Source organism: Erpetoichthys calabaricus, chromosome 5 (assembly GCF_900747795.2).
Source record: "Erpetoichthys calabaricus chromosome 5, fErpCal1.3, whole genome shotgun sequence".
Classification (NCBI taxonomy): domain Eukaryota; kingdom Metazoa; phylum Chordata; class Cladistia; order Polypteriformes; family Polypteridae; genus Erpetoichthys; species Erpetoichthys calabaricus.
In genome coordinates, this window is record NC_041398.2 from 85,537,019 (window position 1) to 85,663,320 (window position 126,302).

Consider the following 126,302-nt stretch of genomic DNA (forward strand, 5'->3'; position numbering starts at 1 on the left):
AGAGGATGAAGACCTGAAGTGGAAAGGCAGGTCACTCCAAAGCCTAGGAGCAACAACTGAAAAAGCTCTGTCTCCCCTAGATTTCAGCCGAGATCTTGGAACTACGAGGAATAGTTGTCCACATGACATCAATGCTCTCTGGGCTGAGTAGGGTTGAAGGAGGTTCCATATGTATTTTGAAACAAGACTATGCAATGCTTTAAAAACAAACAAAAACATTTTAAAATCAATGCGACATCCCACTGGTAGCCAGGAGAGAGAAGCTAATACAAAAAATCTAGTTGCTCCATTTTGAACCAGCTGAAGGCACGACAATTTGGAATTTGGGCAATTCCACATATAAGTAATTAGAATAGTCTAGCTGAGATGTGATGAAGGCATGAATGACTGTTTCCAAGTCCTTTTGTGAAAGAAAAAAATGTAGTTTTAAATCTGCCTTAGTTACTACCAAAGAAATTTGTTTATCAAAGCTTAGTGATGACTCAAAGATGAGGTATAGCTACGTGGCATTAGCATAACAATGATAAACAATATCATGTTTTTGAAAGATGGTCCTCAGGGGGAGCAGATAAAGGGAAAATTAAAGAGGAGCCAAAATAGAACCTTATGATGCTGGCTGAGAGAGGTTCCCATCTATGTTAATAGACATACAGTAGATCTGCCTTTAAGGTAGGACTCAAACTATTTCAATGCACAGCCTTAAATTCTGATTTCATCCTCAAGCTGTTTTAACAAAACCTCATGGTTCACCGTGTCAAATGCTGCACTGAGATCTAATAAAAATAAGATTGCACAAGAACCCTAGTCCAAGGTTAATAAAGTATTATGTGTCACCTTCAACAAAGCAGATTAAATTAGCCACCTTTTACATAATTTTGGCCAAAAATGAGAGCTTAGGAATAGACCTATAGTTTAAAAGAACTGTAGGATCAAGAGTGGGCTTCTTCAGCAGAGGCTGAACAATTGCAAGTTTAAAGTGTTCAGGAATTATACCAGATTTTAGACAATTGTTAGTAATGACCCAAACAATTGGACTAATGACTCTAAAGGTATATTTAACCAGGTGTAAAGGTAAAATATCTAGTGGATTATTTGATGGTTTCTTGTGCAGGACTATATCAGTTAGTTGAGATGAGGAAACAGACTGAAAGAAATTAAAATGGCTATGCACTGGTCTAAAAGGGGCTCTTATCGTCCAACAAATTTCAACATCTGAAAGAATAATACTAGATAGAATGGCTTGGATTTTATCTATCTATTATAAAAAGAAATCCTGTCCCCTGTCCTGATAGTCTACGATACGTGATCTTTCTCGGAAGATAATTTAAAAACCCGCGAGACTAAAGAGACCTGCCACGGTGCGTCTCACGGGAACATAGAACGAGAGTCTTGCAAGACACACCCTACTTACAAGCAATATCAAAAAAAAAAACAAATCAGTACTACTGATTCAGTAGTGTAAAGGCAGTCATTCAGCACACACAGCTCCAGGGCTCTCAGTGCATATAAAGTGTATAAGGTCAATACGGTAGAAATGATTAGGGTAGAAATGAAATGAATAGGGTAGAAATAAAACGTCGACGATTAAACGAAGAAGAAAGAAAAGCACGGAGAAAAGATTCTCAAATGCATTGGACAGAAAAAAGAGCAAAAAAGAATAATCGAGGTGCAAATTCAGAAAATAAGGAAAGTAATTATCAGCCCGGAACAAGTGGAATTGAAAAAAAAGCACGTCCAATCCGGCTCAGAGTTAAATGACAATGAGTAAAAGACAAAGTAGAACTTCATAGAGATGTTTACAAACGTTGGCGCTAAACACATGCAGAGCAGTTTAGAGACTATGAAACCAGGGAAATTAGAAAGGCACAAAAAAAAAACAAAAAAAAAACGGCGCTATACACATGTGGAGAACTTTGCACAGTTTTTGATAAGCGGATCAGGATGCATTTCACTGCGTGTTGTCCTGTATAACTATGCATGTGACAAATAAAGAATCTTGAGAATTTCAAAAACGGAGTTTACCGCACATACATTTATTGGTTACTTTGTTAATGTATATATATTTATCTGTCTGCTTGTTTAAAAACCTAAATTTACCCCAGGAGTCAAAAACGTTCTGTCTAGCCCTTGTACAAAAACCTAGACAAAAGCTGGGGTATCACCTTGGTAAACCCATGTACTTTTGGAACTGTGAGAGGAAAATAGCACGACTTTACAGACAGGAGGCCAACGCAGAACTCTACTTACTTTGTAACTTTGTAAAAAAAAAAAATTAAATGCTGATGATGTAGATCGTTTTGTCTAGGCTGAAATTCCAAACAGAGAAACCTATCCTGACCTCATTAAAAAGATTCAGCATATTGGGACTCGCAAGATTACAAATATTGTTTTTACAGAAGTTCTGAAATAAAAGTGAAACTAATGAAATAGCAACAATTCAAAGAAAAAACAATCTTAAAAGTGTGTATCCGGAAAACCAAATACGGGGGTTGGCGAGCGAAGCGAGCAGGGGGTGAAGCCCCCTAATTTATAAAAAAATTAAGAAAGAGTTCACAAGACTCGGATGAATTCTTGAGGAAACCTAATCAAAGTTAATACATATTATTTATGAAATATGTACAGTATTTATGAATATCAAATAATGATTTAGTAATGGCCAATAGTGTTCTTTAAAAGAACTTGTCCCACCTTTCAGCTCTGCCAATAAATCTGAGTGTTGCTACATGAAAGATGAGTACTGGTAACATTGCCACAGAAAATAACAAGAGTACAGTGGGCCTTTGTTTATACTCTAGTTAATTTCCCGCATCTTTGTATATTTGCATTGCAAAATAAAAGAGTTAGGGAGTTGGAATAGAGAGGGTATTATCAGAGATTCTTGGTACTATTTTCTCAAGGTAAGGATACCCCCACCCAATTACATTTTGTGTTGCTACTTATCATAGTGTACGGGCCAAGATGCATACCAAGTGTTATAGTCAAGGTCGCGTTCTTCCCTTGGCTAATTTTAAATTGACTTTTTTTGACATTGTTCACTTTTTATTGTTCATTGTTTTATAATATAGTTCTGTTCAGTTATTATTTGTCATTTTACATGTTTTCTGCTAATTTTATTCTTTTTAGTTATTATGTAGTTTCTATGTATATTTTGGTTCTGTCATGTTTCTTGTATTTTGTGGGTGGATCCCCAAAAGGTCGGGGTCACCCTCACCAAATCGCTAGAGAATGGCCTCCAGCCATATTGTAAAAAATGATTGAAAGCAATAATGGAAAGTGAACAAAGACAAAAGAAGGAAATTTAAATATAAGCCAAGGGAGGAACCCTGGCTTGACTAGAACACACAAAAACATAGAAAAACACTGGAGAAGTCATGGAATTTCAAGCCAGGAGGCATATTTAGAGTGGAACATCAGAAGACACTTTAAAAAGCAAACAAGAATTCACTTCATAACTGAAACATTAAATACAAAACATCAATATATTATAAAAATGCAAAAGACAATGATCAACATAATTGAATAGTTAACTGGATTAGATGTATAAAGTAAACAATGGAAACTGATATAGATAATGTCCCTTTGGATATTGTTTATTTTTATTATTTTTTAGATATTTATTGTCACCTATTGTCTTCTATGTGATTATACAATTTGTATATATATATATTATTGTTTTTACTTTTTTGAAAAATATGCCTGCCCTTTTCTGGCTTTACTTTGTACATATACTTGATTTTTACTTGTATCTGACTTCTATTATACTTTAGATTATTTTTCAGTTTTTATGTAACTTTTCCAGTGTTTTTTTCTTAACATTGTTTACAGATTTCCCCTTTTTTACATGTAATTATTAAACTATATTTTAACTTTTTGATTGATATAAGAATTGTATGTAGTTCTTGTAATTGATTTTTCTTTTAACAAACATGCTTCTGTTTATTGTGATATTATTCTTTTAATCCTATTGTATTTTATTTCTGACCTGACAATATATAATATAAGGCACCTACTTATTTAGTGGTTCTTTAATTATATCATTGTAGACAGGTCTAATAATTTTATTTACTATTTTCAATTGACAGGTATTTGTTCAATGGAATAAGTGGAATCAAAAACATACAGATACATGTATTCTTTATGCTATTTTCCTAGGTGATCCACTCTTCTGAATATACTGTATAGTTCACATTCTTAAATCTGCAAAGGAAGTTGAATATGTTAACTTTTATACTTTTACCTCTCTGCTTTATATTGTTGAAAGTTTGTCATGTCTACCAGAGGGCTTTCTGTCACAGTGCATCTTTTTGTTTTATAATGAAAAGTTCTCACCTAACTATCTTGAAAAAGGAAACTGCCACAGGGGGCACAAGCACTTCTAGTGCTCTAGTATATGAAGTCCCAGCAGCAATCTTTCCTCATTAATCACCTTGCAGAGAAAAAAAACACAACATATGGTGTAAACATATCAATACAGAAAAAAAATTCTAGTTATACAGAATTGTGTTATCAATAGAACTGAACAACTCTTTTGTAGTCACATTTACTAATATACTTTGTCATTAAGGGTGAAGAAAAGTTAACCAGAAGTGCAATTAAAGTATAGCTTTAGTAACAGAATTGCCTGATAAGATGATGTGGTTATTTATTTATTATATATTGCATTTTTGTCAACTGTGGAAAGCATTTCATCATACTATGAACATATGACTGGAATAATTTAGATGTACTGTAAATATAGTCCCTCCCACTAAACCTTTGGATAAACACCCCTTAAAAGAAATATGAACAGCATACCATTATATAAGTGGTTTTATTAGGATTAACTTGGATCTTTTTCATATTCATATTACTTCTGCAATAATAACAATGAATGTGCATTCCCAAGGCCAACTCTAAAAGTTTTGCTGCACTTGGCAAAGTTGTAAATGGTGCCCCACACATAATCACAACCTGGGCAATCATGTTACTTTTCTTATGAAATTCCTTTTCTGTAGTAGTGAATGCAAACTACCAACCTGTAGTACAGACAGTAAAGGAGGACATTTAGGGCACAAAATAATAACTTGGCAGCACAGTCTAGGAAAAAGGGTATCTCTGAAGTATGCAGAATCTTCTTTGAGAGACAAATGTCCTAAACCTAAATCTAGTCTTAACCCTAAATATAAAAATTGATGTGTTGAAAGCAATAGTGAAAATAAAAATCATCTCTTTTGAAAAAAATGAAAAGACGTTGCTACTTTTAAGAAATAACCTGAAAAAGGCCAGTCTTCGTTTTTTTTTCTGTTTGCTGAGAATCCTTATGTAAATAAAGATTTTGCATACAGAAGAGATACACCTTTTTGTTTTCCAGTGATTTATAAAGAATAGATCCATTTTACCCTTAAAATGTTGTAAAGGGACCAGCTCTATAAATGCAGTAATTGCTTTTAAATCTGAGGTCATACTATATATATATATATATATATATATATATATATATATATATATATATATATATATATATATATATATATATATATATATACATATATAATCAGAACTTTCAATAGGAGATCATTCTTTGCAATTTTATTAATAGTTTTATTGCTATCATAGTAAATTGATTGATTGATATTTATTTGAATAGCATGTTTTTGTTCCTTAATATCAAATGACTATGTCAACGTCTTCCTCTTCCTCCCATATTGTACCTTCTCAGTTTTCTCATTTGCATTATTGGTTGTTATCCAGAAACATATTTGAGTGTTCTTGCTAAATATAAACAAGACTTACTGTAGACTTTTGGATACCACAGGTTGTCTCTCTCTCTGTCTCTCTCCCTGTGGGTTTAATGTTAATTAAACGGTGCAAGGTTTAAACCAAGGATAACAGGTTGATGATACAGAAGTGCTTACTACTTAGCAGAAATACGCTGAATTGAACGCATTGCTGTGGATCATAAAATTAAATCAGACAATTGCACTATTTTGCTTGGTCTTCTTCTTGTTATTGCAGTGCCAAAAGCACAGTCATTGTTTCCTCAGAAAAAAATAAATCCCATTACATAAAACATTATTTATACTACAAATTACATTAAATTAATCATGCACCCTCAAACCCCAACCCTAAATTAGATTAAGTGGGCTTGAGAATTATTTAATGATTTTTTTTTTTTGTAACCATGCCTCCAATATGTTGTATTTCAGATAAATAATTAGAAGATTTTTTTGTTGATATTCTTGATTTTTAGTACATTAGTTTGTATCAATTAGTAACCTGTGTTGCTAATGCTTTCATTGCATACAGTGCCTATAAAAATCTTTCAACGTCCTGGAAGTTTTCACAATTTATTGATTTATAGCATTGAACCACAATTGATTCAATGATTTTTTTTTTTTTTTGTTACTGATCAACAGAAAAATACTCCCTAATGTCATAATGAAAACAGATCTCTGCAAAGTGATCTAAATTAATTACAAGTATAAGATACTAAGTAATTGTTTGCATGACTATTATGCCCCATCAAGTCGGTTTTTAGTAGATGCACCTTTGGCAGCAATTCCAGGCTCAATTCTGTTTGGGCTGGTCTCTCTCTATCAGCTTTGCACATTTGGACAAGGGGTGAATAATTTTTACTGACATTGTACACATTGTGAGCGTTCTACACACTTGTTGGAATAGAGATCTTTACAATATATTTTTAAAGTATCACTATAGTGAGTATAACCAACTGTGTTATTTTTGTCCGATAAAATCTGGTAACATATAAAACGGCATTCTTATCCGCAACTAAAAAGGCCAGACCTACTTCAGTTTAAAATGTACCGCAGACATAGCAATGTACACGTTTAGCTAATAAGTAATACAGGCTGTCAAGCTCTGTCGCGTCCAAGTGACGTAACAACCATGTCAATAGAAAGAGCTTTTTGAGATCTGGTGTTCTGTGACTACTGATTTCGAGTCGTGATCATTTTTTCGATGTCATTATTCACTTTGGATCTACAATAATTAAGAAGACATTTTTCGTGGATTTTACTGTTCACCTGCTGGTGATGTATATTGTTAATTTTATGTTCGAGTCTACTGTATATGTGGCTGTATTCTGTACTTCATGCATGGTTTGCCAAAGTTTACTGCACCTTTCATAACCCTGACAATGGATGTTGACATTGCTGAACTTTGTACTTGTAAAGTTCGCCTTTTCTAACTATTTTTTTCTGTTTGAAAACTTCCTATTTTACATGCACGCAAAGGTATTTTAATACGAAAACCTTTTAGTTTTTTTTTATTTTGCAAGTTAATGCACATTAAAAGCATTTTTGTAGCCTGTTTGAAGGAAGCTTTGGCAGAACTTGACCTTGCATATCGTGATTAAATTCATCCGTTTCGAACACGTGTATTGTTTTCTTGTTAAATTACTATACATTTCAGGTTCATCAGGTCATGCGTGGAGGTGATTACACTTAAGATATCTGTAACAGTCACCTTTATTAAATAAATGTGTGACTTTCAGCCACTGTCTCGGTCATTAGAGAATACCAATAGCAGCAGGGTCCTCAGCCATGTGTATACCATAGTGAAACTTAAGAGATGCATCTTGTACATTTATTATATGAATGCAGAAACGATCAGGGGCTTGTTCACGATTCATATGAGTTTAGAATTTGTCTAATATAAACAAAAATAAATATTTGAGTTTTTAATGGGCCATGAATAACTGTATAGTAGTACATGTATTACAGTGCCAACTTGTCAACCTGTCCGTTGCCTGTAGCATCATGCACTGCAACATGACATAGCAACTTCTCACTGTTTTCTTTAACCTAAAATTAAGAAATAGTTTTTCTGCTTTCAAAAATTTAGTATGTATTTTTGCGGCTGGCTTTTCCAGAGACCCCTCATATTGCAGGAGTTGCAGGGTTGTCCAATACACCACTGATTCTTGATAGTTCCAGATAAAATTTAACTGCCAATTTGGCTTAATTTGTCAAATTATAATTTTCTTAATGACAGTATTATATTGAGCATGTATTATATCGATAAAACATTTTGCCCCAAGGGGATGAATATCGCTTTTACAGAAGATCAATAAATAAATATAGAATAGAATGACTAAAAGAACAGAAAATGTCTGCCTTGACTAAAGAGAAAAAGAGAATGCAGTTACAGTGTGGCATTATAAAGACATATTCCGGTTGGTCTAAAGGAGCCCCAGTAGAGTTTCTTGACCACTTCTACTGAATAATTTACTGGCTAAAAGAACTCACTGTTACTGTGTCAAAGAGAGAAATGTGCAGCATTATTCATAATGACACTCTTTTTAATTGTGTCATTCACTGCTACCTTTAGTACCATTAGTTAATGAGTAATATATGTTTCTTTTATTTCCAAAAACAGCTTACTTCAGAAATTTTACTTTATTTTTTAAACACTATGAGTGCTAAATATACAGAGTCAACTGCCACCCAAAGTACACTGAATCTTCTTCTTCCTGATTTTCCTCCGGGACCACTTGATGCTTATCGAAGGAAGGCCTCATTTAATTGGAAAGAATTTATTGTATTTTTTGAGGGTGAAGATGTCCTTACTTTTAAGGTAATATAGTGTGTTTTTATAGATATGTGAATATTCTAATTATCTGCTGAATTGATGATGCCTTCTACAGCACCAGCCTTCTTACAGTATTACAAATGTATTCGATAATAGTTTTACTATTGTATTTATTCCTGTTTAATTTAATCGTGTCTGTATGTTACAGTATGTCTTAAATCATAAATTTGTGTTTTGGTATGAATTGCAAGTGATCTTTAAAATATTTGGTGTTGTATAAAAAGGCCAAATGTGATAAAACATGTCTTTTTAATGAACATTGAAATTAAATTGTCTTAGAGGGTATGAAAAACCCAGAGTTAGAAAAGCATTTTGGGTTTAATATTTCAGCTGTGTTTTTATGTCTACCAGTTGTGCATAGCCTTTTATAAAATTTTGAGTAGATAAAGTTATCAGCCAGTCTTCAAAATATTGTCATTTCTCCTATTTTAACTTTAAATAATTCTTTAATTTTGCATGTAGAGATTTTCAGTCATATTTCACCAAAAAGTCAGAATTGCTGATGTAAAATTGTATCAGTAGAGTAATACAAAAAATCTCGACAGCATAAAATAAAATATGCTGAGAAAAATAAGTACTTTTTATTTTTTATCCATAATATATTGTTTTTCTTGTCAGAGTATAATTTACTTCAGCTTAAAGTCAGCGGAGCAGTCATCATAATGTTGTAAGTGTGAATGATGTTAATTTTGAGAACTCTGAGGTAAAATATATTTAATATATTCTTAGCTTATGTTGCACAGTAGGACTTACTGATTTCCACTGCCACTTTAGAGATTCAGAATACTAGGGTCAAATGCAGCACCTGATTGTCTGTGTGGAGTTTGTATGTTCTTCCTGTGTATCTGGGCTTTTCTTGTGGGTACTCTAGTTTTCTCCCCACATTCTTAAATCCTTGTACAGTTTGTTAAATGCAATATATACTAAATTATTGTTTTCTTTAACTTATTACATACTAGAACTAGCAAAATACCCGCGCTTCGCAGCGGAGAAGTAGTGTGTTAAAGAGGTTATGAAAAAAAAAGGAAACATTTTAAAAATAACGTAACATGATTGTCAATGTAATAGTGTTGTCATTGTTATAACTGTTGCTGTCTTTTATATATATATATATATATATATATATATACATATATATATTATATATATAATATACACACACACATAAACATTTATATACATATACATATATATACATATCTACATATACACATCTACATATATATACACACATACATAAACACACACATAAGACTTACTGACTGAAACGGGCTTTCATTGACAATCATGTTACGTTATTTTTAAAATGTTTCCTTTTTTTTTCATAACCTCTTTAACACAGTACTTCTCCGCTGCAAAGCGCGGGTATTTTGCTAGTATATATATATATATATATATATATATATATATATATATATATATATATATATATATATATATACATATACACACATACATGCAGTTTTAATAACACAGAAATCAATATACAGTGGTGTGAAAAACTATTTGCCCCCTTCCTGATTTCTTATTCTTTTGCATGTTTGTCACACAAAATGTTTCTGATCATCAAACACATTTAACCATTAGTCAAATATAACACAAGTAAACACAAAATGCAGTTTTTAAATGATGGTGTTTATTATTTAGGGAGAAAAAAAAAATCCAAACCTATATGGCCCTGTGTGAAAAAGTAATTGCCCCCTGAACCTAATAACTGGTTGGGCCACCCTTAGCAGCAATAACTGCAATCAAGCGTTTGCGATAACTTGCAATGAGTCTTTTACAGCGCTCTGGAGGAATTTTGGCCCACTCATCTTTGCAAAATTGTTGTAATTCAGCTTTATTTGAGGGTTTTCTAGCATGAACCGCCTTTTTAAGGTCATGCCATAGCATCTCAATTGGATTCAGGTCAGGACTTTGACTAGGCCACTCCAAAGTCTTCATTTTGTTTTTCTTCAGCCATTCAGAGGTGGATTTGCTGGTGTGTTTTGGGTCATTGTCCTGTTGCAGCACCCAAGATCGCTTCAGCTTGAGTTGACGAACAGATGGCCGGACATTCTCCTTCAGGATTTTTTGGTAGACAGTAGAATTCATGGTTCCATCTATCACAGCAAGCCTTCCAGGTCCTGAAGCAGCAAAACAACACCAGACCATCACACTACCACCACCATATTTTACTGTTGGTATGATGTTCTTTTTCTGAAATGCTGTGTTCCTTTTACTCCAGATGTAACGGGACATTTGCCTTCCAAAAAGTTCAACTTTTGACTCATCAGTCCACAAGGTATTTTCCGAAAAGTCTTGGCAATCATTGAGATGTTTCTTAGCAAAATTGAGACGAGCCCTAATGTTCTTTTTGCTTAACAGTGGTTTGCGTCTTGGAAATCTGCCATGCAGGACGTTTTTGCCCAGTCTCTTTCTTATGGTGGAGTCGTGAACACTGACCTTAATTGAGGCAAGTGAGGCCTGCAGTTCTTTAGACGTTGTCCTGGGGTCTTTTGTGACCTCTCGGATGAGTCGTCTCTGCGCTCTTGGGGTAATTTTGGTCGGCCGGCCACTCCTGGGAAGGTTCACCACTGTTCCATGTTTTTGCCATTTGTGGATAATGGCTCTCACTGTGGTTCGCTGGAGTCCCAAAGCTTTAGAAATGGCTTTATAACCTTTACCAGACTGATAGATCTCAATTACTTCTGTTCTCATTTGTTCCTGAATTTCTTTGGATCTTGGCATGATGTCTAGCTTTTGAGGTGCTTTTGGTCTACTTCTCTGTGTCAGGCAGCTCCTATTTAAGTGATTTCTTGATTGAAACAGGTGTGGCAGTAATCAGGCCTGGGGGTGGCTACGGAAATTGAACTCAGGTGTGATACACCACAGTTAGGTTATTTTTTAACAAGGGGGCAATTACTTTTTCACACAGGGCCATGTAGGTTTGGATTTTTTTTCTCCCTAAATAATAAAAACCATCATTTAAAAACTGCATTTTGTGTTTACTTGTGTTATATTTGACTAATGGTTAAATGTGTTTGATGATCAGAAACATTTTGTGTGACAAACATGCAAAAGAATAAGAAATCAGGAAGGGGGCAAATAGTTTTTCACACCACTGTAAACATTAACATCATTATCATATGAGAATATGAAGTAATATATAAGAAGCACATTTCATATAAATATAAATTATTAAACAGTAAAATCTTCTTCTGTAATTTGCTACCGTGGCAATTTGTGTGTCTGTCCAGGATTTTAAATGACCTGTAGCTCGCAAACCATTTCACCTATACACTTGAAATGTGGTACACATATAGTACGTCACGTCTACTATCCGCTTTATGGGTGATATATACATATACACATCCACATATCAACATATTTATATACACATATATACACACACACACGCTTTATGGGTGATGATTGTTTTACTCTTTTTATGTTTATTTTATTTTATTGTAGAATCAACTCCTATCTGCGCACAGCAGGGCAGCCGTGGGCGGATGCGTATGGTGTATTCACTCCATGTTATCGTGCATTGCGCTGTCACTGGTATTTTGATAAAAGAATTTGAACAACATATAAGAAGCGTATAAATTATTAAACAGTAAAACATTAACATTTAAGAAGTAAAGTTACATTAAGTACTACTGCAGTGCCTTCGGGTATACCTCATTTTTTGTTTGCCCATTACATGCTTAAATGTATACATTTTTTGGTGCACCTACCCGAGAACACGCGACATATAACCGAGCGTGGGAGAAGCATGGATTTTAAACACACGTTGAGTTCATCTGCTGGTCTCCCTCGTGGAATAACTGGTAATGTTTGACTAAAATGTACAGTGAGTAAAACGACATTACCTCCTATTTTTTTTTTTACGATCTCTGAGATCTTGCTTTTTTCGGTTCAAGGCTTCATAAGCTCTTTTATGTTGTATGGTGTACTTATCCCAAACCATCATCTTTGAATGTTGCAAGACTTTCGCCTTGTATGTACATCGGGGTAATTACATTCATTGCATTCCTAGTCTGAATCACAATGTGATTGTATGGGTGGTTACCTGGCACTGTAGGGTTGCCACCCGTCCTTTAAAATACGGAATCGTGCCGCGTTTGAGAATGAAATTGCGTGTCCCGTTTTGAATCAATACTGGACGGGATTTATCCCGTATTCTTTTTATCATTTTTTTTTTAAAGCAGCGTCTCATGCAAATCATCCCACACGCATTTTATGAAGATGCCTCCTTTCCTACTTTTGATTGGGTAATACTTGATGTCATTGTTAGTTTGATTGGTGTTTTTAACTGTCCAGTGAGGAGGGCGTGTCTTTTAAGTACAGTCTGCAAAGTGTTGGCACTGAGATATGGCGTCAGCGCCATAGTTGAAGCCCCTAACGTTGCGGTCAGCAAGTCGGCTAACATCCGCCATGTGCCATCTTTCAGTTGCGAGAAGCAGATCATAGAATGGTTGAAACTGTTGCCCCTAACGTTGCGCCACGGCGTGTGGTTCGTTTATACCTCGTGTCTTCTCATTAAACTTTTATCTCACGAATATGTTATTGCAATCCGCAGCGGGAGCGTTTCTATAAACTTAATTAAAAGTTACGTTTTACACCGTGCTTTGTTTCCCTTATGAACATGCTTGTATGCTTAACTCGCTCCGTTCTCAATTGTTTAATTAATTTTTTGCTCTTCGCTGTTTGCGGCTGTTCCTCCATTTCCCCCTACTTCGTTCTTTTATCTCGCGAATATGTTATTGCAATCCTTAACGGGAGCGTTTCAATAAACTGATTGAAAATAGTTTTGCATTTACCTTTTTAGTAAAAGGCGAGCTTTTAAGCCTGAGAAATCACCCCGTAAATGCACACGTTTAATTGCACATGTGTGAATATGTATGGTTACACAGTATTAAAAGACAGTGAACAACGTCAGTTACCTTTGTTCCCGCGTTTAATAAAAGGTGAGCTTTTAAGCCTGAGAAATCACCCCGTAAATGCACACGTTTAATTGCACATGTGTTAATATGTATGCTTACACAGTATTAAAAGACAGTCAAAAATTAACGTCATTTACCTTCGTTCCCGCGTGTGACTCGTGCTGTAAATCTCTTCCTTGTTTTTAGTTCACGTGATTACGTAGGAGGCGTGATGACGCGATACGTGACTCCGCCTCCTCCATTACAGTGTATGGACAAAAAATATGTTCCAGTTATGACCATTATGCTTTGAATTTCGAAATGAAACCTGCCTAACTTTTGTAAGTAAGCTGTAAGGAATGAGCCTGCCAAATTTCAGCCTTCCACCTACACGGGAAGTTGGAGAATTAGTGATGAGTGAGTCAGTCAGTGAGTGAGTCAGTCAGTGAGGGCTTTGCCTTTTATTATAGATAACATTGGTGTTTACAGGCTGCATTTTTAAGTGTCCCATGGTATAACCTCGATGTTTTAAGCATTGCACAGATAAGACCAAGTGAAATGAATTAATACAGTAAAATATAAAATATATACAATGTCCATCTCCTCTATGTTTTGTCATTGGGGAACTGCTATAGTGAGCTGTATAAACATTTAAACTGGCCAAGGTGTGCTGTTGCTCCATGCTTGTATCATACATAGGACTTTAAATGGGCTGGTGTGCCATACTGCGCAGGTCTCTGTTTGTACTTTGTGAACTGGAGCATAGTGGCACATCGCTGTCTGACCCCGAAGGGGATACCCCAGTTCTCCTCAACATTACATGCATTTTACCAATAAGCCCAAACCCCTCCTCCCCACTGATTCTTTAAATCTTTTGTATACAGTATATGAGTTATATATAAGAGACAATTTTATGATGTCACTTGTGATGCTTTTAAATGGCAAGAGATTGTTTTTCATTCCAAATGGAGAAGGTGATAATTATTTTAGGGAACATGTTGTTGTATAGGTAGTCTTATGAGATTTGTTTAGTTAAGTTATTCCAAGGGAATAACTTATACTTTATGAAAAAATACATACAAATGTATTTATAACATATACAAATAAAACAAAATGCAGTGTTAGTGAATATGTAAAATATATCCACATTTTATGTATTACAGTGCTTTACTCTCAAAGCTGTGTTTATAGGTAAAAGATTTGGGGGATGGTGGATGGGAATGCTATTGAAGATGTGACTGACTGGATCATGTGAGGGGGGTGAGATATTTTAGTAATTAAGGGGAAAATTACAAAAAAGGAAAGTGAAGCCTCCCAATAAATCTGTTATAATCAAATAAAAAGTTGTTAACATGATGTAAATATTTTTTAAATGTGTACCCATATGAAAGCACTGTAGATTAATAAAATACATGCCAATGAAATGTACTGTAATACATTTCCATCCATCCATTATCTAACCCGCTATATCCTAACTGCAGGGTCACAGGAGCCAATTCCAGCCAACACAGGGCGCAAGGCAGGAAACAAACCCTGGGCAGGTCGCCAGCCCACTGCAGGGTGCGCACACACACACACACACACACACCAAGCACACACTAGGGCCAATTTAGAATCGCCAATGCATCTAACCTGCACATCTTTGGACTGTGGGAGGAAACCGGAGTACCCGGAGGAAACCCACGCAGACACGGGGAGAACATGCAAACTCCACGCAAGGAGGAAGCGAACCCGGGTCTCCTAACTGTGAGGCAGCAGCGCTACCCACTGCGCCACCGTGCCTGTAATACATTTACAAATCTTAAATATGATGTGTGTAAATAGACTTAAGCTTACTTATATGTTCTCATGTACAATTATCATATTGGTGCTAAATAAATAACTAACTGAGATGACATGCAATTTGCCGTAGTTGTTCTAGCAACCCCTTTAGGTATGACTGAAATGCGTACAAGAAAACATTCAAACATATAATAGCAGTGTACCACCTGCATGTGTATGACACACATTACACTTTTACCTTAAATTACTTTTAAATTACTTTTATTAAAATCATTGTTTTATAGCACAGAACTTCCAAACATTGTGGAAAGCTATAGCTCAATACCATCGTAAAAAAATAATCAGAGGGCACACTCCTGCATCTACCCACTCATTAATGCAGGAGAAAATTACTGTCAATTTATTTAATGTTTTAATCCTCTTAGCCTCAAACTGCATTATGTTCAAAGAGATATACGTTACCTGCTGTTGTGATCTTCATTATGTTTGCCTAATGTTTACATCAGTCTCAGGTAACTAGAAAAAAATGTAATTTGACAATATCAACCACCTTATTTTGTTGGTACTGTTAAATATACAGTATGATGATACATCTCTGACTTTTATTTATTTGTTTGTTTTTTCACAGAAGAATGTATTATCAACTTTAGAAAAAGATCCACTGTTTGCACGTGTACCTGGTGAAGATATCCCTCTAGAAAAACAGCGTGAGCTCACTTTCCTTCGCAGCAAACAACTCTTCCGATATAATTTCCTTACAAATGAGGAAGCAATGCAAAATCCTTTTTTAACCTCTGCACTTAGCGACTGCTTAGGCATGTATGATTGGTCTTTATCAGCCAAATATTTTCTCAACTTGCAGGCAAGTTATTTTTTTTCTTGTCTATTAAATGTGTCAAAATTTAAGTGTTTTAATTAGCATAAATAACAGACATACCATTAGATTATCTAGTACTGAGGTGATAAACAAATTTTTCTTTATGTATATACTGCTGTGTGACTGCAATAGCATGTTTAACCACTGTACAACACAATACAATTATTGTTTGTTATTTTTAGAATACAATTGGATCAAACAGGCATTGATTAACCATGATATAATGGTGCCATGAACACATTTGAAAGCTGTATTTTTATTTTTATTTTAGTAAGTGTTTAGAAGTGTCAGTGGCAGTGTCTGTCTGCACATGGGGAAAAAAAAAATTTCATACTGCACTTTGTAAGCCCACTTGAAATTTGTGTGTCCTGAGCCAAACACACCAAACAATGGTTTATGTAATGTACAGTATAAAATAATTCAGGGTCTGTGTGTGCACTTGCATGTAGAGGTGACAGTGGTGAAAGTTATTTTTGTTTTTATACATATTAAGCTGCCAGTTCCTTGCTGATGCACCTTGAGTATATACTAAAATCTTTGTTGACTAAATGTCAATTTTTGTTATATATAACACCTAATTTTTTTTGTGAAGGTGTGGAATCAGAAGTATTCTAACTTAATTTTTCTGCTTGATTAAATTGTTTTTTTAATTTATGCGTCAACTTTTTAGTTTTGTAAGATTAGCATTTATGTGCAAAGCGTTTACGTTTTGTGTAAGTTTTACTGTAATACCTAATTACAGATGTTTGCTGGGACCGTAAGAAGGTCTGGCACAAAGAGGCATGAACAATTTGCAGATGACATAGAGAGCATGAAGGTAAGGCATAATAATGAATGTTTACACACTGATTGACTTTGAGCCTGGACTAGCCTTCCCAACTAAGGCAATAATAGCCCAATGTCGTGAAAGTGAGGGAGTTTCAAATGCATCAGTTGAAAAAACACTTAGTAAAGTTACCCACTATTGGGAGGAAGCACTGTCGAAAACCTTGACTAGAAACTCAAAGGGCCAATAGCAAACCTTTATAAAATGAAAAGGTTTATTTTCACAAAAGGCTCTGCAATACATCAAGTTCCGCAGAGCACAAGGAATTGCCTGAAAAGGCAAGGTGATCCACAGTGAACAAAGTCCCAGTACAGAATCTAAAAGGTGTTGTCAAAAACGGAGCACTGGATTGAAAATCCAGAAAACGCACAGAAAAGCAAAAGACATGATAAACAAAAGAAACACTCTGCTCCCTAAGCGCATTTGCAATGAACCAACAGAAACTATAGGAGTCCCTCCCTTAAATACTTTGGAGGGCTGTTCCTGACGGTGATTGACAGGTGGTCCCCACCCTGTGGAGAGCTGGTTTACAGAAATTTCACCCCTCACATTTCACCCCAGCACATTTCGCCCCCACTATATTTCGCCTCCATGATATTTCTCCCCCACCCCAGTAACTTCTAATACCCACATCCAGACGTTTTGAGTGTTGAAAATTTCTAGAAATAATAAAGTGAATAATTGTTCTCAGTGTTCAAAACTGACTTTCCTAATTTTAAACATTTTTGTAGCAAAATGATAAAAAAGTTAGCAATAGTGCATCACTTAAATGAAACACTCTGTAAAGATATATAAATTTTTATTTCAATAAAACAAATCCAAACGATTTTACAAAAATTAATATCACATGCCATTGCGAAAAAACATACGTGAAATACAATTATGTACTAAATTAATATCTTTGTAATTTTGATGTTCACAAAAAAATAATTTCCGTTTATAAAATTATTGATTAGAACTCAAAGTTGTATGCGATGCTTCTAAGGTAATCAATTACATTATGATTTTCAAAATTTTGGGCTATTCCTTTGATTCTAGCAGAAATTGCAGCATACTTCTTGTTTCTCTGATTGCCTGGATTACCGGCAATTAGTTGTGTAATTTCGAAATTGTGCAAACCTTGTTGTTTTTTTAAAGCATCAATGAATCTGTAAATCTTTCATCTCTAATTGTCGAAATTCTTTCTGCCATAGTGAAATTTTATAAAGTTGATTTTAGGTTTAATCACGATGCAAAAATAACGCTTTCAGTGAGAAAGTAATACACGATGCGGTGAGTGGTGACGCAACAGTTTTGATACTGCACTGTCTGCGAGGTGTTGATGGTTCTTCAACACGGCCACGCACCACCGATAATCAGGCAGCAAAAACCGTAAATGCACTTCTTGAAAAGGCTGTAGTGCTGGCAAAAAAAAACGCGCGAAATCCAGTACAATCATACAATACTATATCACATAACACGGATATAAATTTTAACTCACCTTTTATGGAGGCAATCACGCATACTATTTTCAGTGGAACACGTTGATCTGTGAGTCGTATAAGAACACTACCTGAGTGAACTTTTTTATTTTCAATGTTGGGTAAGGTTTATTAAATTTTTAATTGCAATTATAGATATGTAGGGCGGCACGCTGCTGCCTCGCAGTTAGGAGACCTGGGTTCGCTTCCTGGGTCCTCCCTGCATGGAGTTTGCATGTTCTCCCTGTGTCTGCATGGGTTTCCTTCCGGCGCTCCGGTTTCTTCCCACAGTCCAAAGACATGCAGGTTAGGTCGATTGGCGATTCTAAATTGGCCCTAGTGTGTGCTTGGTGTGTGGGTGTGTGTGTGTATGTGCTGCGGTGGGTTGGCACCCTGCCTGGGATTGGTTCCTGCCTTGTGCCCAGTGTTGGCTGGGATTGGGTCCAGCAGACCCCCGTGACCCTGTGTTCGGATTCAGCGGGTTGGAAAATGGATGGATGGATTATAGATTTGTACATAAATACTGGGGCAAAATATAGTGGTGGTGAAATGTGGGGGTGTGGGGGGTTTTGAAATGTGGGGGGCAACTTAACCAAGGCCACATTCATTTAAAAATGAACACAAAGAAAAATGAACATAATAAACAGAAGAAACATAAATACAAATAAATGACATCACAAACAAAAAACTCTGAACTCCATCCAGTGGGAAAGTGCAGGCTGAACCAGGACACTCAAACAAATACACTGTGCAGAATCAAAAGATTTCTAATCTGATTTTAAGGGAGCTCAGACTACAGATGCTTGCTCGACTAATTTCTTTTTTTGAAATGAATTGAGATTTACTATTTGGCTAACTTTTAAACTGTATGTTGTCAGTGGTTTAAGATTTTTGAAACAAAAATGTACAGTATACAGGGCAAGAACAATAAATACACAGGCCAATTTCTTAAAATATATTAATCAAAAATTGACCACTGAGCTATATTTTTACAAATTTTAATAAGACTCCTTTCTGAATTTCAGGGTTAAAATTAATTACTATAAAAATATGATTTTTATACTAATGTGAATCCTTAAGTGATTGGTTTAACAGTTTTATGGGTTCTTTAATATGTGTAGTTTTAACTAACATTCTCAAAATTTAAAGGATTTAGTGAATTTCAGGTCACATGAGTAATGCAGTTATTTTTTTTCAATGATCGTTTTCCAGACATTTGGCTGTTTTGCACTTACTGAAATAAGCCATGGAAGCAATACCAGAGGCATGAGGACAACTGCAAAATATGACCCCAACACTCAGGTTTGTGATTTCCTAATTTTTTGTAACTAAATATTTTTCTATTACTATCATTTCTTGTTTTGCTGAGTTGGAGGATGGCGTGATGGTTTGAGATATACAGTAGATATTCAAAAGGATATAATGACAACAGTTTGAAAGTGTTTACCATACACTGTATTCATTTAGTCAAAGATCAGAATTTATTTTCTGAGTAAATTGCTTGCACTGAGTGACTGTAAATTTATTATGCCTGCAAGTTTAGGACTATTTTGGCATTATCTTTTTCTTTAGAAATCAAAGTAGTGAAGTTTGGTTTTATTCCCAGACTTTTTATGAATTATGACAATTAAGAAAAACCCCAGAAAACGATTTAGGTCCCTACTTAATAATGAAAATATATAAAAATCTTGATATTATTAATAAGATCTGTATCAGTATTTTTATTTGCACATTTTCTTAAACATTAAACATGTTATTATACTTTTACATTAGTCATCATTGGCTACAATGTTACTGTTTTACTCCACTGAGCTTTTCAAAGCAAGAATGCAATGCTGATATGGCCACTGTCAAGTTTTTCTCAATGTTTTTCTCGTATCTGTATATTGTTTTTTGTCATTTCACTTAATGTCTGAGATGTGAACTGTAGCCTAAGGTGGGAGTTAGATATCACCTCTGTGTACCACTTGGTAAAACTAAAAGCAGGAGCTGCTGTTACACTGAATGGATGTCTGATCCGGTCATCATAAACACTATTTACTGGGAAATACACTTGTACTAGAAATTGATTAAGATCCCACAGGCCTCTTAATCATACTATATTACTATATGTGGCAACATTTGGAAATGGAGTATAATATATGTATAAAAAGGGTGAGCAGGCAGATCCAAGCAACTATATAGGCCAGTAAGCTTAACATACATCATAGAAAAATTATTAGAAGGAATTATTTAGGATAAGATTGAGCAGCACATGGCAAGTACAGGAGTTTTTCTGTACAGTCAGCATGGGTTCAGTAGAGGGAGGTCCTATTTTACTAACATGCTGGAATTCTATGAGAAAGCAACAAAAGGGTATGATCAAAGTGGAGCTTATGATATTATTTATCTGGACTTTCAGAAAGCATTTGATAAGGTACCACATTAGAGGTTGGACATCAAACTAAAAGAAGTGGCAGTTCAGGATGATGTTTTTAGATGGGTGCAGAACTGGCTCAGGAAACAGAGGGTGATGGTGCAAAGAAACATATCAAAACTGGCTGATGTTATGAGTGGTGTTCCAGGGCCACTACCATTTTTAACATATATAAATGATTTGGATAGGAATATAAGTAACAAGATGGTTAATTTCGCAGATGATACCAAGATAGGTGGACTGGCAGATAATCTAGAATCCATTCAATCATTACAGAGGGACTTGGACAGCATACAGGCTTGGGCAGATTTGTGGCAGATGACATTTGATGTCAATAGATTAAAGTATTACATGTAGAAAGTAAAAATGTTTGAATACACAATAGGACATCTGAAAATCGAGAGTACACCTTATGAGAAGGATTTAGGAGTTGTAATGGACTCAATACTATCAATTTCCAGACCGTGTTCAGAAGCCATTAAGAAGGCTAACAGAATGATATGTCATATAGCATGGTGTGTAGAGTAGAAGTCCAAGGAGTTTATGCTCAAGCATTATAACACACTGGTGAGGCCTCATCTAGAGTATTGTGAGCTGTTCTGGTCTCCAGGACATAGCAGAGCTAGAAAAGGTCTATTGCATGAAAACACGCTTGCATGAATTACAGTACATATAGCGGTGACATCGTTTTTTACATTCTAGCACTGCAGGAGACATAGCAGTACAGTATACAGGTTTACCTTTACACTCTTTATTTTTAGGTAATGTATTAAGCTGAGTTTGAAATTGAAGTGTTTTGGGGGCATATTTAGGATTTAAACTATGAAAACAGGCATTTTTTTAACCACATCCAAAATTTGCGGTTTTTCACAATTCGTGGGTGGTCTAGGAATGTAACCCCCGCGAATTTTGTGAGTGTACTTTGTGAGTGTGTGTGTGTATATATATATATATATATATATATATATATATATATATATATATATATATATATATATATATATATATATATATATAAAATCTATATATACAGTCATATGAAAAAGTTTGGGAATCCCTCTTAATTCTTTAGATTTTTGTTTATCATTGGCTGAGCTTTCAAAGTAGCAACTTCCTTTTAATATATGACATACCTTATGGAAACAGTAGTATTTCAGCAGTGACATTACGTTTATTGGATTAACAGAAAATATGCAATATGCATCATAACAAAATTAGACAGGTGCATATATTTGGGCACCCCAACAAAGATATTACATCAATACTTAGTTGAGCCTCCTTTTGCAAATATAACAGCCTATAGATGCCTCCTGGATTCTGGATGGAGGTATTTTTGACCATTCTTCCATACAAAATCTCTCCAGTTCAGTTAAATTCGATGGCTGCCGAGCATGGACAGCCTGCTTTAAATCATCCCATAGATTTTTCAATGATATTCAAGTCAGGGGACTGCGATGGCCACTCCAGAACATTGTACTTCTCCCTCTGCATGAATGCCTTTGTAGATTTCGAACTGTGTTTTGGGTCATTGTCTTGTTGGAATATCTAACCCCTGCATAACTTCAACTTTGTGACTGATGCTTGAACATTATCCTGAAGAATTTGTTGATATTGGGTTGAATTCATCTAACCCTCGACTTTAACAAGGGCCCCAGTCCCTGAACTAGCCACATAGCCCCACAGCATGATGGAACCTCCACCAAATTTGACAGTAGGTAGCAGGTGTTTTTCTTGGAATGCGGTGTTCTTCTTTTCTTCCTTTTGTTATGCCCAAATAATTGGTCTCATCAGTCCAAAACACTTTGTTCCAAAATGAATCTGGCTTGTCCAAATGAGCATCTGCATACGATAAGCGACTCTGTTTGTGGCGTGAGTGCACAAAGGGCTTCTTTCTCATCACTCTGCCATACAGTTGTTCTTTGTGCAAATTGCACTGAATTGTAGAACGATGTACAGATACACCATATGCAGAAAGATGTTCTTGCAGGTCTTTGGAGGTGATCTGTGGGTTGTCTGTAACCATTCTCACAATCCTGCGCATATTGTGCTCCTGTATTTTTATTGGCCTGCCGGACCTGGGTTTAACAGCAACTGTGCTTGTGGCCTTCCATTTCCTGATTACATTCCTTACAGTTGAAACTGACAGTTTTAAACCTCAGTGATAACTTTTTGTAGCCCTCTCCTAAACCATGATACAGTAATCCCTCGCTATATCGTGCTTCGACTTTCGCGGCTTCACTCTATCGCGGATTTTATATGTAAGCATATTTAAATATATATCATAGATTTTTTGCTGGTTCATGGATTTCTGCGGACAATGGGTCTTTTAATTTCTGGTACATGCTTCCTCAGTTGGTTTGCCCAGTTGATTTCATACAAGGAATGCTATTGGCAGATGGCTGAGAAGCTACCCAACCAGAGCGTGTATTATGTATTAAATAAAACTCCTCAAATATATTGTGAGCACGGGGGCTGTTTGTACCCCTAGAGGATACGGCCACTCCTCAAAAAACACTGAAAGATTACCTTCACATTGCTCTCTTCCTTGCTGGGCTTACATATGGTGCTTTGTCAAGCGATATTCTTCCTGCACGGTGCTTCACATACTTAAAAGATCAAACAGCACGTATTGATTTTTGATTGTTTACTTTTCTCTCTCTCTCTCTTGCTCTGACATTCTGTGCTCCTGACGGAGGGGGTGTGAGCAGGGGGGCTGTTCGCACCCCTAGAGGATATGGATGCTCGTCTAAAAATGCTGAAAGATTATCTTCACATTGCTCCCTTCCAGTTTTGTCAAGCGACATGCTTCCCGCACGGTGCTTTGCATATTTCAAAGCTCGAAGGACACGTATTGATTTTTAATTGTTTGTTTTTCTCTGTCTCTTTCTCTCTCTCTGACATTCTCTGCTCCTGACAGAGGGGGTGTGGGCAGAGGGGCTGTTTGCACACTGGCCTAGAGGATACGGACGCTCCTCTAAAAAATGCTGAAAGACTACTTTCACATTGCTCTCTTCCTTGCAGCTGGTTTATACGGCGGTGCTTCGCATACTTAAAAGCCAAACAGCCCTATTGATTTTTGATTGTTTGCTTTTTTCTCTCTCTCTCTCTGACATTCTCTGCTCCTGATGCGCACTCCTTTGAAGAGGAAGATATGTTTGCATTCTTTTAATTGTGGGACGGAACTGTCATCTCTGTCTTGTCATGGAGCACAGTTGAAACTTTTGAAAAAGAGACAAATATTTGTTTGCAGTGTTTGAATAAAGTTCCTGTCTCTCTACAACCTCCTGTGTTTCTGTGCAAATCTGTGACCCAAGCATGACAATATAAAAAGAACCATATAAACATATGGTTTCTACTTCGCGGATTTTCACCTTTCGCGGGGGTTCTGGAACGCAACCCCCGCGATTGAGGAGGGATTACTGTACTGAACAATCTTTGTTTTCAGATCTTTTGAGAGTTGCTTTGAGGATCCCATGCTGTCACTCTTCAGAGGAGAGTCAAAGGGAAGCACAGCTTGCAATTGACCACCTTAAATACCTTTTCTCATGATTGGACACACCTGTCTATGAAGTTCAAAGCTTAACGAGCTAATCCAACCAATTTGGTGTTGCAAGTAATCAGTATTGAGCAGTTACATGCATTCAAATCAGCAAAATTACAAGGGTACCCAAATTGTTGCACAGCCAGTTTTTCACATTTGATTTAATTTCATACAACTAAATACTGCTTCACTAAAAATCTTTGTTCAGAAAACACCCCAGTACTCAGATGTTCCTAGGAAATGAAAGACATACCACTGGTATCTTATTTGTTGAAAGTAGAGTAAATTATTGTGCAGGCTGAGAGTGGTTCCCAAACTTTTTCATATCACTATATATACAGTGCATCCGGAAAGTATTCACAGTGCATCTCTTTTTTCACATTTTGTTATGTTACATCCTTATTCCAAAATGGATTAAATTCATTTTTTTTCTCAGAATTCTACACACAACACCCCATAATGACAACGTGAAAAAAGTTTACTTGAGGTTATTGCAAATTTATTAAAAATAAAAAAACTGAGAAATCACATGTACATAAATATTCACAGCCTTTGCTCAATACTTTGTCGATGCACCTTTGGCAGCAATTACAGCCTCAAGTCTTTTTGAATATGATGCCACAAGCTTGGCACACCTATCCTTGGTCAGTTTCACCCATTCCTCTTTGCAGCACCTCTCAAGCTCCATCAGGTTGGATGGGAAGCGTCGGTGCACAGCCATTTTAAGATCTCTCCAGAGATGTTCAATCGGATTCAAGTCTGGGCTCTGGCTGGGCCACTCAAGGACATTCACAGAGTTGTCCTGAAGCCACTCCTTTGATATCTTGGCTGTGTGCTTAGGGCTGTTGTCCTGCTGAAAGATGAACCGTCGCCCCAGTCTGAGGTCAAGAGCGCTCTGGAGTAGGTTTTCATCCAGGATGTCTCTGTACATTGCTGCAGTCATTTTTCCCTTTATCCTGACTAGTCTCCCAGTTCCTGCCACTGAAAAACATCCCCACAGCATGATGCTGCCACCACCATGCTTTACTGTAGGGATGGTGCCAGGTTTCCACCAAACGTGACATCTGGCATTCACACCAAAGAGTTCAATCTTTGTCTCATCAGACCAGAGAATTTTCTTTCTCATGGTCTGAGAGTCCTTCAGGTGCCTTTTGGCAAACTCCAGGCAGGCTGCCATGTGCCTTTTACTAAGGAGTGGCTTCCGTCTGGCCACTCTACCATACAGGCCTGATTGGTGGATTGCTGCAGAGATGGTTGTCCTTCTGGAAGGTTTTCCCCTCTCTACAGAGGACCTCTGGAGCTCTGACAGAGTGACCATCGGGTTCTTGATCACCTCCCTGACTAAGGCCCTTCTCCCCCGATCGCTCAGTTTAGATGGCCGGCCAGCTCTAGGAAGAGTCCTAGTGGTTTTGAACTTCTTCCACTTACGGATGATGGAGGCCACTGTGCTCATTGGGGACCTTCAAAGCAGCAGAAATTTTTCTGTAACCTTCCCCAGATTTGTACCTCGAGACAATCCTGTCTTGGAGGTCTACAGACAATTCCTTTGACTTCATGCTTGGTTTGTGCTCTGACATGAACTGTCAACTGTGTGACCTTATATAGACAGGTGTGTGCCGTTCTAAATTATGTCCAATCAACTGAATTTACCACAGGTGGACTCCAATTAAGCTGCAGAAACATCTCAAGGATGATCAGGGGAAACAGGATGCACCTGAGCTCAATTTTGAGCTTCATGGCAAAGGCTGTGAATACTTGTGTACATGTGCTTTCTCAATTTTTTTATTTTTATTAAATTTGCAAAAACCTCATGTAAACTTTTTTCACATTGTCATTATGGGGTGTTGTGTGTAGAATTCTGAGTAAAAAAATGAATTTAATCCATTTTGAAATAAGGCTGTAACATAACAAAATGTGGAAAAAGTGATGCGCTGTGAATACTTTCCGGATGCACTGTATATGTGTATGTGTATGTGTGTGTGTGTATATATGTATCTCTGTCAATCTGTTTGAGCATTATGCTAAAAGCACTGCACCTGTTCTACAGATCTTAGCAGTTATTTCAAGTATAGTCCAACTTAGAATATTGGCTAGTAAAATTTTAAAAGTAGATATCTAGAGAGGTAAAAAAACAACTGAGGAAACCTAATTAAAATTTGCCACTTTTACTACACCTTGATGCCTTTTATCTCTAGGATACAACATGCTATTGAAAAGATTTTTTTTAAATTTAATTTGAAATGACTGCATAGCAAAACAATGCCAATTTTAGGTGTTTAAGTTGAACACAACAATTATTTAGAACTTTTAAAACATGTTAAAAAAGAATTTTATATTTTTTGCCACTTATTACATTTTTAATGGTTAATTGTATCAAAAATACATTCCTTTTATTCTGAATGCTCATTTTATGAGGAGCAAAAAAGGTCCTATTGAATTTTTATCTACGGCAAATAAAAAACTGTGAATTACCCATTTGTGATTATAACTATGCTTGAGCTAGAGCAACAAATGTCTTTTCAGAAGGCATGTGTGAAAGGGGACAGTTCCTGGAGATCCTCCAGGAGCTGCACTCATTAAGTAGAAGAGCTTATGTACTGCTCATCCATCATCATTTTAACAAAAAGCACCAGAATTGTTTTTGCAGTTACTGTAGTTTTCAATTTGGCCACAGGGTGTCATCATTGTTAATAATCATGCATTGATAGATAGATAGATAGATAGATAGATAGATAGATAGATAGATAGATAGATAGATAGATAGATAGATAGATAGATACTTTATTAATCCCAATGGGAAATTCACATTCTTCAGCAGCAGCATACTGATACAATAAATAATATTAAATTAAAGAATGATAATAATACAGGTGAAAAAAAACAGACAATAACTATGTATAATGTTAAATATTAACGTTTACCCCCCCTGGTGGAATTAAAGAGTCGCATAGTTTGGGGGAGGAACGATCTCCTCAATCTGTCTGTGGAGCAGGACAGTGACAGCAGTCTGTCGCTGAAGCTGCTCTTCTGTCTGGAGATGACATTATTTAGTGGATGCAGTGGATTCTCCATAATTGATAGGAGCCTGCTGAGCGCCCTTCACTCTGCCACAGATGTTAAACTGTCCAGCTCCATGCCAACAATAGAGCCTGCCTTCCTCACCAGTTTGTCCAGGCGTGAGGCGTCTTTCCTCTTAATGCTGCCTCCCCAGCACACCACTGCGTAGAAGAGGGCGCTCGCCACAACTGTTTGATAGAACATCTGCAGCATCTTATTGCAGATGTTGAAGGAAGCCAGCCTTCTAAGGAAGTATAACCGGCTTTGTCCTTTCTTGCACAGCGCATCAGTATTGGCAGTCCAGTCTAATTTATCATCCAGCTGCACTCCCAGATATTTATAGGTCTGCACCATCTGCACACAGTCACCTTTGATGATCACTGGGTCTATGAGGGGTCTGGGCCTCCTAAAATCCACCACCAGCTCCTTGGTTTTGCTGGTGTTCAGGTGTAGGTGGTTTGAGTCGGACCATTTAACAAAGTCATTGATTAGGTCCCTATACTCCTCCTCCAGCCCATTCCTGATACAGCCCACGATAGCAGTGTCATCAGCGAACTTTTGCACATGGCAGGACTCCGAGTTGTATTGGAAGTCCGATGTATATAGGCTGAACAGGACCGGAGAAAGTACAGTCCCTTGTGGCGCTCCTGTGTTGCTGACCACAATGTCAGACGTGCAGTTCCCAAGACGCACATACTGAGGTCTGTCTTTAAGATAGTCCACGATCCATGCCACCAGGTATGAATCTAATCCCATCTCTGTCAGCTTGTCCCTAAGGAGCAGAGGTTGGATTGTGTTGAAGGCGCTAGAGAAGTCTAGAAACATAATTCTTACAGCACCACTGCCTCTGTCCAAGTGAGAGAGGGATCGGTGTAGCATATAGATGATGGCATCTTCCGCTCCCACCTTCTCCTGATATGCAAACTGCAGAGGGTCAAGGGCGTGTTGAACCTGTGGCCTAAGGTGGTGAAGCAGCAGCCTCTCCATGGTCTTCATCACATGTGATGTCAGAGCAACAGGCCGAAAGTCATTCAGCTCACTAGGACGTGATACCTTTGGGACTGGGGTGATACAAGATGTTTTTCCAAAGCCTCGGGACTTTCCCCTGTTCCAGGCTCAGGTTGAAGATGCGCTGTAGAGGACCCCCCAGCTCCGATGCACAGACCTTCAGCAGTTGTGGCGATACTCCATCTGGACCCGCTGCTTTGCTGGCACGAAGTCTCCTCAGCTCTCTGCTCACTTGCGCTGTTGTTATTATGGGTGGGGATGTTTTTCCTATGCTGGTATCAGCAGAAGGATGTGTGGAGGGTGCAGTACTCTGAGGTGAGAGTGAGAGTGGGTTAGGGTGGTCAAACCTGTTAAAAAAGTTGTTCATTTGGTTTGCTCTCTTCACGTCTCTCTCAATGGTGGTACCCCCGCTTCGAGCTGCAGCCAGTGATGATCTTCATCCCATCCCACACTTCCTTCATGCTGTTATTCTGCAACTTCTGCTCCAGCTTTCTCCTGTACTGCTCCTTCACCGCCCTGAGTTGGACTCGGAGTTCCTTCTGCACGCGCTTGAGCTCATGCTGATCACCGTCTTTAAAAGCCCTTTTCTTCTGATTCAAAAGGCCCTTGATGTCACTTGTAATCCATGGCTTGTTGTTAGCATAGCAGCGTACTGTTCTTACTGGAACTACAATGTCCATACAGAAGTTGATGTAGTCAGTAGTGCAGTCAACAACTTCCTCAATGTTCTCATTATGAGATCCCTGCAGGATATCCCAGTCTGTAGTTCCAAAAAGTTCTCTCAGAGTATTCTCAGCCTCCGGGGTCCACTTCCTGAATGATCGTGTGGTTACAGGTAGGACTCTAACTTTTGGTTTATAGTGAGGCTGAAGCTGAACCAGGTTATGATCTCCTTTCCCAAGCGCAGGCAGCGGGGTGGCGCTGTATGCGTCTTTAACGTTTGCATACAGTAAATCAATAGTCTTATTTCCCCGGGTGTTACAGTCCACATACTGGGAGAATGCAGGCAATGTTTTGTCCAGCGTCACATGGTTAAAGTCTCCAGCGATTAGCACAAGCGCCTCAGGGTGCTGCGTTTGTAACTTAGCAACAGCGGAATGGATGATGTCACTCGCTGACTCCACGTCTGCCCGAGGAGGAATGTATACAATAACAACAATGACATGTCCAAACTCTCTGGGCAAATAGTAGGGACGTAAACTTACGGCCAACAGTTCGATATCCCTGCAGCAAGTGGAGATTTTGACGTTAACATGTCCAGAGTGACACCACCGTGTATTAACATAGAGAGCGAGTCCTCCTCCTTTGTGCTTACCACAGGTACTTGCATCTCTGTCCGCTCTAACTGTGCTAAACCCGGATAGCTCCACGTTGGCATCTGGGATGGTGTTATTTAGCCACGTTTCGCAGAAACACAACAAACTGCATTCTCTGTAGGTCCTTACATTTTTCACCAGCGCAGCCAGTTCGTCGATCTTATTTGAGATTGAGTTTACATTCCCCAGAATCACAGAAGGCACCGAAGGCTTGAAACGCCACTTTCTCGCAAGCCGCTTCTTTTTTAGCTTAGTGCCGGCTCTGCTGCCACGATACCGCCTTCTTACCTCGTCGGGTAAATATGGAACCACACCGGCACTGGCATTTGTTCTCAGCGCCCGAAGTTGAGTACTTGAATAGGCGAGTCTCGGCGTGTTAAAATCCATGCCCACGTTGTAAAAGTAAGTGACGAGGTACAAAAAAAATCTAGTACTGTGCAAATGGTTGGCAAAGAAGAAATCAGTCATGCCTATCTGGCAAAACTTTGCTTTCAAAACAGATGAGCATGGTGGATCAAACAAATTTACTGAAGTTATTAGTTCAGTAAGTAGGCAGGTCTTTATTACAAAATATTCACAACAAACTCAAATTGTCATTTGTACATAAAGCATCCCATGGCCTAAATAACAAATCCCACCTACAGTTATTCATTGGCACTTCTGAATTTAGAAAAAACACTAAAACCACACAGGGCAGTGCGACATGGACATAATGGTATCACAGCTGTTTGATTGTAGCAACCTTGTTTCTTTGGCTAGAGCTGCCACATTTGCAGTAGTGCATCCTCTATCTCTCTTGTCTTAATAATATATTGCAAAGCGTTTCTTCCATAGGTCTTTAAAAGGCAATGCATTCCAGGTTGATCTCCACAACAGAGGAGGCTGTCAGGTTGCTAATTTGAATTTTGCTAGTGAAAATATATTTGCATTTACAGCTTTCTGCGAAAGAAGCATTTAAACTTTCTAGTGTAAGTAAAATGAAATCATTCACAGTCCATAGTTATACAATCTGGATACAAGTACATAATATATTTGCTATGTGTTTAATCACTTGGTTCTACTCCTTGGTAAAGGAATGTCCATCTGCGATGTAAGTAATCAATCATTGTTGCCATTGATATTACCTACTGACACAACTGTACTAAGTACTAATGAAGAAACAGTCTTCTCCTAATAAAACATCTGTCAATATAACAACGGGCCTCATAGCTGCATTCACAGACTTGAATACGCTAATGCAGTGTATCTTGCCATGTGAAAGTGGATGCCAGCTTGTCTTCAGCTATGACACGCCTGACAGCTATGGTGCCTGTTCTAGGATACCTAAACTTTCTATCCTAGCATGAGCTTGTCTTCATTATGTCACCAAAACAGAAAAACAAAGCACTGATAACTACCTGTTGCCTTTTCAGTTCCATTCAGCTAAATGATGTTCTTGCTTCATCATTGCAATATGTTACTGTTAGCTTACTCTCCATTGAGTCAGCGCATCTTGCACTTGGCGTGCCACATGGATTCCTGACAGGAAGTGAAGCGGTGTGATTGAGGATTGCACACCCTTACTACAACCACTATCAACAACTCTTTTGTGCAGGCTCTTCCTTTCATCTGTCTTCCTCATCCTTTCTCCTGCATCAAAGTCCTACGGCGATGGGCAACATACGAGGAGAACTACCATTGGGTGATGGTGTATGTTCTTAGTATGGAACCCGAACTTATGACGGCATTGGTGTGATGGCCATTTAGAGGCACACCTGGGTTGTTGGTGGGCGAACATCTATTCCCTTTGAAATCACTGTTTGTGTCAAGTAAGGGTGTGTTTCCTGGCTCTGGTGCTTTTTAACACTTACCTTGTCACCTTCACTTTTCTCTCCGGAAATATGTTGGATGCTACTGATGGAGTGTGGCTATGGTAGCGACTAGATGGCAATATGTTCAAACTCCGAAGGTTGTCAGCCCACACGATAACCTCCTTGACAATCATCTGTGAATTCCAGTATGCTGACGATGTTGCCAGTGTAGCTGTTCACCCGGAAAGTCTTCAGAGGACCATTGAGTCTTTACACTTGGCCAATTCCTGGGCTAGGAAATCAGCACCCCCAAGTCACTGACCCTTCAGACTGCCTTCCAGTACACAGATCCTCCAGTGGACATCAAGCCTGGCAACAAGATACTAAGAAACGCACAATCCTTCCCCTACCTCGGAAGCATAATATCTACTGATGCTTCTGTGACTGAGAAGATTGCAAACTGCCTCCGACAGATGGTATGTATATCAACACTTCTTTTTGGATGCGAGTCCTGGACTCCCTACCAAGCAAATCCTCATACTAGAAGCATTCCACAATCACTGCCTCTGGAAGATCCTGGGCATCACTTGGTAGGACAGGGTTCTACACACTAAAATTCTTGAATGCTGCTCATCAGCTAGCATTGAGGCCATGCTGCTCAGCAGTGTCCTCCGCTGGACGGGGCACATTATCTGCATGGATGACTCTGGGATTCCCTGGATGGTTGTGTATGGTGAACTTGCTGAAGGATCCCAACCTCAAGTTGGACCGAAGAAACACTGGAAGGACTGCTTGAAACACTTTGTCAAGGCCTGCTCCATTTCACATATGCAGCTAGAGACTCTTGCAGGGGACTGCAGGCTGTGGAGAAAATAAATGAAGGAGTCCATCACTATATAATGATATAGTGATAATGGACCCTTCATGGACCCATCAACAAGAGCACAGAATGGGAGGATATCACTAAACCAACTGCGTCTGAGGGGCAGTTCCCTTACCCATCATGCCCCCAGGTCTGCCTTTCATCAATTGGCCTGCTGTACCATCAGCGTACACACAGAAAGGGAGAGTGACTGAGATAGACAAATGGATGGACAACTTCATCATCAAATCGACAGACAGCCATGACTGTAATGAGTGAATTCTCCAGCAGGTGAAGTTCAACTTGAGCAGTCTGGACATATTTTTTCTTTTGCCAGCTGTTTGAAAAAATACTTGTGATATTGTGACACACAGTCAGAGTGCAGTCTGTCAATATATAACTTTGGCAGCATTTAGAGAGCTGTCATAGCGACCTTAAGACTATGGCTAAAACAGTGAAGACAAGGCCAGCTGATCTGTGTTATGGCTGCAGTTACATTTGCTGCATTATCTGTTGTAATGCAGGGTATTTATTTTTTTCAATTTTCCAATCATCAAGCATAGCTCGCAATCACTAGCCAGGTTCTCCATCCTGTGCCGTTTGAGGAAAACCTCTTTGTTTAAATTTGCCAGTTCCACTTTTCCTCTGGCTTAAAACCCAAACAACTGCCAAATAACTGCACTATTCTAATTGTAATAAATTGTAAAAGATTATATATTAACTAAAAATTCAATATGAGTAGGAGGAAGCCATCTAAGGATCCTGAGAGGGTGTTCAAGAGAGAATTACCTGAGAGGGTTTTAAGAAAGGTGACTGGACCATGGATCTGATTTTATGTGATGTCATTCTTCTGTGTGCAGATTTATTGCCCCAGGTTCTAGGAAGTGTAATTAAGTAATTTAACTTTGTGTTGCATGTGTTGCGGCGTGTGGACTGTTGGTGGCAATAAGAATGGTGTTTGGCTGCTGTAGTCCCTCAAGAGTATACAAAGGAGGTACAGAACAGTGTGTTTTGTTTACCTGTGGAGTTGAGCCATGCGTCAGACTCTGGCAGCATTCTGCAATCTCATCATTATGAGGAAAAAGTTTTGTAGTACCTGTGGGTGACGTTTTCCAAACTGTTAAAGCATAGGTAGAAGCTGGGGTTGAAAAGTGCTGCAGTGGACTATAGTGATTTGAATTCTCTTTGTGTACGTTTCTGCAAGCTCTGAGTGGGAGAGAAGGTAATTTAGTGCCTACAGGTTAATTCCTCTGAGCTATGGTTGAAGCAGAGGCAGAGATGAGCTGAGATCCAGTTTGGTAAGCTATTTATCATAATGAGCCAGTTGTCATTGTCTGCTTTTCCATAGTGCATGGGTTATGTCTTTTTGACAAACATAGCTTTCATGATAAGAGAAAGAGGAGAAAAGAAAGAACTGATTTTGTCAAATGTAATAAAGAAGATGAACTATCTCTATTTGCAATAGAAAAGCAATTAAAGTAAAGGTAAGTACACGTTTAGGCCACATACTGATGGGTAAAGAAGACAAAACTGGACCTACATGTACATTATGCTCACAAGTAGAATGATCTGTTCTTTAAAAATAAACACCATAAAACCTTTGCATGTATTATCTAATCCAAATTCCTTGTTTCCCATTTAAGTCTATTGTTTGTTGGTAATTTAAAGTCTTACTTTTGAATAATTTGCAACTGTACTTTATACTTTTTTTATTTTAGGAATTTATTATCAATTCCCCTGATCATGAAGCTGCAAAAATTTGGATTGGAAACCTGGGAAAAACAGCCACTCATGCATTAGTTTATGCTCAGCTTTATACGCCTGATGGAGTTTGCCATGGCCTACATCCCTTCATAGTACAGGTAAAGTCCTTTTAAATCAAATACTTTTATTTTTGGTTCACTTTTTTCAATAGCACAGTAGGAGCCATTAAAATATCCCACTTTTCCATTGTAATTACTCCTTTCCCTGTCTTGTCACACTATAGATTAATGTCACTGTAGTCTTATTTTTTTAAACGTTAACTTTCATGACTCTTGCAGTTCTGCTTGCCGGGTTTGATTTTTCCCTCTATACTACATACACTTATTCCTGCCACTCAATTTTTTTTGAATTGTGTATTTTCATGGTTGTGATTGTGTTAATTTGAAAATGTATTGACCTGTGTTTGTTTTTTCACTTCTGTGGACTAATAGAAATCTATTAAGGATGTTATGGCCTCTACACAAACAGCAATTTCTACATAAGTTATCTGTTTAGTTTTATACTTAGTATTTTGATAAATGAGCAGTTTTCATTTTTTAGCTTTGTCACAGTGTTTGTGATATAGCTGAGTGTGAATAACTAGGTTCTCTTTGTTCATTACTCCCTTCACAGAGTGAGACTGCATAGCTTCAGAACAGGGTGCATTTTCGGGGAAATGAGCATTTCTACATTTGATAGTGTATAGGGATATACTTGGTGAACTTGTTTGGTTCCTAACCTGGACACTATACTACGGATGTAGGCTTTTAATATTTTCTGGTTGTATCGCACACATATATATTATGTCCCTACTTTTATGCATACATGCCAGTCAAGCAGCAAATCCACAACAATCTTGCTTTTCTACCAAGACTGAAAACTGTTGACAGAATGTCGTTGAGTCAGTGCTGGCTGACTGCTACCATCACCTGGTAAAAGGATGTTTTTAAACACATAAGCATTAGAGGCAGTATGCATGGTGCAGGTGTTGTTTGGCCTTTTTTAATTATTTCATTTTTTACATTAGTTAGCATAAAACCATGTCCTTGAGATGACATATGTGTCTGTGTTGTAATACGGCCTGAAACAAAAGGATGAATGGAAAGAAGAGGTGTATCTCAAAGCCACAACAAAAATATTACAGTGGCCTCTTTTTCTTATAAGGGCATTTAGGTCTATAGTATGAAATGCTTACATTATGAGTTCCCTAAAGATAGTAAAGAGTATCCCCTTTTTTTTTACTTAGTAGGTGAAAAAATATGAAATCCCATTCAGTCATTCACATTGCCTTCATTCCTCCACTGTTGAAGTAACAGTGGCCACTCACAAATTATAGTTATTGTAAAAATAAAAAAACAAAACTATAAGTATTGAAAACCAACATCATTGCAAAATTACAGGTTTTTACGTAGCTGTATAGTTTTTCCCACCTAATGCCAAAAGACATACTTATACCATTTGCTTATTTACAATCTTTATATTTATAAAAATGAAACTTTTTGCTAAGGCTTAAATGTATTAATTTCTTTCAGATTCATTGGTATGACTAAAGTAAATGCAATACAAATGTTTCATACTTAGGTCAGAGATCCAAAAACACTCCTTGCTATGCCTGGGGTGATGGTTGGAGATATTGGCAAGAAGCTTGGCCAGAATGGTCTGGATAATGGGTAAGAGTTTTTGCGTATATGGTAATTTTACATTTGTATGCTGAAGAAACTGTGCTTGTTCCTTTAACTTGAAAGCAAGGCCAGAACTGTGAAACATGCTATTTTAACTATAAACTTTGAATTACTATTGTTTGGAAATTGTTTCACGTTGAGCATATGACTTCATTGAATTGAAATTATATTTTGCATAGACATTTAACATAATTGTACACTATTAACTCTTATAGAAAATTCTCTCCGAGTAAAATATGTTAAATAACTTCTATCAGTTTCTTTAAACTAATGGAGTATCCTTTATTTGAGAGCCCAGTCTTGCTTAAGTTTTATCATGTTTCTGTCCAGTTGTTTTTGGTGAAGGAAATAATAGTAATCTGGGTCTTGGGTCCTAGCAGAAGTCTCAGGTTTCAACAGGTGATTTCAGAGGCACTCCTAGGCTATTTGACAGAGAGAGAGAATCCTTTCAATGGTTCCTGAGCCTGCATCTGTTTTCCCTGTCAGTGGGTTTATCCCAGTACATCAGAGACGGTATCCTCATTAAATATCCAGAGCATATCAGCATGTTAATCTCAGTCCATAATATCGCCAGCTCTAATCAGAGGTCCTGAGCTATTGTTGAGCTTCTTGCTCTATAACCAATGTTGAAACCCATAGTCCTGTGGAGCAAAGTATGTCAGTCTTGTATTTTTGCTACTACTATTAGTTAACAAAACATATATAAGAATAGAATTTGTTTTTCATTTCTTTATGCACAACTTGAGTTTAAGAGTGCAAAAATGCTTGTGTGGTTCAAAGAAAATTTAATTCAGGCATATATTTATTGTTATTGTATTCCTAGAACACATGATTCTCTGAAATTAAAATAAATTAAACCATTAGTCCTTACAATAAAGAAAAAAACTTTGACACATATTAATAAAATTAAGTAACTGTTTTAAATTTGGAAATAAATTTTGTTATAAAAAAAGAGTTGCTGGGCTGTTTGCTTTAAAAAATAAAATAGTCTCATTTCCCCGAGTTGGATAACTAATGGGTTAAGTGCCAAGATGTATGACTGGCTTCTCAGCAGTCCTTAACTTTAAAAGAGAAACATAATTCTGGTTCTCACTTTTTCCACCCTGTGTTTTGAAAAGGTTTTTTGTTCTCCTTTCAGTGCTCCATGGCCAATGTATCTCACCTTACTCATAGGGTCAAGCATCCCAGTTAACCTCATTTAAATTTCATTAGGGTGTATCTAGAAACTAGACTGTCAGAAGAAAACATTCAATCAAAGAGATATCAGAAGCCTTAAAAACATGTACGGTAATTAACTAATTACAAAAAGTGGAAAATACAGAACAGTAAAATCAAGAGTTATCAAGTCATCTAGTTGCCAATTTAATGAAAACAAAGTTATATTGATAATATCTCATTGCTACAACACTTCCTAAATCAGTGTAGTAAAACCTTTAATAATTAAAGCCCTGGTCCAAAGGCTAGAGATGAGGAAATCCCAAATGAGTGAAAAAGTGCATTCTACTTCCTAATTAAAAAATAAAAAAGTCCATTAATTTACTAGGAAAATATAATTGGTTTATTCTTGTCTTTAAAAACCAATGGCTTCAGCAAGTAGTCCTCTTTGTCAGTCTTAAACGTTTTGCATTTATGTTTGTTATTATTAACATTATAAAGGTGTGGGAAATTAGTTCTGTCACAACAATTATGTAATTTTCATCTGTTTTATTGTTACATGTTTGATTTTTATAGTGTCTCAAAAACCCTTATGTATTATCTTTTAGTAGTAAGCAAGCTAATGTAACATTTACTATTTTCCCACTAGGTGGCATTTCACACAATATTTTAAATGTAATAATGCTGTAAATTATTTTATGGACATTTTTAAATTATTTTATTTGTGTATTAGCTGGACAAATGTAATTGCTTTCATTCTTGCATCTAAAATGTGTATTTGTCATAAACGTTTGATGACAATGATCTCATAGTAAGTATTATAAATAAAATCTTGCACTTTAAGGTTAAATACAATATTCTTAATAGTATAATTAAATAATATTGTAATATATGACAGGTAGAAGGATACAATTCATTTATACCTTGAATCTGTTGCTAGACTCCTAAGGGGAGTACAATGAAAGTGTTGCTCTAATTCTAATTGTGTACTGTTGTTTTCTGTATTTTTATTTTCCACATGTGGAAATGGAAGATTTTTGATGTCTAAAAGTGGAGTTCATAGGAAAAATACTAACTATTTGTTGTATTTATATTTCATGTTCATAAATTACAGGCAAATAGTAATTGGCTGTGGCTGAAGTTTACTTTTATCCCACCACTGGCAAGTTGCAGTTTGAATGTGTATTTGAGAATGTTGAAGTATAAATAAGAACAGTACTGAATTTAAGCCATTTATCTACACTATAAACAAGTAATTGGTAATGAGTGTTGTGGCATGCGGCTAGGGGTGGCACCCAGCTGGGATGCCCAGGAAGACAGGAGGAGGGCTCATGCCTCCTCCAGACCACGAGGGGGCGACCGCCATGGTTCCTTTGGGGGCCATGGGTACAGAGCTGGGAAGCTCAACCCTGTAGGGGCCCGTGGTCACCGCCAGGGGGCGCCCCCATGCCTGGAGAACCCTGGACCCCAGTGCTTCCGCCACACCCGGAAGTGCTGGGGGGAAGACGAGTGGGGACACCCGGAGTGCTTCCGGGTACGCAGCCGGCACTTCCGCCACACTGGGGCGTGTTGGTGGGAGATTGCTGGAACACACCTGGAGCACATCCGGGTGCTTATAAAAGGGGCCGCCTCCCTTCACAGAGAGGCTGGAGTCGGGTGGAAGATGGACGATGTCAGTAGAGAGAGAGAAGGAGGTGGTCCGAAGAAGAGGCAGTGTGGTTTGGCCTGGACTTTGGGGAAGATTGAGGTTTGTGTGGCACTGAATATTGTATATAGTAGTGTAAATAAACGTGTGGTGGTGATTAAAAATGTCTGCCTGTCTGTGTCCGGGGCTCGTTCCACAGTGTACAAGAAGGAAGAAGAGAAGAGAAATGTGCATTTAATGTAAGCAATGCTAATGAGTTCAATACCTGCCCACTTAAAGTGCAAAAAAATACTCGTTTGTTACTTCATCTGCTTTACTTGTGTCCTAGAAAAGATAAGTTAGGTGTAGGATAATGCCTTATTTTCCTCTGCTTAATTTTCATCAGATATCTTTATGAAATCACCACCCCTCTGTGTGCATAGCATATTGTAAATCATGTGACAGCTGAAATTGTTCAGCTATATAGTTATAAGTTTATATTATATAATGTTTTTATATACAAATGTTTATATTCTACTCATTTCCTTTTTTTGGATTAACACTAGAATCACTGAATCCTGCAAAAAAACTTATAATCCCTGCCCACCTTAAATCCCTTCACACCTCTCCATCCGCGAATTACTTTTTTCTTTGATTATATTCTTGAATAAAAGTGCGCATGTTTATTTTATATTTGGACTAAAGTCTTCACACATTATACACTTCACGTCATTATTAGTATAACATGGAAAAAGATTCTACTTTAGGTATGTGTTCAGCATTTCCTTTCATCTTATACTTACCCAGATCTTTGTAGACATTGAACACACATGAAATGCATGTATTCCAAATAACTATATACTATATTATTTACTCTGTACAACTCCATGCACCTCACATGTAGATAAGGAGCCTTCAGCTGGGAGAACTTTTTGCCCAAGTTGAGCTCCATCAAATACAGCAGGCTGCTTATTGTTTGTGCTGATTTCCATGAGGACTCTCCTGATATCTTGTCTTTTGAAATGTTAGTCTCACACTGAGCTACACCCATGATGAATAACCTTGAGACATGTCACAATATGCCCAGGCTTGTTTCAACATGCTTGCTACTTTCTTTCATACTCGGGTAGATACATTATTGAAAACCCCTCGTAGCTCCTAATGAGCACCAAAACGTAAGAGGACAGTGACATAAGTAAGATTTTAAAAAATAACCATGAAAGTAGCGTACTTAAGTGTCTAGACATCAAGTGCAAATGCATGAAAAAAGAAGTATGATACGAATAGTTAAGAAATCGGATTGTCAGAATGACAAAGTCTATTTTTTCTGTTCCTCAAGCAGAAACTTAGAAGTGCTATGAATCATACCTACATCCTCAGGTCTTTTTATAGTGGTGAATGGTCACTATGAAGTCACAAGAAAACACTTGCAGTTCTGCCTGTTATATTACATAACTACATCTACTTCTTAAGTCTGTAACAGGTTTCTTGAATTCACAAAATGAGGGGAAACTTCTAGGCAAACAAAACAAAGATTGTAGTATTTTTCATGCAATTACATGTAGAATAGAGAATATGAAGTGGTAATTGTAATGCAGAATTTATGGTCATGAGTTGCTTTTGGCCATAGGTGATCATCCATATCTTTGACTTTGGAAAAATAGTCCTCAGTCCAAAATACTTTGAGCACCATTGCTTTAAAGAACTTATGAGCTTTGTTGAACCAGTGTATGAAGTCCTCTTCTAGAGAACCATCATTGAGATGGTAAAAAAACAAAAGCCACAAAAATGAAACTCCAAGCAACAGCTGTTAATATTGCTGCAGGACTAAATTTCTGTAGTCCAAATCAAATTAAAAAAAAAATAAAACAAAAAATTGTGATGCCAGGTAAATTTTTAAATTTAGATTAAAGCAAATGAAACCCTTTTGAAAAGTCACCAAAAAACTTACTTGTAAAAAAATAATAGCTTTACTGTGTAATTATTTTCATTTGCTTCACTGACAAATGAAGATATCTACAGAATCTACAAAAACCTAGTGTTTTAAATTGTAATATTCTTCAACAGTGACAAGGTTATAAGTGAATTCAATTTTTACTTAACTCCCAATACTTCTTAAAAATATGATTATGAAGGGTAACTGCTTGTGAACTGCTTGGTGGGCAAAATGAAAGCTGAGCCATTTCATTTTTACTGTAGGCAGAATATGATTTTTTTCATATCTGTAAGAAAGTGTTGACTCCTGCTGTGACTACTCATGACTTTCTGCAGTTTGCAGCAGACCGTTTGATGTCTGGCTCATGTTTGCATAGCGTTTTACCTCAGCATGGTTCTGTCTAATGATTCCCAGTATAACCAATATGTACTGTAATTCTTTAAAAATATCAACTTCAACAAAACTTTAAAGAGAAAAGACTAGCTAGAAAGTATCATTATAATGTACTATGGTTAAAACCTTCATGATAACTTTTTTGTATTCAGTTTCTAATTTACATTTTCTATAAATTGCTGTATGTTTTTCCTTCTAAAATCTGAGATTCCTGATATAATACTGTTTATTGTTTACATTTTTTAAAAGTTTGTTTTGAATTCTGATTTTATTTAAAAGTATAATATAGATTTTATTGTGCTCTTAAATTTCATTACGGTATTCTTATATATTTATTACACTATGTTTTGAGTGTAATAGAATAGTAGATAGTGATGATGTTTGATGGTATTTTGCAGAAATATAGGGTGAAAACAGGGGAAACTCCAAACATTTGCCTTTTAAATGATTGGTAAAGTGTGAACTGGTTTTGTCAGATTTTTGAATGTGATAAATGTTTATATTGAAGGTAGATATCTTCAGTTTGTTTTCAGGACTTTCAAGTGCCTAAAGCTGGGGAAATGTTGTAAAAGGTTTATAAATCCTTGAGTGGTGTTTCTTAAATATTTCAATATGACAAGTGACTTGCTTGCCAGATTTAAAAAATGTATTTCACTGTCTCGTATGAACTGTGCTAACCCCATTACATTCTATATAAATATAGATCTTTCCAGACCAAGTACAGTGCTTAGTTTCAGTCTTAAAACAGTGGAATTCAGGACAATGCTGAAAGATAACATCTGTACAATTACTTGTTACTTTTTTGTTGCATTACTCCAAAACAGCAGACTTCACTGCAACATTCATAAATCATATTAGCACTTTCCTTTTAATATTTTTTCCACTTTAGCTTCACTATAAAATATTACCTTGCATTCCAAACCATCAGTAAAAACTCTCATTTCAGTTTGAATTTCAGAGATTTTTCAATGACTTATTCCTTCTTCTAATTTATAAATGTGAAGTATTTCACATGTTTACTCCAACTCTGGGAAATGCTATAATTGAATTTGTTATACACAAGAAGTTGTACCGCTCTTAGAACAGGTACAATTGTAATATGCGCTGTCCTCCTAGAGTGGCAGCAAAAGAAAAAGGAAAAAAAAATAATCCAGGACGCCAGTGACCAACACTACTTTCCTACTACACCACCCCAAGTATAGAGACACACCGGTGAAAGCAGGGTTAAGTAAAAAATGATTATTGGAAGACGATACACACACTTACTGTAACAAAAAAACCCTATATACATAATATTGTGCTGTAGCGCTTCCCACCCAACACAAATCACGGCACAAAACACTAAACACATAAGCTACTAATACAGAAATTTGAGCAAGAGAAAAAAAATAATGTATTTGTAGACCTTTAAATATTATCTGTACGGAATGTCGAGCTCAGTATGTGGTGGGGAATGAGGCGCCGACCATACCTCCTATTCCAGGAAACATAGATTAACAGTTCCTTGTGCTGGCCCATCATGTCCTCTCCCGAATACCTTTCATCCATCTAGCCATCCATTATCCAACCCGCTACATCCTAACACAGGGTCATGGGGGTCTGCTGGAGCTAATCCCAGTCAACACAGGGAGCAAGGCAGGAACAAACCCTGGGCATGGCACCAGCCCACCACAGACCTTTCACCAGAAAGTAAAAATAATTTGTCCTTAAATGAACCCGGGTTCACCTGACGTTTCCATGCGGTGTGAATCCTTTCCCTCTTGCCTTTTCCTGTGATGGCATCCACTTCTATCTTGGCTCTGCACTTCCTCTCTTTTTTCCCGCCACCCATTTACATACTGTTGGCTCCTCCCCGTACAGTCTGTTGGCCCTCCAAGCCAGGTGCTCCCCTCCCCCTATAGAATTGGCCGGCCTTACAAATTGAGCCATTCCACTAATAACAGGAATGGGAAAAGGTACAAACTCACAGTGACGCACACATATTCCAGATGACCGTTACAAAGTTATGTCTAAATCTAAACAATAACCTTTTGATAACATCATTACTTGAGTCCTTAACAGGTTTTAAGACTGTTGCAAGTAGAAGTGTCACAGTTTAGTGGTTATTTTGTAATTTTTAATAAGTTCTTTTTCCATTCCCCATTTAATTCTATGGTGTGGTAACAAAAAAAATCTTAACAGTAGATCCTGTTTGTAGTCTAGAACTGATTTGGTGGCAGATAACAGATTCATAACACTTCCTATACATTTGTTGCAGCTGTGTTTGTAAAGTGCCACTCTGTGTTTCATTGTTGTAATATATAATGAGAAGTGGTTCATATGTAATGTATCTTCTCTGTTTATGGTAGTTCTAAGTAACACCACATTTTCTGCTTTTTTGTGTAAGCAAAAGTCATCCATCAATTCATTCATTATCAAACCTGCTTAATCCAGCACTCGCACTCTTGTGAGGTCATTTTTTGGAGTTGTCAGTTAACCTAACATACACGAGTTTCATAAATGAATATAAAACTACAGTGCCCAGAGGTAAAAACAAGGAGAACATAAATCATGATTCAAATACAGGACCATGGTGTTAATGCATGATAATGCTAGTATATTATGTATTGGTATATGCGTGTCTTGAGGATACTAGTAAGTTGGAGTAGAATTTACTGTTACACCCTTGATACACTTTTGTATACATAGTCTATAATGGTTGTGTTCCATAATTTTTTTTTTCTTAAAATTCTTAAATTATTCATCACAAACACACAAAAGATGCATTTCATTATGTATTTTTATAACTTTTTTCGCTTGATGGTATATGTGCATAAGTAAAAAATAAATATTTTACATCTGTCTAACAAAAATAAAGCGGATATCTTTTTAAAAAAAATTATTTAAATACTGACCATACACCCTGCAAGTTAACATAAAACAAATCATTAAAATATTTTACAAAACCAGATCCATGTAAAAAATATTTTTATTTTTTTGTAGTTTTATCTAATATGAAATATCATTTTTGCATAAAATTTGCATTGGGTGCATTGAGGAGAATTAGTTGACGCTAACTGTATAGTTTTAGAAATAATGGTCTGTTTATCACCAGATAATCTAAGCTTTTCTGAAATAATTCCAGAGACAGCTAGAATCGGAGTTGAACCTATCGTAAATCCTACCCTCTCTGATATATAACAAAGAATCTATTCCCAGAATGGCTTGAAATTTGCACGGTTCTAAAACATATGCCTGAAAAGGGCTGGAGCTACCTGGTATCATTCATAGTGAGGTTGCAATCCCTGATAAAGTTTAGATAGTTTTCAGGTGGATTGCTGTGTGTTTTAAACAAATTGAAAAGCAGTGGCCTAGGAATCCCAAATGGAAAGGGAAACATAACTCAAGGAACACAACTATTATATTTTGGGCACAACATTTTAAAAATAAGGGCAATAATGTGACCACTGATGTAGATTATTCTCTCAGTAGAGAATGCTAAATATGAAAGAAATTGGTAATGTAATTGACAGAATAACACAATTTATTTGACAGTAGTATGGAACTGCATATTAGTTTATAGCCCTTAATCATAATATGGTTGGCAAATGAAAAATCAAATGAACAAAATACATTCATCAGCCACAACATTAAAACCACTGACTGGTGAAGTGAATAACACTGATTATATCATCACAATAGCTCCTGTCAGAGGGTGAGATATATTAGGCAGCAAGTGAACAGTCAGCTGTTGAAGGTGATGTAGCGGAAGAAGTAAAAATGGGCAAACGTAAGGGTCGGAGCGACTTTGACAAGGGCAAATTTGTGTTGGGTAGATGACTGGGTTATATCATGTCCAAAATGGCACGTCTTATGAAGGTGTTACATATATATGCAGTGGTTACTACCTACCAAAAGTGGTCCAAAGAAAGACAACAGGTGAACCAGGGACGGGGTCATGGGTGTCAAAGGCTCATTGATGAGTATGGGGAATGAAGGCTAGTCTGTCTCATCTGACCCCACAGAACAGCTACTATAGCACAAACCTCTGAAAAAGTTATTGCTGACCATGAAAGAAAAATGTCAGAACACACAGTGTTTTGTAACTTGTTGCATATGGAGCTGTTTAGACACAAACAGGACACAGTGCCCATGCTGGCCCCTCTCCACTGCAGAGAGTGCCTACAATGTGCACGTGAGCATCAGAAATGGACAGTGAAGTAATGGAAGAAGGTGACCTGGTCTGATTAAATGGTTTCCTTTAGATCACATAGGGTACTTGTGTGTTGTTTACCTGGGGAAGACATTGCAGCAGGATTCACTATGGAAAGAAGGAAAGCCAGCAGAGGCAGTTTGATGCTCTGGGGCAATGTTCTGCTGGGAGACCTTGGGTTCTGGCATTCATGTAGATGTTTTTTTGACATGTGCCACCTACCTAAAGATTGTTGCAGACACCCCTTCATGGCAACAATATTCCCTGATGGCAGTGGCCTCTTTCAGTAGAATGATTCACTCTACTGCACTGCAAAAATTGCAGAGGAGTTGTTTGAGCATCATGACAAAGAGTTCAAGGTGTTGATCTGGCCTCCAGATTCCCCAGATATCAATCCAATCAAGCATCTAGTGGATGTGCTGGTAAAGAAAAAAAAACTCAGAACTTGGAGGTTGCGCCTTGCAACATACAAGACTTAAAGGATTTGCTGTTAATGTTTATGGTGCTAGATACTACAGAACACCTTCAGTGGTCTTGTGGAGGTCATGCTTCATCAGATTAACAATGTTTTGCCAGCAAGAAGGGGGACCTACACAATATTAGCAAGGTGGTTTTAATGTTGTTGTTGGTTGGTGTATACCCATGTGATTTCCTAAAAACATTGATTGTGTTCTGTGCTGTGCATGGCAGACAACTGTACTCTATGCATGATAGTTCTACAACCATTGAAAATCAGTAACCAGTAGACTTACAAAATATTATACACCCAGTAATGCTGTATTTGCAGTAGAAATGGTAAGGTGTTTAAAAGTTTGATAACAATGAAGGATTTAAAAAAAATAAAAAAAACTAATGTAGTTTTCTGAAAATCTTACTGGTGTTTGCAACTTTATTATCTAATTTTACATGTTAAAAGAATTTGTGATGTTTTGCTCTTCTGTTTAATTAGTTAGATAATCCAGTGGTTAGTGCTGTTGCCTGCCCTTGCTTAAGATTCCACACTCAGCCATTGTCTTTTTTTGAGTTGGCACATTCATCCAGTGTCTTTGTGGGTTTTCCTTTGGATACCACAGTTTTCGTCTCACATTTCAAAGACAAGCCTGTTAGGTTAATTGTTTTTCTTAACTGACCCTCTGTAAGTGTGGGTGTGAGTATGAGCAAACCATCTAGACTAGTACCTCACTTGTGGCTAGTTTGTTCCGTGCAAACATTGATGGCCAGTGAATTATATTAAGCGGGTTACAGAATGTTATGGTATGTTGTTTGCTTAATACAGTATTGTTTTCCAGATTTGTATTGTTTTGTGATGTTCGAATACCTAGAGAGAACCTTCTGAACTCAACAGGAGATATAACACCAGAGGGCCTTTATGTTACACCTTACAAGGTAGGATGCAAGGAAAAAATTACAGTTGTGACCCTGATCCAATATGTTAATTGTAAACAGTATGGGAAGTGACTGTTCTTTTTCTTTTTTTCTGTATAAAGGGTAATTATATACTGAATGATAATAGTAGCTGGGACTCTGGAGGCAGCTGATAGGTACCGGCAGGCCAAGCGGAATGCGGCTTTGGTGGTTGCTGAGACAAAAACTCGGGCGTGGGAGGAGTTTGGGGAGGCCATGGAGAACGACTTTCGGACGGCTTCGAGGAGATTCTGGTCCACCGTCCGGCGTCTCAGGAGGGGGAAGCAGTGCAGTGTCAACACTGTATATGGTGGTGATGGTGCGCTGCTGACCTCGACTCGGGTCGGTGAGGGGAGTACTTCGAAGACCTCCTCAATCCCACTAACATGCCTTCCAATGAGAAAACAGAGCCTGGGGACTCGGAGGTTGGCTCCCCCATCTCTGGGACTGAGGTCACCGAGGTGGTCAAAAAACTCCTTGGTGGCAGGGCCCTGGGGGTGGATGAGATACGCCCGGAGTTCCTCAAGGCTCTGGATGTTGTAGGGCTGTCTTGGTTGACATGTCTCTGCAACATCGCATGGACATCAGGGACAGTGCCTCTGGATTGGCAGACCGGGGTGGTGGTCCCCCTCTTTAAGAAGAGGGACCGGAGGGTGTGTTCCAACTACAGAGGGATCACACTCCTCAGCCTCCCTGGAAAAGTCTATTCGGGGGTTCTGGAGAGGAGGATCCGTCGGATAGTCGAGCCTCGGATTCAGGAGGAACAGTGTGGTTTTCGTCCTGGTCGTGGAACAGTGGACCATCTCTACACCCTTAGCAAGGTCCTGGAAGGTGCATGGGAGTTTGCCCAACCAGTCTACATGTGTATTGTGGACTTGGAAAAGGCATTCGACCATGTCCCTCGGGGAATCCTGTGGGGGGTACTCCGAGAGTATGGGGTACCGGACCCCCTGATAAGGGCTGTTCGGTCCCTGTACGATTGGTGCCAGAGCTTGGTCCACATTGCCGGCAGTAAGTCGAACCCGTTTCCAGTGAGAGTTGGACTCCGCCAGGGCTGCCCTTTGTCACCAGTTCTGTTCATAACTTTTATGGACAGAATTTCAAGGCGTAGCCAGGGTGTTGAGGGGGTCTGCTTTGGTGGACTCAGGATTGGGTCACTGCTTTTTGCAGATGATGTTGTCCTGTTTGCTTCATCAGGCCGTGATCTTCAGCTCTCTCTGGATCGGTTCGCAGCTGAGTATGAAGCGGCTGGGATGGGAATCAGCACCTCCAAATCCGAGACCATGGTCCTCAGCCAGAAAAGGGTGGAGTGCCCTCTCAGGGTTGGTAGCGAGATCCTGCTCCAAGTGGAGGAGTTCAAGTATCTCGGGATCTTGTTCACGAGTGAGGGAAGAATGGAGCGTGAGATCGACAGGTGGATCGGTGCGGCATCCGCAGTAATGCAGGCTCTGCATCGGTCTGTCGTGGTGAAAAAGGAGCTGAGCCGCAAGGCGAAGCTCTCAATTTACCAGTCGATCTATGTTCCTACCCTCACCTATGGTCATGAGCTATGGGTAGTGACTGAAAGAATGAGATTGCGAATACAAGAGGCTGATATGAGTTTCCTCCGCAGGGTATCTGGGCTTTCCCTTAAAGATAGGGTGAGAAGCTCAGTCATCCAGGAGGGGCTCAGAGTAGAGCCGCTGCTCCTCCGCATCGAGAGGAGTCAGATGAGGTGGCTCGGGCATCTGATCAGGATGCCTCCTGGACGCTTCCTTGGTCAGGTGTTCCAGGCACGTCTAACTGGGACGAGGCCCAGGGGAAGACCCAGGACACGCTGGAGGGACTATGTCTCTCGGCTGGCCTGGGAACGCCTCGGGATTCCCCCGGAAGAGCTAGAAGTAGTGGCCGGGGGGAGAGGAAAGTCTGGGCATCTCTGCTCAAGCTGCTGCCCCCGCGACCCGACCTCGGATAAGCGGAAGAGAATGGATGGATGGATAATAGTAGCTTTTTTGAAATAGTAAGTTTACTTATGACTAGATTTGTTATATGCATAATAGTGTTTTTTCTTAAAGTAACCACAGTATTTAGTTAACCTCCAATAAATTATTTTAATCTCTTTCTTTATATATATATATATATATATATATTATATATATATATATATATATATATATATATATATATATATATATATATAATGTGTGTGTGTGTGTATATTTGTATATATTATCCATCCATCCATTATCCAACCCGCTATATCCTAACTACAGGGTCATGGGGGTCTGCTGGAGCCAATCCCAGCCAACACAGAGCGCAAGGCAGGAAACTAACCCTGGGCAGGGCGCTAACCCACCACAGTGTATATATTTAATTACTTATATTAAGTTAGGTTAGTTAAGTTAGTTACTTATATTAAGTAGTATTGTTAGGTCAAATGTCACACTGTCTAATTTGTACTCGGCTACATATGTCAGCCGTCTCTTGGCGACATCTTTTCTGACCAAATTCATTCCAGTATAATGGAATTTTAACTTGGGGAGAAGTCTCTGTCTAAATGCAGCTGCTGGTTTAACCATATATTTTTGTGGCTTACAACTTCTATCCTATTTTGTATTGTCTTTTTTTTTTTTTACCTTCTTCTTACAATGAGAAGTTCAACTTGTGAGTTCATCTCATAGTTTCTCTGCAGGCTTGTATGTAAGGTTTGAAGGTCTTTGGTTAATTAAGGAAAGAACCCTTTATTCTTCACATTTGTTTTAGAAAATAATATAGAATTGTTTTTTGAATTAGTTTTGGAATAAAAAGTAAGACTTTTTTTTTCTGCAGGATCCCAATAAACGGTTTGGGGCTTCACTTGGTGCATTGTCAGGTGGCCGTGTTGGAATTACACGAATGTCAGTGATTAATTTGAAACTTGCAATATCAATAGCCATTCGCTATTCAGCTGCACGAAAGCAATTTGGACCAAGTGAAGAAGAGGAGATACCAGTCCTTGAATATCAATTACAGGTGAAAAAAAATCACAGAGTAGAATTGATTTTGAATGCTTGTATTTCCCAACCTAAAGAAGTTTTTTTTTAACTTCTTCTCTTTTGACTAAGTCTTTTATTCAAGCTTGGATAAAGTAAAGCAGAAAAACTGATATTGGTCACTTTTAATATATTTTTCAATTTTCCAAAGTATTGTCGTTATTTGGATCCAAACATAGTTTTTGATTTCAGTTTCAGTTTTATGAGGCAAGGACAGTTATTTAAGTTAGCAGTGGTTCAAATCTTTACTTTATATGGGTTTTACATTTTATAAAATGGTTTGCAGTGACAAAAGAAAAATGAAATTGTTTAATTTGTTTCATTGAGCATTTAATTCATGGCAGCTCCCAAATACATCCTCAGCTTCAGTCTTTCTTTCACAAAACGTTTAAGAAGCACTCCATTAAAACACATTTGAATTTAATATTTATTTGGATGTATAATACTGTATTTTTAAACATATTTCTGTTTGATATAATTAAATCCTTCTTTGAGACTGCATATTGAACCATTATCCTCATTTATTTGCAATAAGCTAAAACCTTGTTTGAAATTAAAAATAACACAGCAGAGATCTTAAGAGGAGGAAGGATTAATATAGAAAACTGTTTTATTGGGTAGTCAGTGTAATGGAATTCTGGTGTAAACTACTTAATGCTATTGAGTGAAAATCTTCTGTTTGCTTCTCAAGTAATGCTTTTCTTTGCGTACCATTATCCACAAATCATCACTAATATAGCTACAAATGTAGTGATTGAAAAGCTGCTGAGAATCTAATATAAGAACAGGTAAAACTGTGAGTTGGTGTCACTGCTGTCAAATTTAAAGACAAATACAATTTTCACCTTCATTGAAATATGCAGTACTTAGTATCTTAGTATCTAGTATCTAGCATGACCATGTCAACACATTCAGAGAGTTATATAGAAAATATACTTTCACATTATGTCCTTGATAAACACAGTGTTACAAAATAATTATTTTTAATTTGGCAATCAGTGATTTTGATCACGATAACTTACTTTAGTTTCCAAAATCACCCATTTACTACTGAGACAATTCTGTTAAATATCCATACAGAAAAAATAGGTTAATCTTAAAATCATATCGGTACCTACTAGACAATTTATAATTAGACTCCTTAAAACATTTATTGGGAAAAAAAAATATTTCATTAACAATCTAAGACAATGTGAAAAAAAACATAAGAGGCATTTCACAAAAAAGCTTGTCTAGTAGGGTAACATATAAGTTGTACTAGTATCTTTTTCAAAATGGTAACATTAAGCTTGTAATTGTGAGATGAAAGATCATGCAGGTTCTCTTCTTGGGGATTAACAAAGTATATAAAAAATCTTTGAAATTGTGTGTGAGGTATGATTGTATTTTATATGAAAAGCATTATTTTGTATATAAAAACCAGTAACATGCAAAATATGTATTTTTTTTCTTTAAAGAGGTGAATCTAGGGAACTGTTACATTGGTGCAGTCGATATAACATAATCTCTAGTTGGTGTTCTGTGTATAGTTTTAGGTAAAATTAGAGATGCACCATCTGGTTAAGTATTGAATGAAATCTGACATTTTTTGCTGCTTGGGCAAGACTGCTCACTCTTTTTGAAGTAAGATTTTTTGCACATTTTTTTGAACTGTTTCAAGAAAAACAAGAACACGCTCAGCAGTGTAGTGCCAACTGGTATATTAAAAATTCTGGAGTTTTGTAACTAGCATCTGTGGCATTTGTTTATTGTGAAGGACTAGGACTCTTTGCTTCTTTCAAATGGGGCATCATACCTAAACCACTAAATATAAAATCAGGATTCAGACAGTCAGTCAAGGGCTTATTGGTCCTGAGTTAATAATAGCTTGATCTCACTCTTATTATCAATTTGGCCACTTCAAGATTTAACCCTAACCCTAATGATGTTATAGTGCAATGATTAACTGGGAAACTAATGAATAAAAATCCTGGAGTAAAAACTAGAATTAAATAGTTTTTATTATGAATACTATTAATTGGCCTACAATGGTGGACAGAACGTTGGCGCACACATGTTGCTGCCAAACCTCCTTCTTAACAACACTTTTCATTAAAGTTCACATTGAACCTTTCAGTTTTTGCACTTCTTTCACTTTTTTTTACTGTATGTACAGTATAGTTCATGGATACAATTGATTTAACTTTTGTATTAAATTTGGATTTATTTTTATGGACTTTGACTGAGTTTGCAGCCTCCGGGACAACTGATTTAAATCTTTTTTCACTGGATGAAACTTTTTTGAAACATCAAAAGAATCCCAAATGATGGGCCATTGTTTTTCGAGTGACTAACTCTTAGACTAATAACAAAATCTGGTCTTATCTTACTTGTTGTTCTCTATTGGTCTATAGGTCTTTCTTTTCTGATCTGACTGAATTATTAACCACTTAAGTTCCCTTTCCCTGACAGTCATTCTACTTGGTGATTTCAACATCAATTTGGACATTTCTACATGTAATCTGAGAAATGAATTCCTGTCCTTGTTAGACTGTTTTGACTTGGTGTAGCATGTTGATTTTCCTACCCACTCTGGTGATCATATATTAGACCCGATCCACACATCTGGCTTATCTGTCGACAACACTTAGAGCAGTGATTTGGGCCTCCCTGACCATAAAGCAGTGCTTTACACTGTTTCATTACATCTCCCTCCTCTTACCTGTAAACATCAAATTTCTTTCAGAAACCTTAAAAAAAACATCTGTCCCTCTATCCTTGCTGGATCCATTTCTGATATTTTTCCATCTTTGCCTATTCTATCCACACTAGGTAGAGTTGTTGACTACTATAAGTAAGCCCTTCATCCAGCACTAGATAAAACAGTTCCTTTAAAATACAAGGAAGTTTCCTTTAAGCATTCAGCTCCATGGTACTACTCAGAATTACGGTCTTTAAGAGCATCTGGCTGACTCCTTGAGATAATGTCATGTAAGACTGCCCTCACTGTGCACGTCCAGGCTTTCTCTGACCATCAAAGGGCTTACAGAAATGCACTAGCTCAATGTTGCATTATGATAGAATAATAGAAAGTGGCCATGATGACCAGAGGTTTTTATTCTCTTTAGTTAATAAACTACTTCAAACCTGCATCTGGCCCAATTACCTCATCTACTGTAGTCTGTGAAAAATTCCTCCACTTTTTCCATAATAAAATTAAAAATCTAAATACAGTAATTCAACTCACATAAATCCATCATACATTTGTATCTTTCCCTGTCTTCCCACTCCATCCAATTCCTTTTTCACCAGTCACATCTGCATTTGTTAATGACCTGCTTTGTAAGATGAGGCTGATTACTTGTGTACCATCCCCACTACACTTCTTAAATTCTGCCTTCATACCATAATCCTGACTGTTACAAAAATAATAAATACACCCCTTGACACTGTGTGACACTTTTCATTGTGCCAGCTACTTTTAGAATCACTTCTGTAACCCCAATTTTAAAAAGTCTGGTCTTGATGCTGACAGTCTTAACAATTTTTGACCCATTTCTTATTTACTTTTCTGTCAGAAGTTCTTGAGCATATTGTAGCCCCCCAACTCACCAATTACTTAACTTATAATAAATTGATGGAACTCTTTCAATCTGATTTCAGAGTGTAGCACAGCTGTGAAACGGCTCTGCTTCAGGTAACTAATGATTTGCTTATGATATCAGACTCTGGACAAACCAGCTTGTTAATTCTGTTAGACCTTAGTGAAGCATTTGACACTGTCAAACATGACATTCTACTATCCAGAATGGAGAGCATTCTAGGTATCTCTGGCACGGCCCTCTAGTGGTTTAAGTGCTGTCTAACTGATAGGCAAGAATTTGTTAGTCTTGGTAACAGCATATCCAGCTCAGCGCCCGTCACAGGAGGAGTTCCTCATGGCTCTGTCCTCAGCTCTCTGCTCTTCTGTATCTATATGCTTCCCCTTGGCAATATTATTCATAGCTTTGGACAGAGTTATCATTTTATGCAGATGATACTCAATTCTATTTCAATGTTAAAGAGAAACTTCATTAAAGCTTTCTCAGCTCACAACTTGCCTCAGTGAAATTAAAACCTGGAAGGAGCATAATTCTTTAAAATTAAATTGCAACAAAACTAAACTCCTGCAAATTGGCACTAAAGCAGACTTAAGAAAATGAGCTCCTTTTAAATCACTCCTGATGATGATCTCATCAGACATTCTTCTAATGCAAGGAATCTTGGTATCATTTTTGATTCCTCCATTTCTTATTCCACCCACATGAACCACTTTAAGAAACTTCTTACTTCCACCTCTGTAACATATGCTGTGTTCACTCAGTCCTCTCCTTTTCAAATGCTGAGAAACTTGTACGTGCTTTTATCACATCCCGCATTGATTATTGTAACTCCCTACTGGCAAATGTCCCTTCAAATCTTATATCACAGCTTCAGTTGATTCAGAACTCTGCTGCAAGAGTCCTTACACAAACCAGCAACAGCGAGCACATGTTTCCCCTCCTGCTTCGCCTTCACTTTCTCCCTGTGATGATTATAAAATTCTTTTAATAACCTACAAAGCTTTAAATGGCCTTGCACTGGACTACATCGGTGACCTTCTGCATCACTATTCCCCTGTTTGCCCATTAAGGTCCTCCAATTTTGGCAATCTTGTGTCCCACACCAACTTGCACTCTGTGGGTGCCACGGCCTTTAGCTGTATAGTTCCCAGACTTTGAAATGACCTCCCTAAATTTATTAGATCAGCTGATTCAATTCATTCTTTTTAAAAAGAACTGAAAACATATCTGATCAGGAAGGCTTTTATCTTAACCTTAACATTCTGCCCCTTCTTTTTGTTTACCTGTCAGTCCAGCTGCTCTGGATAATATGTTATCTTTTCAAGTTTTTCTTATAGTATTGAATTTAGTATTTTATTCTGGTTTATTGTCTTTTATTCTATTTAATGCTTGGTATATCCTATATTCATCTGTTTTAGCATTCTATGTAGAAAATATTTGAATCCAATGTTACATATATCCTGCTGTTTCTGTGAATCTGTAAAGTGCCTTGAGCATGGGAATGGTGATATATAAATAAAATGTAATATTATTATTATTTTAATTAATTTATTTTTTATACAATCCCCCATTATTAATTTAGCTCATTAATGATATTTTCATGGGGTTTTCAGAATTTTCAGTTTAGATTACAGTGACATCTTCATTTATTCATCTGATATGTAGAGAAAAGCCAAGCAAAATAACACCTTTTAATGAAAACTCATAATACCTATGTAATATAGTAGATATTGTAATATAGAATTGTTTTAAATGCTATGATACCCAGGGCATTTGAGATAAAGAAAATATTTTGAGTTTTGAAATATTGGTCAACGCCAAATTCAGTTAAAGAGTTAAGAATTTTAATACTATCGTATCTCCAGTACCAAATTTGACCAAGAATTATTTGAGGAAATTTAATTAAACAACATGAAGCCCAAGAAGCATTTAAAAGGCTTAAGATTCTATTTAGCACTGTGTCTGTCTTGTGACATACATACTGTGTACATCTTTGCTATTTAAGCTTACCTTGGATTCATAGATAGTAGTGGAGGTGAGGAGCTTGATTAACTCAAAATTAAGCTTTGCTTGATATCTGGTTTCCAACCTTAGTCTATTGTTCAAACCCAAAAAAGAAAAAAAATACTTAAAGTGTAATTTAGATGAGTTCTAATCTAAATGAAAAGCAGTTTTTCTGAGTAGTCAACGAATATTTATAAGTGACATTTCAGTTGAATATAACCTTTTATGTCAGTAGTCAATTGAGAAACAAGAAGAACCAGGAGGACTGGAAAGTTGCAAATGTGACTGCAGTCTTTAAGAAAGGAGGCAAAATGGATCCTGGTAATTACAAACCAATAAGTCTTGCTTTTTTACTATTCAAAATATGTTAACTATAATAAGAAATAAGCTAGAAAAGTACTTGTATGAAAGTAATATACTAAATAACAGCTAGCATGGGTTTATGAGAGGAGCATCCTGCCAAACAAATCTTTTAGATTTTTTTGAACAGGCAACTAAAGTAGTTAGCAAAAACAAAGCATATGACATAATTTCCTTATGCTTTCAAAAAGCTTTTAAATTTGTCCCACACCAACAGTTAAGTTTGAAACTAGAAGTTGAATGCATTAGAGGTAACTTACAAAACAAGTTGGTTAACTGACATTAGACAAAAAGTACAGATAAGAGGAGAATGCTCCTTGTGGAGTCCCTCAGTGGTCTGTCAGTGGACAGCTACATTTTCTGATTTATGTTAATGATATTGATTCCAGTTTAGTTAGCAAATTTTGGAAATTTGCAGATGATACTAAAGTTGGAGGAAAGACAGACATTGAGGAGGCAGCAGAAAAATTCAGAAGACTTGTGCAAGCTTTATAACTGGGTGACACTTGTAAAATACAGTTTAATATAGAAAGGTGCAAATGCTAGACATGATCAAAAGGATTGTCAATTATAAATACAAGATGGGAGACACTGTCCTAAGGAAGACAATCTCTGAAAAAGATTTAGGGGTTTATGTTGAAACAATGTTTTCCTTGTCTAAGCAATGTGCTGACGTAATTAAAAAGGCAAATAAAATGTTATGTCGTAAAAATTGTTGAACATAAATCCAAAGATATTACGCTTGGACTATGTAATGTACTAGTGGGACCGCATCTGAAGTATTGTATGGAGTTCTGGTCACTATGCTACAAAAAAGTGTAGCAGCACTAGAAGCTGTGCAGGGAAGAGCAACCAGGTGAATCAGAATCAGAAACGGAACCAATCTTTATCGGCCATATACATTTACATGTGCAAGGAATTTGACTTGCTGCCCCTGTGCTACATACTTAAAAGAGAGAAATAAAAAAATAGAATAAACATCCCTAAGACACCATCACCGAATAAACAAATCAGCAGGATTCATGCATATTCATATAGAAGTACTGCAGTGGAGAAAAAGCTGTTCCTGTCATAATAGACCACATTGTGTTGCTGGGAGAATGTGTTCTAAATAGCCCATGTCCAGGATGGTTATCTTCGGCTGTGATCTTACTTGCACACGTGACTATGCTGGTAGCATGTAAGTCCTTTAGCAATGGTAACTGCCAGTCTATCACCTTATCTGCATTTTGGATGCTACACTGAAATCTGGTCATAACTTCAACTGTGGCAGAAGCATGCCAGATTCTGTCAGAGGAACTGAGAATAGACTAAATGATGGTAGTGTAAAAATGTACCATTATTGTCACTGGCAGGTTGAACTTCTTCAGCTGCTGCAGAAAAAAGATCCTCTTTGTAAGCTTTCTTAATGAGCGAACTAATGTTTCATCTCACTTAAGATTTTTAGCAATAGCAGTGCCAAGGAAATTGAAAGATTCCAATGAGTCATACAGTATGATATGGGTTAATAGAAGTGACTACAGTAATCCCTCGCTATATCGCGCTTCGCCTTTCACGGCTTCACTCCATCGCGGATTTTATATGTAAGCATATTTAAATATATATCGCGGATTTTTCGCTGCTTCGCGGGTTTCTGCGGACAATGGGTCTTTTAATTTTTGGTACATGCTTCCTCAGTTGGTTTGCCCAGTTGATTTCATACAAGGGACGCTATTGGCAGATGGCTGAGAAGCTACCCAACTTACTTTCTCTGTCTCTTACGCTGACTTTCTCTGATCCTGACGTAGGGGGATTGAGCAGGGGGGCTGTTCGCACACCTAGACGATACGGACGCTCGTCTAAAAATGCTGAAAGATTATCTTCACGTTGCTATCTTTTGTGCAGCTGCTTCCTGAAAGGACATGCTGCACGGTGCTTCGCATACTTAAAAGCACGAAGGGCACGTATTGATTTTTTTATCTGTCTCTCTCTGTCTCTCTCTATCTCTCTCTCTCTCTCTCTCTCTGCTCCTGACGGAGGGTGTGTGAGCTGCCGCCTTCAACAGCTTTGTGCCGCGGTGCTTCGCATACTTAAAAGCCAAACAGCCCTATTGATTTGTTTGCTCCTTTGAAGAGGAAGATATGTTTGCATTCTTTTAATTGTGTGACTGAACTGTCATCTCTGTCTTGTCATGGAGCACAGTTTAAACTTTTGAAAAAGAGACAAATGTTTGTTTGCAGTGTTTGAATAACGTTCCTGTCTCTCTACAACCTCCTGTGTTTCTGCGCCAATCTGTGACCCAAGCATGACAATATAAAAATAACCATATAAACATATGGTTTCTACTTCGCGGATTTTCTTATTTCACGGGTGGCCCTGGAACGCAACCCCCGCGATGGAGGAGGGATTACTGTACTCCTGAAATCTATTACCATATTCACTGTCTTCTGTGCATTGAACTCCAATTTGTAGTGACTGAACCAAGACACCGAATGATCAATCTCCCTCCTATAGTCAGAATTGTCTTGATTAGAGATGATCCCTAATGAGAGTTATGTCTTCTGCAAACTTCAAGAGTTTAACAGACTGATATGCAGAGGTACAGTCTTTAGTATAGGGAAGCCAGTCAAGGGGTCAGAGAAGTTTCTCCTCAGCTTGACCTGTTGTCTTATGTTAGACAAGAAGTCTGTAATCCACTGACATATGGAAACTTGAATATTTAACTGGGAAAGCTTGTTCTGTGGCATAGTTGGAATTATACTTGTTGTATTAAATGCAGAGCTAAAATCATTAAACAAAACCCTAGCATAATTTCCAGTAGAACTGAAATGCTTTTGAGGATCAAGTGAAGCATCATATTAATTGCATCATCCACAGACCTGTTTCTATGCAAACTGCAAAGGGTCCAGAAGTGAGTCTGTGACAGACCTAAGATAGCACGACAAGACAGCTTGACTTCATTACCAATTACGTCAGAGCCACAGGTCTATAGTCATTAAGTTCAGTCTTTCTTATTTTTGTGGGTATGGGAAAAGTAATAGAGGGGTTTGAAGCAAGCTGGCTCATGGCATGTCTTTAGTGAGGTTTTGAAAATTTCTGTAAATACTGGAGATAGTTAGTCAGCTCAGTATTTCATTCAACATGGAGGGCGAAACTGAGTCCAAACAGTCCTGTTAACATTCTGCTCCAAAATGAGAGCAGATGTGGATTGAGAGAGAAGTATATCAGAAGTAAGAGATGTGGGGTTACAAGCCCCCACAGTGATAAGGGGAATGAGTGTAGTAGTTTCAGTGAGCTGGCATCTGGTGGTACAAGGGATGGTGTGATTGACCCCTTGTTTTTCAAAATGACTGTAAAATCTGTTCAGGTTGTTGGCAAGAAAAAGATCGTTCATGGAGTTGGGTGGCTTTGTTTTAAAAGGGGATTTTCTGCTCTAATCTGCTCCAGAATGACCTAGAGTCACCACCTGAAAACTGCTTACCCAGCCTCTCACAGTACAGACATTTGACCTCTCTTACCGCTTTGACAAACTTGTATTTAGTCTCTTTGAAGAATTCTTCATTCCCATTCCTAAATGCCTCTTCGTTTTTCTGTTGTGTCTGACTTTAGCTGCAATTCATCATTTGTCATTGCAGCTCATCCTTGGCCTTAAGGACATGTTGTACTCTGACAGACTCAAGAGAACTGAACCTGTTTACTCTTGAGCAGAAGATATTGATAAAGTAGATTCAGAAGAATTCTTTCAGCGTAAAGGTGAAATATGTACTTGAGAACACCAGTGGAAATTTAAGACTTAATCCAGGAAGTACATCTTTATACAAGGAGTTGTTAGAATCAGGATCAAACTAGCTTAATGAACTGAATAGCCTCCTCTCATTTGTCAAATTTCTTATGTTCTTAAGTTCTTGCGAGTGTCTGAGTATAAATCCCCCATATTGTCTGCCTCCTCAATCTCAGCAGTACCTGTTGTTTCAAACTGGATGATACTGTATTAAGAGGATTTGAATGAGGGTTTGGGTGACCATCAGGAACACCTGCATCTCTTATTGGTGGCATAAAGAATCACCAAAATATTAGGTAGTACAAAAGTTGTTAATCTCTGTTCAAGAAGTTAGATCCTAAATAGATTGGTCATTCTTACAACATTAAATTAATTTTGCCTGTTATGTTATAAACTAATTCTTCTGACTGACTAAAAAGTTAATCTTTCCTTTCATATTTTTAATTTGAAACCTGTTCATTGCAGCCTCTGTTCATCCTCCATAGTGCCCCCTCTTGCAATTATTGATGAGGAATGTGAATGTGGAATACAAACAATTATTCTTGATATCTGGGTTCTCATGTGCAATAGTTCCATAATGTGTATGATTATGGACCTGAGGAAAGTTCCTGTGATACCTGCTGGGGATGTACAATGTTGTATATGCCTCTAGATTACTTGAGAATTTTATTTGATCAAAGTCATCCAGCCACAGTGGATTGGGATGTGTTGAACCTGATAGGGACTATGTCACATTTTGAAAATTCTTTCTTTCTTTCTTTCTTTCTTTCTTTCTTTCTTTCTTTCTTTCTTTCTTTCTTTCTTTCTTTCTTTCTTTCTTTCTTTCTTTCTTTCTTTCTTTCTTTCTGTTATTATGGTAACATCACAATCACTGCCATTTTGTACTTCAGTTTTTGATGTTAGATTAAATGCCATGTTTATCCTGTATACCTACTAGAAGTATACATTATATCAATGTTTACCTGAAAATCTTAAATTTGTTTATTAATAAAATATGAAGATTCAATGTTTTTCATACATTTATTTTCTTTGTTTTAGCAATGGCGTCTAATTCCCTATCTGGCTGCAATATTTGCACTGGATTATTTTTCCAAATCGTTGTTTATCAATTTTCTTGAGTTTCAAATTGGCCTCATGATGAAGGATAACAGTGATCGACAGGTAAGTTCATCGTAGCAGTAACACTGTGAACGCTGTAATGTTTCTGTTGTTATAATTAGCAGTTTCCTTCTTTCAGTAGGTCCACTTGGGTTTAGACATTCTCAGTGAGGGCTAGTTTTTAATTGTTATTGTTAAGCAATTTCAACAATAAAACATTTAAATGGATAATTACTATAGATTCAATCTTACTCTAATCTATTAAAATGTTGAAATTTTCAAGTCACCGACCTTATGCATAATAACATTAAGACAATGTTTTACTTAGCTAAGATGCTCATTACAACTACTGTATACTACTACTTATTATATAATTTTCTAATTTTTATATTAGATTTAATATTAATTAGCATTTACTGCATTTGTGGTTCTTATCTTTGCTGAAAAAAGTTGCCTTTGGCAATACACTTCTTAGTGCCTTCATAATTTTAAACACTTCTTCAAAATAGTACTGAGATATACAAATACTACAGATACTCTGTTTTTAAACTTATGCCAGTTCAGATATTGCCAGGGTTTAACTGAACTGATCCTCTTAGAATTTTCTAGAGCTCTTAGATGATCATCAATCTATAGTTTACTACAACAAATGGTTCCCTAGCTTTTAAATTTGTTTGGGATGATAAACTATGGTTTATTTATTACATGCAAGAGACAACTTTAACCTGTCCAATGCCAGTAAATTATGTTGCTGATGTCTATAATTTGAATGCATATTCACACATATCTAAATAACTTTATTATTGTGCACAACAATGTAGAAAGTTAATTTTAACAGACAGCAAACATTTTTAATCAACATTCAGCATTTGCCAACCTTTCTACGAGTCATAAGGTAACTTAAAAACACTTTTATGTAATGAAGTTGTGTGTCCTAAGGATGATTACTGCTGAATTTGTTCTTTAAATTTCAAAACAGGCAGAAATTGGAAGAGAAATTCATGCATTATCTTGCGCCAGCAAACCTCTAAGCTCTTGGACTGCTCAACAGGCTGTTCAGGAGTGCAGGGAAGCCTGTGGAGGACATGGCTACTTGACAAGTAAGTGATTTGAATTTTATTTATTTATTTTTTGGGGGAATGTTCAGTTATTATTGTTAAATAGTAATAGGAACAATAGCTATAATTCTTATAGACTGCTACAGTTATTGCCACTTAGTTGTATGCACCATACCAGAATGATTTTTTCTGAAAGCAGTTTTCAGGTTAAGTATTAAAAACAATCAACAGCACAATAAAAAACAAAAGGGAAAAATATAACAACCCCCCAAACCTGTACGTGTTGTCCCTGTAAAAGCAAAAAAACAAAAGGAAACACAAGCTGGGAAATTAAGTGCATTATGCTCCTTTGCAACATTAGGGTGCAGAGGAGAAAATGCAGAGTGCTGAGCATTTATTGTTACGGTAGTTTGTGTCTAATGTTAGCATTTAGAAGACAGCAGCAAAAATGTCTTTTTCCAAATTGTTAGAATGCACCACTTTCTTTTTAATAATTACATTGTATTTATTTTGAATATTCTAATATGCATTACAATAAAAGAGTAATGATGCAACAATCAAATGTACATTGCTATATTAAAAAAATAATTTCATTCCATTTAAAAAAGCAAGCAATCCTGTAAATAAAAGTGAAAAGTTAAGATTCAATGGTCATAAGCAACAGTAAAGTTAGACTCGCCACTTTCTAAATTGTGTGGGAAGAGCAGGTTGACTTTTGCTTAATCCATCTTCTTTTCACAGTTTTTGCTGCAGTTATTGGATTTCACTACACAAGGTCCATATGTAAAGATGCAGAAGGATTTCTAACATGGTCATGCTCAGTTTCACAAAGTGGCAAATTAGTAGTAACCGATACCTCCCCATGTTCACAATGTGTTAGGAAACCTACACAGACACAGAAAAGGTCTACAAACTCCTCACTAATGGGGGCTAAGTTAGAATTCAAACCCAGTTTCCTAGGGCTGTGAGTCTGTGGCAGTAACCACTGTATGACCACTGTGAATTGCTTCCATTACACCATCAGAAATTGTTCAATAAGCAGTTATATACTGCTGTCAGATGTCTGTGTAATTATTTACGTTCAAGATTTGAACACCAAGGCATCTTCAAATTTTGATGAATTGAAAGATTTAAAGGAAAAGATGTTTTTAAATGTTGTTTTGTGTGAGTTAGAGTTGAGAAGTCTAGAGAATTGTCTATATTATATGATCTCTGCATTCCTTTTTGTTTAGAAAATAATTCGTTTTTTTGCTTTATTGATTGCAGTGAACAGAATTGGTGATATTAGGAATGACAATGACCCAAATTGCACATATGAAGGAGACAATAATGTGATTTTGCAGCAAACAAGCAACTACCTTCTTACATGGATAAGCTTGAAATATCAAGGTGAGTTATTATTTTTATACTTTATTCATATTATATCAAACTTCACTGGATTTCATTTTTTATTGCTTTGTGCTCAGTTTAGTAATTTAAATTGTATGTTTATTTGTATAAAGAGTATAGATGTAAGAAATAGAAATTTCCTAGCAGCTAATAATATATTGTAACAAATACTTTGCATACATGTTTTGCAGCACTTACACCACCACCCTAAATTAACTTCTCCAATGCAATCTTCCAGTCAAATTCCTTGCCATTTCCTCTCCCTGTAATGTTGTCTTTCCAAAACCCACCCTTAATATGTGGGAATTGCCCAGGAGAAAAATGCTATATGTTTTACTGTAAACTGGAACCTACAATTATGTCCAGACTTTCACATGACATTATATGTTTCTGAAATCTTCACACATAGAATAGAGCTCTTGTTTTTAGATACTATCAAGATTATAAAAATGAAAATAACATCTGTAATGCCAAGAATACATACTCTTTTTCTACAATTTCTTCATTATTTAATTTTTTAAATTTGTATCTTTCCAGGTTTTCAGTCAAAACTAATATTATAGAAACACAAAAAAAATTAAACATATATACAATTTTTCATAATCATTTTGTTTACTGATTAAATAAAGTTGTGCAGTACTCGCATCGGGAACAGTAAGCATGAACTACCAGATACAGTGGAACCTCGGGTCACGAACGTCTCGGAACACGTATAAATCGGGTTACAACCAAAAAGTTTGACAAACTTTTGCATCTGTTCATGACCACACACTCGGGTGACAAACCAGCCAGTTTCCCTTCCGGTTCGTATGCGCGGATGATTTCCGCACGTGTTCAGTCTCTCCCTATACATTGTTCTCGGTCAGATGTGCGTGCATTCGCTGTGAACTCTTTGTGCTCTATTTCGTGTGCTTTTGCATTAATTTTGCAATTAACCATGGCCTCCAAGAAAGTGAAGAGTGGTAGTGTTGGTGAGAAGAAAGGTTCGAAGAAAATTGAAATCGAATTAAAGAAAGAAATTATTGAAAAGTATGAGCATGGCGTTTGTGTTACTGATCTTGCCGCCGAGTACAAGAAGTCAAAATCTACGATTTTGACTATTCTAAAGCAGAAAGAGGCCATTAAAGCAGCTGATGTTGCAAAAGGAGTTACAGTGTTAACCAAGCAGAGGCCTCAAGTGCTGGAAGAGGTGGAAAAACTGTTGCTAGTGTGGTTGAACGAGAAGCAACTTGCAGGGGATAGTGTAAGCGAGGTGATGTTATGCGAGAAAGCCAAGACGATTCATGCCGATTTGCTGCAAAACTATCCTTCTACGAGTGGCAAAGGTGAGGAATTTAAAGCCAGTAGAGGATGGTTTGAAAAGTTTCGTAAGAGAAGTGGCATGCATAGTGTGGTAAGGCATGGAGAGGCTGCTAGTTCCAACGCTGAAGCTGCAAAAGAATTCATGAAAAATTTCACAAAATTCGTGGAGCACGAAGGCTACATCCAGCAACAAGTGTTCAACTGCGATGAGACTGGATTGTTCTGGAAGAGGATGCCGAAAAGGACCTACATTACCCAGGAAGAGAAGGCTGTACCTGGCCATAAACCAATGAAGGAGAGGTTAACCGTTTTGCTGTGTGCTAATGCTAGTGGCGATGTAAAAATCAAGCCGCTAGTCGTTTACCAATTTGAGAACCCTCGTGCTTTCAAGCAGCACAATGTAAACAAAGCCACACTGCCTGTGATGTGGAGGGCAACAAGGACCTTGTTTTTGGAATGGCTGCACGAGGCTTTCGCTCCTGCTTTGAAGCGATATCTTGAAGAGTATAATCTGTCTGAAAAATACCTTCTTCTGATGGACAATGCATCGGCACACCCTCCAAATTTGGTTGACAATATGGTCGAGGAGTACGACTTTATTAAGGTTGTGTTCCTCCTCCCCAACTCGACTCCTCTTCTGCAGCCCATGGACAAGCAGGTTATCTCAAATTTTAAGAAGCTGTACACCAAAGGACTATTCGCCAGGTGTTTCAATGTGACCGAGGAGACGTCTTTGACCCTGAAAGAGTTCTGGAAGAACCATTTTAATATCATTCATTGCATCAACCTCATCGATAAAGCCTGAGAAGACGTCACATACCGGACCTTCAACTCGGCCTGGAAGAAACTTTGGCCTGAACAGGATTTAGAAAGATTTGAGCCTCCTGTTGTGGATGAGATTGTGTCCATGGGCAAGAGCATGGATCTTGAAGTGGACAATGAGGACATCGAGGAGCTGGTTCTGGATCACATGGTGGAGCTGACGACGGAGGAACTCGCAGAACTCTAGCAGGAGCAGCATAAGTTGCTCACCGAGGAGCAGTCCTCTGGGGAAGAAGAGGAAAGGGCGGTTATGAAAAGTGATGCAATAAAAGGCGTCATGGAAAAATGGAACGAGTGCCAGGATTTTTTCGAGAAGAACCACCCTGACAAAGCATGATGAACGACCATGTCTCACATTTCCGAAAAAATTTAATGCGTAGGAAAGGGCAAGTCACATTAGACCGCCATTTCGCGAAGTCTGATCCACCAGCTAAACAGCTAAAAACACCAGAAACCCAAGAAATCACAAGAGAGAAAACACCTGAAGGAGAACATCCCTCCATCGTGCAGAGAGACTCTCCCTCAAAACTGTAACCTCCTCTCCACCCAGCTTCCTCCTCACTTCCTTCATGCCAGAACTTGACTCTTGCAAGGTTAGTTTTCTTTGTTGTTTATGGTTAGTTTTTGTATAAATTAAGGATTTTTCAAACTTTAATTTTTTCCATGTGCTTAAAACTCATTAAAAAAGTGTTTACAGCAAGTAGTTTTTAAGGCTGTAATGTGAACTCTTGCAATGTTAGTTTTCTCTGTTGTTCAAGGTTTTTCACAGTGGTTCGTAAGGCTGTAGTGTTAACTCTTGCAATGTTAGTTTTCTTGGTTGTTTATGGTTAGTTTTTGTATAAATTAAGGATTTTTCAAATTTTCATTTTTTTCCCTGTGCTTAAAACTAATTAAAAAAAAGTGTTTACAGCGAGCGGTTCGTAAGGGTGTAGCGTGAACTCTTGCAATGTTAGTTTTCTATGTTCAAGGTTTTCTCAGTGTTATTCAATGTTTTTACATTTAGTTTACTATTACACTGTGTATTCTATGGTATAATTAGCTATTTTTGTGCTTAAAAATCTTTTCAAAAATATATATTTACATACAGTTCGTACGGTCTGGAATGGATTAATTGTATTTACATACAATCCTATGGGGGAAATTAGTTCGGGTCACGACCAAATCGGGTTACGACCAGAGTTTTGGAACGAATTACGGTCGTGACCCGAGGTTCCACTGGGTACACCACATTTAGCATTAGTAACATGGGAATAATTGTGGCCTACTTCTCATTACTGCTTCATCTCAATGACAATTGTGATTTTAGTGTATATCATGTCCTTAAACAACATCTCAGTAAAGTGTTGATCTATACCCTTGAGCAAGAGTGGCCTATAGATTCCTAGATCATGTTCTAGGATTCTTTGTAAACTCATACAAAAGTTTACACTTTAGAAACATTTAGAAACATCTGACATTGGAAAAAATATACAATGGGTAAATATTTTTTCAGCACTGTGTGAACCTGGATGTTGTGTATTGATGAACATTTCCTTATATACCATAGAGGAAAATAAGGTTTAATTACAAAGGTTGTATAATTGCCTAAGTCTCTGGAGAGATCTTAAAATGGCTGTGCACCGATGCTTCCCATCCAACCTGATGGAGCTTGAGAGGTGCTGCAAAGAGGAATGGGCGAAACTGGCCATGGATAGTTGTGCCAAGATTGTGGCATCATATTCAAAAAGACTTAAGGCTGTAATTGCTGCCAAAGGTGCATCGACAAAGTATTGAGCAAAGGTTGTGAATACTTATGTACATGTGATTTCTCAGTTTTTTTATTTTTAATAAATTTGCAAAAACCTCAAGTAAACGTTTTTCACGTTGTCATTATGGGGTGTTGTGTGTAGAATTCTGAGGAAAAACATGAATTAAATCAATTTTGGAATAAGGCTGTAACGTAACATAAAATGTGGAAAAAGTGATGCGCTGTGAATACTTTCTGGATGCACTGTACATTTTCTTTACCCACTCAATACATTTATAGGGGTTTGGTGAGGCAGACTCTATCTTGGCAGCATCAGGGCCTGAAAGTTATTTCTCTCTATAGAGCTTTTGGAGCTGAACATAGTGAAATCCCTCTAAACACCTGGGGAAAGCGGATGTGGGGTGTTTCACTAGCTCCAAAATCAGATCCACTCCTCAAAGTACCAGTGAGTGAACCCAATTTGGGAGAAGAAGCCTTATTTCAATATCAACTGCAAGAAAGAATCCTCCTTTTCCAATGCAAGGTACATGGCAGAGTGTAGCTTCTTACATGCATTTTCTGAAGATACTCAGTGTTAGGTTGATCTAGACCTCTTGATCTCTCTCAGACCTTTGGACAGCTCCAGAGCGGATGTTTGTTATCTTATTTGCTTCTGTCTCTGCAAGTAACCTCAGACTAGCTTGATGATGTTGTGATGTGCAAGGGGCCGTACAGTTTGTTGCTGGATTCCCTGTTCCTGTTTTTCGCTTCAGACAGGTTTTTTATGATTTTGTCCATGTGTTTGGTGTCATTGTCATGCTGCAGAAAGAAATTGGGGTGAATCTAATGCCTCCCTAATGGTACTGCATAATCTATAAGAATCTCTCTGTACTTCTCTGCAGTGAGAGGGCCATCTGTTTTGATCAATCCAACAAATCCTTTTATAGAAATTCAGCCTGAAACCTGCAGCAAATTCCACTGTGCTTCATTGTTGCCTGTAGATATTCATGCATGTACCATTCTTCAGCCCTTTGGGAGAGAAACTGCCTTCTGTTAAAGTCGTAAACTTCAAATTTTAATTCATTAGTACAGAGCATCTGCTACAATTTTTCTGTACCACAGTCCTTGTGTTAGCTTCATTTCCACCTTGGAGGAATGGCTTCTTGGTCTCAACTCTTCTATGAGCACCACTTCTGATAAGACTTCTTTACAATGTAGATTAGTGTACCAGGGCCCCAGTAGTTTTTGAAAGTTCTGAGCTGAGAGTGGTTCTATACTGATTTTAAATAGAAGTAAGTTTGATATATTTATCATTGGTTGCATTGAGTTTCTATTGCCAGCCACTGTGTTTCTGGTCCTCAGCATTGTCTGTTTGTTTGTACACCTGCAGAAGACCCTGAAGAGTACATTGGGAACACTTTTCTGCCATTAGATTTCTGCTTGAGGAGGACCTTGATGACCACCTCCTGTCTTGTCATTATGCTCACTTTTACCACGGTATAAGATTTGCAGGTTATACCACCCCATCTACCACAACCTCACCTTATTTAGTATGGTGTCCCTTGCTGAGTTTTATTTCCCCCATGCAGCTGTTTTTATTTCAGTTTGTCACTTTATTTTAACATATTTTTGTCATTGATCTTTAGCATCTGTGTGTTATATTAGTTTAATCAATCACTGGGCTATATACCTACAAACATAGAATTATGGTGGAAAGTTGTCTATTACTATGCTAGTATCTTTCTTTAAGGACATTTAAATATCTTACTGATTACCTTATTGCAAAAGGAATATTTGGAACTCTAAAATACACTGCTTTCTATTGACACACTATTTCAGAGGACATAAAATAACTAGGAGAGAGCATTAAAGGTTTGGGAAATTCCACCCCGTATATTTCAAAATAAAGCAAAATGATTAGGTGTATACAAGCTTGAGTTCAAATTGGAACTGACAGACAGACATAAGATGGTGGTTTTATGCTGGGGAAATGGGAACAGGAGGGATCTTTATAGACTGGAACCAGGAGTGACATCATTACAATGTAAGCTCTTGACAACTGGAAGTGACATCATTAGGAGGTGGGCTCTTCTGATGGTCTGCAGAGGGATAAAAGGAGAAAGTATCTGAGGACAGCAATAACCCCTGGCCTGGCTGAGAAACACTTATATTTGAGCCCGTAAACTGTCTCCCTTTTGAACGTGTGTGACACAATCTAAGAAAAATATTTTTGTGAACTTTGTAAAGTGTCTAAGACAGTCTTCAAAAAGTTCACTGCAAAATAGTAACTGTGAAGACAGAAGTTTTGATTTAAGGTAGTTATACTCACTAATCAAGTGAGCAGAGAGCTGAGGAAACTTCGTGCCAGCAAAGCAGCAGGTCCAGATGGAGTATCGCCACGACTGCTGAAGGTCTGTGCATCAGAGCTGGGGGGTCCTCTACAGCGCATCTTCAACCTGAGCCTGGAACAGGGGAAAGTCCCGAGGCTTTGGAAAACATCTTGCATCACCCCAGTCCCAAAGGTATCACATCCTGGTGAGCTGAATGACTTCCGGCCTGTCGCTCTAACATCACATGTGATGAAGACCATGGAGCGGCTGCTGCTTCACCACCTGAGGCCACAGGTCCAACACGCCCTCGACCCTCTGCAGTTCGCATACCAGGAGAAGGTGGGAGCGGAAGATGCCATCATCTATATGCTACATCGATCCCTCTCCCACTTGGACAGAGGCAGTGGTGCTGTAAGAATTATGTTTCTAGACTTCTCTAGCGCCTTCAACACCATCCAACCTCTGCTCCTTAGGGACAAGCTGACAGAGATGGGAGTAGAGTCATACCTGGTGGCATGGATTGTGGACTATCTTACAAACAGACCTCAGTATGTGCGTCTCGGGAATTGCAGATCTGACATTGTGGTCAGCAACACAGGAGCGCCGCAGGGGACTGTACTTTCTCCGGTCCTATTCAGCCTATATACATCGGACTTCCAATATAACTCAGAGTCCTGCCACGTGCAAAAGTTTGCTGACGACACTGCTATCGTGGGCTGCATCAGGAGTGGGCAGGAGGAGGAGTATAGAAACCTCATCAAAGACTTTGTTAAATGGTGCGACTTAAACCACCTACAACTGAACACCAGCAAAACCAAGGAACTGGTGGTGGATTTTAGGAGACCCAGGCCCCTCATGGACCCCGTGATCATCAGAGGTGACTGTGTGCAGAGGGTGCAGACCTATAAATACCTAGGAGTGCAGCTGGACGATAAATTAGACTGGACTGCCAATACTGATTCTCTGTGCAAGAAAGGACAGAGCCGCCTGTACTTCCTTAGAAGACTGGCATCCTTCAACATCTCCAGTAAGATGCTGCAGATGTTCTATCAGATGGTTGTGGCGAGTGCCCTCTTCTACGCAGTGGTGTGCTGGGGAGGCAGCATTAAGAAGAAGGATGCCTCACGCCTGGACAAACTGGTGAGGAAGGCAGGCTCTATTGTTGGCATAGAGCTGGACGGTCTGACATCCGTAGCAGAGCAACGGGCACTCAGCAGGCTCCTATCAATTATGGAGAATCCACTACATCCATTAAACAGTGTCATCTCCAGACAGAGGAGCAGTTTCAGTGACAGACTGCTGTCACTGTCCTGCTCCACTGACAGACTGAGAAGATCATTCCTCCCCCAAACTATGCGACTCTTCAATTCCACCAGAGGGGGTAAACGTTGAACATTATTCAAGTTATTGTCTGTTTTTTTATCTGCATTTTTTTTTTTTTTTTTTTTTTTTGTTACTCTTTAATTTAATATTTTTGCTGCTGGAATATGTGAATTTCCCCCTGGGATTAATAAAGTATCTATCTATCTATCTATCTATCTATCTATCTATCTATCTATCTATCTATCTATCTATCTATCTATCTAGTCCTGGCACTAGATTAGGAAGTGGAAATGTTGCATTTTGATTTGTACGTGCATGTATGAATTTACAGTGCTATATTTATTTTCAGGAAAATCGACAAATGAATCTCCTTTGGGCTCTCTCAACTTTCTTGGAGACTTTCATACCATTCTGAGTAAAGTATTTGAAGTAACTGTAGAAGATGAATGTCTGGATTCTTCAGGTACCTTGTTTTTTGCTCTGTGAATTTGTCATAATATAGTTATTACTAATTTTAATTGAATTGAGGTTGGATGGTGCTGCAGTAAGAGTAATTATCAGTATTTTTCCTAGGATATTGTGAATACCTGTATGAATCTCATGTCCACGTTTTATAAAAGGATTTTCAATTAGAAGATGAATTTAAAAAAGAAAACTGTCTGTCTTTGTTAAAGATAAGCCCTAAATGTTGCAGCCACCTTTTAAGATCTGTTGGCAGTACAATACAATGGTTGTTGTCCACCTGTTCACACTTGTTTTTTTACTTGTATTTTCAAACATTTTTTTTAATTACCTCTGACTTAAAAAAAAAAAAAAAAACAATTGATTATAAAGTCTGTAGAAGGGGTATCAGTAATAGGAAACGGAGCCATTTACAGCATTATCTGTCAAAACTATGATCAAAAATATGATGAATTGGAACCCAATGTAAAGAAATTAACACTGTAGTAACAGTATATTATTAAATTTCATAGTTTTAGTTTTGATTCATTCTGACATATTTGAAATTAACTATACAATACTAATTTACCAATTTAATTGCTTCTTTGACTTTCATTGCCACAGTTCTCAGCTTCATATTGAACAATGGCACCTACAGTATTTTATGCACGCACTAATGAAGCACGGAAATACCCCAGAGTAATCACAAACACTTGTGATGCCAATTTTTCCAAACATTTTGGTGCCCTGAAATTGAGGGACCTTGTAGAAAAAGTGTTGTCATTTCTACAAGGTGTGATTGAAATGTATGCAAATACCCTTAAATGAAAGTCAGCAATATATACTTTAATCATGTCTGAATTGTTTAATTTATAATTTTAAACTGTGGAGCAGAGGGGTAAATCAAGAAAAAAATGCATCTTTGTCCTGAACATTTTGGAGTGTACTGTTTATGTAAGCAGGGAAGAGTTCAATACTGAAATTTTACTACATACTTAAAATAGAGATAGGTACAACAAGTTAAGTTTAAAAAAGTTAATAGCAGCTCAGTAAAAACAGATATTTCTATTTGTAAGGCCTTCATACAGATTAAATGATTATCCTTGTACAAATGTTTTATCCTTTGAAGACGAATTATTTATATTGTTAGCACAGGTTAAAGCTTTCCATATAATGCAAGCCATTTTTTCAACATTGTAATATAAGGTAAATATAAGGTAATTAACAGTATAAGCATACTTAACAGTACATTTATTACAAAATACAAAAAAGAAGAAATGTTGCAAGTTATTAATACAAAACAGAATAAATTTTACAAATGTTGTAGCTGTACATTTAAGTAGGACATGTACTGTAGATAGAGAATTGTTCCAAATTAAAAGTTAAATTAAAGATCTTTATCCCAGAGTATGTGTTTTCAATTGCCCCTAGTTAGTCTTCTCAATGTTTCTATCTGATCTTGTGCAAACCTATCATGTTCAGCGCCAACTGAGTTAACTGAGTTATACTCTCCCTATCAAAAAGAATGTTGTCATTAGAATTATAGCTTACTGGTGCAAGCTACTACCTAAGTCTTATATAGCATTCTTTCCCACAGTATGAAGAGACTGCTGCACCAGTTTGATTTAAATCATAATGTTTGCTCATAGGCTGTAGGAGAAAGTCACACATTCACTTTAGTATTCTAAGCAATTTATAGTTTTCATTGAAATACTTCACAAAAGTGTTAAAGATTCAGTAAACTATTTATTCTGAACAAATCAATAAATGTGTTGTATTATGCCTTAGAATCTGGATCACATGGTAAGTGGGTTGGGAGATTGTCAGTTTTCTAGTTACATTGCATTAAATGTCTGTGTGTTTTATACTAGAGACAGGAGCATTGTGAATAGCTGTATCATATAATATACACAATGCCATATTTTTAAAAAGTTTTGGATACATAATCTCTGAGAGAATTAGATTTATTTTTTGGGATAATATAGAACATCACATAACCACTGAATTATAGAAGGTTGGTTGGGATTCTTTAGGTTGAGCACAGTAAGTCTGCATGCTAATAGTGTGGTATATGCTACTATAATGGATTTCTCCTTATGCACTTTAATGCCATCAGGGATTGCACCAAATATTGCTGTTAATGGATTTGGATTGATTGTATCATTGAGGCTGTTTGAGAAGTATGTAATTATTTTGGTTGAAAATTGTGTTAATTTAGTGCATTCCCAAAACATGTGGCCTTGTGTTGTTTGCACTAGATGGCAGCAGTCACAGGTTGAGTCATGCCCTGTGTCCAATTTGAACAGTTTTAAGGGAAATAGATGTGATCAATTAAATACCTTTATCCTGGGAAATATAAGACCTTTAATTATAGATTGCATGGCACAAGTAGAACTGTAGTATATTCTACTGTATATATGGATGAGTTCCTCTCCTTTTCTGAGATGCCGATTGAGAGGTAATTTGCCCACTATTCCCTATGATCTTTGAGGGGCAGATTCTTTAAAATGTTTTATATATTGTTGAGATACTGTCTAAGTCTTCAGCAAGACAGGCAAATACGACCACTGGTATTGGTATGGATGTGGGATGTGGACAGATGGGAAGGTTTCTTTTAATACAATGTTTGATTTGTATATAGAGAAAAAATGTATAGCTGGAAAGTTGAATTTCAACTGTAATTGTTCATAAGATGCAAATACTACATTGTCTATATAGAGAGATCTATTTGAAATAGATAATTATTGTTTATGGGAGCAAGCAGGTGGTGCAGTGGTAGCACTGCTCCTTTGCAGTAAGGAGATTGTAGGTTCATTTCCTGAGTCCTCCCTGCGTGGAGAGCACTTTGAGTAATGAGAAAAGTGCTATATAAATGTAAAGGATTATTATTATTATTATCATCATCATCAACAGATAAGAACCCCTTTATCTTAAAATGTTTCATGCATTGTGTATAGAAGGAGAAGAACAGTTAGCGCACTTCGGAAAAACCTTAGCCTGCCTTCCAAGCGCACGTGTGTGATACTGGGTAATCAGACTAGAGTGGAGCAATATATCAGATTTTCAATATTTACAAACAAATTAATATGCAAAGGCCAATATCATGATGTTCATCACTTTTATTTGATTTTTCACAAATAATGTAAATAAAATTTGCAAACTCTCCAGCATTCTTTTTAAGCACGACTACCTTGACTCCAACCATGTTGCCTGGTGGTTATAAGCATGTGAAAAAAAATTGTAGTGAGGATCAGAAGAAGAAGGGAGTCTGTTTTGCAAATGTTTTGTTGGGTTTTATCCAGGGTGACAGTTTAAGCAGTACAACATCTAAAGACATGTTACTGCATATAAAGAGGCCATCCAGGAATGCTCAGCTCCTCCCTCCTCTCCAACAAAATTGGTTTCATTAAGTAATGTTCTGTATAATGTCCACTTTTCTTTTCTATGACATATGAGCAGACAGGCAGCAGATGGTTACATTAACCTACTTAACTTGAGCCCTAAAAATAACTTGACATTTTCAGTTGTTAGATAACTACACTAACCACTAATTCATACCAAAAGCAACATGTTCACCCCTAGTAAGGAACTCATCTATCCATTTCACACTGTCTTAAGTCTTATGTTGAAACGCTACAAGTAGGACTTAAAACAGCAACTTTTGTAGTTTACTTTTGTTTGAATTATTCAGTGTTTGGTATGGATAAACTGCATTCCTGGCTTTTTCATTTTCATTTTGAGTTTATCTGTTTTGTTTAAAAATTCAATTGAGCTTCTAACTACAATAATTCTGGATATTTAATTTTTAGCATGTTCATTTTGCATTAACATTTATAAATACTTTTTGAGCAGAGTTTTGTAATCGATTAATGAAAGTTAATGACATTAAAATTTGTGTGATTGATTGGAATTGAAATAAAAGTAAAGTTACGCAGGATAGTTACTCTGTTTCCCTGCAATATCAACTCCCTCATCAGAATTTCAGGTGCCCCTTACAGATTATTCCCCAATGCCACCTTGTGTAAAGTTCAGTACATATCTGTAGTGAAGAGAAAGAAGAATTCATGAAGCTGTTAAGAAGGATGAGTTGCACAGCCAAAAATACAGTATTTACTGTGCTGCTGAATATTGTAAAATAAATACCTGCACACATTATACAGACTGTTACAGGTAAAAATGCATGCATACAGTATGCAAATACATAATTTAAAACCATTACAAATGATGTAAATCATAAAACAATATATATACATCATAATATACATACAGTATGTACATGTATCATGATCTATAATTTGGTATGGTAACAAATCAATATCTTTGGCATTCCACATATCAAAAATCAAAAGGAGAGAACAATGTTTACTGACTAGCAGACACAGATGCTGCCAAGGCAGGCAAGATGTTGAATGCAATACATACAATGGAAACTCAAAAATAAGTAGAGGAGATATAAAGCAAAACAAAAATGGTTTGCAAAAGATATGTTATTTGAGTTGACTATTTCTTTGAGGCACAGCTGTTCAAGAAATTGATTAATTTTGCAAAAAAAAAAAAAAACTGATTCCATTGCAAATATTTCATGATATTATTCTGAACTTCAATCTTTAAGGTATTTTCATAACATATTGAAAAATATCAAATATAACATTTTGAATCAAAATAATTTCAATATAAATTTAAGTTCATATTGCTCAGACCTAAATCAGACTCTTGTATTAATGGATAGTAGCAGTAGTGTACAGTTTTAACAATGTTTACAACATTACTTTTTCTACAATTTTTTTAAATATAACTTAGCGGCAGAAGAGTGAATATTAAGTTCAGATTTTTATAATTTCCACATTCGTTAGTTTGTTGCACCAACTTATTTGTTTAGTCGATAGTTTTAAATTATCTTATTGACAGAAATATTTTGTCATATCCTTCTAAAATTGCATTTTCCTTACTTTTAATCCTATGGGTTGCTTTATTTCCAGTAAATGCTAAGTAACACAGTCATTCTTTTATCCTTCTATGCTTCCAGTAAGTAAATGGAGAACTTTTTCTTATGATTAATTTGCTTTTATAAAAAGAAGGTTTGTCCGTTTTAAAGAAGGATTTGTGCTAGAAATGTAAACTTTGGATCTAACTCCTGCACAGATGTAAAACATCTGTGTTATTTATTGACATCATACCACAGATGGTGAGTCATTGTTGTTGCTTTGTAACAAACTACAGGCCCACATTTTTGGATTTAATTTATTTGGAATATTGCTATTGAACTAGTCTTTCTGACTTTCTGGTAACAAATCAGTTTTAAAAGTGATGTAATAAACTTACATGCTAAAAAAATTATTGTTTTAGAATGTAACCACATAGTATTTTATGACGTTTAAAATGTTTGTTTCAGTCTTAAATTTGCTTTTTTTTCTTTTGCAATATGGAATTTCTATCATAAAACATGACCTGCCAAGTATCTTGCTGTAAGGAATAAAATCACTATAGCTGATTGATCCTTCCTCATTATTTAAAAACCCTGTATATATTCAAATATTTGGTGTTGCTTCTTAACAACAGGAGAGTTTTAAATAGAATTATATACAGTATCTGCTTTGGATACTGTATGAATTTCCATTTGTGAGAAATTGATAAAGGAAGTGCTGAACTGTAGGTCAAATAATACACCTCAGCATTCTTTTTATCTCTTTTCTTTGAGATAAGCACTGCAATGATTCATACTCTGATGTACCATCAATTTAAAAGTGACTACAGTGAAAAATGTAATATAGTATTTCTTCACATAGACAAATTATGATTTTTTCCATATTTTAATTGTCCCAAACCCTTGATCTTTTAATAAAGGTAAGGAACACATTGAGGAATTCCCATTTCTATATGTAGAAATAATTGAAATCCTTTGGTGTCGTTGTCATGCTTGAAAGTTCAGCAGTGAGCTAGTTGCAGCTTTTAGAATTACTGTAACTGATCATGTTTTTAGATTAGATTAAATATAGTTTATTTGCTTTTAGCTGGAATATCTAGATATTTAGTAGATTTCTAGACTTAAAGATAGCATTGATCTCAACAAAAGTCCTTAGGCCAGCGGCACTTAAACAACCCCAAAACATCTACAAATTGCCACTATATTTAATATTGGGCATAACTTCTTTTTATTATTGTGATTCCTTTAACAACCAAAATAATGGTAGGAGCAGAAACAGAGTGCACATTTGTTTAATTTGGCTGTAACACTCAGTTTAAATGTCTAGGTTTTTATGACATTTATCAAACTTCAAATGATTCAGTCTGTTTCTTGTTATTAGTTAATGCTTGCTTCTGGCAGCATTTCTTAACAACCTTTTGACATGGGTGTATCTTTGAATTATTGTGGAGGCTTAGTTTGACCCCAAGATGTTTTTCTTACCACCTTCCCTACTCTGCTTAGAGACATGATGCATCTGTATCCTCTTTCCTGTAAGTTTACCACTGCTTGAGTGGTATGAAACTTTTGATTATTACCCTTACAGTGGTGAGTGGTAAATTTTGTAGTCCTTTACCTGTAGTATTATCTGATTTATAAACAGTTTTTTGTCTTATTTTTCGCTTCTTTGACTGATGATGTGTTTGTGAGGAAAAAAATATTTTGCTTTGAAAAAGTATGTTTCAGAAGTTTGCAGTTTTACCATTTTAGGCATGTGCTAGGATCCTGTTCAGGTTAACCTATGGACCTGTGCAGGATGTTGATGACCCAGTAATGTTAAAACGGGGTTTGGAAAATAAATGGATGTATTTCTTAATTTTTAATTTTCATTACTGCTAATAGCGCTAGATATATGGTAGTTACCACTTAAGAATCTGTGGCAAAATTTGTACATTTTTTTTAGCAAATTATATTTTAACAGCACTTCCCATGGGCTCACCATCTATGGGGGGGGGGGCCAAGGAGCTCGAGTGCAGTGTGAGTTGGGTGGTGGCCGAAGGCGGGGATCTTGGTGGTCTGATCCTCGGCTACAGAAGCTGGCTCTTAGGACGTGGAATGTCACCTCTCTGAAGGGGAAGGAGCCTGAGCTAGTGCATGAGGTCGAGAAGTTCCGGCACACACACAGCTTGGACTCTGGAACCAATCTCCTTGAGAGGGGCTGGACTCTGTAACACTCTGGAGTTGCCCCCGGTGAGAGGCGCCGAGCAGGTGTGGGCATACTTATTGCCCCCCGACTTGGAGCCTGTTCATTGGGGTTTACCCCGGTGGACGAGAGGGTAGCCTCCCTCCGCCTTCAGGTGGGGGGACGGGTCCTAACTGTTGTTTGTGCGTATGTGCCGAACAGCAGTTTTGAGTATCCACCCTTTTTGGAGTCCCTGGAGGGGGTGCTAGAGGGCATACCTTCTTGGGACTCCCTCGTTCTGCTTGGAGACTTCAATGCTCAATGCTCACATGCAATGACAGTGAGACCTGGAAGGGCATGATTGGGAGGAATGGCCCCCCCGATCTGAACCCAAGCAGTGTTTTGTTATTGGACTTCTGTGCTCGTCACGGATTGTCCATAATGAACACCATGTTCAAGCATAGGGGTGTTCATATGTGCACTTGGCACCAGGACACTCTAGGCCTCAGTTTGATGATCGACTTTGTGGTTGTGTCGTCGGACCTGCGGCCACATGTTTTGGACACTCGGGTGAAGAGAGGGGCGTAGCTGTCAACTGATCACCACCTGGTGGTGAGTAGGCTTCGATGGTGGGGGAGGATGCCGGTCAGGCCTGGTAGGCCCAAATGTGTTGTGAGGGTCTGCTGGGAATGTCTAGGAGATCCCCCTGTCAGAAGTAGCTTCAACTCCTACCTCCGGCAGAACTTCGACCACATCCCGAGGGAGGTCGGGGACATTGAGTCCGAATGGGCCATGTTCCATGCCTCTATTGTTGAGGCGGCTGACCGGAGCTGTGGCCGTAAGGTGGTCGTTGCCTGTCGTGGCGGCAATCCCCGAACCCGTTGGTGGACACCGGCGGTAAGGGATGCCGTCAAGCTGAAGAAGGAGTCCTACAGGACCCTTTTGTCCTGTGGGACTCTGGAGGCAGCTGATAGGTACTGGCAGGCCAAGGCAGAATGTGGCTTTGGTGGTTGCTGGGGCAAAAACTCGGGCGTGGGAGGAGTTTGGGAAGGCCATGGAGAACAACTTTCGGACAACTTTGAGGAGATTCTGGTCCACCATCCAGCGTCTCAGGAGGGGGAAGAGCAGTGCAGTGTCAACACTATATATGGTGGGGATGGTGCGCTGCTGACCTCGACTCGGGACGTTGTGGGTCAGTGGGGGGAGTACTTCGAAGACCTCCTCAATCCCACTTACATGCCTTCCAATGAGGAAGCAGAGCCTGGGGACTCGGAGGTGGGCTCCCCCATCTCTGGGACTGAGGTCACCGACATGGTCAATAAACTCCTTGGTGGCAGGGCCCCGGGGGTGGATGAGATACGCCCGGAGTTCCTCAAGGCTCTGGATGTTGTAGGACTGTCTTGGTTGACATGCCTTTGCAACATCGCATGGACATCAGGGACAGTGCCTCTGGATTGGCAGACCGGGGTGGTGGTCCCCCTCTTTAAGAAAGGGAACCGGAGGGGGGGTTCCAACTACAGAGGGATCACACTCCTCAGCCTCCCTGGAAAAGTCTATTCGGGGGTCCTGGAGAGGAGGGTCCATCGGATAGTCAAACCTCAGATTCAGGAGGAACACTGTGGTTTTTGTCCTGGTCGCGGAACAGTGGACCAGATCTACACCCTTAGCAGGGTCCTGGAGGGTGCATGGGAGTTTGCCCAACCAGTCTACATGTGTTTTGTGGACTTGGAAAAGGCGTTCGAACGTGTCTCTCGGGGAATCCTGTGGGGGGTACTCTGAGAGTATGGGGTACCGGACCCCCTGATAAGGGCTGTTCGGTCCCTGTACAATCGGTGTCAGAGCTTGGTCCGCATTGCCGGCAGTAAGTCAAACCCGTTTCCAGTGAGAGTTGGACTCCGCCAGGGCTGCCCTTTGTCACCGATTCTGTTCCAAAGTTTTATAGACAGAATTCCTAGGCACAGCCAGGGCGTTGAGGGGGTCCGGTTTGGTGGACTCAGGATTGGGTCACTGCTTTTTGCAGATGATGTTGTCCTGTTTGCTTCATCAGGCCGTGATCTTCAGCTCTCTCTGAATCGGTTCGCAGCTGAGTGTGAAGCGGCTGGGATGGGAATCAGCACCTCCAAATCCGAGACCTTGGTCCTCAGCCGGAAAAGGGTAGAGTGCCCTGTCAGGGTTGGGAGCGAGATCCTGCCCCAAGTGGAGGAGTTCAAGTATCTCGGGATCTTGTTCACGAGTGAGGGAAGAATGGAGCATGAGATCGACAGGCAGATTGGTGCGGCATCCGCAGTGATGCGGGCTCTGCATCGGTCTGTCGTGGTGAAAAAGGAGCTGAGCCGAAAGGCAAAGCTCTCAATTTACCAGTCGATCTGTGTTCCTACCCTCACCTATGGTCATGAGCTATGGGTAGTGACCGAAAGAACGAGATCGCGAATACAAGAGGCTGAAATGAGTTTCCTCCACAGGGTATCTGGGCTTTCCCTTAAAGATAGGGTGAGAAGCTCAGTCATCAAGGAGGGGCTCAGAGTAGAGCCGCTGCTCCTCCGCATCGAGAGGAGTCAGATAAGGTGGCTCGGGTATTTGATCAGGATGCCTCCTGGACGCCTCCCTGGTGAGGTGTTCTGGGCATGTCTAACCGGGAGGAGGCCTCCGGGAACACCCAGGACACGCTGGAGGGACTGTGTCTCTTGGCTGGCCTAGGAACGCCTTGGGATTCCCCCAGAAGAGCTAGAAGAAGTGGCCGGGGAAAGGGAAGTCTGGGTATCTCTGCTCAAGCTGCTGCCCCTGCGACCCGGTCTCAGATAAGCGGAAGAGGATGGATGGATCAGAGAGCTCAAATGGCAGGAATACTCATTTGTGTTTTACATCTGTTTAATTATAGGCACAATCATACACCTATGCTCACTTGTATGGAGTTATTTACATTTACCATTTATCCTCTTTGCAGAGGGTAAACTAAACCACTGTTCAAAGAGAAAAAACTATGCCCTCCAGGGAAGATCAACCAAATTTCACACAGGTACTGCCTCAGCTGGGACTTGAATCCAGATCTCACAATAAAGCCCTCGTGTATGCCAAGCTGTGGTTATTACACATAAAGTTTAGAAAACCTTTCCCTTCTGACAGGTTTGCATTGACTGTACAGATGACAGGCTGAGCTTACTCCTCAAAGAAAAGGGTGGGTAGACGTGAAGCTGTTGTTTGTACTTTTTGAATTGTGACTGGACAATGTCCCATATCACACAATCTACCTACAGTATAACCAAGAGAGAGCCACGAAATCATCAAGCTGATTATGAAGGCAGGCTTAGTTACAGTGTGCACTCTTGACCCACTGGAGATGGTGGTAGTAGAGAGAGAGTGAAGACTATCTATCTATCTATCTATCTATCTATCTATCTATCTATCTATCTATCTCTCTCTCTCTCTCTCTCTCTCTCTCTCTCTCTCTCTCTCTCTCTCTCTCTCTCTCTCTCTGTCTCTCTCTCTCTCTCTCTCAATCTATCTGTCTCCCTGTGTGGATAGCGCTTTGAGTACTGAGAAAAGCGCTATATAGATCTAATGAATTATTATTATTATCTATCTCTCTAACACTTAGGCTTAGTGGGTGGAAAAAAACAAAGAATATTCATGTAAGTAAAAATTTCTACAGCCAAATCCCAGGTTTATATCCCAGTAAGAGTACTGACTGTCTGGAGTTGGCCCATTTTCCCTCTGTCTGCATTTAGCCTGGTTTTCTTCCCATGTCATAAAGACATGTGATTTATCCTAATTAGCAACTATAGATTGACCCGGTATGAGTGACTGCGGCTTTGTGTGTGAGTGTATCTTGAAACACACTGGCATCTTATCCAGAACTTATTCAAGCCAATTTGCCTAGTGCTATCAGGATAGCCACCAGCTGCCTGTGACTTCAAATTGGGTAAGCAAGTTAAAATATAAGTGGATTGATTTACTGGTTACTAGTTATAATTTCGGCGGCACGGTGGCGCAGTGGGTAGCGCTGCTGCCTCGCAGTTGGGAGACCTGGGGACCTGGGTTTGCTTCCCGGGTCCTCCCTGCGTGGAGTTTGCATGTTCTCCCTGTGTCTGCGTGGGTTTCCTCCGGGCGCTCCGGTTTCCTCCCACAGTCCAAAGACATGCAGGTTAGGTGGATTGGCGATTCTAAATTGGCCCTAGTGTGTGCTTGGTGTGTGGGTGTGTTTGTGTGTGTCCTGCGGTGGGTTGGCACCCTGCCCGGGATTGGTTCCTGCCTTGTGCCCTGTGTTGGCTGGGATTGGCTCCAGTAGACCCCCGTGACCCTGTGTTCGGATTCAGCGGGTTGGAAAATGGATGGATGGATAGTTATAATTTCTGATTGCATATTGCACTATAACAGGTATGAAACTTTAGTGCATTGGAGTCATGTTGAATCAACTCATTTTGTAAATGAAAATTTATATTCATCATAATTTAATTATTGAAAACAAATGTCTGTTTTGTTCAGTTTGATAAATTATGTGTCTTGCTGAACTTAATCCAAATTTAATTGTTGTAGATGACTAGTTAGTCAAAATTAATTGAACGCATGTTTCAGGTTTTATTTCTTTTTTGATTTTTCACAAAGACTTTTTAAAAATATTAATTAATTTCACAATGCTATTTGCCATAATTTCTTTTCAGTTCCATTGTTAGCTTATAAGTGGCTGGTCTGTTACCTTTTGCAAGAAAGTTATCTCAAGATTCAACAAGAGAAACAAATGGGAAAGTCAGATTTTGAGGCCAAAAACAACAGTCAGGTAAATAACCCTTAGATATAGTCATATGGTTTACTGTTTAGGTCAGAATCTTTGCTGTCTGTGATAATCATGAGTTATGATGATATTAAAAATCTTAGTTTTGTGTTAATATAAAATACCAGTTAACATTATATTGTATGTATACATTATAGTTTTAAGTATTACTGACATATGTGCAATACATCATTAGAAATATTATATACTGTAAGCACAGTAAAGCAGAGGTCTCCGCTTTGAATTCTGGCTGAATGCTGTTTTTCATTGTGCCTGTGTTCCTTTTGTACAACACTTAATTTTTTTTACATCTTCTTGCTTCCTCCAATCTTGCACCAGTTTCTCAGACACATCGAATTTTGTTGCAACAGCACAGTTACCAATTTCTTTTACCACTTCAACAACTTTTAATTTAAAACCAGCTTCATATTTTCTTCTGATTGAACACCCCATTGTAGATAATGGATGCCTTTATGATAATGGTGTATGAGGTTTTGAGATACAAAAAACAATAAACAGTGCAAACGTCGTTTCGGAATAGTTTGGGTATTACCGTGTGGTCACGAAGGCACAATACATAGAAAAAAAGGCTCCGTGGTTACTCTCTCAGATACGGAAGTAGGATTGCCACATTAGAAAATTAGAAATACAGGACACTCTTAAAATATCTCTCTGTATTACTATATATATAAATTTATACATGCCCCCTACACACCCAGACCAATATCTTCTTTAATAAAACCCCTGTGTGCGTCCAGTGTCCGTGTGTGTCTTCTGGTGAAGTGCGTATGCGCGGGGCACAGTGCGATGCTTCAAAGGCCGCCTGACGCGTCACACAAGACAGAGAGGGCGGGACCTATAAAATATCGCGTGCCAGATCCAATCAGATTTCGGTAAATGAGGTAAGACCTAAAACATCCATCCATCCATCCATCCATTTTCCAACCCGCTGAATCTGAACACAGGGTCACGGAGGTCTGCTGGAGCCAATCCCAGCCAACACAGGGCACAAGGCAGGAACCAATCCCGGGCAGGGTGCCAACCTACCGCAGGGCACACACACACACACCAAGCACACGCTAGGGCCAATGTAGAATCGCCAATCCACCTAACCTGTATGTCTTTGGACTGTGGGAGGAAACCAGAGTGCCTGGAGGAAACCCACGCAGACACGGGGAGAACATGAGACGCGGAGACCAGCTTCCCCATTGTTGTGCAGGTGTTCACTTTGAGGATGTCAGATTTGCGATTAAGAAGCTTGATCCGGTAAAGTGTCAGTTGTTGAAGGGGTTTTCCTAAATATACGAATTTTCATGATATTACAATACGATGACTTTTAAAACTAGATTTATTTTCGCGCATATTACATCAGTTGCTGGGAAGAATCTGCTGATTGCCCACCGTTGTGACAGAAAATTAAACGCATATTACGGACAGCAAAGCCAGTATTACTGTCAGAGAAAATTACAGGCATTTTACGGGAAAAATTTAATGAGGTAAAAGGTCCCTTGCCATTTAATATAGACTGTTCCTACTAATGTTTATGGACTACTGTTCTAGCGCCCGTTATTGTAACGGACTTAATGTCTAGTATTATATAAAAGTAGAGACATAAGTTAAAAACATAAAGCAAGAATTTTAATGGGTTATGAGGAAAACAAAAGTAAAATCATTTGAAAATTATTTAATTCAAGCTAAAAAAAATTCTGTAAAAGTGAAATCATTTGAAAATATTTATTTAATACAGACAACAGAGAAATATTATTATCTATGCTAATAAAAGGCAAAGCCCTCACTCACTGACTCACTCGTCACTAATTCTCCAACTTCCCGTGTAGGTAGAAGGCTGAAATTTGGCAGGCTCATTCCTTACAGCTTACTTACAAAAGTTAAGCAGAGACGCTGCTGCTATTATTCGCACGCAAATCCACAAGTTGATAGAGCTTCTGTTTCTAGGTACGATCCTAATAATAAAAAGCGGCTCATACGAAAACAACAGGTTTGGCTCAAAAAAGCTGATTGTGGATTTGTGTACAGCCACCGAAACTTTGTAACAACGCGAGGCTTCAGGTCACTTGTCTGCAAAAGAACCTAATTGAGGCAACTATTTTTACTGGCAGTGGCTCACGGGAGAGAGTTTTTATTCCTCACATCCCCGTTATACCCTCTGATCTCCCATTTCAATTCAGACGCCTCCAATTTCCAGTAAGGCTCTGCTTTGCAATGACAATTAATAAGTCTAAGGGACAGACCCTACAAAAGGTTGGCATTGATTTGAGGCAAGATTGCTTTTCACATGGCCAACTGTACGTTGCATGCTCAAGAGTAAGCTCAGCACACAGCTTGGTCATATTACAACCGGAGGGCCGAACTGACAACGTGGTATACAAAGAGATCCTTAACAAATAATTATTTGTATATTTTCCCTCAGTTTAAAAATGTTTACTTTTCTTCTCAATAACAATTTTAAGGCAGTACTTCGCCGCTGCGAAGCGCGGGTATTTTGCTAGTTATTTAATATTTAAAAAAAGTGGGCTGTGGTATGTAGTAACAACACACTTTGTTAACACTGTATGTTGCAATGCTGATACAGAACTGCACAGCAGCTCGGCTGGAGAGCAAACAGTAACAGTGTCGCTGTCATCAGCCAACCATAGCAACTGAACAAGTTTCAAACAGGCAGCAAACAATAGTTTCCTCGTTACATTTGGGTTATTTTCTTCAAGAGAATGTGAGAAAAGAAAGTATAATTACTTATAAAGTTACAACTAAGTACCATAAGAAGGTAGTAAAAATATATTTTTATTGCGAAGTTTGAAAATGAACTAAATACAGGACATTTGGGTGTCCCTGAAAGGTCAGTACGGGACAGGGGACAAAATGATCAAATATGGGACATGTCTCGTATATAAGGTACATCTGGCAACCCTATACAGAAGCATAATAGGGCCATGGAGAAGAAAAAAAATACGGACACAGTGAAGAAAAAAAAAGTATATGTCGAGAATAAAGTCGAAGAGAGGGAGTCAGTTTAAGAAGCATGTACCAAGTAACATTGGTCAGGGAACACTTAACACAAAGAATTTAATGTGCTACATTACTTATGATGGGGTTTGAGAAAATCTAGTAAATTAAACATTGATTCTAAAATGGTGTTTACAACGTTCTACTTTAATGACAAAATAAACTACGAGAATAAAGTCAACATGTCAACTTTAATCTCGACATAAACTTCGAGACTAAAGTGGAAATGTCGAGAATAAAGTCAACATGTCGACATACACTTTTTTTTTTCTTCACTGTGTCCGTATTTTTTTCTTCTTCTCCGTGGCCCTAATACACTTCCATACTCAGGTGGGCGTTAGCTTGTTAGCTTATCATAATCTCTTGGACCAATAGCGTGAGTTTTCCGCATTTGACTTATACAACCGACATTATAAAATACTGGAAATTATACGGTAAAATCAAGCCCCAACTTATTCATGGGAGAACCTAAATGCAAATATGTATGGTAAATTAGTCTCTGCGCTTTTAGATTTGCTTTTATGTGTTTGTTTACTGCATTTTCCTGTATGAAATGCAATATGCAAAATCCGGTATGCTTGCAATATAATTTTATGCATCCTTTCACCCCATGTATTCATATATATTGTTCTTTATTTTTGCCTTGCGATGGGCTACATCAAGTGCTGATGGTATTGACTCTGGCCCCTTATAGCCCTGGATTGGATTAAGACAGTTTGAGGATATGTATATCCTATAAATACATATATACCAATAAATATACTATTTATATACTGTAGATGCGTTTTTTGTGCTCACTTTGACTTTGAATTTGATTTCACATGCTATTATTATTTGCATATGCTAATCTGACTTTGCTTTGGACTTTGTTGGTGTACATCTAATTGTTTAATGTATACTGTTGTTGGGAGGGATTTTGTAGACAGTTGTATTTAAATTTTTGTGCTTAAATAGTTAATTCAGTGTATTACTGTATTTTCGACCTTTTACTCTCAGTGTGGAGTATATCTGTGGGACAATTCTGTGCCAGTCCACGTAGGGTTATTCTCCTGACTTCCCAGTTTAAGATAAATAAATCATTATTTTTACATAGTGTGAATCTGGGCGCCTCATGGCGCCTTGTGACCTGGCAAGGATACAGCTCAGCAGAAAAGCATTCAAAAGACCAAGTTTTAGTAGTAATTTTGTACATCCTGCATATTATAACAATTTTTGTGTATTGTTAACATCTCTGCTGTGGACTAGGATGACAATATGGTGGATAACTGCCATAAAAAAACAACCAGTCTCACATTTTGGAGGAAGAATTATTCAGTCTCTCAAAGTCATGTGGGACAATGTCTTTCAATCTGAAGAGATCATGGTGACTATTGTATTTGGTCTTAATTTAATTAAGTTATGTTTGCTTCAGATGTGATATATCTGTGCTTCGTCCCAACAGGCCTGGTTGAGTATCTGCCTATGACCTAACCTGCACAATTTAAGGAATGTGTAAACTCCATATGCAAAGTGTCCTAGCTTATATTCAGACCAAAGACTTTTGGAGCAGCAGTAATAGTAATTCTGCTGCTATGCTGCCAATATCTAAATACATTTCAGAAAATTCCTCAACTCTACATGAAAAACTACATAATTTAGAGTTTAATGGCTTTAGAAGAGGTGGTACCCATTTTAAATTGACTACAACAGTAATGTGTTTTCCATGCTGTATTTAATAGTTACAAACTGAGGTATATTTTATTATGTATTTTAGAACAATTATTTTTTTTTTGTTAGTTGTAAAATGTTAATAAAATTTGCTAATTTCTTTCTGGGTAGTTAAGCATGTTTTTTTTAAAGGATAATGAGGCTCTAAAATCCCATTCCCCACTCCTGGCTTGTGTGATAGTTTGCTGCTTTTAATCTTATTAAATAGTTACAAATGAAATACTTACCTTGATGAATGAGGGAGAGCAGGGGTTCCAATTAGCCGATCATGTTGCGGCTATTTGTGTGCACATACCCAAGATTCACGAGAAAAGCTCATGGAGCACTACATGGCTGGGCACACCACAGGGCAAGGGGATGACGGCAGTTGCAGAGTAATTAAAGTGTTATTAGTGTGCTGGCAGAGTGAGGATGCCAATAGTGTATGAGTGGGCCCAGGGTATAATTTTTTGCTTACAGGATGGATGAGCAGAGCTGAAAGAGGCATGGGTCTGGCCTGGAAAACATGTGCATAGCCAGCATTATTGCATGTTCCCCTGTTGATGAAACAAGATAGATGGCAGTGGTTGAGCTAGCCCCACAGTGGTTTAAAAAGATTTGAGAGGAACGCTTAGGAGTTGTCCACCAGCTGAGGGAGGGAGAGAATGTGAGACAGTCTTCGGAGCATTGAAGGAAGCAGAGACACCCGTGTTATGGAGCCAAAGTCATAGCACATAATAGAGGGCCATTTTGGTGAACAGTGCACTCTTTGTTTTTCGTAAATAGTGTTAAAAATATTTTTTTTTCATTTTCTTGATTTTGTACATAGGGGGCGGCATGGTGTCACAAGTGGTAGCGCTGCTGCCTCACAATTAGGAGTAGTGGGTTTGCTTCCTGGGTCCTCCCTCCGTGGAGTTTGCGTGTTCTCCCTGTGTCTGTGTGGGTTTCCTCCCACAGTCCAAAGACATGCAGGTTAGGTGCAATGGCGATCCTAAATTGTCCCTAGTGTGTGCTTGGTGTGTGGATGTGTGTGACATGTGGTGGGCTGGCGCCCTACCCGGGGTTTGTTTCCTGCCTTGCGCCCTGTGTTGGCTGGGATTGGCTCCAGCAGAACCCCGTGACCCTGTAGTTAGGATATAGCGAGCTGGATGGATGGATGTACATGGGAAAAGACAGAAGGATTTGTTTTGTTTTTTCTTTTTGTAAGTATTTTTGGAACACTGAAAATAAAAACACATTGCTTCTGTCATTTACCTTGTTGTCTGTCTTTTGTCTAAGTCTCTAACACTGATTGATCTTGGTAATGAACCACAAGATAACCAGGGTTCAAGGTTGTGCCATGGTGTAAAAAGGTACAGGGTATCACAGCCCCTTCAAGTATAGAAATCAGAACTCATTATTGTATAGCTGTTTATTGGTGGTGTTCTTGTGTGTTGCAAAGGATTTCAGGCAGTATTATTAAAAAGTAAAAGTAATGAAGATGTTATGAATTGGGAAAACTATTTTGGATGGTTAAATAATTGCTATTGTGCTTCAGATAAGTTCTTTTGCTTTATGAGATTTTTATATTTTGAAAGGTTGAGTTTCAAGCTTTGTTAATATATATGAGTCTGAAGTTTCTTTCTTGTTTTGAGATTTTGCGCATGCCAGAGTTCCATTTTAGAAGCAGCCTGGTTGCTATGGACCATCAACCTGACTACTAAATTATAGTGCAGTGCAGGAGCTTCTGTCTACAGAATATTGATTTGACCATTGAGTAAGTGAGGTTAGATAGTTTTGATTTCAATACTCTGCTTTTACTCTCTCCTTGCCCTTTTGTCTCAGCTAAGTTTTTGTTATAGTGTTTTACCTCTAGTAAATATAGTAGGGTTGTAGTAAATGACTGCCTACGATTAAGCTAAAAATCAACTCACAATGCTTTCAAAAGGCTTTCCTCAGTTTTTGATTCTGTTTTCATAGAAATAAAAACCTTGTTTTTCACACTTTTTTTTCTTTTTAAGGTTTATTATTGTCATACATTGGCTATTGCCTATATAGAGCTTACTGCCCTGCAACGATTTCATGACTTTACCCATGATTCCAGTGTTCCACATGGATTACAGACTGTGTTGAAGAAACTATGTGCTCTGTATGGCCTATGGAGTCTTAGCAAGCATATAGCTGTGCTTTACCAAGGTATACTGCATGTTTTAAGAATCAGTAATTTTCTGAAATATACTCTATAATGTTATTGTTAATATAATGTTATATTCATTATTTGTTTAATGTTACTATAAGGCAGTGAAATTGCAGTCATGTATTATGTATAATATTATCAAGGTGACAACATTAATTCTCATTTGAAATTTTGAAATAGCTTCTTTAAATTTTAAATGTCATTCATTCTTAATTACAAAATTTTGAATCAAACTGCCATTGTATTACATAGCAGATAATGGATTACAATAAATAAACATATAACGTATGCTAGTGTATAATGAAACAAGGAGAAGACGATATAACCCTGTATTTAGTTTCCTAAAAATTCACTGTTATAAATATTTTGGATTAATTTTGGATTAATTATTCTAATCACCCAGGTGTTTAACAAATGTTATTAAATGATATTAATTGGTTAATACTTTGAAAATAGGTCATGCAAAAAGACAATTTCCCCTCAGGGATTAATACAGTGTAACAAAAACAAAAAAAAGTATTTTTAAATACCTGTCTATATTATGCTGCCCCAGAATTTCAGATACAACTATTTAATTTCAGAATCTGTTTCTGTCTTGATTCTTTTATATACAGTATGTAAGTTGATGTAGGCTGTTCTTAACAGTAACAGCATTAGTTATTCACAATTTAATTGGCAGTTATATCAGATGATTGAATAAGTTTGCTATGAATAAAGCAAAAAAGGTGCTAATATTTTATACAAACTGCAGCATTAAAATAGATTTAGGTACTGTTTGACTGGTCTAGTGGTAGGTGCATTTAAATAAACAATTAAAAAACAAAAAAAAATTACTTTTCACATACAGTACATATACTGAAAATACAGTATGTTGTTAATAGCTAAAACAAAGAGGACTGATTTACGATCATTTATGTTCGGTAGAATGCCTGGGGCCCGGTCAGTTGTTCGGCCTTGTAACCCCTGCAGACTTTTTTTTTTTTTCTCCAGTTTAACTGGAGATTTTTTTTTTTTTTTGTCCTTCCAGCCATCTGACCTTACTTTTTGTTTTTGTTACTTATTCTTTAATATTATTGCCTAATCTTAATTGCTTTTTTTTCATGTTTTGCAAAGCACTGGGAGAATTACAGACTCCACACACAGACAATAACAAAACGCTGGAATTGAACCAAAGACACAGCATCTATGAGGCAGCAACCCTACCCACTGTGCCAGTGTTCTGACCTTGTAGAAACATTATTATTTATAATTGTTGATGGCCAGAGAGTGATTTTTTTTTATTTTTTTTTTCAAATTGTAATTATAAAGTGCAGCATTAGAATCGCATTTGTTTCTGTTTCAGGTGGCTACTTCTGTGGTAAAAAGTGCACTGAATTAATTCAAAGTAGCATCCTTACACTTTGCTCTCAGGTGAGATCATTTTAAAAGAAACAATAAATCTCTTAGTACCTAAAAATGTAGTCATATGGGGCTTTTGTGATGACAATATCATAATCAATGTAATAAACAAAGGAAAGTGATAATGTCTAATATTTCTTTGCTTCCTTTACTGGTGTTCTGTACTTATTTTTTGGGCTTGCAATTTTTCAAATAAAAAATAGTATTTGGGCATTTATCAAAATATACTTTTCACTTTCTGGGTTCTTTAGGTCAACATTTGTTTTAGGCTAAACTGTTTTATCACATACCAAATGCAGTGAAAAGTAACATGTTTATTTGAAAGTTCTAGATGTTCTTTGTCCATTTTCTAATATTATCACTGAATCAGACCAGAATCACTGTGCCTGCAATGTCTTCCTCCACCATTAGTGTCTTGGTTTTCTTTTCTTTCTCAAATTAAGAAGAGCAAATTATAATTATCTTCGTCTTCTTTCGAAGTCTGGAGGTAGTATTTTAAATTAGGGAGAGAAAGGTGCCCAGTACTTTCCTGGAACTCTTCTATAAGTAAAAACCTTTGTGAGATTTATTTTAAATGAGGGGTTGGCTCCAGAGTGCCCGCACAGAACTGGTCACAATGTACATACAATGTTTATTCTTTTGATTGGCCATTCAGCAACCTTATGACTTGTGGGTAGAATCTGTCCCTGAATTTACTGATTTGATGTTCCTCTACCATTTACCAAGACAGAGGTGTAAGAAAAGCAGCTGTGCAAGATGGCTGAGGTCTTTAACTATACAGTATGAATTTCTAAGGTAGCAGATGTTATATATGTCTTGAATAGAAGGCGCCTGGGTACTGGTGATGTTCTAAGCAACCTTCACTACTCTCCGCATTTGTTTACGTTCTTAGCTGAGTACCAGGATGTGATACACCCCATGAGGATAAACTCCACTTTTGCATCTTCAGAGGTTTATAAGAATAGTTGGAGAAATGCAAGCAGCCCTCAGACAGCCGAAGAAATAGAGGCACTGATGCACCTTTTTGACAAGAGGCAAAACATTTTGTGTCCACTTCAGTTCAGTTATGATTAGTGATTAGAGTTTGATTTACTGTGAATCTGTTGAATTTCCAGAACATTTTCAAAATTTCATCAAACTCTGGGAAATGAACTAGTTTAGAGTTGATTATTATGGTGCAGTAGTCTTTTAATTTTCCAAAGACCAAGAGAAATGTTAGCCAAATATGCTAGACTGATTCATCCATCCATCCATTTTCCAACCCGCTGAATCCGAACACAGGGTCACGGGGGTCTGCTGGAGCCAATCCCAGCCAACACAGGGCACAAGGCAGGAACCAATCCTGGGCAGGGTGCCAACCCACCGCAGGACACACACAAACACACCCACACACCAAGCACACACTAGGGCCAATTTAGAATCACCAATCCACCTAACCAGCATGTCTTTGGACTGTGGGAGGAAACCGGAGCGCCCGGAGAAAACCCACGCAGACACGGGGAGAACATGCAAACTCCACGCAGGGAGGGCCTGGGAAGCGAACCCGGGTCCCCAGGTCTCCCAACTGCGAGGCAGCAGCGCTACCCACTGCGCCACCGTGCCGCCCGCTAGACTGATTATTTTGGTCAAAAACATGGTCTGTGCTGTGAAGCAGTATGGCTAACTACTGTTCCACCATGCCTCAAACAACAAAAGACACAGACAGAATGATAACCACAAACAAAATATAGCAAAATGGACACAAACCACATCAGCAGCATGGTATTTGTTCCTTCCACTGTTTGAAGTTGTGGTTCCAGGCACACCTGGAGCTTTCTTTTTCATTGTTTTCTTCTCTGTCTGTGCATATGGTTTGAAGAGAAGATAGAAACGCATTGTAAACCATAATAAATCTTTTATTATTATTTCACAGGGACTCATTCTGACGTGAGGAAGGGGAGGGGAGTAATTATGCATGCAAACTAGCCATGTGGTGCTGACTGAGCCAAAGCACAGAGATCTATGTTATACATCTGGTGGCAGCACCCATAATATTGTCTTTATGGTCATTATGGTGTGCGTTTTTTTTAAACACATCATCCATGTATAAAGCAGATTGGTCAGGAACCTTGCAGTATGCATGAAAGTTCTGTTCTGCACATGGCTGTTACAACTCTGTGATGTCACGAACACCTTGCAAAGCATCATGGGGCAATATAGCTGGTATGGCATCACTTCAGATTCAAAGTTTTACAGAGCAGCCTTTGCATCCCATGCAGTATGAGCATAGGCATTGTAAAGCAGAAGTGGTCAATACATTTTTTTTTTACCACTCTTCTCTGATTAATTACCGCAAACGCCACTGCAAGTCAGTGTAATGTTGACCAGTTATGTTGACATTTTGCAACATGTAATCAATATGGAAAACACCCTTGATGTCATAAAAATCTATAAGCATTATTTTGATAACACTGACTTGGACTTTGAATTTCTTCATTGTTAAAGAATCAGTTTTCTTTCATTGTTTCAATTGTTGTTTGCACTCCAAATATTTGTAGTATATCAAAGTTTCATGTGTAGTTATGAAACACAATTTCGCCCAGTCAAAGTTCATTAGCTTGAGATTATGCTTGGAACATTGGCTGTAGTGATGCTTCATTTCAATAGTTAACATTCTTGACACCAAATCCACACACCCTGAGTGCTGAGTTTCATGGACTATGCTCAGAACATAATGCTGTATTCTGCAGTTTGTTTTCAATTTAGATTATGTTTTGTTATTGCATTCTGTCTTTTAAATAAAATAAAGTGACATATAACTGTTAGCCCTTAACTAATTTCTATCTCACTCGCACTCATTTTATTACTCCTGTCATTAACAAATGGCCAGCTGGATCTGATCATGTTTAATAGATGTCCTGCCATTATTAGAATTCTGGGATCCATCTCCTGACTATGGCATATGTACTGTTTATTGTTCTTTAGCATTAAAAATGTATGATACGTGATGTTGAGGATTTTGGCTTTCATGTAGGTTCAAAACACTTTGATCACTCCTTTTAATATATAATGATTGTTTATGTCAAGAGGGTTACACATTTTGCAGAAAATGTTAAACACAACATGTAAAAATGAGTGTGATTGTTTTGGTTTTTTATTGGTTATGCCATAAAAGCTTCAAACACTGCAATCCAATTACCAAAGTTTAGCCAATATCCATCATTTAGATGCAACAATGCACAAACATGTGTGCAGCAATTTGAATGCTTTGCATGGGAGAAATGTATTTGATAATTAGTATCTATTGATTTTAAAAGTGAGATTTATTCCTTTTTTTGTTGTAATTTGTGTAAGTTATTTTGGAAATTGTCCTGTTTCTAAGACAAAATATGAAGATTATTTTCTTTATCAAATCAGAAATATTTTAGATATGGATTTTAATAATGCAATATGTTTATGTCACATTCCAAAAATAGCTGAAGAATGATGCTGTCTCTTTAGTGGATACAATTGCACCTTCTGATTTCATTTTAAATTCTCCCATAGGAAAAGGAGATGGTGAGGTAAGAAATGCATCTTATAAAAACTATTCTGTTTTACATTAAGAAAGGTTTTCTTTGTCTCTCATTTATTATGCATATACACAGATGGAACAAAGAAGAACAACATTCATTGTTAGACTGAAATTTTCAAACATCACTTTTAAAATAATAAAGGAATAAAAATAATAGGAAAACAACACTTTACAACAGAAAAAAAACAAGGAAACTGAACATTAACAACACCTGTCTTGCAGACCTTCAGTATCTAGTGAGACTGCCTCATACAATTTTCACTGCTTGAAACCTTTGACTCATAAAGGCCATAAATCCTTGAATCTGCAGTTATGGGATGTTATCACATCCCTACAGAAAAGCCAGCTACAGGTGCTGGCCAATGGCAGGCCAAGGGTTATGTCGCCAGATGTTGCGGTACAATGCAGTGGGTTAAGGGCAACCCAGGGCAGGACCCGGAGACCCCAACATTCCTCTACATTTTTATCCACAGCAACTTTATATGTGTCCTAACATTGCCCTGCTGTAGGGTCAGATGTCTAGTAGATGTGGACACAGAGCTACTAACAGGTCACCTTGCTCTATGCAGCATAAAGTATTTTCTTTAGTGCCATGCCACTATTGTGGGCATTTTGTATGCAGGCAGTTTTAGTAGCAGTATGAATATTAGATCGCTTGGCACTGCTCTTGGACTCTCTATTAAAACCTTACCTGAAGGTGGGAGAGGGTAGAGAGAGAACTTTATTCTGTAGTGCCACGGAGTGCTGGCACTTAACATGGCTACATTCAGCCTGTCAGTGACCCTCTCTTTTGCTTGTAGAGATGGCTGAAGGCACTATGAAATGCTCAGGAAATTGTTTGTGTCCTTTGCTTTACTATGACTTAATGTTTGCATAAGGCCTTTCTAAAGGTAGTCAGATTATATGAAGATCTGTTTGTGCCTATCTGGGTAAAAGTGCACTTAATGAGTTTTTATGTTTTTGGCAAGTTTCAGTGCAGAACTGCACAAAATGGCTTTCTGGTTAAAGTATAAAGCTATAACTATAGTTAACTGATTTCAGAAAATGTTGTGCTTCTTTTTCCATCAGTGTATTTATGAGTGGTTCTCACACTCAGTCCAGGGGATGCCATGTAACTGCAGGTTTGTGCTCCAATCAGTTTCACAATTGGTGATCTTTTACTCAGGATCTGGTTCAATTTAATTGGCTGGTCTTTTTTTTCTTGTCTTATTTTATATTTAGAAAAGCACAGTAGTGTGATTTTGTTTTACAATTTATAAGATGTTTAGAAATATGTATATTTTTCTGGAGCTTTAAATGCTTAACTCTTTTGTTGTTTTCCGATTTATTTGCCTTTTTTCTATGTAAGATGCTTCCATATTTGTATCCTTATAATGACAATTAGCAATGAGCAGAGCAGACACTTGAGCAAACAACACTGAATGCTGAAAGACTGCAGACTACTTTGAGATCACACCCACTCATTACTGCTCATTAGGAAATAATGGCATAAATCACCAGAATACCTGTAAAATGTATATTCTGGAAAGGATATTTCTTGGAAAAGGTATGTGATAATGATGAAAATCCTAAAAGGCAAGTTTTTTAAAAAATAATAAAAAATCCCTATATAATATACGTAAAAGCTTGATTAATTCTAATAAAAATTTACCAAAGTTAGTTTTATATTTTCTACATTGACTCCAAAACACAAAATCTGGGAAATAACAGCTTGCTTAATTAGGCTTGGAGTCCAGTTAAAAGCAGAAGGTGGTAGGAACTAAAGCCTGCAGCTACATGGGGTCCCCAAGACTGAGTTTGAAAACCACTGGTGTGTGTGTGTGTACAAATGTGTGTATATATTTATGTATATTCTTGTTCCTGTGCTTTTGCTAATTTAATTTTTCTGCATTTAACAGGTTATATTTAGTAATATATGCAGTGAACAATGATGTTATTTTAGGTATGCTTCTAGTTACTAAATCTGGTTCCTAATATCCACTGTTGGTAATAAAAGGTCTTAACATTTATAAACGTATTGCTGTACATGTTAATTTATTTGCTCTTATGTATGTGGAAGGTTTGCAAGCTTTTGCATTTTTTCTGGTTAATGTTGTCTTAAGAAGATGGCTGTTCAGTGTACATAAAATTAACTTATTTTCATGAACATGGTAATTGAAATGCCTCACTAAAGCTGTCTTTTGGTTTAAAATTAGTTCTTATGTAAAGGAGGAAAACAATTGTTGAAACATTGCAATGTAAGAAAGAGAAACATTAAATCTTATGTTACAAAGTATGAATTTTCATAGTTTTAATTATTAATTTGGTAAGTTAAGAAGTGAAATATGTGGCCTTGCCATTTCATTGTTAGGTTTTTCTAGCGTATTTCAACATCAGACATAACAGATGGTGATAAATAAACAAAATATTTTTTGCATGATAAACCATTATAGAATGTTGTTGTTTTTTTTTTTGCAAATGTATTGCTATAATTGTATTGAGTTGTATTTCTTCCAAAAGTCCTTGTGAGCATGACACATGAATAGGTAGGCACTTTGAATTATTAGTAATAAATAGCCAAAGTTATTTGATTACATAAATTGTATCCCTTTTGTTTATGACCCATACAGTAACAAGAGGTAACTTTGCCCTGGTACATTTATGTTCTCTTCAGTGGCTATGTGTTAATGCAGGTATTCTGAAAGTAATATTTGACAAGCAGTTCTTTATTTCTGCCATGGAGTGACACCTTGTCCAGGTTGTATTCCTGCCTTGCACCTTGTGTTAGCTGGGTTAGACTCCAGCATGACCCTGAACTGGATTAAGCAGGTTAGAATTTCCATAATCCATTTATTCAAATAAAAGACTCTAGTAATAAAGACCTGTTGCATTAGCTTTGTCACACAGCAGGAACATACCCTATATGGGATGCCAGGGCACATTAATGCACACATACACATTCATGGAAATTAGTAGAAATTAAGAGCTGTTACAACTCGTTGACATACAATAAAGCATCCATTCCAAACTAAAAACCCATATCGAATATACCACAGTTTCTAATGAAAATCAGAAAAGAATTTATCAGTAGTAAAGAAAAAACATTGGGTGCATTTACTGTGCACAAAAATGAAATAGAGCAATCATATTGCATTTTTAAATATCAAGTAAATACTCCATACTGGGCTGCATCTTACTTTGTTGTGAGAACAGATTCAAAAAGTATATGGATAGATTCTCCAGCATAAGAAAATGTATTGTCTTTTGAATTCCCCCTTGCCTGGCTTCCCAGTGTAAAGTAATGTCTCCTTATGAGGCAGAGTCTAAATTGGCATCCCTAAATTATAGCGAGCCAAATTAATAGAAATATTTCAAAATGTGAAATAATGCAATACTTTTGCAAAGCCATTGAGTAAAATAAGCATGTTCACTTTTTTGATGCAAGGAAGGAAGTGTGCTTAACGATTGGCTGCTTTGCAATAAGTACACCGCTTTCATACACTGATTTTTTTTTTAAGCAGTAGTCCTACGGAAAACCCCTCAGGATTAATAGAACATATATTTGCAGAGTCGCAGTACAAAACATCAGCACAGTCTTACAACAGCAGTTTTAGGATGGAAGTTAAGGTTAGGATTTAGTGTGAACACTAATAGGTAAAAGTCAGACATCCAACCGTGCCTACATCTGACCCTTCCCCATCTCACTTCCTGCAGTGAGTTGCTAAAGCCACATTACTGTAAAACATTTCTAAAAAAAGGTGTGAGTGCACATAAAAATGTGCTGTGCACTCTTGCAAAATGTATCGCTCACACTAAAATTGTTCTTTACCTGTCTGCAAGCTGTGTTATGGTCTATGCAGCCAAAATATAATATGTAACATGCGTGATGTGTTATGCTTATGCAAGGACTTTTTCTGGTAATCAAACTGCATTTCCTTGACATGTTAAAAATGCGTGAACTCCACAGACACATAAATATATGCTAACTATGTCAACTGAGCTTAGACCTCAATTTGTAAGTCCAGTACAACGTGTGTTTAGCTGTTTTCTATGCGTTCCTTCATAAGAAGAACTACTTTCAGTGGAAATATTTTTATCAAATAAAGAATCTTTCCATCTTAACTGATGACAAGGTGTTCCTGCATTGTAATATACATCAGAACTGCATAACAATAACAATGTGTATTCAGATTTGCACAGTGAAACTCACTTTTTCTATTTTCAATTGTGTTTTAGATTTATAAAAACCTCTGGAGTGCAATCTTACAGGGCAAAGGTGCCCTTGAGAGACCTTCGTGGTGGATGACATTTTCGTCTGATAAACCTCTTGTTGGTAGTCTTCGAGGAAAGCTGTAACTCTTACTGTTCTCATCTGATGAAGTTTCCAAAAATGCCGATACTTTTTAATGACTATTACATTTAATTTCAGATGATTATAAGAAATTGTTTCTAACCTTGTCCTCCAGAGTGTGCAATATAATTAGTGCCAATTATATTGGACTGTAAGCAAAAATGCTGCTAGTTAATCTCTGACACAAATGTCTCTGTGTCCCTAAGGAAGCCGACTGAATAACCAGTATTACAGTTTTATATACAGTGTACATAAAAATGAATATTATGGTGCTTGCATGATAGATACTTAGGTCTACAGCCATGCACTAGAAAAACTGTCGGTAAATGGAAAATTCGTGATGGTAGCTACTATGAGCTCTTGACATGTAATGTTTAAATCACCCTCTAAAGCAATGGAAGCTCTCATACAGGTCTGAAATAACCCTTTTTATATAAAGGATGTTAGATATGTAGCAGTGTAATGGTGTCTTTGGTTGCCGTTGGTGCTCTGGAACCACCTGCAATCAAGAAGAAGGATTCTCTGTTGAAAGCTTCACTTGGCCCATGAACAGTTGTCATTCTGTTCAAAATATAGGCACTCTATATAACCAGAGGACCCCTCACCCAAATTTAATAACACTAGAATTTCCTGTTTATTTCCCACATATTGCAGATATTAAAAAAAATACTATGGAATGAAAAAAAAATCACATTTTAGCCATGTGGAACCTCCTAGACATCCCATGTGCAATAAATTAAGATTAAAAACTAGAAGTGCCAAACAATGTGGTTCTAAACGTGCAACTACAAGGTTTTACCATGAAAATGAGTGCTTTAGATAATGTAAAATAAACATTAAAATTATCAGTAAAAATGTTAGAAGGTCTCTTGAAGAGTATTTTTTTCTGAATTTTATAATTCATTTAAAGAAAAAGATTATTAATTGAGTTTGCCCCCACTATTGCAATCTGCATTAAAACTTCATAGTCACTGTTACTTTGAACCTATATACAGTATATTATAGCGTTCTAAAATAAACTTTTATTAAGACTATACTAGACTTTAATAATGCTTTCAAATTAAGTCAATAAAAGTGTTATCTGTAACGTTGAACAGTTTTTCATGATATACAATAACATGTGCATTACTTGTTAATTATGTGATCCTATATAACATTTAATAAGTTTATTATTTGGGTTAATAATTGGTATATCTTTTGTGATAGGAAAAATGATGCTACATATTTTTCAGAGAAGCAATAATATTTGTGATTTATTTTATTATTATTTTATTAACTTTTGATTAAAGTAAATTTCTAATTTGAAATTTTTGAGTATTTATTTCTAGTGATTTTTTTATTCTTTTTGTGACAGCCTGCTTAGTGGAATTTTATTTTTAGGACATTTCTCCCCCAAATTTTATAGGGCTGATTTTCAAAGGTTGGAATTGGGATACTTGTCATGCTGAAAGGAAAAACTGTATGAAACCTTGGAGAAACTGCTTTAATCTGCAAAATACTTTGGACATAGCAAAAGGTTAGTTATAAAACTGGATAATGCAATGATGCAAACAAACATAGAGCCAGATCAACAATAAAATAATTAACAATGGATAGGCGTAAGTGGTATTTGAAATGTATGGATAGGCAAAAAATATAGTTAAAGTTTGTCAGTTATTTTAAATTATCCAAATGAAAAAGAATGGGCAAAAATACAAAATCTGCATATCCTGAACCCAGATATGGTTCAGTTTTAGATACATAGATTGGATTGACAACAGCACCATAAAATCTCACAGCAATAGGAACAAATAAAGCATTCTGTTCTGCAGTGCAGTGAGAAAAGACAACTGCTGCATTTACTTTTCTGACCCACCAAAATGTTGTGGTGAGGATGACTGCTATTGCCAAGGATGGCCTGCACCTTCTTCCCCATCCACCTTTCTTCCACAATTCCCAATGAGTCCACAGTCCTGCCCAGCACTGTGCCAGCCTTCTTCACCAGCTTGTCCAGCCTCTTAGTGTTCTTACCCGTCGTACTGCCTTCACAACGAATAGCAGCAAAAAAGAGGACACTGGCAACAACTGTCTGATAGAACGAAGATAGTATTTCGCTACATATATTGAATGATCTAAGCCTTCTGAAGAAAATGAGCCTGCTCTGTCCCTTCCTGTAGAGGACATCTGTGTTCAGAGATGCTGGTTGTTTCGTTTAATAGTGTGTAGCATTCTCAACATTCACTACAATTCAGGGTACTCCTTACCACTAGCATGAGGTGCAAGGCATAAGGCTTTGGTAAACTGGGTGCCAGTCCATTTCTGGGGCACTTCTGCAGATACCTTAGGCTACACTCACATCTTTTCCAGGGATGTCTAAGCATTTTTCACATTCTGCACTCATTACAGAGGCATGGCTGCAAGAGGGTATGGGTACTGGACTGGCCTGACTGCAGAATTGACCTGTCACCAGTAGAGAATGTATGGAGTATTTTGAAATTAAAATGCAACAATGATGACTCTGTATTGTTGCACACCTTAAGACTTGTTTGCAGGAAGAATGGGACAAAGTATCACCTGCAACGCTTCATTGCTTGGTATCCTCAGTCCCAAAATGTCTTTTAAGTATTGTGAGAAGGAATAGCAACATTGCAAAGTGGTAAATGCTTTACTATCCCAACTTTTTTTGGAATGTGTTGAAGACCTGAAATGCAAGAATGGATGTATATTAACAAATTAAATGAAGTTGACCAGACAAACTGTGATATATCTTGGGTTCATACTGTTTGCATTGAAATAAAAGTCAAAGTAAATTTATTTGCATTTTCTATACCGTCCCAACTTTTTCTGATTTGGGGTTGTATATATTTTGTTTTGATTATTTTGAAATTCTCCACTGCCCCCCTCTTTATTCTCTTGTTAATGTATTTGGTGTTTATTGTAATTCACTCTGTTTCTCCACTAATCTAATCGAGCCAATGGTCGTGACCTAAGGAGGCCTCTTTGAGCCACATGTTCCCCTCATTTGGGTGGCATTAGTTAGGTTTTGTTTGTGTTATTCAGCTCCCTTTTTATTCTTCCCTGTTATTGTGTGTTTTTATTGGCCTTGTGACCATTTTTGCATTACTTTTATTTACTGTTGACTTAACTTTCCTCTTAGTTTCCCCTGTTGCCTTTGCTGACTTTCTTTTGTTGTTATTTGATAGCGATTTTTGTGTATTTGGTATTTAGCTTAGTTATTTGTGAAATTAAGTCTTTGTTCTTAGATATTTTTTAATTTCTTAGTTTGTTTTGAATCTCCCTTAAGTTATTTTTGAAGTATTCTGACTTTTTTGAGTGTTTGGGGCATGAATCACAAGAATTTCTGCTTTTATAAGTCCTAATCAAAACTGCTTCCAAGAATAATACGAAGAATCCCTTTAAAAAATCAGTGCATGCTTATGCCTTCACCATTTTGACAGGTTTAATGATGTTTTTCATTGAAATAAAAATGCATTTTTGTCAATCTGCAAAGTTGTGTGCATAAGTAAAATTAAAATGTCCCTAAAAAGTTTCCAATTGTTCTCCTTTTAAAATATATAGTATTGCTCTCTTAGAATAGCATATCTGTACATAACTTCCATTACCTTGAATTGGTTGACTTAGGTAAAATTGTTCCATTGTATAGTAAGAACACCTTCAGTCTGGTATAAATGATTCTCGAACTTAACCGCTAGCAATAACAAACTTCATCCTTGTACAATGATCACAAATCCTGAAGTAAAATATCATCAGGCCCTGTTATACTCATTAGTGTATAGGACATCCAGATTCTGTCTTTTTCTATTTTTTCTCTTTTTCTCCAGTCTTTGCTAATATGCACAATAAACATTGTTTAAATCATGTACTGCATGATATTGGTTTTTCAGTCAAGTGATACTTTGCCATCCTTAAACCAATTTGACATAAAAAATGTAATCATTTTGCTCCTCTGAGTTTATGCCTGAAAGGCAGGTGGAATTTGAAAGACTGGAAGATGGACTCTCAACTGGGAAAACAATAGAGAAGTCAAAACTGGGAAGACAAAATTGATTACCACAAACTAAAGCATTAAACTAATTTATGGTAGATAATTCTCAGCAAGAATCGAAGCATTACATAAAAAAATTCCATACGTATAAATGTTAAACAGAACTCAAAGTTAAAAGTATGTAGCAAAATCAAAGCCAAAAAACAAAATAAAACATTTGTGATTCTTTGAATTATCGACAATCTTGTGCCATATAAAAGTGCACAACGCTGACCTTTATACTATGGCAAAAATGATATCTTGATGTCACATGGTAGCAACCAACGTAGCAACCACAAACAATTTCACAAAATGGTGGTTCCCATATAAAAACAAAATGGCGGGACATAGCAATGAAAATATAACACAAGATATTTTTTAACTAAATCAAAACTAAAACAATACCAGATATAAATTCTACACGCTGACATAGCCCTAATTACACCACAAACATGTTAATAAATGCAAAATTAAACATGAAATAAAAACTCTGTTCAATCAGGCAAAGGCTGACACCCAAAGACATCGTCTTTTCCCATTGGCGATTGGTCAGTTCAGGTTTCCATCTGTCCTGTTGTGTGAACGCCGTATGTTTAAGGCTATTACATTGTATGAGCAAAGTACCTCTTTTAATGAGAGGTTGTTCATGCTGCACAAATTAATTAACTTCTCTCCTTTCTGAATCCTGACTTCACATCCATGTTTACCCATGGTTCTTTAAAAGGTTACTTTGTCCTTTCCAACATTTGCATTCAAATCACCTTTAATAATGGAGTCTTTTCTATTTCTGTTAAACTGTTCATAGAATGATACTTTTTTCTTTTCTTCTCATCAGCTGGTGCATAGCACTGGATCAAGAACGCAATTGTATGCATATTTTTAAGTCTAGCAATTGTAATCCAACTTTTAATTGGCTTTTTAAATGTCATTAATTTTCTCTTCCAGAGTATCTCTACAGATGTGGATTTCAGTCTGTCTCACTTACTCCACCTGCTCACAGTGACATCTAGTATGTGTAAATGGTAGCCTCGCCTTTCTTCTGTATCATGTGCTAATTTACCTGCTACATGGAGAATCCTGTCTTTTATCCTAGTTGTGGTGGAGTTTGAGGCTTTCCTCTTCTTGTCAGTAGCTTAATCGTGAGTTCTGCTACTGGCATTCATACAAGTTTTCATACTCAGTTATGGAAGTGACCTACATTGATGTTTCAGTATGGTGAGTCAGGGGTATTAGCCCAAATCTGGAGGAATGGTGGATCACATTTGTCTGGCTACTCCTCAACCTGTCTGACTTGCATGACCTTATCAAGAACACCATGACTCTGGTCAGTATATCTCATCAAATCATTAAGTCACACAAGCTTCCTCACCACACTAAAGTATCGGTCCTTTAGAGAGGAACTAAAATATAACACAATTAAATTTAACTCCAAGTAAAGGTGACAAGAACCTCAATAAAAGAGAAAAATTGGTAAAGTTAGCAGTGGGACACATGAATGTTCTGATATCTAAACAGGTGAAGCAAATTCAGGGTTAGAAGTATCATCTCTGGGAGTGATTTTCAGAACATTCATGGCTTTGCGACTTTCTCTAATGTTCCAGTTTCACTGGATTGTTTGTATATATGCTACCTTTGTCTCTGAGTGGTATAGTTTCTTTTTACAATTCACTTCAATGCAGTTAGGTAAGTTGTTGTCTGTCAATGCTCTCTGTAATGGACAAAGTACTTTCAAAAAGTAGATGGATAAACAGAAGAGTCAGTTTTCTGTCACTACAGAAATGGTAAAACTGCAGCACAATAGCTAACAGCTTTAGCCAGCATTGAACCTGTTCATGTTTATTATAAAAGAGAGCTTTACTGTGAAATTACATTGAATTTGTCCCCAGTAATCTTGTGGGTTCAGAGTGCAAAAGCTTTTCCTTTAGCTCATATAATTCTCCTTTTATTTCTATTGTGTTTTTCTATGAGTCAACCTGTATAACCCATGTTGCGTGTGAAACCCACACATTTTTACAATTATGTCATTTTTTTAAAATGTAGATATGTTAAACAAGGAGAGAGTGGTTTCTAAATTTCGTTGGTAGTTCTTCTTTGATCCGTAATTCGTGAAACCGACATGCTGACATTATCTGAATAGTCGACTGTGCTTTTAATAATTTAATGCTCATTGACATTTAATAACATTACATCAGGAGAAAGAAGCTCATAATGCACTTAGAAGCGGACATCTCTGGCCAAAATAAACTACATATGATACTGCTGTTCTCATGTCTAGGCATATTCTACTTTGTGATTGTAAAGCTTTGGACTTATCTGAAGAATTTATACTCTACAACAAATATTTGTCTTTAATATATTCAACTCTTCTAATAATTCACAGACCTTTTACAGACAGAATGAATTATTTTGGAGTGTGACTCTTCTTTCTCTCCAGAAGACCCCCGTGACCCTGTGTTAAGATATCGCGGGTTGGATAATGACTGACTGACTGACTTTTCTTTCTGGCAGATGTCTTTACTCAATTTAGGCAATCTTCAGAAAGATTCTTCTGAAAGATAATTCTTTAAGTAAAACTTGCATAGGCCCTTTTTAAAGAGTGCTAAGCATTCATCTTTTTGTGTCCAAGAAGACAACAGCAGATCCGTGTCTGATCCATCTACTGTTTGTGTTATTATTTGTTGTCTGATCTGTCCACTCTTTGTTTTATTATTTGTTGTGTTTTCTAAAGCTCTGCTGATGTACAATACAATACAATACAGTTTATTTTTGTATAGCCCAAATTCACACAGGAAGTGCCGCAATGGGCTTTAACAGGCCCTGCCTCTTGACAGCCCCCCAGCCTTGACTCTCTAAGAAGACAAGGAAAAACTTCCAAAAAAACCTATTAGGGAAAAATGGAAGAAACCTTGGGAAAGGCAGTTCAAAGAGAGACCCTTTCCAGGTAGGTTGGGCGTGCAGTGGGTGTCAAAAGAAGGGGGTCAATACAATACAATGCAGTACACAGAACAGAACAATTTCTCAATATAGTAAGAAATAAAAAATATAAATTTTAGAAGTACAGAGCAGAATTTAACAGTAGATGATATATCCCATAATAAGATTTGGATTTGTGTAGAGTCCTGGAGACCTCATCCTTCAAGCTGCCTCCCCCATTTGGCCATTCCACGGCTGAAACAGTGCTGGGCCAGCCAATCCAATGAAAGGACCCCTCTTTACCACGATTCCTGCGATCCTCCATCTGAGATGACTTTTCCTTAGGCAGGCAAAACAACTTGACAGGTGGGCCGTGGCACCAAGTGCCACATTTGAGTACTGAGAAGAAAAACAGAATAGGTGAGGGTTATTATACAATTATAACTGTCATGTTACTTATGTTTAAGTGCTAATGACTAACAACAGAGATGCAGTCTGTACAGTTAATCAGCAGCTCTAGTCAGGATATGCTAAACTGAAGTAGTGAGTCTTCAGCCGGGATTTAAAAGCTGAGACCGAAGGGGCATCTCTTATAGTAGCAGGCAGACCATTCCACAGTTTAGGGGCCCTGTAACTAAAAGCTCGACCTCCCACTGTTATTTTATTAATCCTTGGAATCATAAGCAGACCGGCATCTTGAGATCTTAATGTGCGCTCAGGTTTGTAAGTCATGATAAGTTCAGACAAGTAAGCCGGACCTCGACCATTTAATGCTTTATATGTTAAAAGAAGGATTTTGAAATCTGCCCTAAACTTAACCGGGAGCCAGTGTAAGGATTTAAGAACTGGAGTTATGTGTTCGTATTTTCTTGTTCTTGTAATAATTCTTGCAGCCGCATTTTGGATTAACTGGAGGCTGTATAAAGAACAGTTTGAACATCCAGTGAACACTGCATTGCAGTAGTCAATCCTACTACAGATAAATGCATGAATTATTTTCTCAGAATCCTGATGTGTTACTGACTGTATTTATTGAATCTTTTTGAGAGTTTAGGGATGCTTATATTACTACCAAAGATACATTTTCATTAAATGGTTTCATTGATTTGGATTTGTTTTACGACTTGTATGGTAATAGAGCTGTTGGTATAAATAGGGCTCATCTGAAGAGGCTGTGTATTTTAAGGGTACATATCCAGGCACCATCTGTTTAGCAGCTTGACGTTGTTTTATCGTGTTAATAGATCACCTGTGATGTGTACCTAACATGAAAGGTATCGGTATAACCTCCTAAGTTCTTTTTTTAATAGGGGATAGGAAGAAATGTCAAAAACAGCTAACTAACTGTTATCTGTAACCTCTCGCATGTCTTACTGTCCATATTGTTCCCTAAGTATTCAACCTTAGGGACCTTGAAAGGCAGGCTGAGTGCTGACAGGGACCGGCTTTTATTTTCACTCCTTTTCTTCAACTGTGTTTACCACCAGTAGAGGAATTTAGAAAGCATCCTCCGTACCGTTAGGGGACAGCAGCTAGACAAGGAATGATCAACTGTAGCACTCTAATAATCAGTAATCGGACAGAGATATTCAGTTTAAGCTTTTACTTATAAATTATATTTACTTACATAATAACCAATAGCAGCAAATATAAGCAATTAAAGAATTATACAAACTGGGTGGGTTCACGCAGTCTTCATGAAGTCCCAGTTCAATATTGGCAGTTACTTAGATAATAGGTTATGTATTCTTAATCAGAAAGTGAAAAGAAAAAATTTCTTGCCTGAGACAGTGGTCCTTTGTAGTATGGAAGAAAAGTGGTCATAATATTTTAGTTTAACAAAAGGAGGTCTTTAATAGCATAATGCTGATCTAGAACTTTAAGTTCAGAACTTCTTTTGTTAAATTAAAATATTGTAGCTTCTTTTCTTCCACAGTAGGTGTCCAGCAGTTAAGCAGATAATTAGTTGCATTTAAGTGACTTGGCTCCTCTGAAAATGTCAGAAAGTAAATAAATGAACCAAACACCATTCTTGCTACAAAGCACCAACTGAACTGAACAAAAAAAAAAACAAACTGAACTGAGCCGAGGCATCTCGCCCAAGATGAGTGCATACACCTTTCTTATTATCAGCCGGCAAAGCAGCTAACACCATTTGTTTCTCAAAATGCAGAAACGTAATCGCACAAGCTCAAGATCGATTCCTGTGGGAATCCAAAGCTACACTAAACCGCAAACAAAATGGCTGTGCAAAACCTTCAAAGGTCCTGCTTTTCATTTCAGGTTTCCCAGAATACACTTCACTCCTGATCAGTTTGACAATTCCTTCAGGCCTTGGCCGTTTACCTGAAATCTGTCAGTTGAAATAATTAAAACATCCTCCATACTGACGTACAGTAAGATTGTAAGCCAGTGTCTTAGCAAACACCTGGCCTGACCTTTTTCCCAAGAACAACACTAAAAGTGTGTGTCAGCCAAGTTACCTTTAGTTCTGGAGATGTTCTTAAGGCTTCAAGTTTAATTCCAGCCGAAAAAATACAGTTAAACAAATATAAACCTTGTTCATCTTAGATAAAATTAAACATAATCAACTTGGAATTAAATATAATTTATTTTAGAACATTGTTGTTATTATTATAGACAGTACAGGCAATATTCATAAGCAATAAATTAGTTTCTATATGCATTTTAACAGTCATTAAAGTAATTTACAATACAGAAGTGTAAATTGCTATATGCACGTTAAAGACGCATACAGCTCCACTCTGCTGCCTGCACTTGGGAAAGCAGATCATAACCTGGTTCTGCTTCAGCCTCACTACAACCACACGCTCATTCAGAAAGTGGTCCCCTGAGGCAGAGCAGGCTCTGAGGGACTGCTTTTGAACTACGGACTGGGATATTCTGCAGGGGTCACATAGTGAGAACATTGAGGAGGTTGTTGAGTGCACTACTGACTACATCAACTTCTGTATGGACATTGTAGTTCCAGTAAGAACTGTACGCTGCTATGCTAACAACAAGCCATGGATTACAAGTGACATCAAGGGCCTTTTGAACCAGAAGAAAAGGGCTTTTAAAGACGGTGATCAGCATGAGCTCAAGCGCGTGCAGAAGGAACTCTGAGTCCAGCTCAGGACGGTGAAGGAGCAGTACAGGAGAAAGCTGGAGCTAAAGTTGCAGAATAACAACATGAAGGAAGTGTGGGATGGAATGAAGATCATCACTGGCTGCAGCTGGAAGCGGGGTGCCACCATCGAGAGAGACGTGGAGAGAGCAAACCAGATGAACAACTTCTTTAACAGGTTTGACCACCCTAACCCACTCTCACCTCGGAGTACTGCACCCTCCACCCATCCTTCTGCTGATACCAGCATAGAAGAGAGTTTCCCCCCACCCATAATTACAGCAGCCCAGATAAACAGAGAGCTGAGGAGACTTTGTGCCAGCAAAGCAGTGGGTCCAGATGGAGTATCGTCCCGACTGCTGAAGGCCTGTGCGCTGGAGCTGGGGAGTCCTCTACAGCGCATCTTCAACCTGAGCCTGGAACAGGGGAGAGTCCCGAGGCTTTGGAAAACATCTTGCATCACCCCAGTCCCAAAGGTATCACGTCCTAGTGAGCTGAATGACTTCCAGCCTGTCCCTCTGACGTCACATGCGATGAAGACCATGGAGCGGCTGCTGCTTCACCACCTGAGGCCACAGGTCCAACACGCCCTCGACCCTCTGCAGTTCGCATACCAGGAGAAGGTGGGAGTGGAGAATACCATCATCTACATACTACACCGATCCCTCTCCCACCTGGACAGAGGCAGTGGTGCTGTAAGAATTATGTTTCTAGACTTCTCCAGCACCTTCAACACAATCCAACCTCTGCTCCTTAGGGACAAGCTGACAGAGATGGGAGTAGATTCATACCTGGTGGCATGGATTGTGGACTAACTTACAAACAGACCTCAGTATGTGCGTCTCGGGAACTGCATGTCTGACATTGTGGTCAGCAACACAGGAGCGCCGCAGGGGACTGTACTTTCTCCAATCCTGTTCAGCCTATATACATCGGACTTCCAATACAACTCGGAGTCCTGCCATGTGCAAAAGTTCGCTGACGACACTGCTATCGTGGGCTGCATCAGAAGTGGGCAAGAGGGGGAGTCACTCTTATTTGTTGTTTTTTTTATCAGTATGCTGCTGCTGGAGTATGTGAATTTCCCCTTGGGATTAATGAAGTATCTATCTATCTATCTATCTATCTATCTATCTATCTATCTATCTATCTATCTATCTATCTATCTATCTATCTATATTGTAATCCTACTGGACAATATGATTTGTGTTTCCTGTTTATGATTCATACTGATTTTTCCAGAAGCATTTATTTAGCAATATTTTCACAAAAAATGCTTGTGTTTTGCATGTTGTGAGCAAACAACTGAATAATGAACACTTGGATTATTCTGCACGAGAAGAGTGAAATTTTTTTTTTTTTTTTTGCCCCTGGGACATTCTTCACGTTGTTTGCCATTGCAGTGCATTGATCACCACTGGCTTGTATCATATCATAAACTTCTTTTATTTTCATTCTCCATGAATACACAAGATTAAAAAATTTTTGGTTATTGCTACAAAACACATTGGGGTAAGTAACTTCTAAAAAATTATCATTTTTAGATGGAGTATTCCTTTAATGTTGATTGTTTTCTCTGGTGCTTATTGTGTGTTTATACTGTAAATATCAGATATACGTTTAACTTGTAACTATTTTTACTTTTAATTTTCATTATTTGTGTGTGTTATGTCATTCTTCCAATGGTTCTTGTACATTGGCAAATTTTTGTACAATTGTTTATTATTATAATTTATCTGACACATTTATCCAAGGTAATTTACAACATTTGAGATGAAATTAGTTATTTTTTTTTTGTTTGCTCCAATTGAAGCACAGGCAGGTAAAGTGACTTGCTCAGGGCCACACAGTATCAATGGCACCACAACACCACTCTAAGTTTTTTGAGGCACCAAATCTGATTTTTTACATTTATTTTTTGTCATATAAATTTTTATCAGTTATTAGAAATTTCTTTGCAGAGTTTTCATCCCCACTTTGTCTTTCTTGGGTGTCGCCACAGGCAGATCTACTATGAAACTAATGGAGCTGAAACTTTACGGCCCGTAATCCCAGAGGGGCCCCAGAAGTGACTTTAGTTCATATTGCTTAAACATTTTGGGTGTCTACAGTATGAGAAAGATTTTTTAAAAAGCAATTAATAACATAGTGTGATTCAATGCAAAATAATAGTTAAAATAAAAATTAAAGGTTATTAAAGTATCATGTAGGCTAGCCATAAACGAAAAAAATGCAAATTAAGGATGCTTCATTCTAAATATATTTAATATAAAATAATTATAAATAATTTAAAATACTATTAACATTTATGACAGAAATTAACATTTTTATAGCATTTATTTACCTTAGGCAAACTGTAATCGAAAAATGCAAGTATATTTCATTGCATGCGATCATTGTAAAGGACAATATTTCATGAACTTTTTATTTATTTGTCATAGGTGTCTAAAATAAAAGATTATATTGACTTTGATCTTTTCTGTGTTTTATTTCTTCATTCTATGATGCATCATGAATGTATTTAACATTTCCCAAATTTCATCCTATAAGGCATAGGAAATTTTTATTCACACCAGTGATTTTGACATGTGAGATAATCCAGTATGGCAAGCTGAATCAAAATCTGAGATGTAGTGGTTACATTTTTTAAATATTTGCCATGATCTGTCATGGAACAAGCCCATTGAAGAAAATAACCGTGGTTGCCCAGACCTTGTTGCTGTTTGTGAAAGGGACCTCCATAACAGTTCAAGCTTCAGGGCTCCAAAAATGTGGGTCCACCACTGGACACTGCCTTGTTGTGTTGCTAACATCATGATGTGACGATGCTTATTTTGGTATACGGTCTCAGAAGTTACCTGGTTGAAATTATCACGCACCGTGGATATCAGAGAAAAGTCATCATGTTTGTGTTAGTTGTGCTATTATGATTTCCGGGTTCTGATTTTTGCTTTGATTTCAGTTGCTAAAATTATTGAGTTTAGATTTGGGTATTGATGTTTGAGAGGGCTGATCTTTGGTTTAAGTTAACTCTCATGGCCGTCCCTTTACATTTGGTAGTCCTACCATTTCCTGCATTGTCACCCATCAGTGGGGATAGCAATAGAAGTGTTTCATTGCAATGTTAGGTATAATCACAGTGCACAGTATTGAAGTATACAGTAGAAATAGCAGCAAAGTCTGAAAACAGCTTTAGAGTTTGTTATTTTAACCACTAGGGGGCTTTGCCCCCTGCTTGCTTCGCTTGCTAACATTTCATTTGAGTTACACGCCAGCAACTTTGCGTCTCTGTCGCTCACATATGTGGATTTCACTTTCACCAAACAACAAAACTTTTAATTCTTGCGGCTATGCCTCTTCATTGTGAAGAAACACTACATTTCCCTGATGGCAACATGAATTAGACGATCTACAAGTCTCCGACTTAAACTTTAAAGCCAAACAATATCTACAAACTTCTGTCATATCACCTATGTCCATATATTTAATCTCTTTTCGCTTGTACCTTTTCATCAATATCACATTGAATTTTGATTCCGTGTTTGGAGTTACGTTGTGACAATGCAACGTATACTGTAACTGCCGTGAGTAACTATTGCTTCTTTCTCTCTGCAAGAGATGTGTCTGACAACAGCATTCACACAAATGAGAAATGATTGAACCGTGTGCGTGGTTATGTGGGCAGGACTTTTTCAAATCTCTTTGCATAAGCTCTTGTCTCGCAGGGCTTGAAATTTTCTCTCGTGGGATTTCACTTTCAACATACAACACATCTTTTAATTCTTGCGGGTACGCTTCTTCATTGGAAAGAAACACTACTTTTTTTTTTTCCCCTGATGGCAACATTAATTAGATGATCTACAAGTCTCCGACTTAAAGTTTAAATCCAAACAATATATTCGATCTCTTTTCGCTGTTCCGTTATTTCATCGAGTAATAATTTCCATTTGTTAGCGCTAATACGATCTTTACTATCCTTTTTTTGAGACTTTTGAATTTTCATACTTTCATTATCTCTAACCTGCTGTGCATGTGTATCGTGCCAACATTTTTGAATTCTTTACGACGTTCTACTTTGACTTCTACTCTTTGTCTTTTATTTATGGCCTGAGTGTGGTTAAAATGTCTTGGCACAAAGTCTCATCTCGTGAGATGTGAAAGTGTCTCTCTGAGAAAATCACGTCTCGTCTCCTTCCAAGATTTTTTTTTTTATAATAGAAAAATTTTAATCCTCCAGAAAATGTGTAGTAATTAAAGCAGGCTAATCATTATATATATATATATATATATATATATATATAAATATTGTAACAAAGGCATTATATAGGCGCCTGACCCGGCACAGAAGAACACAGAGGCACGTAATAAACCAATGGACTTTTTATTTTTCTTCACCTGTGGGCGCACGTCTTCCCTGTGACCCACAGGCAATACACAGTCCCACAAAGCACAATTACCACACAACACTCTTCTCTTCCTTTACCACCACTACTCCTCAGGCTTAGTCCACCTCCTCCCGACTCTCGCTCTCGAGTGGTGGTGGCTGGCCCTTTTTATAACCCACCCGGAAGCGTTCCAGGTGCTTGACCACCTGGTCCTAATTGCACTTCCGGGTGGGTCTGTAGATTCGTCCAGCCAGGCTGTTGGAAGGGGACAGCCCCCCCTAGCGGCCACCCCGGGCCCCAACCAAGCTGTGGAGGACTCCATCTCCCATGGAGCCCTGTGGGAGGTTGGGGAATCAGCGTCGGCCAGGGAGGCTGCCACCAAGCGCCCCGGGGGAGGTATTGAGCTGTCCATGTGGGGCTGCTCCCCCAGAACATACACAGCAGGGGCGTCCCGGCTGGGCATGGGACCCGGCCGTTCATCACAATATATATACATATATATATATATTCCAAACCAAGAGAGGTTCAGTAGAAACAAGCTTTCAAGGATAATAATTGAAACTGCTGACAAATGCATTTGTAATGTAAACCCTAAAGCACCTCTTGGCAGAGAGGAATAGCTGCTGTGTTCTTTGAAATAACACTGTTCTGTCATCTTCTTAAAGTCGGCAGCCTAACAACGTCATTGAAAAGCTTTCACACACTCTTCTGAAGACATAACACATGGATAAAGAACACACCAACATCTGTTCAAACATGTCCTGTTTACTTTCCAAGCAGTGCCACTGATATAAAACAACTAACTCACATTTGTTACTTGAACCTTAAACCTGTGGTTCTTAACCCTGTTATTAGGGTAATTTAGAAGTTAACAGATGCAAATCATACCAAAGTAGCAACTTTAATTTTGTGCGACTTATCACTTAACCATATATTGTTAAGAAAAAAGCACATAATTATAAACGTATAATCATAATAAGCAAGGGTAAAAGAATTCTCAATGAAAAAAGGATAAAACAGAACAATTTTGAGGAGAACAGACTAACCAGCCCAATCTGGTTAAATTCATTTTGTATTTAATCATTCAATAATTAAGAACATCAAGTTGGTAAATAGCAACATTATTACTACTGTAACAGCATATAAAGTAATAATTCAGACAGAAATAAATAAATGTCCTTTGAAATGTTAACAATGAAAAAATAATTGTATGTCAGTATTTTTTTACTTCTTTCTTTCTTTCTTTCTTTCTTTCTTTCTTTCTTTCTTTCTTTCTTTCTTTCTTTCTTTCTTTCTTTCTTTCTTCATTAATTTGTTTCAGTGACACCGCACGCAAAATGAAATGTGCCTTGACATGAAAACTGTCATTTTCTCCTATCAGAGTTGCAGAGGGAGGATCAAGTGAGCACTCGGTTTGGATTGGTGAATCGTCAGTAGAGCGTACTGCATTTATAGGCAGACACCACACTTCACACACAGACTCCTCAGAAGATGAGGTCTTAAGAGGCTTTTTGAATTAAAGTAGCCACTCCATGCAGTGATTCTGGTCAACTTTAACTGGATGCGCAGTCATAACTTTGAACTTTTGCTTAGCTTGCCTGTGTCTCATAGGCACGTGCAAAGCTGCGACAGTGAGCATCCCCTCTATTGACAATTCCTTTTGCTAGAGCACACCCACACAATTTTAACAGGTGAAAAACAACAGCTTTCATTTCAAAACAATTTTCATGTTGTCTCTTATTTTTTCAATAAATAAATGAAAACATTGTTAAATGAATACATAAAGAAATGAGCAACAGAAATATATTTCACGGCATATTTTGTTATTTATGACCACATATCATTGTTTTTATTTATTTATGGCCACATTTTACATTACATTTATTTATTTACATTTCTATTCAATTATTTGATTTTGTCTGAAATATTCATTCATAGCAGCAAGCAGACCAGAGTATTTATCAGTCAGATGGTTACACCGACCAGCAGTATATATTGTGTAACAGTAGGTAAGGTCATGTCTCTCCCGTCTTGGCGCTCTTCACGTTATCAATAAAGCACATGCTCCGCTGCAGTGTACCTAAGGTAGTACCATACTTGTTGCGGATCAAGACCGGACTATGTGGTTTGACAAATGAAGTACATTTATGTACCTCACAAGTCTGTTACAGTCAAGTCAATGAATGTTCTCCATTAAGAGTATTGGTACATAGAGTATGGGACTGTAAATAAAGAAGCAGCGGTCAATAAAAAAAGAGTTGGTATGCCAGCCAGGAGATCTCTGCGTTATTCATACTAACTATAACTGGTGCTTTTGGTGCCCTCTGGTGGAGCCAGGAAGAGTAACAGAAGCGACACCTGCTGCTGCTGGCTCATCTCTCCTGTCTCCCGACCAGAAAGGTGGAGCTTGGGGTGGAAGCAACCTGAGGTGTCATTTGTGCCCAGGTCCTCCACTCCGAATAGGGAAATGGAGACTGCATAAAGAAATGTTCTATTTCCCATTACACTCCAAGCTGTACCTTTTAAAATAGAGAGACTCACCATACTGATGTGTATGACAGGCAAAAATCTCAGCATACAGGTTATGCATTTCATCGTTTCACTATATATTGTATACAGTTCAGTACACAGTTCAAGTGTTTGTATATACTGTGTATGTTATTCAATTTATAGAGTATGTACTGTGAAAAATGAATTAAGTCCTGAATGTCACCACAAAGGTCCCACTACAGGAGAAATCGAAAAACGAAGAGGATTTCAAAGACCAGTGAGAAAATGAAAGAAGCTACATTGAGATGGTATGGACATCTGGATAGGAGGAAAAAAGGGGAGATGTCTGGGGAGGCCTAGTCACAGGTAGAAGGTCAAGGAGGCTCAGGAGAGGGGACTCTGTAGGGAGGATACAAGGGAGAATGGGGAGGATAGTCAGAGATGGAGGAAACACATCACAGCCACCGACGTCGGGCAAAGAGCTAGAAGTGGTGAAGAACAAAAAGACATTTAATCCAAAATGAATAAGGGCTCTCCAATATAATTAACATGCTGTGGTATACTTTCTTCAAATACTGCCTTTTAGGAAAAGCTTTAACTTAAAACCTTATCTGTATGGAATATAGTATTTGAGGTTTCAGATTACCAGACCAGGGCAATAATTGAATACAATCACACCACAAGCCCATTGCAGGCATCTAAAAATATGATCTGAATTACACGTAGCAGAACTGTGTTTATATAAATGTGAATGAGTGAAAAAATTGGACTTGGGCGTTAGTGTGGTTTACTGCAGCTATAAATAGGATAACTTTCTTTTTTGGTTTCTTTACACAAAGCTCTTTATCCATGAAATTGAGTTGATGCTGCCCACAAATACCTTCTACAAAGTGACTTTACATTTACTTATTCAGCTGACGCCTTCATCCAAGGCGACTTACAACATCTGAGATACAACAATCGGTTACATTTCTTTTGTTTTTCCAATTGGAGCAGAGGCAGGTGAAGTGACTTTCTCATGGTCACGCAATATTGGTAGTAGAATCTGGTCCCACAACATCAGGGTTTAAAGTCCAGAGACTTCTCTACCACACCACACTATCTTTAAGCTGGTTTACTGTAATAGAATCACTGTAATAGAAACAGGCAGTGAAAATGGGGAATTAATATCTAATGGTGCACCCTGGTGCTCCCGCTCAGGTTTTGTACAGTATTACTAGTTTCAGCTTCATGTAATATTGTTTTAGTTACACCTTGGACCATTCTCAACTGCTCAAAAAGCTTGCATTGCTGACTCCACACATTTGTGTAAATAAATCTGTCCATCTCATAACTTTACACTGTTGTGAATTACTTTGGAGGAGCAGAATATCACAACGCAACCGAAACCAGCACTTATGACATTCAAATCTATTGCACAATAATTTTGTTTTGTTTTGTGATTTATGTCTTATAATAGGGGAGCATTATTGTTAAGTGGTAGAGGTGGTTGCTGCAGAGCTCTACACGGCCCGACTCAAATATTTGTTTCATCGTTTTTTTTGTTATGGATTTTCTACATTGTCCCTAATTCCATGCTGGATTTCCTTGCGTAATGAGTTTCAACTTACAACCCAAACACAAGCATGTTAGGTTGGATGGTGACCAGTGGCGGTTTGTAATGTGGGGAGCTGGGGTGCTGTCTTCCGTCTAAATATTTTACAAACTCTACTTAAATTAATTTGGTAATGCAAAGTAATGTGTTTATTTGCACAATGTGCCTACTGTCAGCGCATGTCAACATCCATTAATATGTATAGTGTTAGGGTTAGGGTTAATTTCCTGAATGAAGGGCGCCAGCCAAATGAGAGTCTATGTAAGTCCTTGATCTTTTGGCAAGCAGGTGACCTGAGGCTGCCCTTTAATTGGTTGCTTTAAGATTTTTCCAGAGATGCAGCTCTCTGCTCCCTAGACACTCCCACATTTATTTGCAGCGAATTAGTATTGTTTTACGTTTTTTTAATCTAATGTGATTGGACGATTGCTGAAGCATTATTTCAGGTTCACATCAATGATTCACAGTTCACACCCATCATTAATGTAACTACAGATGAGCAAGCACGACTTCAAGTGGACTTCAGAAATCAAAGAAAGTTCAGTTATTATCTTTAATGAAATACCCCGTCATAAATTATTCACTTAGAAGATAAAGGAGCTTGGACCGGACCGACCTGACTTAAGTATTCAACAGCAGGCAAGTGATCGAGGACGAGTATACACATGGACTTTTTCCACTGTTGTTTTGACAAATGGAGTTGGCTAACTGGATGTGGTGTAAGTAATGCCTTTGTTTGCTTTCCCTGTTTGCTGTTTGAAAGTGTCGATACCGAAGAGTTGTGAACAATGACAGGGGATACGAGACCTTTCCTTCTAATTTCCTCCAATTCAATAGCCAAAACACAGAGGTTCTCCTCATTGGCTCCAAGTCTGCTTTATCAAAATCTAATCATTTTTCGCTTAATGTTAATGGTGCATCAGTCAATCCCTCCCCTCAGGTTAAGGGTTTGGGGGTTATCTTTGATAGTATCCATATCAATAATGTTACACGGTCATCTTTTTTTCATCTCCATAGCATTGCATCCCTGTGACCTTCCTTCACACTAAAAAGCACCGCCATCCTTACTCATGCATTGGTCACTTCCCGCATTGATTATTGTAATTGACCTCATACGTGTTTATACACCTAACCGCACTCTTAGGTCCTCTACTTCTGGTTTTCTCATCACCTCCCCCCCTTGCACACCTGATCACCATGGGTTCCAGGGCATTTAGTCGTAGTGCTCCTCGTCTCTGGAACTCACTACTAGAAAACATTAGGGACACAGATTACCTAGCTATTTTCAAATGATGTCTTAAGACGTATCTATGTAGATTAGCTTACACTATGTGACCTTAGGCTGTATTCTTATTGTTGTATTTTCAGTTCCATAGATATAGACATATGTACTGTATATTTGTACATGCATGTTTTTGTTGGTTTTATGATTTTATTATCTGTACAGTGTCCCTGGGTGTTTAGAAAGGCTTCTTGAAATAAATTGTATTATTATTATTTATCATCTTTCTGAAACAGCAGCATGGAAGTAGCCTTAGGCATCTAGAGCAGTGCTTTTCAAGCAATGTGCCATGACACAGTGGTGCACCGTGGAAATAATAGTGTAGCGCACTAAAGGCAAAATAAGATTTAGATTGGATTTGCCCTGTGGGTGTAGTACAAGAAAGGGGTGTGGATCTTGCAATGTAAATTTGTCCCCATGTAAGGCAAGCCAGCTGTTGCTGTGGCAGATCGACTCCTTGCAATGGTTTCCAATGTCACTCCTTTCACCTAGCACATTATGAGACTCAGATTAAGGCACTGAGTGCCTTGTCTGTTTTCTTAGTATAAGCACTGACAGCGGAGAGTGAGGTATCAGTTAGGGAGGCTTCTATTGGCAGCTTCACTTGGTGGTTGATGGGTGTCCGTGCGGTGACACTTCTGTGGTCATCATGGGTGAGTTCAATGTGACCACTGGCACTAATAGGGCTGGTTATAAGGATTGTGTCAGTCCCCATGGGTCTGGTGACTATGGTGAATGTAGTTCCATGTTCCTTGACTTTGCAAAATTTCAGGTGCTGTGAGTGGCTGGATCCTGGTTCCAGTGCCCTGAGCCACATCATTGGACTTGGTACTCTAATACTGGTGGTACGGTAAAGGAGATCAGTCAAATCCTTGTGTGCAGATGCTGGCTCCTACAGAACTACAGGGTCTACAGAAGTGCCCAATTTGTGAATTCTTATCACAGACTTGTTGTTGCTACTCAGAAGATCCAGTTTAGGTCCAGTAGGCTATACCTACTCAGAGAATGAGGCTGGACTTGGCCAGACTGCAAGATCAGGGTGTTTCCAATGAGTTTGCACACAGTTTGTGCAAGAAACTTGCAGACTTGGATACAACTGTATTATGATGTAGGGGATCTTCCATGACAAGACTCCGAAGGTTACAAAGGGTTGTGTTGGTACTGCTGGTGTTCCCAGAAGGGGGAATTTCATCTCGCAGGGCCAACTGGATATCATCGAGAGGAGTCGCAGCGCACAGCTTGATGGCAAGTCCAGTCCAAGGAACTGAGAAGGATGGCTGTGAGAGCTCTGAGGGCAGGTAAGGAGGCATTTGTTAGAGAAATCTGTGAACAAGTGACACACCATCTTTAGTCTAACAATTTACTTCTTGCTGATAGAGGAATTGAAGCACTACACAAATCTGAATCTGTTCCTCGGAAAGCCTCAGTCAGGGCAAGTGATGGAATGGTCCTTATGGATACCGCTGCAGTTGTGACCCACTGGGCTAGCTACTTTGAGCAGCTGATTAAAGCTGAACCTCTGGCTAGGATGCTGCACATCTCTGGGTCCACAGTTCTTGAGGCTGATCCTCCAGTTAGGCATGAACCACCAATCTCAATGAGATTGCACAGGTGGTGTCTCAGGGTAGGGAAGGCTTCAGGGATATGTAATATCTGGGGTGAACTTCTCCAGGCTGGTGGTAAGGCTATCTTCTCGGCATTGCAAGTAGTCTTTGCTTCGATTTGAGACATGTGTGTCATCACAACTGAATGGAAAACAGGACCTGTCATCCCTATTTGGAAAAGGAAAGTTGACCGTCTGGATTGTGGTAATTGTAGAGGGATAACGCTGCTCTCAGTGCCAGGTAAGATCATGTTCAATAGGATTCGTGATCACTTGCTCACCTACCTGTGAACAGATCAGTGTGGTTTTATGCCTAAGAAGTCTATCATTGGCCGCATCCTTGCACTGAGGGTTCTCATTGAGAGCAAACACGAATATTGGCAGAGTTTCTTTGGAGCCTTTGTCGATTTTTGTAAAGCATTGGGCTCAGTCTATCAAGCTACCCTATGGGACATCCTGAGACTTCGGGGGATCCCCCTGAAGCTGCTGGGTGTCATGACTGGTCTGTACATTGGCACTGTGAGTGCAGAAATTCTGCAACTTCCCAGTTGATTCTGGGGCTCGTCAGGGGTGTGTTTATGCTCCTACCCTATTCAGTGCTTTCATGGACTGGGTGCTAGGCAAGGTCATGACAGTCCATAGGCTTGTGGGAATTTTTGGTGAAGAAAGATTCACTGATCTTGACTTTGCAGACAATGCTGTGATCTTTGTGGAGACAATGGAGGCTCTGATCGGGACTCTCGAGAGACTGAGTGAGGAGTCTGAGTGTCTGGGTTTGCAAATTTCCTGGATAAAAATCAAGATCCAGGCCTTTAATGACTTCTTGGGCACAGCCATGAGCGGTGTGTCTGTTTGCAGAGAGGGTGTCGACCTTGTCAAGAAGTTTACTTACTACGTCAGCGACATCCAAGTCTCCAGTGATTCTTCCTATTAAGTCAGTAGACAGATTGGGAGAGCATGGGCAGTCATAAGGTCTCTGGAAAGGGGTATGTGGTGCTCTTGATATCTGTGCGAAAGAACAAAGGTCCAAGTCTTTAGAGTTGTACTGCTTCCTGTTTTGCTATATGGTTGTGAGACATGGGTGCTATCCAATGACCTGAGACAAAGATTGGACTCCTTCGGTACTGTGTGTCTTTGGGGAATCCTCGGGTACCATAGGTTTGACTATGTGTCGAATGAGAGGTGGCTCACAGAGTCCCGAATGAGGCACATTACCAGTATTGTGAGGGAGTATCAGTTACGGCATTATAGCCATGTGGCACAATTCCCAGAGGATGATCCGACTCACAGGATCCTCATTATTGAGGACCCAAGGTGCTGGACCAGGCCAAGGGGATGCATGTACGGGGCATGTAACACTTGGATGTGGCAGATAGATGGTCATTTCCAGAGGTTGGGACTGGGCCGTGCGACTACCTGGGGAGCGGGTGGGATTGGGTCAGGGTTGTCATCCGAGATCCCAAGCTGTTTTGTCATGTGGTGGGTGTGGCCTGAGGTAAGCCAGGCAAATTTGCTTAGGACTGGGCAGACTGGCAGCAAATGTAGAATAAAATTAGGGTGGGAATGACTTTATGGGTGTGTTAAATGATAAACTTGGATACAAGACTTGAACAAAATCAGATGGCTAGTGATTGTTGGATGTGGATTTATGGAATACAGTGGGAATGGCCAAGGAATGGTTACTCTGTTAGCAGAGGCAGAATAAGATTTAGATTGGATGTACTGTATGCTAATGTGTTATAGGACAGACGGAAGTCCATGTTATTGGAAGATTACAGAGGTGGAGGTGCGGACATTATGGTGTGGGTTTTGGCAGAACAGGGAACTGGGCAAGTTGCTAGAACATCGGGCAATTTGGAAACAGGTATAGTATAAAGTTTGGGTTGCAGGTGCACCTGTTCCTTTCCACATCTACAGGGCAAGTTATGGGAAGAATAAGGGGGCTGTGGATGTCACGGACTAAAGTTTTGGAGCACAGTAGAAATGGGAAAGGTGGCATCAGATTGGGTAGTATGATGGAAAGGGTATAATACATTTTAGCCTGGATTTGTCCTATGGGTCTGATATTGAACAGGCCAAGATTTGCATTGACACTATGATTAGGACCATGAGAGAATGTGGAATGACCAGATAGATAGATTGATGGATGGATATGAAAAGCACTATATAATAAATAGATGTGAAAGGCACTATATAATAGACATGCGCTGCTGCAGTTTGTCCCCTCAAAAACTCTGACCCGCCCAAATTTTTTTCACCAGCTGCCACTGTTGGTGACTCAAAACTGGCTGCACAAGAACAGGCTTAAGTTATGTGTCAGTTCCAATAATGACAAAAGAAAACAGATGGATCAAACAATGTCTTGTAATGAATGATCATACTCAGCTATAAAAAATGACTAAAGAAGTCCTGTCTATATTGGAGATTCTCTCTTCATCCTGTTTGCTTACCTCCTGCAATAACTTGGCATTGAGCGTCTACATATAAAGGCGAAGGTCATTCAGTCCTGACCAGCAGTGATGGAGTCAGCAGGCTACTTCAGATTCCTGGAATTTGTGCACCATCTGAGTAGTCAGTGGTCCGTTTGAAATTCTCAGAAATATGTAGAAGTTGATGATGCATGTTAGTTCATCGGTTTCTCATTTCCAGCAGCCTGAAATCCAAAGGCACCTGACACTTAAGCACTTAAATCCAGAGAATTTTCTTTAATTTTTCTTTGTAATATTTAAATTATACTGTTGATTTATAATACATACTAGCTGTGCTACCCAACTAAATCTAAACAATCATCATAGACATCAGCGTTAACATTTGCAGTGCATGTGTTTCTGTTATATACCAGTTGGTATGGTATTTGTAAAGGCAGTATTAATGTCTGTGATGTGCCATCTATCGAAGTGACAACTGCAATGCATTGTATTACTAAAAATGCACCATCTTTTGGAATGAGAGAGACATGGTAACCGGACAGAAACACACACACACACACACACACACACACACACACACACACACACGAATAAGGTGGATTGTACTGACAATTTTAGTTATTCTGAGATGCACTTTTTCTTTCAGGTATTTTTTTAACGTTTTAAATGATTCAGCAAGTAAAACTTTCATGCTAACAGAATGGCGAATAAAATGTAGAAGAGTGGAAGTCCAAATGAACATGGAAGAAAACACTTTAGAAAACAACTCCAAATGGTAGTTAGATCAGGGTGTGAGTGCAGTCATGTGGCACCATGATATTGTTATGTTTGTATAGTTTGGCATTTTTTTGTGCACTTTTTAAAAGCCTTTTTAATTAATAATGACTGCTGGTACTGAATCTGATTTTTGCATGTATTTTGTCATGTAAATTATGTTATTAGAAATTTATTTTGTGGCATTTTTGTCACCTTTTTGTATTGCCATCGTCACATGATGACCGTTGCAACAGTAAACAGAAATTACACGGCTGACATCATCGCTGTGACACAGAACTGGCACATCAGATGTGTCATTATCCAAGATTGCAGATATCAAAGAAAAAAGCATTTTTGTTTCTGCATTAGTTGTGCTATTACGATTTCTTAGTTCTTGACTTCTGCTTTGATTTGAAATATGATTCTTGGGTTTAAATTTGTGGATTGGTGTTAAAATAGGACAAATCTTTGCTTTCAGCGTTCCACTTGTACAGAAGCTCTGAACCGCACGCTGAAAAAAATGATGGGATAACCCTTATCTCGTACAGTACGTATGTGAAACTATCCTGTATGTACGCGAAAACATTTGTACGTACGTGAAAGTATCCCGTATCTACGAGATATTTTCACGTACGCACGAGATAAGGGTTATCCCATAATTTTTTTTCACTGTGCGGTTCAGAGCTTCCATACACTTGTTTATCTTTCCTGTCCTGGTCAGAACTTTTAAGTTGGGCAAGGCTAACAGATATATATACAAAAATGAATAATTAAAAAATGGATGAAATCTTTATCACAAAAAAAGTTTCATGAGTTATTTTAAGTTAAAATTGTGGTATCATAGCTCATTGTGCACTATTTCAGAATAGTTTTCTAAAATCACATATATAGGGAGATACACACGTTTATATATTCCTTAGGAAAATCAACAAGTAAATGCAACTGAACTCCTGTATCACAGCCCACTTTCTAGGAGATCATACCTACTACACCATTAACCAAATGAATAGATAGATAGATAGATAGATAGATAGATAGATAGATAGATAGATAGATAGATAGATAGATAGATAGATAGATAGATAGATAGATAGATACTTTATTAATCCCAATGGGAAATTCACATTCTTCAGCAGCAGCATACTGATACAATAAATAATATTAAATTAAAGAATGATAATAATACAGGTGAAAAAAACAGACAATAACTATGTATAATGTTAAATATTAACGTTTACCCCCCCTGGTGGAATTAAAGAGTCGAATAGTTTGTGGGAGGAACGATCTCCTCAATCTGTCTGTGGAGCAGGACAGTGACAGCAGTCTGTCGCTGAAGCTGCTCTTCTGTCTGGAGATGACATTATTTAGTGGATGCAGTGGATTCTCCATAATTGATAGGAGCCTGCTGAGCGCCCTTCGCTCTGCCACAGATGTTAAACTGTCCAGCTCCATGCCAACAATAGAGCCTGCCTTCCTCACCAGTTTGTCCAGGCGTGAGGCGTCTTTCCTCTTAATGCTGCCTCCCCAGCACACCACTGCGTAGAAGAGGGCGCTCGCCACAACTGTTTGATAGAACATCTGCAGCATCTTATTGCAGATGTTGAAGGAAGCCAGCCTTCTAAGGAAGTATAACCGGCTTTGTCCTTTCTTGCACAGCGCATCAGTATTGGCAGTCCAGTCTAATTTATCATCCAGCTGCACTCCCAGATATTTATAGGTCTGCACCATCTGCACACAGTCACCTTTGATGATCACTGGGTCTATGAGGGGTCGGGGCCTCCTAAAATCCACCACCAGCTGTTATGCGAGTAATTTGTACACTCCAAAGTGTAATCATCTTGGTCTGTTTTCCAGTTCTACTACTGTGGTTCCAGAATTTGTTTTAATATTGGAGTTTGAGGATGTTAAGTGTCTTACCGGAGGTCACACAGCAAGTTAAAGCTCTTCGGTTAACAGCCTAATGGTAGGTGGTACAGCCTACTTATAGTGCATGGAGAAGTTTAAGAGCAATTTTTTGTGTTTTTATTTTGATGTAGTATTCACACTTTTCTACATAGCAAACACTTTATAAGATGGTGGCAGTGAGAAATATGTGTTTTTTCTTAGAATATTTAACTCTTTTAATTATCTGTATTGTCTGTACAAAGTATTCTCTATCTAATGACAAAACTATTTCACTATCATTACTGTTTCAGTAGGTTTCCTATCCATAAAAGTTATATGATATTACAGGATGTAGTGGGGATATTTAAACAATCTCAGTCTTTTTAAGCTCAGTTCTCCCAATGTCACTGGGCATTGTCACTGTCAAGTCAAGCTGTTCATACCCCTCAGATCTCTTGAATGAAGACTGTCCATTGGAGCCACTGCAGGAGAGAAAGATCTCCATGAGAAGTACAAAGACGTTGTAGAGTTTTGTCCAGATTTTCATAAATTTTATTTTACTGAAATTCTTTACTTTTTTCCAGTACATACGTATATCTTTATAACTGCATGGACAGTGAAGTCAGCACACTTATAGTGATTGTTCATTAGCCATGCACAAGATAGCTGAATTCCCTGTATACAAAAAAATGTATCATCGTCACAACCAGGCATCCGTTTACTGAACCCAATTAATCCAAGTTTTGGAACAACCAGTATTGGACATAAAGTAAGAACCTGCCTGTTATGAACTGGCTCACAATTGAATTTTTCTCACTCATTTTTTTCATCAACTTACAGAATTTTGCACTTATTGTGTGCTCAACAATTCAAGTGTGTCATTTGTTTGTTTGTTTTTTTTTGAATGAATGCCTCCTTTTGTTTTTATGAATTATTTTGTGTCATTTTCACCACCATTTTGGGCCATCACTGTGTTTGTTAGGGAGTGTCCTCAGAGGTCATAAACCATAACGGCAACAGTTTAAAAGTT

The 126,302-nt window shown here is 37.9% G+C and overlaps 1 protein-coding gene across 2 annotated transcripts; it reads left to right on the forward strand.

Annotated features, from left to right (window-relative positions):
- Positions 1-6,881: 6,881 nt before the first annotated feature.
- Positions 6,882-100,092, forward strand: acox3 (acyl-CoA oxidase 3, pristanoyl). 2 transcript variants are annotated; one of them, XM_051928665.1, is made up of 18 exons: positions 6,882-7,028; positions 8,377-8,574; positions 15,907-16,140; positions 16,898-16,972; positions 19,654-19,743; positions 34,150-34,293; positions 35,756-35,844; positions 46,446-46,542; positions 49,369-49,551; positions 60,315-60,437; positions 61,354-61,474; positions 62,699-62,821; positions 70,674-70,787; positions 82,509-82,624; positions 89,329-89,503; positions 90,847-90,914; positions 94,358-94,444; positions 98,671-100,092. In XM_051928665.1, exons 2-18 carry the CDS (start codon positions 8,413-8,415, stop codon positions 98,788-98,790), a joined length of 2,121 nt encoding a protein of 706 aa, XP_051784625.1. In that variant the 5' UTR covers positions 6,882-7,028; positions 8,377-8,412; the 3' UTR covers positions 98,791-100,092. The 2 variants fall into 2 exon arrangements, with proteins under 2 accessions (XP_051784625.1, XP_051784624.1); XM_051928664.1 differs by lacking the exon at positions 6,882-7,028 and adding an exon at positions 7,078-7,232.
- Positions 100,093-126,302: the final 26,210 nt, after the last annotated feature.

Bases quoted from the DNA above. Each gene is read 5' to 3' on its own strand.
- acox3 (XM_051928664.1), top strand. From the start codon at position 7,140: ATGTTGACATTGCTGAACTTTGTACTTGTAAAGTTCGCCTTTTCTAAC. The intron at 16,973-19,653 runs GTAAGGCATAAT...ATCGTTTTCCAG, and splicing joins ATGACATAGAGAGCATGAAG to ACATTTGGCTGTTTTGCACT. The intron at 89,504-90,846 runs GTATACTGCATG...TTTCTGTTTCAG, and splicing joins TATAGCTGTGCTTTACCAAG to GTGGCTACTTCTGTGGTAAA.